General features: G+C 37.8%; 4 protein-coding genes across 5 annotated transcripts; 3 read left to right on the plus strand and 1 right to left on the minus strand.

The window, feature by feature from the left end:
- The first annotated feature begins 1,351 nt into the window (after nt 1–1,351).
- galnt3 (UDP-N-acetyl-alpha-D-galactosamine:polypeptide N-acetylgalactosaminyltransferase 3 (GalNAc-T3)) lies at nt 1,352–28,828 on the plus strand. The gene is made up of 11 exons (XM_067409181.1): nt 1,352–1,462; nt 2,748–3,332; nt 8,397–8,569; nt 14,851–15,000; nt 16,610–16,844; nt 17,371–17,488; nt 18,373–18,573; nt 19,908–20,039; nt 20,251–20,352; nt 23,581–23,733; nt 26,574–28,828. The coding sequence occupies exons 2-11, from the start codon at nt 2,836–2,838 to the stop codon at nt 26,685–26,687; spliced, it is 1,875 nt and encodes a 624-aa protein (XP_067265282.1). The 5' UTR covers nt 1,352–1,462; nt 2,748–2,835; the 3' UTR covers nt 26,688–28,828.
- A 5,412-nt stretch (nt 28,829–34,240) lies between these two features.
- csrnp3 (cysteine-serine-rich nuclear protein 3) lies at nt 34,241–120,172 on the minus strand. Of its 2 annotated transcripts, XM_067410139.1 has the most exons (6): nt 120,065–120,172; nt 118,573–118,604; nt 56,913–57,113; nt 40,812–41,071; nt 38,920–39,216; nt 34,241–35,385 (listed from the first exon to the last, which is right to left on the minus strand). In XM_067410139.1, exons 3-6 carry the CDS (start codon nt 57,109–57,111, stop codon nt 34,267–34,269), a joined length of 1,875 nt encoding a protein of 624 aa, XP_067266240.1. In that variant the 5' UTR covers nt 57,112–57,113; nt 118,573–118,604; nt 120,065–120,172; the 3' UTR covers nt 34,241–34,266. The 2 variants fall into 2 exon arrangements, with proteins under 2 accessions (XP_067266240.1, XP_067266241.1); XM_067410140.1 differs by lacking the exons at nt 118,573–118,604; nt 120,065–120,172 and adding an exon at nt 69,444–69,680.
- Nucleotides 78,583–86,042, plus strand: LOC137036222 (uncharacterized). The gene is made up of 3 exons (XM_067410257.1): nt 78,583–78,793; nt 79,270–85,446; nt 85,923–86,042. Exon 2 carries the CDS (start codon nt 79,427–79,429, stop codon nt 85,157–85,159), a length of 5,733 nt encoding a protein of 1,910 aa, XP_067266358.1. The 5' UTR covers nt 78,583–78,793; nt 79,270–79,426; the 3' UTR covers nt 85,160–85,446; nt 85,923–86,042.
- Nucleotides 120,173–129,919: 9,747 nt separating the features above from the next.
- On the plus strand, nt 129,920–133,084 carry LOC137036223 (uncharacterized). The gene has a single exon (XM_067410258.1). The coding sequence runs from the start codon at nt 129,920–129,922 to the stop codon at nt 133,082–133,084; it is 3,165 nt and encodes a 1,054-aa protein (XP_067266359.1).
- The last annotated feature ends 11,095 nt before the right edge of the window (nt 133,085–144,179 follow it).

The following is a 144,179-nucleotide window of genomic DNA, read 5'->3' on the forward strand; positions in this document are numbered from 1 at the left end:
TCTTTGCGAGAGAACGCAAAAGTTTTGCAAAGTTTTTCCACCACCTAGTGGACTCCGTACTCCGTAGTATTTAAATCCAAAAAGCGACTTTTTTAATTTTTATTTATTTTTGGCCGGGCAGTGTATATACATCAGAGTATATATATGTTATATTACTATTTAAATACTCATATAGACAGGGATCAATTTCCTCGAATTGGCCAAATATAGTCTCTTAGATGTGGGTTTTTGCAAGGTTTACAGAATAAACTTTTAGCTCGATAGAGTTACGGTAAAGAATTTCACTTGTGCAATAAATCCACATCAGCCTGATGTCAAATAATAAACTTTGAGTTATCATGAGGAGCAGTTCATATGTCAACCTTCAGCAAGAGTCAGTCATTCTCACTAAAGAGATTCGACACGAAAAGACACAGTGGGAAGTTAAATATCTAGTATCTACAGATGAACACTCTGAGCCTCTCTGGTATTCTTCTCTTGTCCGGTTCGCGTCCGGTTTCTTTTCTTTGCTCTGCAAACACAGAAGCTCTTTATGAAGTCCATGTGCATGGGGACACGGTGATTAAAATCCTCAGGCTGAGCATGTCTGGTGAGTGTTTTCTACATCTACCATATATTTAATAGGGGTGATTTATTGTGGTAATATGTCTAAGTGAGTTTATCATTGTCGTGTAGTCGAATGTCACCCATCAGTGATGTCAGGGAGGGATGTCGCGCGACGTTTTTGTCCAAGTTACTCTTCATGAACCGCATTTTGAGGCATGGCAATAGTTGATGCCAGTTCGGTTGTGGATGAGTAGGTAACATAAATGATGCGGTGATGCAGGGTGTGTACTATTATTATGGCTCTGACTTTACTAATTAGGGCGGCTTAAACACTCCCTAAAGGCAACACACCGATTGCGTCCAGAAAGAAATTATTTTAAAAAGAAAATAAGTTTCTTTCTTTGTGATTTGACGCGTCTAGATCGCGCTCCTGCTCCTTGTCTATTTAGTAACATCACAGCGGAGCGCGTGTCCGTGACAATCCAGTTAGAAAAAGTACAAAAAGTATATTTTTTCTTTTTATAAATCATTCTTTTCATAAAGCTAAAAGGTCTGGATGGCAAGCTAAAAAAAAAACCCCAAACTTAAATCTTATTAAAGAGAGACAACAAACATGTAAAGCTGTGTTTCATTTAAATGTTTCCCTAATCAACTGTATAAGTGGAAGAGCAACATTTTTTAAATGTTGACGTTGTTGGACTCACCCTAACAGAATGAAGGTGCATGTCTCGTTTACGCACACGTTACGCAAGCCCCGCCCCTTTACCTGAAAGAGTAGCACCTGGATCCAACGACGCGGAAGTCCGGCTGAGGTTGCTCCGCTTTGACATCGCGGTGGTCAGCAGTTCTGCTTTGGGACAGTAGCTGTTGAAGTTCAAAACACTTTTGGATATGAACTGACAAGAATTTTAAGTCGGTATGTCTTTCAGTTTCTTTACTGTCTCTGTCTGCTTCATAACGTTTGTTAACATGATTGTGCGCGAGAACTGGACACTGATTTATAGTCTGGACAGATGGTGTTATTGTGCTATAACCCTAAAATAACATCCATAAAGCAACATGTGTCACATTAGATGGACTTTTTATCAGACATCCTAGGAATACCTCACTCTTGATAATGTGAATTAATATGTATTTCCCCCTCATTTTCCATTTTATGGAATGTTAAATATCATATTCATGTTTATATTTAGTAGGAAAGTAAATAGAAAAGTGACATTTGCTTTTCTCCAAATTGCTGTGACAACACTCCCACATCATGTAAGTGATCATTAAAATGTATTTTCATTGACAAAAAAAGTTTTTTAGTAAAAAAAAAAATATGCATCTAACTTTTGATTCACACTATTTTGGCGTACACATTATAAGGCCTTCTAGGGTTTACTCTAAAAAAAAATGATTGGTTGAAAATGGACAAACCCAGCGATTGGGTAGTTTTAACCCAGCGGATGGGTTAAATGTTTGCCCAACCTGCTGTTTTATTTAACTCAACTATTGGTTAAAAATGACTTTAAATTAACCCGAAATGTGTTGGAAATTAAAAATCGGACACATAATTACTAGAGTCAACAATAATAATCAAAAAGTGAACATTTATTAACAAGCAATTTGATAAATGTTTATTGCTTGATTATCATTCATTAAATGTATTGATAAATGTTCATTTATTGAACATATTAATAAATGTTTCCAACATACTTTGGGTTAATTTTAAGCAACAATATAGTAATTTTTAAACAATAGTTGAGTTAAATAAAACGAACATTTAACCCATCCGCTGGGTTAAAACTACCCAATCGCTGGGTTTGTCCATTTTTAACCCAACTTGGGTTGTTTTTAATCCAGCATTTTTTTAGATTATGGAAAGAAACAAACAAAAAAACTATTATGATTAATAAAAAATACATTTTTAGACAGAAATGTCAAGTGTGATGTTTGAAATATGATTAATACTTTTCCATTGGTTAAAAGTCTCAATTATGATTTGGAAAGTTTCACTCCAAGGCAGTGTTGTTAAAGTAATTAAATTCACAAAATTACCTCTCTTGTGAAGAACGGTTTCCCAGCCACCTAAAAGGGGCTTAAATTTCAAAGAAAACATTTATGTTGGATGTTCAGAACTGGAGTTTTCCATTCTCAAGCGTGTTGACAGAAGCGTTTAACTTGTTCGCAGTGCTTACACCTTTCTCTCCCGTTCACAGGTTGGAAGGGCGGTGATGTTACACACAGAGAGTGTGCCAGGTGAAGCTTTGTTTCCCACACTCTGAACGCTGGCTTCACCTCAAAAGAATGACATTCTTCCGCAGGCTCCTGCGCAGACGACTGCACCCATGGAAGCTCGCCATCGTGGCGCTGGTGTTCGTGACTTTCCTGTTTCTGATGCAGCGAGAGGTGGTCAGTCAGAACCCCCAGGACGAACCCTGGCTCAAAGGGATTGTGGAGAAACGGGATGGCGTTCTTGGGATGGTGATAGGGGCGGTGAATAACTTCCGGGACGCTATGCCAAAGATGCAGATCAAAGCTCCAGTGAGGCAGCAGGAAAGCGAGGGCAGTCCGGCCTGTCTGTCCGGGTACTACACTGCCGCTGAACTCCGACCGGTCTTAGAAAGGCCACCGCAAAACCCCAGCGCCCCAGGGGCTTCTGGGAAGGCTTTTCACACTGACAACCTGGGCTCATCAGAGCAGAAGGAAAAGGAGAGAGGAGAGGAGAAGCACTGCTTTAACTTGTACGCCAGTGATCGGATCTCACTGAGCAGAGACCTCGGCCCTGATACGAGACCTCCAGAGTACGTGCCACCTTTATGCACCTTCTGACAAATCATCAGTATGGAAGCTTGTTTCCGGCACTGAATTAAAAAAAGAAGGTATAACTGCGGTATAATTCTGACTTTTTTTTCAATTGCGAGTTATAAAGTCAGAAAAAAATCAGAATTGTGAGATAAAGTCAGAATTGCGAGAAAATGGTCAAATTGTGAGTTTATATCTCACGATTGCGAGAGAAAAGGGTTTAGAGTTTGTAATGCACAGTTTATAACTTGGATTTCTGATTTTATATCTCGCAATTCTGACATTATTACTCTTAATTCTGACTTTATTTCTTGCCATTGCGAGTTTTCTATCTCACAGTTCTGAGAAATGAAGTCAGAATTGTGAGAAAAAAGTCAGAATTGCGAGTTTATATCACATTTTTGAGAAACATCAGAATTGTGAGTTTATATCTTGCAATTGCGAGAAAAAAGTCAGAATTGTGAGTTTATATAACAATTTTGAGAAAAAAGGCTTTTAGAGTTTATAATGCACAATTGTTAGTTTATATCTCGCAATTCTAACTTTATATCGTAATTCTGACTTTATTTCTCGCAACTGCAAGAAAAAAATCAGAATTGCAAGAAAAAAATCAGAATTGTGAGGAAAAAAAAGTCAGAATTGCAAGAAAAATGTCAGAATTGGGGTTCATAACACGTTATTGTTAATTTTTATCTCGCAATTCCGACTTTATTTCTCGCAAATTCTAACTTTATATCGCAATTCTGACTTTATTTCTCGCAAATTCTAACTTTATATCGCAATTCCGACTTTATTTCTCGCAAATTCTAACTTTATATCGCAATTCTGACTTTATTTCTCGCAAATTCTAACTTTATAATGCAATTCTGACTTTATTTCTTGCAAATTCTAACTTTATAACGCAATTGCAGAAAAAATCTGAATTGCGAGAAAAAAGTCAGAATTGCGAGAAAAAAGTCAGAAGTGCAAGAAAAATGTCAGAATTGCAGGTTCATAACACGCAATTGTTAGTTTATAATTTGCATTTCTGACTTTATTTCTTGCAGTTCTGAGAAAAGACAGAATTGCGAGTTTATATCACAATTTTGAGAAAAGAAGTCAAAATTGTGAGTTTATATCTTGCAATTGCGAGAAAAAACTCAGAATTGCGAGAAAAAACTCAGAATTGTGAGTTTATATCACAGTTTTGAGAAAAGAATTCAGAATTGTGAGATAAAGAGTCACAATTACCTTTTTATTTTTATTTTTTGTAGTGGCGGAAACAAGCTTCTATACATCAGACATCTTAAAGGGATAGTTCACCCAAAAATGAAAATTCTGTCATAATTTACTCACCGTTGTTCAAAACCTGTAAGAGTTTCTTTCTTCTGCTAAACACAAAAGATATTTTGAAGAATGTCAGTGAACAAACAGTAGATTGGCCCCATTGACTTCCAAAGTGCCCCCCCCCCCCCCCCATACTATGGAAATCAATGGGGTCCATTAACTATTTGGTAACCCATAATCTTCAAAATATCTTCTTTTGTGTTCAGCAGAAGAAAGAAACTCATACAGGTCTTGAACAACTTGAGGGTGAGTAAATGATAACAGAATTTTCACTTTTGGGAGAACTTCCCTTTAATGTTTGTCATTAAAGTTACAGCTACAAGAATATTATCAGTTAGTGAATATTTGGAAGCAGTATCTGTCTCATTCATATTTCAATATTCAGGGTTTCCACAGAAATATCAGGGAATTTTAAAATTGTTCAATAAAATCCAAGGTCATTGCCATTTATGAAGTGAATATACAATTTTCTTGTCACCATGAAATCAAATTGGACGACTCTTACTTTTTAAAATTTTTTTTATTGAACATTGCCGTATTTATCATAAATGCTTTTCCATGCACATTCATGTGCCCTCGTAAACTTTAATCAAAGTAACTTCCCTTAACTCTTATCTTCTCTCAACATCTCTTCTCTTCTCTGATGATGTGTTTACTGGTGCCAGGGTGGGACAACCAACCTGTCAATCACATGAGATCAACCAATAGCAAACCACAACCATCCAATCAATTTCCCATAGATAAAATCCAGTCCCGCCCTACAGCTTTTCTTTTTTGGCAAGCCATTTCACTCATCACAATAGGGAAGAATAGACTATCGCAACTTCCATTTCATGCCGCCTTTAATGAATTAATCTGCTGGATATTGAGCCTCATTCATGAAACATGAGAAAAACAGATGTGATTAAACCATTCTTGCATCAATCCTCACATTCAGCTCAATTAAAGTATTAATGTAAGAATGGAATTTTGATTTACTCAGAACTTTGTTCATGTTTCATAAAAGAGGCCCTGTGAATGCAGTCTCTATGAAATTATTATTTAAAAATAATCATCCAGTAATCATGACCAACTTGAAAAATCATGTAAAAATGGAAAGAGATTCATTAATCAAAAAGTGTGGGAATCTTGAATATTGTAAATGCGAATAATAATATATCTGAAAATTGTCATGCTGAAACTCTTGTAAAACTGAAATGTAAAAGTGTGATCTGCTTTTTTTTTTTTTTTGCTGAATCACCTTCTGATGTGGGTTATGGAGTGCTGGCTATCAAAACTCAATTCAAAATCAACAAAAAATAACATGTATATACCTTGTATGTAATTCCATTGCATATACAGTGAGATCCATAAGTCTGAGACTTCTATTTAGCATTTTTCTCATTTAAAACATTTTCAATAATATCTAGTCACATAACGCTTAGTGGCAGTTTTGCGTTTAATATATTTGCTTTATATGCATATTCTAAAATAGTTCTTATTTTTCATGTCATAGGGTTTCTTTGCTTGACATTTTTCAAAATACTTCATACAAGAATGTTTGTTTGCAATCTAGAACAGAATTTATTTATCTGTCTGGATAATCAGTGGCTCTGAAACTACAGACTAGCTTTTCTCCTCAGATTCGTTATATAAACATGTCTATGCAGATATTGCAACTAATGACAGACTAAGACAAAGATGAGCGTTTTTCTCTAATTAAACGCGTTTGTTCTTGCCCTTATTACTTTAGTGGAGTGATATACACAAAACAAAGCCTGGAGTTCCTACATTGCTCTTAGTTTTACAGTGTCACACAATTAGTCTGCAAAATGACATCCAGACTAGGGCTGGGTGACACAGCCAAAACAATTATGTCTTACTCTAAAAATGCTTAGAAGGGTGATTATTATTTTATATATATATATATATATTTTATTTTTTTTTTTTTTTTTTTTTTTTCAGAGAAATAATCAGTTCAACCAAATAGTCATTATAGCCAAATCAATCTGAAATGTTTATTGCAAGTAAAGTGAATAAAAATCTAGTTAAAATATGCACCAATATAAAATTACATAGAGAAAATTCATTTAACATTTATTTGTGTAGCGCTTTTCACAATGCATTTAATTTCAAAGCAGCTTTACAGAACATGCATGTTTCTGCATTACACTTTTTAGAGTAATTTGTTATCAGAGATGACTATGAAATGAAATATCTTAATAAAATGTTTTAATACATATCTACTATACAAATATTCTTCACTGATGATGTGTTTACTGGTGCGAGGGCAGGACAACCAACCTGTCAATCACATGAGATCAACCACTAGCAAACCACAACCATCCAATCAATTTCCCATGAACAAAATCCATTCCTACCCTACAGTTCTTCTTGTTCAACAAGTCATTTCACTCATCACAATAGAGAAGAAAAGACTATTGCAACTTCCATTTCATGCCGACTTTAATGATTTAATAATTGTTAATAATTTGTGTAGAGCTTTTCACAATACATCATGAATCAATCATTTCAAAGCAGCTTTACAGAAAATGCATTTTTCTACATTACAATTTTTACAGTAATCTGTTATTAGAGGTGACTGTGTCCAAGTAATGTCCTTAAGTCCAGAAATGAAATATCTTAAAATGTTTTAATACATGTTAAAAGATTTCTGAGAGATAATGAAAATGAAATGTTGAAAATGAATCAAACTTTCCAATGCTAATGCTTATTTTGCTACAATCTGAGATTATTTTAGTATGCTATTATAGTGTTATTCATATTTTGAATTTGTTTTTATTTTTGCATATTTTTTATTTTAATGAAGTTATTTTTTTAGTAATTTTGTTGTGTGTTTTTGTCATTTAAAAAAAAGAGTCTACAATATGTAGTAGAGCTGCACGATTAATTGTTAAAATATCGAGATCTCGATTCAAACACCCACACGATCTTATTTATTAATGACAACAATACCGGACCATCCAAATCTGTGTTCGTGCTGCTGCGCTGAGCCAAAGAGAGAAGTTTTAAACCACACAGTAGTTATTTCTGTTACAAATATTAAAATGATCACAAAAGTACTGAGATAAAAGTTTAAAGTTAATATATAAACACTGATGTCCACGTTAACAATCAAAATAGCGCAAACCACCAACTTGGCGCTTCAAATAATGGTTGTATCAGTTAGTTTTTACACCACTAGTTGGCGACAAGTGACTGTTAAAAAATGTGTTTGTCATTGAATCATTCATTCAAAAGATTCACTCAAAAACACTGATTCATCCAGTAATAAAACAAGTATTTATCAATGAGTCATTGAATTCATTCAATACTGTTCAAATTAATTAAACATTTTTCCACCAATTAGAGTCCAGCAATTAACATTTTGTCAGAACCTCTAGTAAATTACATGTTATTTTGTTTAGTAGTATATTCAGAATCGTGGGAAAATTGTGATCTCTATTTGAAACCAAAAAAATCATATCTCATTTATCCAGAATCATGCAGCTCTAATATGTAGTGATTATTATTTTTTATATCAGTTTTAGTTATTTTAAGTTAAACTAAATGGGAATGAGAAATGTTGGCAACTACCTGAAATAGGTTTAATATATTTAATTTAATTTAATATAATGTTTGTTTTATTTCAAGTAAGTTTCAAAAAAGTTTTAGTTTTAGTCTTTAGGAAAAGCAATGCCAAACAGGGTTGACTTGATGAGTAAAATGTTCCCTCTTTCCCTTTCCTTTTCCTCTAGATGCATCGAACAGACGTTCAGGCGCTGTCCACCCCTGCCGACCACAAGCGTGATCATCGTGTTCCACAACGAAGCGTGGAGCACGTTACTGCGGACCGTCTACAGCGTCCTGCACACCTCCCCTGCTCTACTCCTCAAAGAAATCATCCTCGTTGATGACGCCAGCGTTGACGGTAACTCACCTCAAGCTTGTGGCCTCACGAGACCATCCATGTGTTTTAATGGGCGTCCGGTTTCACTCAAGCAACCCGTTTTACAGAATTCTTTTAGGCCTGCTGACACCTGGCCGCTCGTGAAGCAGGTTACTACGGGAAACAGAGCTGTTTGGGAATGTTCTCAGAGGGGTTTTGCTCAGTCGGTGAAGGGGGTCTGAGGTATAGGGGGCTATCATTGGACTCTTAAAAACCAGATCTGTGACAGACGGACGAGAGGGAAGAAACACAAAGAGGAAAATGAGCATTTGAGCAGTGGTTCCCAACTGGTTTTACTTCAGGAGTCATATTTGACATTAGTGGCAACTCGACACCGCAACAAAATCGCTTGGTAAACCATAAGTGTCTTTAAAATCAAACCTTGAAATTTGTTGCTGCATAAATTTCGGCAATATACTAAATTATTGTTCTAATTTAAATGGATTTCAAAGGATTCATGTTCTCAGCAACTAAAACACACAGTGTTTTTCCTCGCTGTGGCTCGTGTTTAAAGGATTATTTCACTTTCTAATGAAAATTAGCCCAAGTTTTACTCACCCTTAAGCCATCCTAGGTAAAATATCTAGCTTCCGGACCGCCTTCAGTATTCAACTTGCGGAAAAAGCTTAAGTGGTGTGACGGCTGTTCCGTTTTTTTCCGTAACTTGAATATGTAAGGCAGTCTGGCGCAAGCTAGAAATTTTACTTCTTAACTTGTATATGGATATTTTTTTACACAAACACATCGCTTCGCTTCAGAAGGACTTTATCAATCCCCCCAGAGCCGTGTGGGGTACGTTTATGATGGATGGATGTGGATAGAGGCACTTTATTAACCCCCCAGTGTCGTGTGGAATATGTTTATGATGGATGGATGTGGATGGAGGCACTTTCTTCAGCTCATACTCATTCACTGCCATTATAAAGTTTGGATGTGTCAGGGTATTTATTAATATTTCACTGATTGTGTTCATCAGAAAGAAGAAAGTCATATACACCCAGAATTGCTTGAGGGTGAGTAAAACTCACTAATTCTCATTTGAAAGTAAACTAATCCTTTAATGTAGTCTAGTCTCTTTCACATTGTGTAGTTTTGTTCTTGGTTTTTGAGGATGAGGGCAACCTGTTAATATTGAAAAAAACAGAGATTGTAATATATATTGCGATATGAAAATTTCACCAGATGATTTGAATAGCTCTATTTCTAAAGAATTAATCATTCTAGGATTATTGAGGTGATTTTGTAGGGTAGTGTATCTGCATAGAAAATAATAAACAAATTACAAGCATAGATACATACAATAGAACAAAAGAATAAGATACAAATGGAACAAGCAGTGCTTTATGTTTTTCAGGTAAATCTAACTGTATTCTGGTACAGACGTTAAAGGTGCTCTAAGTGATGTCATGCGTTTTTAGGCCCAAACATTTTTTGTCACATACAGCAAACATCTCCTCACTATCCGCTAGCTGCCTGTCCTCTGAACACACTGTAAAAAAACGCGGTCTCTGTAGTTGCCACAAGCTCCGAAAACGTCAATAAAAGCAAACTGGTGCAAGAATGATTTTAAATGCGCGTTCTTGACTGTTTCATGAAGCACAGAGGGGGGGGAGGAGGAGGAGGGAGGGTCTAGCTAGCCTCTGGTTTGTTTGACAACACTTCGAACGTCAACAGGAAGTTATATCCACCCAGGATCACTTAGAGCACCTTTAAATAATCAAATGTAAATGAACACTGTATAGTCTTCACTGTGTAAATTAAATATAATTAATTAATTAATTTATCTTTGTTAAATCTACAAATGTGATTTTTTTTTTCTTCTTTTTCTTCTGTTGTTTGATTAACAATGATGACACAAACATCTGCGGGTAAATTAGGCTGCTGTCACTTTAAGACGAATGCACGGATCCAATATAATGACATGTATCTTTCTCAGTTGTTTACAACAATTACGAGTTTACATCTCGCAACTCAGAGTTGCGAGATATAAACTCATTACTGCGGGAAATAACGTCAGAATTTCGAGTTATAAGCTCAATTGCGAGAAATAAAGTCAGAACTGCGAGATATAAACTCATAATTGCGAGAAATAAAGTCAGAATTGCGAGTTATAAGCTCAGTTGCGAGTTATAAACTTATAATTGCGAGTTATAAACTCATAATTGCAAGAAATAAAGTTAGAATTGCGAGATATAAACTCATAATTGCGAGAAATAAAGTCAGAATTGCGAGTTATAAGCTCAGTTGCGAGTTATAAACTTATAATTGCGAGTTATAAACTCATAATTGCAAGAAATAAAGTTAGAATTGCGAGATATAAACTCATAATTGCGAGAAATAAAGTCAGAATTGTGAGTTATAAGCTCAATTGCGAGAAATAAAGTCAGAATTGCGAAATATAAAGTCAGAATTGCGAGATATGAAGTCAGAATTGCGAGTTATAAGCTCAATTGCGATAAATAAAGTTAGAATTGCGAGATATAAAGTCAGAATTGCGTGATATAAAGTCAGAATTGCGAGATATAAAGTCAGAATTGCGAGATATGAAGTCAGAATTGCGACTTACAAGCTCAATTGCGAGAAATAAAGTCAGAATTGCGTGATATGAAGTCAGAATTGCGAGTTATAAGCTCAATTGCGATAAATAAAGTTAGAATTGCGAGATATAAAGTCAGAATTGCGTGATATAAAGTCAGAATTGCGAGATATAAAGTCAGAATTGCGAGATATGAAGTCAGAATTGCGACTTACAAGCTCAATTGCGAGAAATAAAGTCAGAATTGCGTGATATGAAGTCAGAATTGCGAGTTATAAGCTCAAATGCGAGAAATAAAGTTAGAATTGCGAGATATAAAGTCAGAATTGCGTGATATAAAGTCAGAATTGCGAGATATAAAGTCAGAATTGCGAGATATGAAGTCAGAATTGCGACTTACAAGCTCAATTGCGAGAAATAAAGTCAGAATTGCGTGATATGAAGTCAGAATTGCGAGTTATAAGCTCAAATGCGAGAAATAAAGTCAGAGTTGTGAGTTATAAGCTCAGTTGCGCGAAATAAAGTTAGAACTGCGAGATATAAAGTCAGAATTGCGAGATATAATGTCAGAATTGCCAGATATAATGTCAGAATTGCAAGTTATAAGCTCAATTGCGAGTTATAAACTCATAATTGCGAGATATAAAGTCAGAATTGCGAGTTATAAGCTCAGTTGCGAGAAATAAAGTCAGAAGTATGAGTTATAAGCTCAATTGCGAGAAATAAAGTCAGAATTGTGAGTTATAAAATACTGATTAATTAAAAAATTAATTATACTGACCCCAGGCTATTGAATGGTAGTGTATATGGTTAGTTGCATTTGATTATTTCTAATTTATTTTACCCAGCTGAACAGATCAAAACAGACCTGCTATGCATTTTTGGGTTGAGAAGCACTGCGCTATATCTCACCTATCCGTTGCCCTGGTTGAATCACGTAGGGACTGAACTTTCTCTTTTGGCAGCCTTCCAATGTGAGAAACGAAAGCCAGGGAATTGGCTTTCAACTATTCTTTTACGCTCCCTCTTCTTTTAATTACACCCTCCGTCTCTCTTTCTCAAGCACTTTCAGCTTCCGCTGAGAAAGACCAGTCTTCTGTGTGTCGACCCCCGCGCTCAGAGGCAGCCAAAACCTATAGGACATCCCGCTGCGCTGCTGTGAATCATTTCAGCTGGTTTCAGCAGGCCTGTGTTTTACACCCTTACTCTTAAATGATTCTGAAGAGGATAATACATGTTATATCATAAATCATAATGTGTGTATTGGGAAAGCTACTCTTAAACTGCAGCTTCTCAAGGAACTCATAATTTAAAGTAGTTAAATGGTCAAGCAATGCTCCCTGCTGATAATAAAAAAGACTAAGGTGGTTAGGCTGGTCTGTTGTGGTGGTTTTGGGGTTTGTTCTGTGCCATTAGTGTCACCAAAAATAAATGCAAAAATAATGTCGTTAGTCTGATTTTGAAACCAATTTCAATTCAGTTTAGTGCTGTTAGTTGTATTCATCTCTATTTTTAGCTAGTTACGCCTCAGTTCTGTATTACATATATTATTATACCAAAGTGCCTGTCAGTGGCTTTGCCCTGAGGGCTTCTGGGAACTGCACTCATGAAAGGAGATATTTATGCTTAATGAATACATACCCGTATCTACTAGATTAAAGGTACGGCTTGAGCTTTGTCCTGCTCTTTTGGTAAAAAGGTATTATTATATCTTTTATCCCTGCATACTGAATCCAAAACATATCCTGACAGAATACTGAGTCAGTTTGAAGGCAAAATGTTAGACGTTTAACCATACATCATCTTAAAAGTAACATTTAGAAGCTGAAGGAGCACTGACTGACATAAATAAAACAGCTCTGAATTCTGTTCCAAAAACTGACTACATAGGCAGCTGCCTTCTAAGGGAGCATCCAAACTGAAGAGACATATGTTTGTGCTTTACATATGCTTGATATGCAGTAAGAACAGAAATACGTGAATAGGCATAATAGCACACACACAAATATTAAATATACACTACCAAAAGTTTGGGTTCTGTAAGATTTGAAAGAAGTCTCTTCTGCTCACCAAGGCTTCATTTATTTGATCAAATTAGGCATGTGATGGTATCAAATTTTCATGTTGCGATTAATTGATGAAGCTTTCATCATGGTATACGGTATTATCACGATATTAAAATAAGTTGCAAAACCATTTTTGTCAGTTTAACAGGTTTAAGAACTCTTTTTGCAATAAAACAAAAACAACTGACTGAAACTTTCAAACAGATTAAAATGCAAAAGAATTAGGCTATAAAGAACAACAGATAACACTTTACTCTATTTAATGCATTAACTAAGATTGAGCAATAGCTACAATTTTGTTACAGAAAGTGTTATTTTTTGTTAATGTTAGTTTAGAAACACAACTGATCATTGTTAGTTTTATCTCAGGTCCATTAAATAAGTTATTTTGATTTTAGTAATGGTATTAAATAGTAACTAAGAAATTAACATTAATTAATAATAATTAATACTTTAAGTATTTTTATTGTCAGTTTAGTGATAATGAATTAACATGTTAACTAATGAAGCTGTATGTTTTCAAAGTTTTACTGAACAATAACAAATAATCAGAACATTTCTAATCATTAGGGCATGTTGTAGTCCAGATTAAAATATAAAAATGTTTAGGTTTGAAAATAAATATCCTTTTAAGTCTTTTTTAAGTATTCAGTATTTGGTGCTGTGATGAACAACACTGAGATTACAAAAAAATGAATGGCTGTTTGAAGCATTTTAAAAACTTCACCAGCGCAGTTACTTTGTTTGCACGGTTTCCGTGGTAACCGCTGCACGCTGCTGTTCCATCAGCGCCCTCTGCTGTCAGAGAGTGAACGCGCACTTTCATTCAGCTCGTCTCCTTCACTGGTTCCGCCATGTGCTTCTTGCGCACGTTGGGATTGTTTACATCTGAGCACGTGTCCTTTTGACGCAGAATACAGCGGTGTTGTGCATTTTAGACGACTGATGGGTAAAGTATTCTTAATTGCCTTATAAAAGATTAATAATTGGTAATAAATTATTATTTACGGTATTCCGAAGTGCCGACGATTACAATATCGTGCATATTCATTATCGCGATTTATCGCATTACCGAATATCGCCACAGTCTAGATCAAAAATACAGAAAAATCAGTAATATTATGAAATATTATTGCAATTCAAAAAAACGGTTTTTAATAAGATTATATTTTAAATTGTAAATAATACCTGTGATCAAAGCTGAATTTTCAGCATCATTACTCCAGTCTTCAGTGTCACATGATCCTTCAGAAATCATTCTAAAATGCTGATTTTCTGCTCAAGAAACATTTCTTATTATTATCAATGTTGAAAACAGTTGTGCTGCTTAATATTTTTTGTGGAAACTGTGACACGTTTTTCAGGATTCTTTGATGAATAAAAATTAAGAACATTTATTTGAAATAAAATATTTAATTTAATTTATCCTTGCTGAATAAAAGTATTGTTTTCTCCCACCCCAAAATTTTAAATATGTATAATAGACATTGCTCTCATTTCATCTTCCATCTGGATGCATTTTGTACTGAGCTTGTTGCAATGCCTTCTGTGACTCCCTTCTCCGTGAAAGGAGAATTTTGCATAAAGAAAATATAACAATTATTGATTGTTCTTGTAAACTGCACAAACACGCATTGTTTTGACATTTCTGTTTCTCACAGAGCGACTAAAGGACGAACTGGACGAGTATCTGAAACAGCTGCACATTGTTCGCGTGGTCCGCCAGCGGGAGCGAAAGGGCCTGATAACCGCCCGGCTCCTTGGGGCCTCCGTGGCGACAGGCGACACTCTCACCTTCTTGGATGCCCACTGTGAGTAGCCAAACTCTGGCATGTGAAATCACTGAGTCATATGAGCGACTTGCCATTTTAAAGAGCAAATCACTCCCACTCAAGTGTGCTGGATTCACATTAATAGGGTTTGTCTCTTAATAAAAACACACTCTTTATAAGAAGCCTGTGGTCAGTTAGAGCTGCTCTGCAATGGAAAGAATCTGATGCTTTTTAATTCCGTCTGAGTTTAAGGCTTGTTAAACATTCATGATTTTATTTAGGTCGTGTTTGTGTCCTTCGCTGGTGTGGTTGACTGGGATATGGTCGGCAGAATGCAAAAATTGCTAAAATTGATTTAGAACACAGTCTTATTTATTCATCTCGGCTGTGTTTATTCATCTGAGTGTTTGTAAGTAAACACATTCAAGTAAATTAGAGTAAGAGAGGATGGTTTAGCCTAAGGATAGGAACGTACTCCACACGAGTGTACACACTTAAAGAGGCCATATTATGCCCTCATAAAAAGTCTTAATTTTGTTTTTGGGGTGTATTAGAATAGGTTTTCATGCTTGTATGTTCAAAAAAACATTATTTTTCACATATTTGACATTGTTGGAGCACCTCTCTTCCCAGTCTGCCTGCAACGATCATAGCTCAGCTATGGTCGCAAGTTCTGTCGTTATCAGCATTGTTAAAAAGTGTGTGGTTGGAACGACAGCTCTCGACCTGTAGTTAGACGCGTAGTTTCTTTTTTAATAAACCCCTATCTTAAGCAAAATAAGCAAGCTGACATTTAGTACACTCTATATATTTTATTTTGAATATATACAAATGTCATTTACTGTATGTCTTTTAGTTTGTCAAGTGATTTTTGAAGAGTGTGCATGTGTGTTATGTGCTCTAAGAACAAGCCTATGATTGAATCTGGAAATAAAGCAAAATAACTGAGAAAAATGTCTATAATTTATACCAAACATCTAGCATTAATTCGATTGAACAGATTCATTAAAGGGGACCTATTATGCCCCTTTTCACAAGATGTAATCTAAGTCTCTGGTGTCTCCAGAATGTGTCTGTGAAGATTCAGCTCAAAATACCCCACAGATCATTTATTATAGCTTGTCAAATTTGCCCCAATTTGTGTGTGTCCCTTTAAATGCAAATGAGCTGCTGCACCTGGCCCTTTCCAGAAGAGGGCGGAGCTTTAACAGCTCAACAACAACAAAGCTGGAGAATCTCACGCAGACAAAATGAGGATTGTCAGTAACGGTGTTCAGCCTTACATTGTTCAAACCGGAGTCGACACTGATGGAAAGACTCAGGAAGAAGCAATGTGCTCTGATTGGTCGGCTGGACCATTGTGTTGTGATTGGTCAACCACTTTGAGTGTGTTTGTGAAATGTCACACCCCTTTACCATAACCGTGAATTTCAACACTCTATTAACTAACTCACCCCGGTCTCTTCCCCTTTATTTTGTGTATTCCTTGGGTGGGAATTATTCACATGAGGGATACTGTGATGTGTTCGTTCCCAAAAGAAAACTCAAGACTACAATGGAGGCGCACTAAAGAAGCTTGAAATTGTAAAACAGCAGAATAAGTCGATTTTTCAAGATGCTTCAGCTTTATCATCATTCGTTTGTTTAGGTGAATGTTTCCACGGATGGCTCGAGCCGCTGCTGGCCAGGATAGCGGAGAACTCCACGGCTGTAGTGAGTCCTGACATCACCACCATTGACCTGAACACATTTGAGTTCATGAAACCCTCACCGTACGGACAGCACCATAACCGGGGCAATTTCGACTGGGGCCTGTCCTTCGGCTGGGAAACCCTGCCGGATCATGAGAAACGGAGACGCAAAGATGAAACATACCCAATTAAGTAAGGAAACGACAATATACAATATAAATGAACACTATTTACTCATGCCATGACTTTCCAGAGCCATGAGACTTATACTACAAAGAAGTCTCTTTTGCTCACCAAGACTGCATTCAATTGATCAAAATAGTGAAAATATTACAATTTAAAAGAACTGTTTTCTATTTGAATATATTTTAAAATGTAATTAATTCCTATGTGTTTTCCTTTTGTGCTCAGTGGAAAATAAAAAGGTTTGGAACAACATGACTATTCCTTAAATGCTTTGACTGAGAGAGTAAATAGATTTGATAATACACAAAAGCGCATTGTTTGTTTTCCAATAAATGGTTTTATTAGCCACCCACACACACACACACACACACACACACACACACACACACACACACACACACACACACACACACACACACACACACACACACACACACACACACACACAAAACACACATTTCAGTCATTTTCTGTCTAATGAAAAACATTCAAAGCAAAGAAACATTTACACTAATCGCATTTGCCCTTGCAGGACGCCAACGTTCGCAGGGGGATTGTTCTCCATTTCCAGAGATTACTTCTACCATGTAGGAAGCTATGATGAGCAGATGGAGATTTGGGGAGGAGAAAATATTGAAATGTCCTTCAGGGTGAGTCAAAATTCATTTTACACAGTCCTGTGATTTATGAACCTCTTTAGGTTGTTCTTTGCACATGTACACAACCGTTCAAAAGTTAAGAAATTAATAGTTTTATTCAGAAAGGATGCTTTAAATTGATCAAAAGTGACATTAGAGTGTTACAAAAGATTTCTGTTTCAAAAAAATGTTGTTGTTTTGAACTTTCTAGTCATCAAAGAATCCTGAAGAAAAAAAATGTATCACGGTTTCCATAAAAATATTCAGCAGCACAACTTCAACATCAATAAGAATAAGACATTTTCATAATATTACAGTTTTTACTGTATTTTTGATCAAATAAATATACAGCCATGGAGAGAAAAAGAGACCAACACCAAACTTTTGAATGTTAAAAAAAATTAGAAGTCAACTTTGAATGAAGCAAGACTGGCTTCAACATTTGCAATGTAATGGATCAAACACTTTTAGAGATTCACAGCAAGAAAATTATATTAATTACAACAGTTCAAGTTCTGTTGGGTAGCCAAATTTTCTTGAGTTATTTGAGAAATTACCACATTTATTATGATTTAAGTAAAAGAAGTGTGTATGTAACTTAAATTTGCATTAACTTAAATTTGTAGGGACTTTAATGAACATTTAAGTGGTAATGCAAATGAATCATTGAGTCATAATTTTTTTGATGAATGAATCACTTTCCAACTTTAAAATTTAAATCATTGACTCTCAAAAGGAAGGATTGGGAAACTAATTAAACAACACTGTCTTTATTTAAAAAATTGGTTATGAAGCTTCCTAATGTCTGAGTATTGGATAAATAAAGCTCTTCTTTTTCCTCTCATACTCAGTCTTAATTCACATGCTTTTCTTGACCTCCTGCTCTCGTCCTTCAGGTGTGGCAGTGCGGCGGGCAGCTAGAAATCATCCCCTGTTCAGTCGTTGGCCACGTGTTTCGCACGAAGAGTCCGCACACCTTCCCTAAAGGCACGCAGGTGATCGCTCGCAACCAGGTGCGTCTGGCTGAGGTGTGGATGGATGACTTTAAAGAGATCTTCTACCGGAGGAACCAGCAGGCCGCTCAAATTGCCAAAGAGGTACAACTCCCAACATTCCCAGTCCCTCACTATTGTAACATTTTGCAGTTACAATAAGATACTGTAAAGGTTTAGTTGAATCATATTGTCATATGTTGCCCCATATAGTCATGGGGAGGGTGTGTGTGAGTGTGTGTGTGTGTGTGTGTGTGTGTGTGTGTATATATATATATATTAAACAATAAATATATACAATAATTACAATATATATTACAATATTATTATATACAATGTATATTAAACAATTAATAATTATATACATAATATATAACATAATATATACATAAATAATTATAATAATACAAATTTATTTATATAATAATAAAAGTTTAAATAATTTAAAACATAAAAAAATTAAAGTTAAAAAGCTATATATATATATATATATATATATATATATATATATATATATATATATATATATATATATATATATATATATATAATTAAATAAATGTTAATAAATAAATGTACATAAATAATAATAAATAGTAATAAAATAATAATAAAAGTTTAAATAAGTTAAAACATTTTTACTTTTTAACTTTCATTTTCTTTTATATGTGTGTATATATGTATATATATATATATATATATATATATATATATATATATATATATATATATATATATATATATATATATATATATATATATATATATATATATATTTGGCTGTTAAAGTAAATAGTTTATTTAATTTCATTCTTTTTAATGTATTATTTAAACTTATTTTTACTATTATTATTTTATGTACATACATATATATATATATATATAAACTGTAAATAAATACATTTAAATAATAAGTAAAACTGTTTTTAATTAATTCTTTTAAGATAAATTATGTAAAACAAATGAATTCGCTTGTTTTAATAATTTGCATTTTTTTTTTTTTTTTTTTACAAATTTAATTATTAAAAATAAAATATTTTATTTAAATTAGTCTCATTTATTTATTTGTTTATTCCATAATTTATTATATTTTAAAATTGTATTAATACTTTTATTTTATTTACATAATTAATTAATCTGCCACCCTTCAGTTGTGTTATACAAATGGATTTCCTGCATTTGTTTGCTGGCATTGCTCTTGAGTTAAGAGCTATGAGACTAAAGGCCTTTTGCCAGGCTTTCATTGTGCTGGTCTTCTGCGACCTAAACCACAGAAATCCTTCAACATTCCCAGCGTGTAGCCAAGACCTGCTGCTGGTTCATAGCCGTAGACAGACAGCTTTAAAGTGGAGCCTCAGACAGCCTGTGGGCAGCTTTAATATGAGATTCAAAGGCAGGTTTCTGTAATGAAGCTACCATCTCTCACTCTTTCTCCACAGCACTCTTTTGGAGACGTCTCCAAGCGTGTAGATCTCCGGGAAAAGCTCCAGTGTAAGAGCTTTTCCTGGTATTTGAAGAACGTCTATCCGGAGGTCTTCATGCCTGATCTCAATCCGCTGCAGTTTGGCGCGGTGAGTGTGTGTGTACAGTGGCTGGGATGCCCCTCTTTCGCTCTCTTTATTCATCTCCCTCTCTGGTGTTGTGTCTGGCCACTGCGGTTTCCCACCATGCAGCGGATCTCGGAGAAAGCCGTTCTGTAAAACCTTGTTTTAACAGCTTTCATGTTACAACACCACAATCCGTTCCATTTCCTCCTTCAGCCCTCCCTCTGTCTCCCTCCAGATAAAGAACGCCGGGAAGGAGGCATGTTTGGACGCGGGAGAGAGTAATGAAGGAGGGAAACCTCTCATTATGTACCCCTGCCATGGGATGGGAGGAAACCAGGTAATTGGAGCAGGAACAGTTTGTCCTGTAAATGAATCAAGTGAATTGAGGGAATGACATATGAACCACTTTGTTTTTGAGTGGTTATAAGAAATTACCAAAAAATTCTAATAATTTAAATCAGGTGAAAGTTCTTTTTTTTTTTCTTTTTTCTTTTCTTTTCTTTTCTTTTCTTTTCTTTTCTTTTCTTTTCTTTTCTTTTCTTTTCTTTTCTTTTCAGTAAACAGTAAAAAAAAAAAAAACAACAACATAAAATCCATACAATTCAGTCACTATATAATATAATATAATAATAATTTTAAGATGAAGGTGCTTTTCAGGTATTAATTTTATTTTATTTTATTTTATTTTATTTTATTTTATTTTATTTTATTTTATTTTATTTTATTTTATTTTTAAATTATAAAAATTGTCCATACAATTCAAACATTCTTATATTATATTATATTATATTATATTATATTATATTATATTATATTATATTATATTATATTATATTATATTATATTATATTATATTATATTATATTATATTATATTACATTATATTATAAATCAGATGAAGGTGTTTTTTTGAGGTATTTATTTTCCTTAAAGGAACAGAAAAAAAAAAAAAAAACTATAAAAATAGTCAATATAATTCGATCACCATATTATATTATATAATAATTTAAATCAGATGAAGGTGCTTTTTATTTTATTTTATGACTGTGCCTTTGAGGCATGTATTTTTATTTTATTTTCCTTAAAGGATCAGTAAAAAAAAAGGGAAAAAAAACTATAAAAATAGTCCATACAATTCATGCACTGTATTATATTATATATATATTTTTTTTTAATCAGGTAAAGTTTATTTTATTTTTTTATTTTATTTTATTTATGTAATTTAAAGGAATAGTTAAAATTATTTTTTATATTATATTATATTATATTATATTATATTATATTATATTATATTATATTATATTATATTATATTATATTATATTATAATTTAAATCAGATGAAGGTGCTTTTTATTTTATTTTATTTTATGACAGTGCCTTTGAGACATATATTTTTATTTTATTTTCCTTAAAGGATCAGAAAAAACAAACAAACAACAACAACAAAAAAAATAAATGAATAAAATTAGTCCATACAATTCAAGCACTGTTTTATATTATATACATTTCTTTTTCAATCAGGTAAAGTTTATTTTATTTTATTTTATTTTTTTATAAATTTTATTTATTGTTATAATTTTTTATTTTTTATTTTATATTTTTATGTAATTTAAAGGAATAGTTAAAATTATTTTTATTTTTTATATTATATTATATTATATTACAATTTAAATCAGATGAAGGTCCTTTTTATTATTTTATTTTATTTTATTTTATTTTATTTTATTTTATTTTATTTTATTTTATTTTATTTTATTTTATTTTATGACATTGCCTTTGAGGCATATGTTTTTATTTTATTTTCAGAAAAAAAACAAACAAACAAACAAAAAAACAATAAAAATAGTCCAAACAATTCAAGCACTGTATTATATTATATAATATTTATTATATAATTTTTCTTTTTCAATCAGGTAAAGTTTTATTTTATTTTTGTAATTTTGTAATTTTGTAATGTAATTTAAAGGAATAGTAAAAAATATTGTTATTATATTATATTATATTATATTATATTATATTATATTATATTATATTATATTATATTATATTATATTATATTATATTATATATTTTAAATCAGATGAAGGTGCTTTTTATTTTATTTTATGACAGTGCTATGGAAGAGGATTGGGGCCAAGCAGTAATAAAAAAAAAAAACATCTCGAGATTAAAGTTGTTAAATTGCGAGAAAAAAGTCGAGATAAAAATGTTGAGAATAAACTCGTTAAATTACGAGAAAAAAGTGGTTAAATTTCGAGAATAAAGTCGAGATAAAATGTTGAGAATAAAGTCATTAAATTACGAGAATAAACTTGTTAAAAAATGAGAAAAATGTTGTTAAATTTCGAGAAAAAAGTCGAGATAAAATGTTAAATTGTCGTTAAATTAAGTCGAGATAAATCGACTTAATTCTCAACATTTTATCTCGACTTTTTCCTCTAAATTTAACGACATTTTTCTCATAATTTAACGAATTTGTTCTCTTAATTTAATGACTTTTTTCTCGTAATTTAATGACTTTATTCTCAACATTTTATCTCGACTTTTTTCTCGAAATTTAACTAAATTTTTCTCATAATTTAACAAATTTGTTCTCGTAATTTAACAATGTTTTTCTCGTAATTTAATGACTTTGTTCTCAACATTTTATCTCGACTTTTTTTTTCTCTCGAAGTTTAACAGTTTTTTCTCGAAATTTAACAACTTTAATCTCGAGATGGTTTTATTTTTTTATTATTGCTTGGCCCTAATCCTCTTCCGTACAGTGCCTTTGAGGCATAAATTTTTATTTTATTTTTCTTAAAGGATCAGAAAAACAAACAAACAAACAAACAAACAAACAAATAAACAATAAAAATAGTCCATACAATTGAAGCACTATATTATATTATATAATATTTATTATATAAGATTTTTTCTCAACCAGGTAAAGTTTTATTTTATTTTATTTTATTTTATTTTATTTTATTTTATTTTATTTTATTTTATTTTATTTTATTTATGTAATTTAAAGGAATAGTAATATATATATATATATATATATATATATATATATATATATATATATATATATATATATATATATATATATTTATATTTATATATTTATTTTTTTAATATAATATTTTAAATCAGTTAAAGGATCTTTTCATGTATTTTATTTTATTTATTTATTTTAATTAAAGGAATTTATTAAAAATACCATAAAGGTAGTGTATACAATTCATGTACTATATTCCAAGTTCTGAAGTCATACGATGGTTTTTTGTGACGAACAGACCAAAATGTATGTTGTTATTCACTCAAAATCTTTTCCTGTGCCAGATCTCTCAAATGTCTTTTGCCAGGCAGTCGGTCATCAAAACTTGTGCGTCACTGTTTTTGAACGCACTCATGAATGAAATTTGAGAGACATTTGTTCTAGGTGCATTACAAATATCATTTTAATTAGTTCCTTTGGTATATTTTCCAGAACCTCTCAAGAGTTTCCAGGCAAACATCTTTATCTGTTTAATGAAATGTTTTCTTGGTGGTGAAGGTCATTTCTCTCCTCTGATCGTACAGTATTTTGAGTACTCAACTCATCACGAGATCAGGCACAACATTCAGAAGGAGCTCTGTTTGCACGGGACCGATGGAGCCGTCAAATTAGAGGAGTGCCAGTATAAAGGTCACAACACCATCACTGGACCTCAGCAGAGATGGGAGCTCAGAGAGGTAAAACAACATTTTAAAGGCCACGCTGGAGCTCTTGTTTCTCACACGCACTGTTTCTCTCTTCTTCACAAGCCTCTGATCTTTAAACTCAACTCCAAAGCTGCCTGAGGCTGTGCTGTGTTCCTCAACTCACCCTTCTCTGAAGCCAACATTGTCTTTAGAGACTTGTCATCTCCTGTTGTGCTTGTTAATGCTCATTTTCATCAAATTCAAACATTGATTTGCAATATGAGTGGCTTTGTTGCAAAACCTAGTGAGCTACCTTGCTGTTTACGGTCTACTTAGTTTACTTTTTCCAAGTACATTTTACCAATTCCAATCCACATCAATCTTAATAACTACTATTAATATTGTTTTTAATCATTTATAAGTGATATATAATTGTTCATGAAGGCTGGAAATGAAAAATGCCCTATATTCAGGTGTGCAGAATTATTAGGCAGGTTTTCTTTTACAGGCAAAATGAGCCGAAAAAGAGATTTAACTCTGACTTGTAAAGTCAAAAATTATTAAATACTCATGAGAAGGACACAATACTAATGTAATACTAGAAATTGCAAAGTTGAAGCATGACCAAGGGACAGTGAAATGCTCATTGGGTCAGCTGGGTCATACAAAAACAGCTGGAGAAGAAAAGACACGTTAACTGCAAAATAATTAAGAATTAAGGTGAAGAATAAAGTGTGAAACCATCAGGAACCCTTTAGTCTCCAGCGCCACCATTTTCCAGAACTGCAACCTTCCTGGAGTCTCCAGAAGTGTGAGGTGTCAGGATCTCAGAGACTTAGGTTAGGTGAAGAATCCTAAAAAGCGACCTGCTCTTAATAAGAATCACAAGCTGAAGTGTTATAAAGTACATGAAGACTGGGTTTTTATAGGCCTTATAGACAGACAGCTTGAGAGTGACTCCTGAAGGACCAGCACCACATCCTCTTGTACCACTGTTTGAAGAATTTATCTTCCAGAATCTGGCAGTAAGTTTTGGAAGATCATTTTTAGTCCATCTCTGCAAGACGGACATTTCAGGATAAGAACTTCTTCCAAAACTGTGTCTTTTCTTTTCCACTTGTTTTTGTATGACCCCGCTGACCCAATGAGCATTTTGCTCTCCCTTGCAATTTCTAGTATTGCATTAGTATTGTGTCCTTCTCATGAGTATTTAATAATTTTTGACTTTTCAGTCTGAGTTAAATCTCTTTTTTGGCTCATCTTTCCTGTAAAAGAAAACCTGCCTAATAATTCTGCACACCTGAATATAAGGCATTTTTCATTTCCAGCCTTCATGAACAATTATATATCACTTATAAATGATTAAAAACAATATTAATAGTAGTTATTAAGATTGATGTGGATTGGAATTGGTAAAATGTGCTTGGAAAAAAAAATATGATCAGAAAATCAACTTGCCATTAATTCTGCACACAGTGTATATGTGTACGTATGTATATGTTTATATATATATTAGTGCTGTCAATTGATTTAAAAAATAACTAATCACATTTTTTCTGTAATTAATCGTTATAAAAAAATAGGACTTATTTAATATTTTATGTAATAGGTAATAATTTCACGGTTACTTTCCAAATTAATGTAGAAACAACTTTTAAAAAAAGTATATTTTAAATATTTGTTTAATGGCATTTTTATGAATAAAGGTCAGTATCACTAATACTGGTACTGATGTCTCTATGAAATTGATTGTTTTAAAAAAAAACATTAATTATAGACATTCAACATTACAGTATAACCAACATTTACTTGGCTTTAAAAAAATAACTTTAATTTAAGTGAACTTAAAACAATCTTCACATAAACCCATTATATCGTATTTACCTATTTATATTATATTATATTTTATTTTATTTTATTTTATTTTATTATATTATATTATATTATATTATATTATATTATATTATATTATATTATATTATATTATATTATATTATATTATATTATATTATATTATATTATATTATATTATATTATATTATATTATATTATATTATATTATATTATATTATATTATATTATATTGCCTACAGAAATTGAATAAGGTTATCTAACACTTTAAGTCTTCACTGAATAAATAATAAATTAAATATAGATTAATCCTTATTAAAGCTACACATTTCTCTGTTACCTCTGTTCTTTGATTAACATTAATGACAGACTTCACAGCAACTGGTTTATTAGGCTGCTGTCACTTTAAGAGCTGCCACTGCCAAACATGCTGCGGATCTGACATGTGACTCATTTCCTCACAACTCTTTAAGTTTCTTTAAGATGTTATTTAACTCATTAAAGACTGCTTATTGTTTGTTGGAGCGCGAAAGAGAACTCAACATGACACGACATTCACAGACAGCACGTTTTTGCTTGTCTTGTGACTCTTGAATGGTTTAAAGCATTTGCATAAAGAAGAGCATGATCATATAATGTAACATTAGCCAAATTATGACGGAAAAAAAATGGATGCTGCGTTAAATATTTTGAATGCGATTAAACTGCAAAAATTAATCTCATGCTTTAACGTGCTTATTTTAAATATGCTGCCCAAATTTGGCCTTTTGCTACAACCCATGGGTCTGAACTGAAGCACACATGGTGCCTTATAATACTGCCTACATAGGCGTCTCGCCTGTGGAAAATCAAAACTAAATTTTTTAAACAGACTCAACTCAAAGCATATATTCAAGAATACAGACAACAACAGAAACAAGCTTAGTTAAGTGCATGTCTTCCTGTCTAATGCTAATTTAAGCTTGCTAATGTTTGTTTTTGTGATTTGGCTGAACTGTAGTGCTGATAGATCCTGCTCTGTTATTTTATTCCCTTTGCAGGATCAGCTGTTCTATAACAAGGGCTCAAAACAGTGCCTGAGCGCTCGTCACGAGAACCCCTCTGTAGTGCCCTGCAATCCAGCTGACAAATACCAGCTCTGGGTCTTCATTTGAATAGCAGGACCGCTGACACACACACACACACACACACACACACACACACACACACACACACACACACACACACACACACACACACACACACACACACACACACACACACACACACACACACACACACACACACACACACACACACACACACACACACACACACACACACACAGGGTCCAAAACTAACTTGTAACCACAGCTGCCAATGGGGAAAAAAATTACATGCCATACATGAAATATTACAGGCCATGAATATTTTACAGTATTTTACCAGTCAAAATTTTGGAAACATTACTATTTTTAAGATAGACATTTTTACATCAAGGCTGCATTTATTTGATCAAAAATACAGAAAAAAACAGTAATATTGTGAAATATTATTACAATTTAAAATTATGGTTTTCTATTTTAATATACTTTAAAACATAATTTATTCCTTTGATGCAAAGCTGAATTGTCAGCATCATTACTCCAGTCTTCAGTGTCACATGATCCTTCATCAATTGTAACCAAAATCCTTGAATTGCTTATGATTCCTATCCTGCCTTAATTGACATTTATCTTACCTCGTCCACAATCTTAGATGGATTTTTTCCACTAAGTGTGTCATAGTGCACAATGACGTTGCCTTCTCCTCCTTTCTCAGCAGATGGGTTTTAATGATTTGTGATTCAGGGCAGATGATCAGTCCATTTAAACTGAGTAACATTGTGACAAACTTTGTTGTTTACTTGCTAAAGCCATTTTTTATTAGTGTCTGGTGTTAGGCGAGTGTTAATTTTGGACCCTACACACACACACACACACACACACACACACATACACACACTACCGGACAGAGTCTTCTATCTGACACAGATAGAACTTTAATTTATTTTTGTATGTGGAAAATATTGCTGCTGGAATGTTGGAATATCTGTTGGACCAAAAATGGAGCATGCTCAGACATTCCAGTCTATAGGGGCCAAGACACCTTCTGGGTGGGCACTCAAAAATGTACAGTGAAGTTTTATTTTCTCTCTCTGTTTGTGTCTGAAAGACTACAGGACATGTTTCCTTGCGCAGTTGCTTTTCTACATTTTTTACCAGAAGAGCTCAACCACAGTGATGCTCAATATCAGCTAACAGGAGCAGAGGCCTTAAAATATTCTTCAAATAATTTTATGCAAGCAGATTTCACAGCACCAAAGACTTCTTGAAAGTATTTGCTTCATATTCCCTTTTGTTGTGTTTTCTTGACACATTTCTGGGGTCATTCCTGTTCTGCAGCACCTTTTGAAAATGTAATTCTTGTGATGTAATTTTAGGGAGTATTTCTATAAAAGAATTTAGCAGACTTTCAGGAAAACGGTCTGGTTAAACTCAGACACTTCAGGTGTATTTAATCACAAATTAAATATTAATCACAAATTAAACAAATTATTTTGTGTTTTGTTAAAAACATTTCAAAAGAAATGTAATAATTTCATTTTTTTATTGTAGAAAAGTAGCAAAAGATGACAAAAATGACAGCATTAACTCAAACCAAAGTATTAAAATGAATAAATCACCCTTATGTTCACATAAAAAATAATGATTATCACCTTTTAAAAATTTATCACACTTTTAAAAAAAAGTTTATTATTTTATCCAGTATAATAAGACTTATATGATGGAGACATAAAAATGTGCTGCATAACAGGAATGTTAGTGATTCTCGGTCAAAAATTTAAAATGGAATTTCTGTGGGTTGTTTTTATGTTTTTAGCCATTAAATCTGTGTTTTTTTAAATATATATTATAGGTGTTCTTTGTATATTTTGACATGCCGTTGAGCAATGTGAATATTTGATAAGCGTTCTGACCATTAGGAACAGAAAGTGACGGACACAGACTGGCAGTAGGGGGCGCAATTATACAAGCCTCTGCCTTCAGAATATTGAGTACTGACACACAGAACTGAATGACCTGCAAAAACAACAGATGAGAAATCTATTGTTACTTTTAACAATTACATCAAATGTTTACAAACATTAAACTGGTTTAAAAACATGATATTGCCATGAATCGATGTAGATCAATGTTCTTTGTTTGGAATATATTTTGAAAAGAAAAAATTGTAAGTGTTTTTGAATTACAGAAGTTAAAAGTTCCTATTAAAGATGAAGAAATGTAATGTTTTTGATGCTGTTATTTTATCTATCTATCTATCTATCTATCTATCTATCTATCTATCTATCTATCTATCTATCTATCTATCTATCTATCTATCTATCTATCTATCTATCTGTCTGTCTGTCTGTCTGTCTGTCTGTCTGTCTGTCTGTCCGTCCGTCCGTCCGTCCGTCCGTCCGTCCGTCCGTCCGTCTGTCTACAGTATCCTTCTGTCTCTCTGACTGTCTGTTCTTTTGAAGATTTTTAAGGCAAGGGTTTGTCAAGACAGAATCAGAGTTCAAAACTTTTTCCCACTTAGAGATTTATGACCCAACAAGGAGCGCTTTAACAAAGAGAATTTTTATTCAATACATACCGTTTAAGTAACGCACAATAAATACACATTATAATAGATCATTCATAAGAAATACTGAAAACAGAACGAGAACTGCGATTCTAACTGGTAACATGATATGACGACAACTCCAGTTCATCCGGTCCCGCTGTAGTACAGGCTCAATGACATTACATCTGTACACATGTCTTTCATATCCCATAATTCATCAAAGATTGAGGTCTGTTGTACCAGCACTGTGTGTGTAAGTCAAGAGGTGAATTAAAGACAAATCTGGACCAATGTCCAGAAATTAAATTCTAGAAGGCAAAACAGTGTGAACTTGCCTTTGTAGAATTTTAAACAATGGCAAAAATGAATTAAAAATGAAGGCATTCGAGTTTAAGTAAATCACTGGTTACTTAAGCCAAGGCAGTGATCCAATGCTGCTGCCCTACAGATTCCCATCACAACATTTAGTATTTTCAGTCATCTGAAAACACGTCTCTTCGTTTGTTTTATCTTTAAAGGTGTATATTTCCGCACCACGTTATATGTGGTTGCTGGGTAGATGCTTAAAATTGACATACTAAGTCTTAATTAGCTATATGATAAACTGTTAAAATTATGATATAAAAAGTCAAAATATAACAAAAACAATTATGACATCAAAAGTCGAAAGTGACAAAAAGTCATACTTATGCCATAAAAAGTCTAAATTTTTGTCATAATTTTGGCTTTTTGTCAATTTCGACTTTTGATAGCATAGGTTAATTATGACAAAGTCTGAATTTTTATCACAATAATTACATTTTTTATCTCAATTTTGACTTTTTATCTCATAATTATGACTTTTGAATGGGCCTCCATTGGGGAAAGTAATCATACACCTCTCCAAGCCAAATGTTTTGAGGTATTAATTCATGTCTGTAGCATAAAGAGATGCTGTCTGGATTAATACATGATGGTAAAGGTCTTACTTATAGTTGTATCTGCGTATTACAGTTTTTAAACGACACGCTTCACGTTTAAAGATTTGATTATTTCATGAGGTCATGCTACAATGTTGATGACATAAAAGGCATTTGATTGTCCTGTCTTGAGCTTATTAAGGGACATTCTCCATTGGACAATGACTCTCTTTCCATCAAGAGGATAAACAAACTGACAGATGCATCATAATGTTTGTGCGTTAAAAACAGCTTCATATCTAAACTTGTCAGTGCTTTAAGGTAATAATTCACACAAAAATGATTATTTAAACACCCTCAGGTCATTTTATATAGTGTATATATATATATCTGTTGTTTTAAAGTAGTTTTTCAAAAATTCTCTCTTTTTTTTTAGGAGAAACAAATAACAGCATACAGGTTTGGAGCGACATGGATGAGGGTGAGTAAATAATGCCAATTTTTATTTTTTAGATGAGCTTTCCCTTTAACATGGTAGGAAATCTGATGTGAAATGAATTCACTCCTTTGAATAAACATTAGCTTCAATGTGTGGCATTATCACACTGTAAACTATTGCACTTAACAAATTACTCTTCAGAATGATTTGTTCAGTCATAGCTTATTTTTAAATTAAATAACCGTGACAAGAATTATTCTCTCTATTTTTTCTCTCTCTCAAAATCTAAACCACAGTTATTGAGAGAATATTTTCACATCTTGGCATAAAATATTTTCTATAAATTGAGAAAAATCTGTTCACCTTCCTGGCCTCCATCCATTCAATACTTTCAATTATGCAATAAATTTAAAGCATTCCCTTGTACAAACCTAATATTAGTTATTTTGTATTCTATAACACTTTTTTAAAATCATCTTCACCTGACGGAAACGGAATGATTCGTTCGCAGTAACTTGATGCATTTCAAAGTGCATTTCATCAGAAATCCCTGCATAATCCCAAAGATAATGTAAGACTTCAGTATCTCAGAGTTTAATTAGACAAAGAGTTTGACCATTTTCATTATCTTAATCTGGTTTAAAAAGTTAAATCTGTTATCTAACTACGTTCTGTCTTCTATCTGCCTTTTTAAAGCAAATGCAGATAGATGTGATATATCATTTTCTTGTTAGTGTCATGGAAAAACATCCTTCATGTCTCCACTAAAAACTTGGAGATATGTTATAAAAACATAATCTAAGGCTGTGTTTGGAATAGCATACTATTTATGCATGTGTATTTAATGCAAAATCAAAAATATAGTCCACTTACTGACATTTTTCTCTTTCTTGACTCACAAAATGTTAAGAAATTGTTCATATATGTTAAGCAGACATATGAAAATAAGTAAATGAACCTTTTTTAAAATAGTAGCTAGTATACAGTATATACTACGCAGTGTTCACTAAGTAGTATGCAAGTATTCCATTCCGAACACAGCCAAAGACATGGCACGGTACCAGATAGCCCCGCCCCCCTCAGTGCTCGGGTAACGATTGGTTACGGTTCTGTGTAACATCAGCCAATGGAAAAGTGCAATTATGTTGAGGAAATGTATTGTGTTCACAACTTAAATATCATGGTTTTGGTTTTGTAAGCAAAGGCAAATGAACAGCACACATTTTAAGAGCCGTTTTCATGCTTTCACCAACTCTTTAAAAGCATGAAGTATGTGTACGAAAATGTAACAGTATTATTTTCTCTTTTACAGTACATCAAACTCTTACAAAACCATAAACCAGCGATGAAAGCTAAAAAACAAAAAAAAAAACATGCTTTTATCAAACATTTAGATATACACTTACTTCAGAACACTAACAGCAACAATCTTTTTTTTCTGTTTTCTTTTTTGCACCACAGACACAGATACATAGAAAAGTTCTATCCACATTTATGCTCAAAACTAGAACTTTTTTGAAATTACAAGAAACATTGCACGAGCCTAAGGTCAGGAATATACTTCACGCTAGTATGTAAACGCAAACGCTTGGCTAACGTTTTGCAAGCACTGACTCACGGTTCACCCACACATTATTCCAAACTTGCATGACTTTCTTCTGCAGAACAAAGAAAAAGAAATAGTTGGAATCCAAGCAACAATAGACCTCATTTTATGGACAAACAATATTTAAAAAAAAAAAATCTTCTTTTGTTCTCCACATAAGAGAGTTTGGAATAACATTAGGGTGAGTAAATCCAAACAAAAATTTTATTTTTGGATGAACTGTCCCTTTAAGTTCTTGTCTTGGCGGCAACAAACCTCAAGGTGGCACTAGAATACCGTCTGTTGCGTTAAAAACAATGGGTCTCCTTTATCAAGCATGTGTATGCAAAAATTTGTGCGTGAAATAGTAGTACTGTTACTCACAGTACTGTAAAGTTTTCTCACCGGTGATTGACACACGATGTAATCCAATAACGTTGCTTCTGGTCTGTGCGCGTTCATGTGTTTTAGAGGAGGCGTGGCTTTGGACGGTGATTTGCAGGGAGGGTGGGATCATATGCTTTCAATGCTAGCAGGCTAAAGTTAGCATTTCTCAGATCACCAACTGCACCTTTAAAATTCATACATAGTTATTTAATCATATACAACAAAAAAGGTAAGAAAACCTGCATTAGAACACGAGTTGCAAGGTTTCTCTATATAACAACAAAGATACGCATATGAGGATCTTGCTGCACAAACCAAAAACTTTATATGTAGAAAGACTTGTATTATTATGAATGGGAGAAAGTGCAATGCGCAGAATAAGTCCTGCCTTCTAAATAAGAGCCAGTTGCCGATTGATAAAGTCATTGCATCACTGCAGCTGCTGTTAGAAGCTCCGGTTCCTATAGAAACAGTCAGACGCGAATGCAGTCCTAAGTGTGCATCTCTGTAGCCTTTGATCGCTAGTTTGACATGTTCACCGACAGCCAATTAATGACCTTTGAACTCTAAAAACTGCTGGGTTAAATATGGACAAAACCAGGGATTGGGTTTTTTTCACCCAGCCATTTTTTTCAATCAATTTTGGATTTATTTTTTTAGCCAGCAATATAGTAATATAGTAAAAGGCATGTTTTTGCTCACCCCCAAATAGGGGCCAATTTGTGGGGTATTTTATGCTGAAACTTGACCAGACCAGAGACTTATATTTCATCATGTGAAAGAGGGCATAATAGGTGCCCTTTAACCCAACCTGCTGGGTTTGTCCATATTTTACCCAGCTTGGGTTGTTTTTAACCCAGAATTTTTTAGAGTGTGCGATCAAATTTTACCTCCGACAAAATTCTGGCAGTGTCAGGAGATTTGCCGCACAGTCCTGCAGTGTGACTTCTCCTACGGCGAATGTCAAATTATCTTCGTTGCCATGATCAAAATTAACACTAGAGATTTCTTTGTTAGCTACCATTTCAGTCGCGGGACTGAAATGGTAGCTAACAAAGAAATCTCTAGTGTTAATTTTTTTCGTAATGCAGCTCACAGTCACCGAACGTGTATGGGTTGACGTAATACTCAAGCTTGCATCCGTTCTTAACGCATCTTGACTGTCGTACGGTCTGACATAAATGACAGCTGAGATCCCACAGTGTGACATGAGGATCATGTTCGTACGCTCTGACGAGCAACAATCGTAAAGGGCTATTATAAATTGCACAGTGTGCACCCGCCTTCAGGTGAAACCGTGTCTTTAGAAAGCATCAAACAGTGACGAAAGGCTGTAAAAGAAAATGTTGTACAGAAAGAAAATGTTGTACAGAAACACATAGTTGCTTATCAAAAATACTCCAAATTCATTAACATTACAATATCAAATTGATGTGCGTACACACGTGTATTGAATTAAATGAAAATTTCATGAGAAATTGCGTCTGCGCGTACAAATACGAGATAATCCACGCAATTATTAGTGAACGAGACCCAATGTTTTAGTGAAATCAAGCTCATGTAGCTAGAAGCGTTTGCATACTTGCGTAGAGTATGTTTCCAACCTAAAGCTTATCATACGCTCTGATTTTGCAGTTTAAATCTTTTTTTTTTTTTTTTTTTTGTTCTTTGCAAAGTTAATTAAAAATATTTTTGGATCCACCCCCCCCCCCCCCCCCCAAACGTTAAACAGGAAATTTGTCAGAACGAAACATCGAAGGCTGCTTTTATACTCTTGCCGCTTTCTGGATCTAAACCGGAGTGGGCTCAGGGAAAGCGTCCAGTAAAGTAGGTCCTTTCGTGTTGTCCGCTAGCGAAACGTCGGGCAGATTGCGAGACATCTCCTTTGGCTGTTCAGCTACGTAACAGTTCCCGTTGGCGTTGTAGCTTGTATCCTGCGTATTGTTGTTCAGATAGTTTTGGAATTCCATCTGATTCAGCTCTCCCGATTGGCTGAGGAAGGTCCCTTTGGATTGGACGCTTTTATCCGGCTCCGGGGTGCAACAGCCAATCACAGCCAAGTGGTGACTGGCGTATGGTTGCTCGGGCTGCTGGGAATAGTCCGTGTATTGGTCAGCGGTCACATTGAAGGGACCCTGAGACATGACCCTACTGGAGTCATTGACTCTGTCTTGATAGGAGGCCGTGTCCCCTATGTAGGGCTCATTTGATTGGTTGGCGGAGGCTAAAAGTACGGGCGGAGTAGCGTTTTCCATAGGGTAGTACTCCGCGGTGGAGTTGATGAAGTAGGCGTTGCCGTTCGTTTGGTTGTCCGACGCGACCGTATTCTCTGAGTAACACATCACGGAGGGGGGTGGAGCCACCTCGCTATTGGCCAATCCCGTGTCAAACTCCACGGTCTTGTCATCGTCCTCGTCCTCGTCGTCTTCCTCCTCAGAGTCGCTATTCGCCAAACTCTGTGTGCTGGAGTCAGACAGACTGCATAGACTGCTGCTCTCATCTTCGTCATCTTCGTTCTCCTCATCTTCGTCATCTTCCTCTTCCTCCTCTTCATCATCCTCGTCTTCCTCTTCCTCCTCCTCCTCTTCGTCCAAGGCTTCGTCTATGTCGTCGCCAGCCTGCAGATGCATGATTGCGGTCTGCGGGACTGTATCCGGGATCGCGTATTCCAGTGAATGCTGGCCCGTCGCCAGCGGGCTGCAGTGACCGTTCGGGTCGCTGTGGAATCCGTTGCCGGCCGTCGCGGCGGCTCCGGAATTCTGCTGCTGCTCACGGCTCTTCTCGAGTTCCAGCTTCATGATGGTGTGCAGGAAGTGAGTCCGCACTCGGATGGGGTTAAACTCGATCCTGCCGGCTGCGTTGCTGCAGCCCTCTTTTGTGCAGCCACATGGGAATGACATACGGTCCACCTGTGGACATTCAAGAACACTTGAGCACAGGCCAGTTTAGGATGGTTTGAATTACACACAGCAGGAATGATCTAAATAAAGCTCCTCTCTCTTCTGAAGACTAGATGTACCGCGTAAAATGTAACCAGTTGTATCTACGTCTGCTGTCTAACATCTTAATCAGTTTGAACAGGGCATACCTCCATTAAACTTTATCTTTAGACATCTTAATCATTTTTGCTTGTTAGTCTGCTATGTTAGATTTCTTTGATAGGCTTTGCTTTGCTACAGTATGGGGAAGGAGGACTCGCTTAAAGGGATACAAAACAAAACCTGATGTGGGGTCAAAGTTCACCTTAAAAAAAAAAGAAGCTTGATGAAGCCCATTTTAATGACAATTAAAGATTGTTTTGCATAATTTTTATAACAATTACGCACATTTTACCTTAAAGTATATTAATTAACAATAAATAAAATAATAAAATAAATAGTAATAATAATGAAATGTATAATTTATAAAAAAATGTAAAAATATAACAAAATAAAAATTCAGAATATTTGAAATGAATATTGATAGCAAATATAAAAATAATATAATATAAAATATTTACATTGTAAAATGTTTATACATCATGGTGGTATTTTTCTTCATACTGATTAAACAAAACGTATTGGAAAATAGATGAACTGTAAAAATATGAGTACATTCATGAGAATCTAATTAGAAGCATCACTAAAAATCAAAAGTAAAATGAATGCATTCCAGTAAAGGAAATAATGTCACAATGCAAAAGAATCATACCCCGGTTTCACAGACAAGGCTTAAACTAGTCCTAGACTAAAATGCATGTTTGAGCTGTTTTAACTGAAAGCAACTTGCACTGAAATATCTTAAAATATGTCATTGCCACTGAATATTTTATTTATCCTATAGAAAACAATTGTAGTAATAGTTTGAAAGCCAGATGTGTTTTGAAGGCCTACAACTTACACTGACAGATCTTAAAATATGTCAGTGCCATTGTTCTGTCTCGAGATGCACACAATAATACCCTAATTGAACTAAGGCCTAAATCCTGGCTTAGTTCAAGCCCTGTCTGTGAAACCGGGCCTTACTGTTTAAAGTGATAGTTCACCCAAAAATGAAAATTTGAGGTTTATCTGCTTACCCCCAGTGCATCCAAGATGTAGGTGACTTTTTTTCTTCAGTCGAACGCGATTTTTAACTGCAACCGCTGCCGTCTGTCAGTCAAATAATAGCAGTAGATGGGAACTTCAACTATAACAGTAAATAAAACTTGCTTAGACAAATCAAAATTAAAACCTGCGGCTCGTGACGACACATTAATGTCCTAAGACACGAAACGATCGGTTTGTGCGAGAAACCGAACAGTATTTATATAATTTTTTACCTCTAATACACTACTATGTCCAACTTCGTTCAGCTTCCTGTTAGTGAGGTCAAAAAACGCGTTGTGATGACGGAAGTGATGTCTCGCCCATATACTTCAATGAGCGCGAGACATCACTTCCGTTGTCAGAGCGCGATCAGACCTCACTAAGCCGGAAGCTGAACGAAGTTGGACATAGTGGTGTATTAGAGGTAAAAAATTATATAAATACTGTTCGGTTTCTCGCACAAACCGATCGTTTCGTGTCTTAGGACATCAGTGTGTCGTCACGAGCCGCAGGGTTTAATTTGGATTTGTCTATGGAAGTTTTTTCGACTCTTATTGTTCAAGTTCCCAATCACTGCTATTATTTGACTGACAGACGGCAGCGGTTGCAGTTAAAAATCATAATTTGCGTTCGACTGAAGAAAAAAAGTCATCTACATCTTGGATGCCCTGGGGGTAAGCAGATAAACATCAAATTTTCATTTTTGGGTGAACTATCCCTTTAAGTAAATGTATTTATTTAAAAATAATAATATTACTTTGTGAATGTTAATGGTACATACTGTATATAAAAATTATATAATATTTGTAAAATGTAAATGGCATTTTTTTTTCATAATAGTCATAAAATAGGCAGCATTTCCTTAAAGGGTTAGCTCACCCAAAAATTATTTATTATTTATTAAAAATTAATTATTTATTTAGTCATTAATTACTCACCCTCATGTCGTTCCACACCAGTAAGACCTTCATTCATCTTCAGAACACAAATTAAGATATTTTTTGATAAAATCTGATTGATCAGTGAGGCCTCCATAGCCAGCAAGATAATTAACACTTTCAATGCCCATAAAGCTACTAAAGACATATTTAAAACAGTTCATGTGACTACAGTGGTTCAACCTTAACGTTATGAAGTGATGAGAATACTTTTTGTGCACCAAAAAAACAAAATAGTGACTTTATTCAACAATATCTAGAGATGGGCGATTTCAAAACACTGCTTTATGAAGCTTCGAAAATTTACGAATCTTTTGTTCCGAATCAGTGGAGCATGTATCAAACTGCCAGAGTCACGCCCCCCAGTGGTGAACCATTGAAATTTCGAAACACTTATGACGTAACGAAGCCTCATTTACTGAAATCACGTGACTTTGACAGTTTGATACACGCTCCGAACCACTGATTCAAAATAATTTTCGTAGCTTCATGAAGCAGTGTTTTCAAATCGCCCATCTCTAGATATTGTTGAATAAAGTCTTTTTGTTTTTTTGTGCACAAAACGTATTAAGGTTGAACCATTGTAGTCACATGAACTGTTTTAAATACGTCTTTAGTAGCTTTCTGGGCATCTGAAAGTGTTAATTATCTAGTAATTAATGACAGAATTTTTATTTTTGGGTGAACCAATCCTTTAAAGCAATACACATATTTCATTTAATTTGTCATTTTGTTTGTGTGTGTGTAAGTGATGAAATATTGTATTTATCCTATAGAAAAAAATTGCAGAAATAGTTTGAAAGCCAGATGTGTTTTGAAGGCCTCATGGCCTACATGACTGAGAGAAGTCACATGGGATTTTAACTGAAGTTGCTTGCAGTTGCCATCTGCACTGATAGTATGTTGCTCTTTTGGTTCACCTGGACTTCACCATGGTCTCTTAATAAAAATAATGAGGCAAAAACACTTTGTGGGACAATAAAATATGTTTGTGACTGGTTGGCAGTTGGCCACCCTTACAAAGAGAAGAAGATAGCCAATTAATGAAGCAACTGAGGTGAAAGTGTTGGGGAGATTCCAGGAAGAGAAAAGAAGGAGAGCACCTGCAAATGAGGTCATCGGTTAAAACTGTATAACAGTGTGATTTGTGAGTGAGACGGTCAGATGTCTTGCAGGTGTCTCGGCTTTGTTGTTTTGTTCAATAAAGTCTTATTTTGACTTCTAAAACTCTGCCTCTTGAGCTTCATTTGCAAGAAAGAGATGACTTTTCTTCACAACATAAGTTGGTGTATTTTATAAATTAATATTTCATGATTAACTTGAAATAATAATTTATTCAACTATTATTACTATTTTTACATAAATAAGTAACTAGTACTAAAATCCATCAGCAGTGGTAACATGTTTTATGTGTAATGTGTGTGTTTGCTCATCATACCTGACACTTGATGCCGGCGAGGCTGCATGTGCAGGTCTCAGGGTCACAGAAGAGTCTGCAGTCACAGCCGCAGTCTTCCCTGGACACCCTGATGGCTCGGAGCTCGTGTTTCTCCTCCACGTCGATCTTCTTGACGCCGGATGAGCGCAGTAGAGCGCGCCGCTTCTTAGTGGTCAGAGGCTGAAGGAAGAAGTATTCGTCCACCTCTGTGTTATCAATGTCCAGGTCATCGTCAGAGATGTCGTCCAGCGTGAGAGCGTTGGCCTCGTCGGACTCCATCGAGCCGTTCTTCGTCAACTGAGAAGGATGCAAACGGTCAAATTTTGAAGATTGTAATCTTTAATGCTCAAAATAATTAATTGGTTTGAGAAGGGCAAAATTAAAATTCAGTTCAGTCAAATTAACTTTTATGAGTATTTAGAACTTTTTCTTTTGAGTTCACTGAACTGACACAATTAAATTAATCTCTTTCGTTGATTTGAGTTTTAAGCTCTTTTAATTTAGATGATCTTAAATTTAACTGAATCTGGGCTAGGATTTCTATTTCCCAGCATGCTTTGCCATGGCACTTGGAAAGGGAGAGTAAATGCTATAATTAAGTGTAATTTGATGTTTTAAGATTAATGTTAAGTGGGAGATATAGTAGTGTTTAGAGTTTGGTTGCACTAATTTAGAAGAGTTTCTGTTCTGTTGACAAGTGGAGCATGCAGCTTGGTTTGAGAACAGGTATATTAAAGGAGACCTACTATGCATCTTTAACAAGATGTAATATAAGTCTCTGGTGTCTCCGGAATGTGTCTGTGAAGTTTCAGCTCAAAATACCCCACAGATCGTTTATTATAGTTTGTCAAATTTGACCCTATTTGGGTGTGATTATTGTGTGTCCCTTTAAATGCAAATGAGCTGCTGCTCCCGGCCCCCTTTCCAGAAGAGGGCGGGGCTCTAACAGCTCAACTACTACAAAGCTGGAGAATCTCACGCAGCCAAAATGAGGATTGTCAGTAACGGTGTTCAGCCTTACATTGTTCAAACCGGAGTCGACACTGATGGAGAGACTCAGGAAGAAGTTACAACTTTTAGAATGAAACTGGACGTTTCTGAATGGTTAGTGGATAAATTGATGTAGTTGCTGTGGAGTTGATTCAACTCATCCACTAGCATGTGCCGTCATGTTCATCTTTTGTGTTGAATTGACCCTCGTTTGTGAAGCAGTCCGGCGTAAAATGACGGCATGACAACAACACTCTACTACAACAACTCTTCCTCTTCTCTAAAGCAGCCCAACATGGCCCCGCCCACTTTGTGGCATGTTCTTGGGGGCGGGGTTTATGTAAATTTGAGTGTTTGTGATGTCACTAACCTGGGAAGAAGCTTGTTGTAGTCCTTAAACAGAAAATTCTTTAAAAGAAGATATCTCCTTTTGCATTGAACTTTGAGCGTTGTAACTTTGCAGATGTTGTTTATGCTCAAACAGCAACATTACACACTAACTAAAGTTAAAAAAGTGAAATCATAATGAACCACCCCTTTAAATTATTTATAATACTGTACTCATTCAGCAAGTGCTATGCCATGCAAATGCTAGCATGTTAGCAATTATTCAGTTAGCTAGTTATAAGTTTCCACTAATAAAGGTTGAAATTAAAAGATAATTTTAAGTTAAATGTAGTTAAAGTGTATTAATTAGCTTATTAAAAAATTTCAAGTTGAGAGCAATTAAAATGTATGAGCACAAAATAAAAATCTGTTAGTTCTGCTTACTTAAATTTTGAATTCCTTAACTTAAAATATTTTGATGTAACTGATTACCTCACATTTTTTGAGTTTTGCCAACTTATTTGAGTTTTGAGCACAGAAATATGTCCATAACAAAAGTATCTTTTCTTGCGTACCCGCAGCCGGATAGAGTTGAGTTTCTCCTCTTTCAAGTGGTCTCGGAGCATGTCTCTGTGGATTCTCTCCTGCTCCATGGCGAACTCTCCCAGTGTGTACTGCCGGACGCAGCTGTGCCTGCTGGACATGCCCAGCGTACTGCCACCCTGGCTGGGCACGCTGGTGAATCCCTGCCTCCGGCTGAAGTAATACACCGTCACCTTCTCAAAGTGCACCCTCCTCGTCCTCATCCTCTTCTCTCGCTTCAGTATCGAGGATGCTAAAAAGATATTAAATTAAAGGTAAATAAAATTACAGTTGGGTTATTCAATTTGAAAGACACTGATATGCATCTTTCCTGTAACAGCGCAGTATGTCTGAGTGATTTGAGGACTAGGAAATAGGGGTGAGTAATGGATTAAATATTATCAACATATTTGATTTTGTTGACGATGTTCAAAAGTCTGATTCATTTACACAAATCAGTGCTTTTGAACTGAATTTATTCAAAGTAATTTAACAATTAATTTGCATTGTCTCTGCATGGCACTTGTTTTCAGTGTTGGGGAAAGTTACTTTTAAAAGTAATGCATTACAATTTTACACTTACAACTAATTGCATTACTTAGTTACTTTTTGTGGAAAGTAATGTGTTACGTTACTTTTTCTTTACTTTTTCTCAATTGGGCTGGGCTTGCTTGTTTTTTAATAACAAAAAGTAATAATAAAGGCCCTTTCACACTAAAAGTGAAATGAAAACAATGTCAAAAGCATGCCTGATTATTTTTAACTTGAGAAAAAAAAAAAAAAAAAAGAGCAGTTTGCTGGTTTAAGATGGCTTAGCTGATCTCACTGCCTGTCAATTTTAATAGCATATATTTATTAAAAAATGTTTTGTAAAAGAGTACATCACACAGATGTACAAGTAAGACGTTCTCCTCTACGCCTCTAGTGGTCCTACAGTCCTCTGCACGCCTCTGGCTCCTATTGTTTGGCCATTTAAAGGGGGATGGTAAATATAGCCTGTATAAATATCCCCAGTTTTGGCCTCCACAAGAGTGGAGTTTCCCTGATACTCTCTCCCACAGCTCCCTTCATGTCTGACACAAACAGGACAAATAAGAACCATCTGCTGCTGCCGGTCCCCCGCCCAGAACCACCAGCAGAATACATTACACACACACACACACATGAGTGTGTGCACTGCGCTTAACCTAGTCTGACTCAGGAACTCCAGCAGAACTGGAGCAGAGAGCTTCTACTGCAAACAGAGCTTTCTGAGTGCAGGAGCTTGGTGTTGAAGAAGAATTAGGTGGCGGCTGATTGGTTGAGAAAATGACTTGAAAAGCAATTTCAATTTTAGATGAGAGTCCTGATTATATTTAACCCTTAAACTGAAATGGGAAAAAAGTAATAAAATCTATTGTGTATAAAGAAATGCCTGTTTTAGAAAATATTTTTGCACTGTGGCATTATTTTCCTGACAATTAAAGGGTTAGTTCACCCACAAATGAAAATTCTGTCATTAATTACTCACGCTCATGTCGTTTCAAACCTGTAAGACCTTCGTTTATCTTTGGAACACAAATGAAGACATTTTTTAATAAAATCTGAGCTGATTCTGTTCCTCCAGCTATGCAACTACCATGTTGTCGCTTTAAAAAGTTTGTAAAGAGATCATAAAACTAATCCTTATGAATTGAGCGATTTAGTCCAAATTTTCTGAAGAGACACAATCGCTTTATATGCTGAACAGATTAAATTTAGGCTTTTATTCACATATAAACATTGATCAGGAAACATAAAACAGAAGCTCAACCGAAAGTGCTTGATGCGCGAGAACAAACCAGAGAATGAAACTCATTAAATCTTGCGGAAGCTCAAACGTGCTGCGTAACACGAGAATGAACCTCACTGGTTCTTGTTGAAGCTCAAACGTGCTGCATAACACGAGAATGAACCTCACTGGTTCTTGTTGAAGCTCAAACGTGCTGCATAACACGAGAATGAACCTCATTGGTTCTTGTTGAAGCTCAAACGTGCTGCATAACATGAGAATGAACCTCAGTGGTTCTTGTTGAAGCTCAATCGTGCTGCGTAACACGAGAATGAACCTCACTGGTTCTTGTTGAAGCTCAAACGTGCTGTGTAACACGAGAATGAACCTCATTGGTTCTTGCTGAAGCTCAGATGTGCTGCGTAACACGAGAATGAACCTCACTGGTTCTTGTTGAAGCTCAAACGTGATGCGTAACACGAGAATGAACCTCATCGGTTCTTGTTAAAGCTCAAACGTGCTGCGTAACACGAGAATGAACCTCACTGGTTCTTGTTGAAGCTCAAACGTGCTGTGTAACACGAGAATGAACCTCATTGGTTCTTGCTGAAGCTCAGATGTGCTGCGTAACATGAGAATGAACCTCAGTGGTTCTTGTTGAAGCTCAAACGTGCTGCGTAACACGAGAATGAACCTCACTGGTTCTTGCTGAAGCTCAGATGTGCTGCGTAACACGAGAATGAACCTCATTGGTTCTTGCTGAAGCTCAGATGTGCTGCGTTACACGAGAATGAACCTCATTGGTTCTTGTTGAAGCTCAATCGTGCTGCGTAACATGAGAATGAACCTCATCGGTTCTTGTTGAAGCTCAAACGTGCTGCATAACATGAGAATGAACCTCAGTGGTTCTTGTTGAAGCTCAAACGTGCTGCGTAACACGAGAATGAACCTCATCGGTTCTTGTTAAAGCTCAAACGTGCTGCGTAACACGAGAATGAACCTCATTGGTTCTTGTTGAAGCTCAAACGTGCTGCGTAACACGAGAATGAACCTCATCGGTTCTTGTTGAAGCTCAAACGTGCTGCATAACATGAGAATGAACCTCAGTGGTTCTTGTTGAAGCTCAAACGTGCTGCGTAACACGAGAATGAACCTCATCGGTTCTTGTTAAAGCTCAAACGTGCTGCGTAACACGAGAATGAACCTCATTGGTTCTTGTTGAAGCTCAAACGTGCTGCGTAACACGAGAATGAACCTCATTGGTTCTTGCTGAAGCTCAGATGTACTGCGTAACACGAGAATGAACCTCATTGGTTCTTGCTGAAGCTCAGATGTGCTGCATAACACGAGATCAAACCTCATTGGTTCTTGCTGAAGCTCAATCGTGCTGCGTAACACGAGAATGAACCTCACTGGTTCTTGTTGAAGCTCAAACGTGCTGCGTAACACGAGAATGAACCTCACTGGTTCTTGTTGAAGCTCAAACGTGCTGCGTAGCACGAGAATGAACCTCATTGGTTCTTGCGGAAGCTCAAATGTGCTGCGTAACATGAGAACGAACCTCATTGGTTCTTGCGGAAGCTCAATCGTGCTGCGTAACACGAGAATGAACCTCACTGGTTCTTGTTGAAGCTCAAACGTGCTGCGTAACACGAGAATGAACCTCATTGGTTCTTGCGGAAGCTCAAATGAGCTGCGTAACATGAGAACGAACCTCATTGGTTCTTGCGGAAGCTCAATCGTGCTGCGTAACACGAGAATGAACCTCACTGGTTCTTGCAGAAGCTCAATCGTGCTGCGTAACACGAGAATGAACCTCATCGGTTCTTGTTGAAGCTCAAACGTGCTGCGTAACAGAGAATGAACCTCATCAGTTCTTGCGGAAGCTCAAACGTGCTGCGTAACACAAGAATGAACCTCACTGGTTCTTGCTGAAGCTCAAACGTGCTGCATAACACGAGAACGAACCTCATTGGTTCTTGCGGAAGCTCAATCGTGCTGCGTAACACGAGATCGAACCTCATTGGTTCTTGTTGAAGCTCAAACGTGCTGCATAACACGAGAAAGAACCTCATTGGTTCTTGCGGAAGCTCAATCGTGCTGCGTAACACGAGATCGAACCTCATTGGTTCTTGCGGAAGCTCAATCGTGCTGCGTAACACGAGAATGAACCTCACTGGTTCTTGTTGAAGCTCAAACGTGCTGCGTAACACGAGAATGAACCTCATTGGTTCTTGCGGAAGCTCAAATGTGCTGCGTAACATGAGAACGAACCTCATCGGTTCTTGCGGAAGCTCAATCGTGCTGCGTAACACGAGAATGAACCTCACTGGTTCTTGCTGAAGCTCAATCGCGCTGCGTAACACGAGAATGAACCTCACTGGTTCTTGCAGAAGCTCAATCGTGCTGCATAACATGAGAATGAACCTCATCGGTTCTTGTTGAAGCTCAAACGTGCTGCGTAACACAAGAATTAACCTCACTGGTTCTTGCTGAAGCTCAGATGTGCTGCGTAACACAAGAATGAACCTCACTGGTTCTTGCTGAAGCTCAAACGTGCTGCGTAAAACGAGAGTGAACATCATTGGTTCTTGCGGAAGCTCAAACGTGCTGCGTAACACATGAATGAACCTCATTGGTCCTTGCGGAAGCTCAATCGTGCTGCGTAACACAAGAATGAACCTCATTGGTTCTTGCTGAAGCTCAAACGTGATGCGTAACACGAGAATGAACCTCACTGGTTCTTGCTGAAGCTCAAACGTGCTGCATAACACGAGAATGAACCTCATTGGTTCTTGCTGAAGCTCAGATGTGCTGCGTAACACGAGAATGAACCTCATTGGTTCTTGCTGAAGCTCAGATGTGCTGCGTAACACGAGAATGAACCTCATTGGTTCTTGCGGAAGCTCAGATGTGCTGCGTAACATGAGAACGAACCTCATTGGTTCTTGCGGAAGCTCAATCGTGCTGCGTAACATGAGAACGAACCTCATTGGTTCTTGCGGAAGCTCAATCGTGCTGCGTAACACGAGAATGAACCTCACTGGTTCTTGCTGAAGCTCAATCGTGCTGCGTAACACGAGAATGAACCTCACTGGTTCTTGCAGAAGCTCAATCGTGCTGCATAACATGAGAATGAACCTCATCGGTTCTTGTTGAAGCTCAAACGTGCTGCGTAACACAAGAATGAACCTCACTGGTTCTTGCTGAAGCTCAGATGTGCTGCGTAACACAAGAATGAACCTCACTGGTTCTTGCTGAAGCTCAAACGTGCTGCGTAACACGAGAGTGAACGTCATTGGTTCTTGTTGAAGCTCAAACGTGCTGCGTAACACAAGAATGAACCTCATTGGTTCTTGCGGAAGCTCAATCGTGCTGCGTAACACAAGAATGAACCTCATTGGTGATGCGTAACACGAGAATGAACCTCACTGGTTCTTGCTGAAGCTCAAACGTGCTGCGTAACACGAGAATGAACCTCATTGGTTCTTGCTGAAGCTCAGATGTGCTGCGTAACACGAGAATGAACCTCATTGGTTCTTGCTGAAGCTCAGATGTGCTGCGTAACACGAGAATGAACCTCATTGGTTCTTGCGGAAGCTCAAATGTGCTGCGTAACACGAGAACGAACCTCATTGGTTCTGGCGGAAGCTCAAACGTGCTGCGTAACACGAGAAGGAACCTCACTGGTTCTTGCTGAAGCTCAGATGTGCTGCGTAACACGAGAATGAACCTCATTGGTTCTTGCTGAAGCTCAGATGTGCTGCGTTACACGAGAATGAACGTCATTGGTTCTTGTTGAAGCTCAATCGTGCTGCGTAACATGAGAATGAACCTCATCGGTTCTTGTTGAAGCTCAAACGTGCTGCATAACATGAGAATGAACCTCAGTGGTTCTTGTTGAAGCTCAAACGTGCTGCGTAACACGAGAATGAACCTCATCGGTTCTTGTTGAAGCTCAAACGTGCTGCGTAACACGAGAATGAACCTCATCGGTTCTTGTTAAAGCTCAAACGTGCTGCGTAACACGAGAATGAACCTCATTGGTTCTTGTTGAAGCTCAAACGTGCTGCGTAACACGAGAATGAACCTCATCGGTTCTTGTTGAAGCTCAAACGTGCTGCATAACATGAGAATGAACCTCAGTGGTTCTTGTTGAAGCTCAATCGTGCTGCGTAACACGAGAATGAACCTCATCGGTTCTTGTTAAAGCTCAAACGTGCTGCGTAACACGAGAATGAACCTCATTGGTTCTTGTTGAAGCTCAAACGTGCTGCGTAACACGAGAATGAACCTCATTGGTTCTTGCTGAAGCTCAGATGTACTGCGTAACACGAGAATGAACCTCATTGGTTCTTGCTGAAGCTCAGATGTGCTGCATAACACGAGATCAAACCTTCTGCAAGAACCAGTGAGGTTCATTCTCGTGTTACGCAGCACGATTGAGCTTCCGCAAGAACCAATGAGGTTCGTTCTCATGTTACGCAGCTCATTTGAGCTTCCGCAAGAACCAATGAGGTTCATTCTCGTGTTACGCAGCACGTTTGAGGTTCTTGTTGAAGGTTTGAGGTTCATCGGTTCTTGTTGAAGCTCAAACGTGCTGCGTAACAGAGAATGAACCTCATCAGTTCTTGCGGAAGCTCAAACGTGCTGCGTAACACAAGAATGAACCTCACTGGTTCTTGCTGAAGCTCAAACGTGCTGCATAACACGAGAACGAACCTCATTGGTTCCTGCGGAAGCTCAATCGTGCTGCGTAACACGAGATCGAACCTCATTGGTTCTTGTTGAAGCTCAAACGTGCTGCATAACACGAGAAAGAACCTCATTGGTTCTTGCGGAAGCTCAATCGTGCTCAATCGTGCTCAATTCATTCTCGTGTTACGCAGCACGTTTGAGCTTCAACAAGAACCAGTGAGGTTCATTGTCGTGTTACGCAGCACGATTGAGCTTCCGCAAGAACCAATGAGGTTTGATCTCGTGTTACGCAGCACGTTTGAGCTTCAACAAGAACCAGTGAGGTTCATTCTCTTGTTGAAGCTCAAACGTGCTGCGTAACAGAGAATGAACCTCATCAGTTCTTGCGGAAGCTCAATCGCGCTGCGTAACACGAGAATGAACCTCACTGGTTCTTGCAGAAGCTCAATCGTGCTGCATAACATGAGAATGAACCTCATCGGTTCTTGTTGAAGCTCAAACGTGCTGCGTAACAAGAATTAACCTCACTGGTTCTTGCTGAAGCTCAGATGTGCTGCGTAACACAAGAATGAACCTCACTGGTTCTTGCTGAAGCTCAAACGTGCTGCGTAAAACGAGAGTGAACATCATTGGTTCTTGTTGAAGCTCAAACGTGCTGCGTAACACATGAATGAACCTCATTGGTTCTTGCGGAAGCTCAATCGTGCTGCGTAACACAAGAATGAACCTCATTGGTTCTTGCTGAAGCTCAAACGTGATGCGTAACACGAGAATGAACCTCACTGGTTCTTGCTGAAGCTCAAACGTGCTGCGTAACACGAGAATGAACCTCATTGGTTCTTGCTGAAGCTCAGATGTGCTGCGTAACACGAGAATGAACCTCACTGGTTCTTGCTGAAGCTCAAACGTGCTGCGTAAAACGAGAGTGAACATCATTGGTTCTTGTTGAAGCTCAAACGTGCTGCGTAACACGAGAATGAACCTCATTGGTTCTTGCTGAAGCTCAGATGTGCTGCGTAACACGAGAATGAACCTCATTGGTTCTTGCTGAAGCTCAGATGTGCTGCGTAACACGAGAATGAACCTCATTGGTTCTTGCGGAAGCTCAAATGTGCTGCGTAACATGAGAACGAACCTCATTGGTTCTTGCGGAAGCTCAATCGTGCTGCGTAACACGAGAATGAACCTCACTGGTTCTTGCAGAAGCTCAATCGTGCTGCATAACATGAGAATGAACCTCATCGGTTCTTGTTGAAGCTCAAACGTGCTGCGTAACACAAGAATGAACCTCACTGGTTCTTGCTGAAGCTCAGATGTGCTGCGTAACACAAGAATGAACCTCACTGGTTCTTGCTGAAGCTCAAACGTGCTGCGTAACACGAGAGTGAACGTCATTGGTTCTTGTTGAAGCTCAAACGTGCTGCGTAACACAAGAATGAACCTCATTGGTTCTTGCGGAAGCTCAATCGTGCTGCGTAACACAAGAATGAACCTCATTGGTTCTTGCGGAAGCTCAAACGTGATGCGTAACACGAGAATGAACCTCACTGGTTCTTGCTGAAGCTCAAACGTGCTACGTAACACGAGAATGAACCTCATTGGTTCTTGCTGAAGCTCAGATGTGCTGCGTAACACGAGAATGAACCTCATTGGTTCTTGCTGAAGCTCAGATGTGCTGCGTAACACGAGAATGAAGCTCATTGGTTCTTGCGGAAGCTCAAATGTGCTGCGTAACACGAGAACGAACCTCATTGGTTCTGGCGGAAGCTCAAACGTGCTGCGTAACACGAGAATGAACCTCATTGGTTCTTGCTGAAGCTCAGATGTGCTGCGTAACACGAGAATGAACCTCATTGGTTCTTGCTGAAGCTCAGATGTGCTGCGTAACACGAGAATGAACCTCATTGGTTCTTGCGGAAGCTCAAACGTGCTGCGTAACACGAGAATGAACCTCATTGGTTCTTGCTGAAGCTCAAACGTGCTGCGTAACACGAGATCGAACCTCATTGGTTCTTGCGGAAGCTCAATCGTGCTGCGTAACACGAGAATGAACCTCACTGGTTGTTGCTGAAGCTCAATCATGCTGCGTAACATGAGAATGAACCTCACTGGTTCTTGTTGAAGCTCAAACGTGCTGCGTAACACGAGAATGAACCTCATTGGTTCTTGTTGAAGCTCAATCGTGCTGCGTAACACGAGAATGAACCTCTTTGGTTCTTGCTGAAGCTCAAACGTGCTGTGTAACACGAGAATGAACCTCATTGGTTCTTGCTGAAGCTCAAACGTGCTGCGTAACACGAGAATGAACCTCACTGGTTCTTGTTGAAGCTCAAACGTGCTGCGTAACACGAGAATGAACCTCATTGGTTCTTGTTGAAGCTCAATCGTGTTGCGTAACACGAGAATGAACCTCACTGGTTCTTGTTGAAGCTCAAACGTGCTGCGTAACACGAGAATGAACCTCATTGGTTCTTGTTGAAGCTCAATCGTGCTGCGTAACACGAGAATGAACCTCACTGGTTCTTGTTGAAGCTCAAACGTGCTGCGTAACACGAGAATGAACCTCATTGGTTCTTGCTGAAGCTCAGATGTGCTGCGTAACACGAGAATGAACCTCATTGGTTCTTGCTGAAGCTCAGATGTGCTGCGTAACACGAGAATGAACCTCATTGGTTCTTGCTGAAGCTCAAACGTGCTGCGTAACACGAGAAAGAACCTCACTGGTTCTTGCAGAAGCTCAAACGTGCTGCGTAACACAAGAATGAACCTCACTGGTTCTTGCTGAAGCTCAGATGTGCTGCGTAACACAAGAATGAACCTCACTGGTTCTTGCTGAAGCTCAAACGTGCTGCGTAACACGAGAGTGAACGTCATTGGTTCTTGTTGAAGCTCAAACGTGCTGCGTAACACAAGAATGAACCTCATTGGTTCTTGCGGAAGCTCAATCGTGCTGCGTAACACAAGAATGAACCTCATTGGTTCTTGCTGAAGCTCAAACGTGATGCGTAACACGAGAATGAACCTCACTGGTTCTTGCTGAAGCTCAAACGTGCTGCGTAACACGAGAATGAACCTCATTGGTTCTTGCTGAAGCTCAGATGTGCTGCGTAACACGAGAATGAACCTCATTGGTTCTTGCTGAAGCTCAGATGTGCTGCGTAACACGAGAATGAACCTCATTGGTTCTTGCTGAAGCTCAAACGTGATGCGTAACACGAGAATGAACCTCACTGGTTCTTGCTGAAGCTCAAACGTGCTGCGTAACACGAGAATGAACCTCATTGGTTCTTGCTGAAGCTCAGATGTGCTGCGTAACACGAGAATGAACCTCATTGGTTCTTGCTGAAGCTCAGATGTGCTGCGTAACACGAGAATGAACCTCATTGGTTCTTGCGGAAGCTCAAATGTGCTGCGTAACACGAGAACGAACCTCATTGGTTCTTGCGGAAGCTCAAACGTGCTGCGTAACACGAGAATGAACCTCATTGGTTCTTGCTGAAGCTCAGATGTGCTGCGTAACACGAGAATGAACCTCATTGGTTCTTGCGGAAGCTCAAACGTGCTGCGTAACACGAGAATGAACCTCATTGGTTCTTGCTGAAGCTCAGATGTGCTGCGTAACACGAGAACGTAACAGAGAATGAACCTTACTGGTTCTTGCTGAAGCTCAAACGTGCTGCGTAACACGAGAATGAACCTCATTGGTTCTTGCTGAAGCTCAGATGTGCTGCGTAACACAAGAATGAACCTCACTGGTTCTTGCTGAAGCTCAAACGTGCTGCGTAACACGAGAGTGAACGTCATTGGTTCTTGTTGAAGCTCAAACGTGCTGCGTAACACAAGAATGAACCTCATTGGTTCTTGCGGAAGCTCAATCGTGCTGCGTAACACAAGAATGAACCTCATTGGTTCTTGCTGAAGCTCAAACGTGATGCGTAACAGAGAATGAACCTTACTGGTTCTTGCTGAAGCTCAAACGTGCTGCGTAACACGAGAATGAACCTCATTGGTTCTTGCTGAAGCTCAGATGTGCTGCGTAACACGAGAATGAACCTCATTGGTTCTTGCTGAAGCTCAAACGTGATGCGCAACACGAGAATGAACCTCACTGGTTCTTGCTGAAGCTCAAACGTGCTGCGTAACACGAGAATGAACCTCATTGGTTCTTGCTGAAGCTCAGATGTGCTGCGTAACACGAGAATGAACCTCATTGGTTCTTGCTGAAGCTCAGATGTGCTGCGTAACACGAGAATGAACCTCATTGGTTCTTGCGGAAGCTCAAATGTGCTGCGTAACACGAGAATGAACCTCATTGGTTCTTGCGGAAGCTCAAACGTGCTGCGTAACACGAGAATGAGCCTCATTGGTTCTTGCTGAAGCTCAGATGTGCTGCGTAACACGAGAATGAACCTCATCGGTTCTTGTTGAAGCTCAAACGTGCTGCGTAACACGAGATCGAACCTCATTGGTTCTTGCTGAAGCTCAATCGTGCTGCGTAACACGAGAATGAACCTCACTGGTTCTTGTTGAAGCTCAAACGTGCTGCGTAACACGAGAATGAACCTCTTTGGTTCTTGCTGAAGCTCAAACGTGCTGCGTAACACGAGAATGAACCTCACTGGTTCTTGTTGAAGCTCAAACGTGCTGCGTAACACGAGAATGAACCTCATTGGTTCTTGTTGAAGCTCAAACGTGCTGCGTAACATGAGAATGAACCTCATTGGTTCTTGCTGAAGCTCAGATGTGTTGCGTAACACGAGAATGAACCTCATTGGTTCTTGCTGAAGCTCAGATGTGCTGCGTAACACGAGAATGAACCTCATTGGTTCTTGCTGAAGCTCAGATGTGCTGCGTAACACGAGAATGAACCTCATTGGTTCTTGCTGAAGCTCAAACGTGCTGCGTAACACGAGAATGAACCTCACTGGTTCTTGTTGAAGCTCAAACGTGCTGCGTAACACGAGAATGAACCTCATTGGTTGTTGATGAAGCTCAATCGTGTTGCATAACACGAGAAAGAACCTCACTTGTTCTTGCAGAAGCTCAATCGTGCTGCGTAACACGAGAATGAACCTCATCGGTTCTTGTTGAAGCTCAAACGTGCTGCGTAACACGAGAATGAACCTCATTGGTTCTTGCTGAAGCTCAATCGTGCTGCGTAACAGAGAATGAACCTCATCGGTTCTTGCGGAAGCTCAGATGTGCTGCGTAACACGAGAATGAACCTCATTGGTTCTTGCGGAAGCTCAAATGTGCTGCGTAACACGAGAATGAACCTCATCGGTTCTTGTTGAAGCTCAATCGTGCTGCGTAACACGAGAATGAACCTCATCGGTTCTTGTTGAAGCTCAATCGTGCTGCGTAACACGAGAATGAACCTCATTGGTTCTTGTTGAAGCTCAAACGTGCTGCGTAACACGAGAATGAACCTCACTGGTTCTTGTTGAAGCTCAATCGTGCTGCGTAACACGAGAATGAACCTCATCGGTTCTTGCTGAAGCTCAAACGTGCTGCGTAACACGAGAATGAACCTCATCGGTTCTTGCTGAAGCTCAAACATGATGCGTAACACAAGAATGAACCTCATTGGTTCTTGTTGAAGCTCAAACGTGATGCGTAACACGAGAATTAACCTTATTGGTTCTTGCTGAAGCTCAAACGTGCTGCGTAACACGAGAATGAACCTCATTGGTTCTTGCTGAAGCTCAAACGTGCTGCGTAACAGAGAATGAACCTCATTGGTTCTTGTTGAAGCTCAAACGTGATGCGTAACAGAGAATGAACCTCATTGGTTCTTGCTGAAGCTCAATCGTGATGCGTAACAGAGAATGAACCTCATTGGTTCTTGCTTAAGCTCAATCGTGATGCGTGACAGAGAATGAACCTCACTGGTTCTTGCTGAAGCTCAAACGTGCTGCGTAACACATGATAATTTTTTTTTTTCATTAAAAAAAATGCAGCCTTGGTGAGCAAAAGGAACTTTTAAATTAACTTAATGACCCCAAAATTTTGAACATTAGTATCACGTGCATACCAAGGTATATGAATATGTGTATGTGTATGCCACCAAAGGGTTTGCATCTAACAGTCACTGGCTTTTCATCGTGTTTCCTTTGCTAAAAATAGTTCAAGGAATTCACCTCAGCAGGTTGATTTGAATGTCAGTAATTTACGATTATGAGCTACATTTCACATCTTAATGTAGACGTAAACTCTCTCTGAAGCTGTGCCGAAAGAGCAGCACTTTCTAAAGGAGGAAACGGACGTCCTCTGGGACTCACTGCACTGTGGGTCATCCGCAGACATCTGGTGCACATAAACTTCTAATTATTTTTTAATGACGGAATCAAAGTGGATGAGTGTCTCAAAACATAAAAGACCTCAGAGAGGTGACGAGAGCTCAAATTTAAGGAGGGGAAAGTGCTGAAGATCATCAGAAATGATTGACATGGTGGAGAAAACTGCCTTCCTAAAGCAATCTCTCACAGAAAAGCTTGGTTTATTGGTTCTTAATTGATCCGTATTTATTTCAGAAGTGGTCACTTTTTAGGGCTTATTGTTTGCTTTATGAAAGGAAAAAAGTTACCCTGTCCGTACCTCATCTGGAAAGTTTCTCAGTGTTGAAGAAGAATTAGGTTGTGGGTGATTGGTTGAGAAAAAAAAAAAAAAAAAGAAATTACTTGATTACATTTCATCCCTAAAATGAAAGGGGGAAAAATAATAAAAATGTATTCGGCAAAAAAAAGATGCCCGTTTTAGATAAGTGCACATTTTTGCACTGTGGCCTTATTGTAATGACATTCAAGTATATTTTCCACCTAAATTCCCATCCCTGTAAGGCATCTAAACCTTGGGTATACTTTTTTTTTATGCGTAGTTTGGAGCAGTCTCTCACCATGAGTTACAACCCACGAAAATACCTTTGTGCGAACTCTAGCATGAAAGAATACAATTTGCATGAGCTTGCATGAGCTCCGGTCTGGGCCCTGTCCCGAATGGCACACTTCATGTGCACTTTCGGTCTAGTGGACTTACAATGGCTGCCGCATGCACATGTGTTAGTAGTGTGTCCCATTTGTTAATTTTAGGTCTCGCGAGTGCCCCCTTTGCGGTCGATGGCCTCTCTCAGTGTACACTTTTGCTGAGACCGCACTAGTGCGTGCTCCGAAGCAGAAATCTTCCCGACAGTGAAAGCAAAATTATGTCACGAAAGTGTGGACTCGTAGGAAGACCACGATTGTTTAGGCTGCGATTTGGGACAGGGCCCTGTTCTGTTTATGCAGGTTTTCTTTGACTATTGACGCCCCCAGGGCTCGGTTGCCACCTTGTGGTTAAATTAATTATTGCAAAAAAATTAAATGCGCATGTGCGACTTGCACGTACAAAGTTTACAAAAATCCGGCCATGCACGTATAATACGTACATACTCTTCTGATGCTGACCCTCGTGAACAAGTAAACAGTGAAGTATTCTTTGGGCCCAAGGGTACATTTACACAACAATAATGTACTAAAAATGGAAATGTTTTTCCTTTGCATTTTTCACGTACAGGTGACAACCTTGTCAAAACGGTCCCCATTCACACAGATCCGTGAAAACGACTTAAAACACTGTAAAATGACAAAAAATGCATGCCAGACAAGTAGTTGGCGATATCACTACATAATACGCATGACGTCACCATTTTCACAAGATTTTGTAGTTTACACGGTGGTGATAATGGTATCGTTTTCAAAAACGACCCCCAAAATGTTCAAAAATCATTTTTAGGCCCCCAAAACACAGTTGTCGTGTAAATGAATGGCCAAAACACATAAAAAGTTTCCAGTTCCTAAATGTTCCACATTTGGATTTTCTTTGTAATTCTCATTATTCTCAATAGTGATTCTCATTGTTGTAATTAGGTAATATTATGAAAGCAATGTCTGAATGGACATGTTCTTGATAGGTTTTGGTGTTTTGGACAACAATTTAAGTATATTGACTGCAGCTTCCCAAACACTGGACGTGTCAGAAATGCATCTTTCTAGAAATAATAACTGATGCTTTTCAGGTGAACTGCTCCTGAATGTCTTATTATGAAGTTAAACGCCGGCTCATGTGCGCTTCAGCTTCTTAATAGTTAGCGGCATGAGGCCAGATGTTTTACGTTTACTGATGATGGATATTTTCTCAAGCCCCCTTCAGACAGTGTGATGACGATCAATATCAAATCTCAGTGATGAATTTTCCTTTCAAAGGGCCATTTTCTATTTTCTGCAACCAATTTCAAGCTAGTGTTTTCCCTGGAGACATTCTCTGGGAAACGGTATTTCCCATCTTCCTCCTCATATACCCGCAATTCAGTGCTTTAAAGTAATGAGAAAAATGTTTTGTGCCAATTGTCATTAGTTTTAAAGGAACGGTTCACCAAAAAATTGTAACAAAATAGTTAATATAGACTAATTTTTATGATTTTTTTTTTGCTAATTTTTTAAGCTTGTCATGTGGTCACTATGAAATGTTGCTGTGTGATTGTTCAGAATGTTTCCTTTTGTGTTCCTTTTGGAACAACATGAGGGTGAGTAAAAAAAATAAAATAAATATTTGTTTGACCTGCCAGCCTTTCTATTTTTAAAACTAGGCTCTCATTCTTGTAAATATTAAGTCAGTAATAATGCTAATGATCAGGGCTTGACATTAACACCCACCAATTTTATATATAATATATACATTTTTCAGTTGTAGTCTTTTAAAAAGGCATCTAAAATAATAAACTACACTATACACTATAAACTACACTATACTATACAAAAATATTGATTTTTCAATACAAAGAGATACTGAAATATCTGAAATGCTTCCAATACTGATTTTCCACAGAAGAAAGACCAGCTGGGCTTTCTCTCTCTCTCTCTCTCATCTTTCCGACAGCGAGTTGACACACAAACCCGCCTCTTACTCACTGGTTTCATTTGCCACGGATGAATATTGTTGGTGTTACAGGACTTGAATTTTGGCATATTGCACATAATTGTACTCATTCCTGCAGATTTTGTGTTCACACCCAATGTGCGCACACATAAAACCACCTCTCAGTACTTAATTCAGTTATTTTTCGCTGCTTTTCTTGCTTAAACAATCAAATACACACAAAATAATGTAAAAAATGCTAAGTATTCATGTAAACACAGTCAGTTATGTTTTAAGTGAACATAAACAGTTGAGAAAGAAAACGCATGTGTAACAGTATAATGGATCCGTGCATCAGGTCTTAAAGTGACAGCAGCCTAATGACAAATTATGAGATAATATTAAAAATATCTATATGCCAGGTTTCCCCATGGTATCGATGTCAAAATTGTGGCCAGTGAAAATGCTGAGTGGCTAGTAACTTTGGAAAACTACTAGCCACAGTGGCTGGAGAGCAAAAAAGTTAATGTTGAGCCCTGCTAATCATATTAATAATTGTGTAAACTTCTTTTCATTATATAAATACTTCACCTACAAGAGTTTAATATGCACATAAAAAAATTATGGGGTGGTCCTTTCCATTTCTTTGTAATTATTTGTGAAATTTATTAGCAATTTCAGAGTGAAAATTACTTCAAAGGAAATCCTATTGCAATTTTTTTTTGCTCAGTGTAACTGTAGCTCTCTGCCTCACCTGTCCGCTGCAGCATGTGTGTTGATGTTGAGGATGATGCTGATGAAGAATGGGTGAAGTGCGAGGCCGATGGGTTGACGCTGTCGCTGCTGTCTCCACTCTCAGTGCTTGAGATCTCCTCCTCCTCCGACTCCCTCAGTGACGAGCAGGGCGACGCCCCCTCCACCTCCTCAAACTTCCTCTTCAGAATCCCACTCATGTCTGCACCAGAGAGAGAGAGACAAGAGAGAGTTCCTGAAGTAAAAATTCCTTTTATTTTCTCCATAGGAGATACATTTTAATGATATATTGTGTTATTTCAGTGATAACTGGATTTTGAGGATGCATATTTCTGGAGAAGCCACAAGTCAGTGTGTGCATCTGAAATCGCACACTTCTCTACTATATAGTAGGTGAAAAACAGTATGTGACAAAAGTACAGTATTCATACAAGAGTAGGCAAAAAGTACCCGGATGACCTACTACTTCTGACGAGGTGTGCATATGATGGACACTTTACTATCTCATGAGGCCACGGGAGAGGATTTGTGAATGGCAGTGAAGCGACGCAACTGACACTTGTAGGTCACATGATAATGACAACATGGCGGATGTAGTACGTCCAGATGACATTCATACTTTTGAGATTGTACCTTTTTAACGGTCGCAAAGTAATTACTTATTCAAAATAAGTACCTACTCAAGAGAGTATTTACTCTACCCATAATCCTGGAAAGAGATCCACTAATCGCCGTCACTGATCAAATCGCTGTTATCTTGACAATGTAAATGCCTGTCCACTCCCATAAACCATTGCAAATGATGGAATTAAAGGTGCGTTCACGCGGCCTCGTAATTCCTGTAGCTACGATATTCCTGCTTGTAAAAAGCATTCACGTCCTCGTAGAGCTCGTAATTACAGCTTGTAAGCTGGGAGTTTTCTGAAATATGATAGTGGTGCCATGGAAACGCATAATTCCCAGTCCAAGGACCAAAAGGACGTGAGCAGCTCTGAATATAATGTCACGTGTTGTCATTTCAAGAATCCGGTAAATACGAGGTGACGTGAATGCAGCACAAGTCTCCCCGAACTCCCCTATTTTTAATCATATATTTTATTCATTTTAATTATATTTTTATTGCAGAATATGTATATACAGTGTGTGTATATATTATATATATATATATAGCTCTGGAAAAAATTAACTTAATTTTTTCCAGAGCTGTATATATAATGCAAATATATAAGCAATTTACTTATATATTTATATTTTTTCAAATGCATATTCCAAATGCATAAATGTGTGTATATTTATATATACAGTATACACACACACATATATTTTACATTTACTGTATTTATGCATTTAGCAGACACTTTTTTCCAACGCAATATATTATTTGATCTTTTTTTTTTTTTTTTTTACATTGTAACATAATTTCTGATTCACTTCCATCACTCACTATGCTTCACAGGATGAGCATTCCCTCATGAAAGACTTTTTTCTGTTTTCAAACTCTTCTTTTGCTTCAAACAAAACATTGTAATATAACTCGTCTCAGAACGCAGGCCAGTGAAAAAGTGGTCAGCCGTTGTTGCTCTATATCAAGCTTCCATTCACTCCGATCCTCAAAGCACTCAATTAGTGATAAGCGTTAGAGCACACATCCTCCTCTTCTTTCCTGTCCTCCTCCTCGCCGCCATTGATCACCAGGCCTCACAGGACCGCAGATGGAAGCAGAGGGAAAAAAAAACTTCTAATTGAATTCTACCTCAACCTTCCAGGAAGTCAATTTTGTCTGTGTTTGATAGAGTGTCTTCAGGAAAGAAAACAAACGGGAAACTTGAGATGAGTTTTCAGAGTTGCACTCATAAACCAGCTACCTCAGATTCAGGAATTTATTAATCATAGTACAAGGACACAGCATGACTCAAAATAAAATGAAATCAGACTCAAAGGCATCAATTGGAAAGAAATGTTCGGTAGACTTTTGTAAAAATAAGTTGGATCTTCAGAACTTTTTTTTTTTTTATTTTTAAATCAGTCATTTTACAATGACGTGAAGTACCCAAAGAGAAATTGAATCATTCCAATTAATATTAGCCTGAAGGATGTTTATGGTTGCCAAGCAACATGATGCATTAATATAGAATGTGCGTCAGGGATGTGTGTTTACAATGTCTTTAAATACATCTTGTGTAACACCATATAGCAACCATATAGCAACGCCCTGGCAACCATCCCCAACACCGCAGCATAGGTAATTTTTTCTACCCAAGCCTTTTGGGTGGTTATTTTTCCAGTGTTTGGGTAGTTTGTGTTACCCAGCTCCCGGGTCAGACGTAACAACCCAGTGTTTGGGTAGTTTTTGTGTTGCCCAGCTCCCGGGTCAGACATAACAACCCAGTGTTTGGGTAGTTTTTGTGTTGCCCAGCTCCCGGGTCAGACATAACAACCCAGTGTTTGGGTAGTTTTTGTGTTGCCCAGCTCCCGGTCAGACGTAACAACCCAGTGTTTAGGTAGTTTTTTGTGTTACCCAGCTCCCGGGTCAGACGTAACAACCCAGTGTTTGGGTAGTTTTTGTGTTACCCAGCTCCCGGGTCAGACGTAACAACCCAGTGTTTAGGTAGTTTTTTGTGTTAAGCCAGCTCCCGGTCAGATGTAACAACCCAGTGTTTGGGTAATTTTTGTGTTACCCAGCTCCCGGGTCAGACGTAACAACCCAGTGTTTGGGTAGTTTTTGTGTTACCCAGCTGCTGGGTCAGACGTAACAACCCAGTGCTTGGGTAGTTTTTGTGTTACCCAGCTCCTGGGTCAGACGTAACGACCCGGTGTTTGGGTAGTTTTTGTGTTACCCAGCTCCTGGGTCAGACGTAATGACCCGGTGTTTGGGTAGTTTTTGTGTTACCCAGCTCCTGGGTCAGACGTAATGACCCGGTGTTTGGGTAGTTTTTGTGTTACCCAGCTCCTGGGTCAGACGTAATGACCCGGTGTTTGGGTAGTTTTTGTGTTACCCAGCTGCTGGGTCAGACGTAACAACCCAGTGCTTGGGTAGTTTTTGTGTTACCCAGCTCCTGGGTCAGACGTAACGACCCGGTGTTTGGGTAGTTTTTGTGTTACCCAGCTCCTGGGTCAGACGTAATGACCCGGTGTTTGGGTAGTTTTTGTGTTACCCAGCTCCTGGGTCAGACGTAACGACCCGGTGTTTGGGTAGTTTTTGTGTTACCCAGCTCCTGGGTCAGACGTAACGACCCGGTGTTTAGGTAGTTTTTTGTGTTACCCAGCTCCCGGTCAGACGTAACAACCCAGTGTTTGGGTAGTTTTTGTGTTACCCAGCTCCCGGGTCAGACGTAACAACCCAGTGTTTAGGTAGTTTTTTGTGTTAAGCCAGCTCCCGGTCAGATGTAACAACCCAGTGTTTGGGTAATTTTTGTGTTACCCAGCTCCCGGGTCAGACGTAACAACCCAGTGTTTGGGTAGTTTTTGTGTTACCCAGCTGCTGGGTCAGACGTAACAACCCAGTGCTTGGGTAGTTTTTGTGTTACCCAGCTCCTGGGTCAGACGTAACGACCCGGTGTTTGGGTAGTTTTTGTGTTACCCAGCTCCTGGGTCAGACGTAATGACCCGGTGTTTGGGTAGTTTTTGTGTTACCCAGCTCCTGGGTCAGACGTAACGACCCGGTGTTTGGGTAGTGTTTGTGTTACCCAGCTCCTGGGTCAGACGTAATGACCCGGTGTTTGGGTAGTTTTTGTGTTACCCAGCTCCTGGGTCAGACGTAACGACCCGGTGTTTGGGTAGTTTTTATGTTACCCAGCTCCTTGGTCAGACGTAACGACCCGGTGTTTGGGTAGTTTTTGTGGTACCCAGCTCCCGGGTCAGACGTAACAACCCAGTGTTTAGGTAGTTTTTTGTGTTAAGCCAGCTCCCGGGTCAGACGTAACAACCCAGTGTTTGGGTAGTTTTTTGTGTTAAGCCAGCTCCCGGTCAGATGTAACAACCCAGTGTTTGGGTAGTTTTTGTGGTACCCAGCTCCCGGTCAGATGTAACAACCCAGTGTTTAGGTAGTTTTTTTGTGTTAAGCCAGCTCCCCGGTCAGACGCAACGACCCGGTGTTTGGGTAGTTTTTGTGTTACCCAGCTCCCGGGTCAGACGCAACGACCCCGTGTTTGGGTAGTTTTTGTGTTACCCAGCTCCTGGGTCAGACGCAACGACCCCGTGTTTGGGTAGTTTTTGTGTTACCCAGCTCCCGGGTCAGACGTAACAACCCAGTGTTTGGGTAGTTTTTGTGTTGCCCAGCTCCCGGGTCAGACGTAACAACCCAGTGTTTGGGTAGTTTTTGTGGTACCCAGCTCCCGGTCAGATGTAACAACCCAGTGTTTAGGTAGTTTTTTTGTGTTAAGCCAGCTCCCCGGTCAGACGCAACGACCCGGTGTTTGGGTAGTTTTTGTGTTACCCAGCTCCCGGGTCAGACGCAACGACCCCGTGTTTGGGTAGTTTTTGTGTTACCCAGCTCCTGGGTCAGACGCAACGACCCCGTGTTTGGGTAGTTTTTGTGTTACCCAGCTCCCGGGTCAGACGTAACAACCCAGTGTTTGGGTAGTTTTTGTGTTGCCCAGCTCCCGGGTCAGACGTAACAACCCAGTGTTTGGGTAGTTTTTGTGTTACCCAGCTCCCGGGTCAGACGTAACAACCCAGTGTTTGGGTAGTTTTTGTGTTGCCCAGCTCCCGGGTCAGACGTAACAATCCAGTGTTTGGGTAGTTTTTGTGTTACCCAGCTCCCAGGTCAGACGTAACGACCCAGTGCTTGGGTAGTTTTTGTGTTACCCAGCACCTTGGTCAGACGTAACGACCCAGTGTTTGGGTAGTTTTTGTGTTGCCCAGCTCCCGGGTCAGACATAACAACCCAGTGTTTGGGTAGTTTTTGTGTTGCCCAGCTCCCGGGTCAGACGTAACAACCCAGTGTTTGGGTAGTTTTTGTGTTGCCCAGCTCCCGGGTCAGACGTAACAACCCAGTGTTTGGGTAGTTTTTGTGTTACCCAGCTCCCGGGTCAGACGTAACAACCCAGTGTTTGGGTAGTTTTTGTGTTGCCCAGCTCCCGGGTCAGACGTAACAATCCAGTGTTTGGGTAGTTTTTGTGTTACCCAGCTCCCAGGTCAGACGTAACGACCCAGTGCTTGGGTAGTTTTTGTGTTACCCAGCACCTTGGTCAGACGTAACGACCCAGTGTTTGGGTAGTTTTTGTGTTGCCCAGCTCCCGGGTCAGACATAACAACCCAGTGTTTGGGTAGTTTTTGTGTTGCCCAGCTCCCGGGTCAGACGTAACAACCCAGTGTTTGGGTAGTTTTTGTGTTACCCAGCACCTTGGTCAGACGTAACGACCCAGTGTTTAGGTAGTTTTTTGTGTTACCCAGCTCCCGGTCAGACGTAACAACCCAGTGTTTGGGTAGTTTTTGTGTTACCCAGCTCCCGGGTCAGACGTAACAACCCAGTGTTTAGGTAGTTTTTTGTGTTAAGCCAGCTCCCGGTCAGATGTAACAACCCAGTGTTTGGGTAATTTTTGTGTTACCCAGCTCCCGGGTCAGACGTAACAACCCAGTGTTTGGGTAGTTTTTGTGTTACCCAGCTGCTGGGTCAGACGTAACAACCCAGTGCTTGGGTAGTTTTTGTGTTACCCAGCTCCTGGGTCAGACGTAACGACCCGGTGTTTGGGTAGTTTTTGTGTTACCCAGCTCCTGGGTCAGACGTAATGACCCGGTGTTTGGGTAGTTTTTGTGTTACCCAGCTCCTGGGTCAGACGTAATGACCCGGTGTTTGGGTAGTTTTTGTGTTACCCAGCTCCTGGGTCAGACGTAATGACCCGGTGTTTGGGTAGTTTTTGTGTTACCCAGCTCCTGGGTCAGACGTAATGACCCGGTGTTTGGGTAGTTTTTGTGTTACCCAGCTCCTGGGTCAGACGTAACGACCCGGTGTTTGGGTAGTTTTTATGTTACCCAGCTCCTTGGTCAGACGTAACGACCCGGTGTTTGGGTAGTTTTTGTGTTACCCAGCTCCTGGGTCAGACGTAACGACCCGGTGTTTGGGTAGTTTTTATGTTACCCAGCTCCTTGGTCAGACGTAACGACCCGGTGTTTGGGTAGTTTTTGTGGTACCCAGCTCCCGGGTCAGACGTAACAACCCAGTGTTTAGGTAGTTTTTTGTGTTAAGCCAGCTCCCGGTCAGATGTAACAACCCAGTGTTTGGGTAGTTTTTGTGGTACCCAGCTCCCGGTCAGATGTAACAACCCAGTGTTTAGGTAGTTTTTTTGTGTTAAGCCAGCTCCCCGGTCAGACGCAACGACCCCGTGTTTGGGTAGTTTTTGTGTTACCCAGCTCCTGGGTCAGACGCAACGACCCCGTGTTTGGGTAGTTTTTGTGTTACCCAGCTCCCGGGTCAGACGTAACAACCCAGTGTTTGGGTAGTTTTTGTGTTGCCCAGCTCCCGGGTCAGACGTAACAACCCAGTGTTTGGGTAGTTTTTGTGTTACCCAGCTCCCGGGTCAGACGTAACAACCCAGTGTTTGGGTAGTTTTTGTGTTACCCAGCTCCCGGGTCAGACGTAACAACCCAGTGTTTGGGTAGTTTTTGTGTTGCCCAGCTCCCGGGTCAGACGTAACAATCCAGTGTTTGGGTAGTTTTTGTGTTGCCCAGCTCCCGGGTCAGACGTAATGACCCAGTGCTTGGGTAGTATTTGTGTTGCCCAGCTCCCAGGTCAGACGTAACGACCCAGTGCTTGGGTAGTATTTGTGTTACCCAGCTCCCGGGTCAGACGTAACAACCCAGTGTTTGGGTAGTTTTTGTGTTGCCCAGCTCCCGGGTCAGACGTAACAATCCAGTGTTTGGGTAGTTTTTGTGTTACCCAGCTCCCAGGTCAGACGTAACGACCCAGTGCTTGGGTAGCATTTGTGTTACCCAGCTCCCGGGTCAGACGTAACAACTCAAGGGTTGAGTTATTTATTATTGAGGGCTTTTTACGCCCTCTTCAGGAGAGAGCAGTGCAGCTCCATCAATTTGGTGCATGTCTTCAGTAAAATACAGGTTTGTGTACATTTTATTTTATCTAAAAATGTGTTATTGTTCTGCATGTCGTTTAACAAAGCAACATAAACGGGGCGTGATGCGAGTCACCTAAACGAGTGTCGCGTCGGTCTTTTAGCATGATGGAAACGCCTGATGCCTTGCATAAAATTGTATCATTTTATTCAAAAAGATACATAATATAAATACTTAGGATGTTAAAATATGATCTCAGAACTGTACACTGATTATTTATGGACAGGTTATGGAGTCAGTCACAGCATTTTTCGGCTACGAGTGAAACGCAGGCGGCGGTCTGAAGTTAGCAGTTTCCCCATCGAACACGAGTCATCTCCGGCATGAGATCCAGCCCTGCTATGGTGGAAACAGGACAACAGAGACTAGTCAATCACACTTGAATTGCTTCTAAATGTTAAATGTTCAACGAGATTAAATGAAGGCAATATGTATTAAAAATGTTATAAAATATGCTATACTATAAAATATGATTGAAAACAAAGGAATTATCATGCAAACTAGTAGTTGTGTGGAGTATTTAATAAAAAGTTTAGAGGATTTAAGTTAATCCGTAAACATTAATTCATGAATGAAGTCAAAAAGAAATAAGCTAGTATTATAGTAAAAATGAAGTATGAATTAAAAATGAAAAATGAATTGAGAGTGCGAGTTTTACTTTCTTTAGAAAATGCAAAATTTAAGATTTTTTGCTCTTGCATGTAATAAACCTGTTCTTGTTTTGTTTAACCTGTTTGATTGGACAGATTTCACACGCTGCAGCAGCACATCCTGACAGTATCTTTTCCCTCCCGTCTCCTGCTTATTTCTGCAGCTACAGTTGAGGCAGAAATAAGAAGAGTGAAACACACACACACACACACACAACGCAGAAAGGAGGACACCAGAGAGAAGAAGACTGGCTGGCAGCCTCATTACTGAAGGAGGGAATGTGTTGTTTCACACTGCAAGTCTCACAGAGCCGTCGGGTGTCTGAAGCCCCAGCAGAGCGGCGGATGAACTGGGGGTTCGGAGGTACGGGAACACTAAAATCTGATGATGATGACAAGATGCTCCATCCTCAAAAACACAACTATAAATTATACAATTATTTATATGATAGGAATATATACATTTTGCATCCTCATATAATTGTACCTTCAAGTTTATCCTAATTGGACTTTTCGGACTATAGAGGTATTTCTGTCACCTTTTGAAAATTTTCCCCTTCAGTGTATACCGTTAAAAGCAGGGTTTAGACCGATGACAATCCAGGGTTGAGTACAATGTGAAAAGAGCTAGAGTGGACTATTTATATAATATTTTTTTTCACATCATAAAGCAATTGTGCTAGATTTCTAATCCGGTACTGAATAGAGAACCCAATAAAATCCCTTTGGGTTCAGAAAGGGTCAGAATCTGCAGCAGGATAGAGTCTTGCATGACACTAGAACGCTGTTCCAGCTCGTTCCGGCCCAGTTTAACCCCTGGGCAAGACCAGCCTCGGCCCGCGGGCTCCATGGGTCTCAGCTGAGGCCTATTGTTCCTCTGTATGTGTGTGTGTGTGTGTGTGTGTGTGTGTGTGTGGTGAAAACAGCAGCTGGAGAGCCTCCAAACCACAGCAGCGCTGCGGAATGTGTCTCCTTCCCATAAGGACAGAACACGGCTCTGTTCTCTACAGACACACTGAAAGCACCTACTCTGAACCTGAGCAACAGAACCCCCTGAAAACTCTACTACAGTATGTACTACAAGGCTACATGCTAGATACCTTTAAGGCGGCATCCCAGTAATCGTCTTGAAACTATTTGATTCCGTTAGGCAATGTTCCCACCAGGGTTATTATTATAGTTTACTAAAAACATAAAAAATGTCCGTTAGTTGAAATAAAATAAATGTTAAATGTGCATTGTGTAATTTTTAGAGGCATCTAGCGGTGAGGTTGCGAATTGCAACCAACGGCTCAGTCCACTGCTCGACGCTCCCTTTCGAAGCACATAGAGAAGCTACGGTGGCCGACACAGGACAAATATGTCATCATCTGAGACAGCAGTTTGTCCGTTTAGGGCTACTGTAGAAACATGGTGGTGCATAATGGCAACTTTGATGTAAAGGGACCCGCGGTATATGAAGATAGAAATGGCTCATAAATACATTATTATAACATTATATTATTACGGTTTATTATTTAAGGTCTTTATACACCACTGAAAACATAGTTATGTATATTATATTGCATTTCTGTCAATAGATCCTCCTAAATATTGCACACTGGACCTTTAAATGAAAAAAATAAAAAAATAAATAAAAAATATTATATATATATATATATATATATATATATATATATATATATATATATTATATTATATTATATATATATATATATATATATATATATATATATATATATATATATATATATAAAAAAGTAAACTTATTTTATTTCAGCTATAGCTGCCCAGGAAAATGTTAAAATTAAATACAACAAAAATTAATATAAAATGTTCATTCTAAAATAAAAATATAGACATATTAAAGAAACCAAAAAATTATAAAAACCCAAAACAAAATTACTAAAACGTAAACTGAAAATATAAAAATTTGAATGTGTGTGTATTATGATGTGTATATATAATATTATAAAAATGTATTATATAAAATGTTAATTCTAAAATTAAAAATAATAAAAAAATCGTAATAAAAATAAATAAATATAGACATATAAAAATATTTATATTATAAAAATTTATTTTATAAAATGTTAATTCTAAAATTAAAAATAATAAAAAAATAATAGTAATAAAGATAAATAAATAGACATAAAAATTACTAAAACTTACTAAAACTAAAAATATAAAAATAAAAACATACAAAATATGACAGTAGTACTAAAATAGCACTGGTTCCCACACTTTTTGACCAACAAATTCTCATGACCTTTTCATGACCTTTCTAGTCATTTGTAATTGCTGGAGAAGAAATTAAGAAATCAATTACTTTTTTAAATAAGAAATTACTTTATTTAGTCAATCAGATTCAGCATTTTTGTCTGGTGTGTGACAAAATAGGTAAAAAAGTGGAGTCCCCATGAGATGAATAAGAATGCTAACTGTTATCTTTCACAAGGTATTACAGACTTTCCCTGCTTACAAGGACTGGATCGTTCCTGAAAGCACCAAAAATTCCCTTGATCTAAGCCCCAGATCTGTTTGAATCCCGCTGTTTCCCGCAGCGGTCCGGCCTGATGCAGGAGGTTCGCAATAATTGGAAATGGCTCCTCTAGTTTTGGAGACACAATGTAAGTCAATTTTCTCGTAATCATCATAATTAGTTCCCCTTGTTGAAAATCCATTCGCATTTTCCGTCCTCAGCGGATGCGGCGCTGCTCTGCGATACCCAAAGTGGTTGCCATGGAGACGCTAATACACTTGCACAAATAGTGAATTTCACATTTGAGAGTCATTTTGCTTTTTTTCATTTGTGGGGCATCTACCGCACACACACACACACCCTCAAGATCCGAAAATAAACGCTCCTGCAACGCCGCATCTGTAATCAGAGGGAATTCATTGATGAAATAAGTGTGACAGAAAATCATTCTGGTCTGCACTTACACTGCAACATTTCTTACAGCAGATGCTACTTGCAGCTTTAAAGCGGCCAATATTGAAGATCCCGTGTTTGAGATGAAAACTACAGCGAGAGGAGCAACTTTTCCCATTTCTTGACACAATGAATCGGCATGACATCTCCAGCTAACCCAAGGTAACAGGAGCTGACTGCTGTACAAGAGAGACGGACTCTCCACACACAGCTAGCTATTTCTCCTCTACATCTCCAGTTCTGCCTCTCTCTCTCTCTCCCTTTGTCTTCTCTTAGCTGCTGTAGTTTTCCACAGCACACTTGCAGTATGTTACAAGTGAAAATCCTGCAGCAAAAACCCAGCAGAGACAAAAACAGCCACTCCCCGGACGAGCTCTGTACAATCCGGACACGCACATGTACAAATACACATGTACTTTAGCGGTGCCAATGCAGCACTGACAACCTATAGCGATCAATACTTCTTGGCAGCGGATGCTGAGCGCTGCGAGGAGCCCTATAGAGGGCTGGGCAACACGACCACAGTCTTATATCATGATACGAGAAATTTTATATCACACTAACTGTACATATCACAATATAGTTAAATAGATTTAGAAAATAGAAAATAGATTTTTAATAAAATCAAGTGGTAATACCTATTTCAGGATAATCTATATTTCATACATTTAATTAATATATTTTTTTTTATATATATTCATACAGTCAGTTGGTAATATATATTTTGGGAAAATCTATATTTAATATATTTATTCATAATATAATTAATTTAATTAATATAATTAATTTATTCAAATATAATCATGTGGTAGTACATATTTTGCGATAGATAAATATGTTAAATATAGATCTATCTATCTATCTATCTATCTATCTATCTATCTATCTATCTATCTATCTATCTATCTATCTATCTATCTATCTATCTATCTATCTATCTCTCTCTTATATATATATATATATATATATATATATATATAAAATCATGTGGTAGTACATATTTTGCGATAAATCTATATTTCATACATTTAATTAAAAAAGTTTAAATATTAATACAATCGTGTGGTAGTACATATTTTGGGAAAATCTATATTTAATATATTCATCTACAAAAAAAGGTTAATATGCATATTTTGGGATAATCTATATCAATATATTTCTTTTTACAAATTAAAGGTGCTTCATTTCAGTTGATCATTTTCTTTTTTTAACTTGGACACAAAACAAAAAAAATATTCAAAACAAAGGAATGATATCAGAACTTCAAATTATAAAACATATATATATATATATATATATATATATATATATATATATATATATATATATATATATATAATATTTATTTCATTTAATATCTATAATTGTTCTTTAAAAAGATTCACATGTTAATAAATATTGTATAATACATATTAATAATATATTGGTATATTGATACAAGTATGTGGTAATACATTTTGGAATAATCTCTATTTAATATATTGAATAATCTATATATTTTTATATATATTTATATATGTTTTTATATTAATACAATCCTGTGGTGATACATACATATCTGACCTGTGAAGCACATAAAACAAATTTCATATTAATGCAGCTAGTTGCGATGTTGCTAGGCAACCATAAACAGTTAACTTGACAACAAGTTCCTCATCTTGACTAGTTTGTGACACAAATCTACCTCATTATAATTGCAAAATCTCTACCTGTTGACACATTTCTACCAGCATGTCACCCAGCATTACCCCCTATACTGTAGGTCAAAGAGGCGAGCGCTCAAGGAAGCTGACCTCAGATTTCCCATCAGGCCTGGCGTGACACATCAGAACAGAAACAGGGCACGAGTCATGCTTTCGCTTCAAAATGCACCAACCTGCGTCCACCGCTGCGTTACTCTCCTCCCTCTCACCACAGCACTTCTCTCAGAGGAGCCTTTTCAGAGCCAGATGAGATGTGCTGAATGATGGCCCTCCATTTCACTCGGACTCGAGAGGAGACCGGGGCGAGAGAGGAAAAGCGTGCGCTCCCGGTCTCCACTGCTGTTAGCATACGCTCCGGTCTAAAACAGACCGAAGACTCGCTCTCATTCGCTCGAGCCACACAAAGACTCATTAGCTGCAGCCGGCGGAGGGCTGGAGATTGTGCACAGCGACGCCTGCCTGAGAGATCACATGGGTGGGAGAGAGAGAGAGCGAGAGAGAGCTGTGCCTGTGTTCCTTCTGTCTGCAGATATTTTTACCATCATGAGAGGGAGGGAGAGAGGGAAAACAGACAGCGGAGAGACAGTCGATAGCCGGCACAGCACCATAATCTGTAGAGGTGAATGAGGGCACCCACAAATGAGCCAAAAACACTAATAGAAACAGTCAAACACGCACGCTTGGGCTCAATGGGATTTGTGCTAATGAACTTGTGCTGCACTTGTGCTTCATAAATACTCCTTTTGAGGCGGGTGATGTGACTCACAAGCAATCTCACATACAAACACACTAAACGTTGCAGCTGGAGGTATACAGTGTGATGGTACAATGTTTATAAATTACATTTAAAATGTCATTTATTCCTGATGAGTTTTCAGCATCATAACTACGGTCTTCGGTGTCACATGATCCTTCAGAAATCATTCTAATCATGCTGCTCAAGAAACATTTCTGATGTTGGAACACAACAGAATGCAGCATGTCTTGAACATGTCAAGATGAGAAGAACTTGATACCAGGTGTTTAATAAGCAACAATGGGATTTACTGCATTGATACAGAATTGAATTGATTTTTGAATGTGGCTCATCCAATCTAACTTTAGAATAGGAACCATCTGTTTGAATAATCAATTGAGATGAAGTAGGTTTTATTTGATTCACTGGATTATAGTCATATCTACATGATTAATATTTTTTTAAAAATCCATGGAATTTTCAGCAAAAAACATCTATGTTGTTAGATATAGTTATGAGTATAATAAATATTATAGCGTAGATAGATTTTGGTCATTAAAGAGTTAGTTCACCCAAAAATTATGTCATTAATGACTCACCCTCAAGTCGTTCCAAACCCGTAAGACCTTCGTTCACCTTCGGAACACAGATTAAGATATGTGACCTGATCCAGCAAAATGAGTCACAGTGACCCAAATATCAAAATTGAGATTTTGGTATCAATGGAAAGTTGAGACGATAAGCTTTAAAATGATATCCTAGTCAAAGTCATACCTTGAATGGTTTTAAAGATATACACATTTGAATTATGGTCGTCTGCCCTCTTTTTCAAATTGAAAACCTGAGAAAATCGCTTTTAAAGTTTTTTGCCCGTTTTTTTGTTGATATCTTTCAAAATCCATTGCATTAAAAGGGATAAACTATTTATTTTACAGCTTAATTTGACCAAAGACATTTTTATATATATATATATATATATATATATATATAGATATATATATATATATATATATATATATATATATATAAAAATAAACCAGGCTGAAACTCAAATGATTTGAAAGTATTTATCTGAATTAACCCTTTAAGACCTGAAGGATTTTTTTTTCTTTTTTTTTCTTTCTTTTTTTTTTTTTTTCTGAGCGACACACATAAAAGTAAAGACTCATAACCCCAAAACTGTAGCAAGGAGAGTCAAAAGGTAGGTATCATTTGATAGAAAACATTTAAAATTTTAAGAACATATAAATTACATTACATTTGGACATTTTTTTTGCTGAGAAACAGCTGATAAAAGACAAATATATATATATATATATATATATATATATATATATATATAAATATCTATATATTTATATATATAAACTGTTTTTTTTTTTTTTTTTTTTACTTTTTTATTATTTGACATGGAATAACTCAGGAACACAATAAGATCGCTAAAAAAATATTTTTTGGTGATGCTCTCCTATATGTGAGCTGCATCTGGTTCAAATTTCGTGGTGATAGCATAAAGAATAGTTTGAAAAATTGTTGTTCATTTTTTCCGCAGCCAGGTGGCGCCAACGGGCGGTAAACTCCGGGTTAGAGGCACTTCTCAGCACTCGTTAGGAGGTTTTCAAAATGATTAGATGCATTAAAAAGATGAGATTCTAAGCTTTAAGATGATACATATTTTGTGTTATTCCACGTTGGAAAACGAACATGGATGGGTCCGGGATCATTGGATACACACTGCATCCCGGAGAGATGAGAGACATGTTTTTAGCCAAGTAACGTTATGTTAAATCATTCCGTGAGTAATATCTTGTGAACAACACAATATATTATATTGATTTTGGATTCATTTTAATCTTGAGAATCTTCTTTAAATATTGATGTGCCATTTTTATGATCTGCATTTTTCATGAAGTTATGAGCACGTGAAATAAACATACTTGTATTCAGTTAGCGGCTGTGCTATTTTTGTTGTAAACGCATATTTCACAGACTCATTAGAGGGTGAAAACAACGCAACAGAAGCATGTTGGAGGCTTGATATGAAAGCTTAAAGTCTCTGGTTTTGTATGCAAAAATAATTTTTGTGCTAACTATATGGATTCAATTTTTATTGGCTTTTAAAGAGAGACACGCAAATGGGAGTTTTATTTTATAAGGCGCGCTAGTCTGACAGGAGGATGGCTGGACCGATCGCGTGCCCGTCAGTCGAAACGGGGCTTCCCATTGTTAAAAATCAGCGTTTAGGTCAGTGTGTTTACATTTCTAAGCTGTTTGATTGGTTCTATACAACGTGTAACACCATATTTGTAGAGCAGAGATAATGACGTTTCAGGGGATACCGGGAAATGCTCATAAGTGACAAGAGGAGTTGAGAAGTTCATTTCCAGCGAATTTAGTAAAACCATGTCAAATTTAATAGCCATTTAAATACCTTTACTCAATTATCTGGACTACGAAACTTTGGGAGATTATTTTTGAAAGTCTGTTTTTTTAAATTACCTTTAAAAAAAAAATCGATTTTTTTCATTGTTTTTCCACATTATCGGCCCATATCTTAAAATAGAACGTTGCGACTTCCGACTCATTTCTCAATGTCAAGGATACTTCCTTGGCAGGACTAGTCCTTCCAAGTCACTTCCCTCAGAGTCTAGGAGACGCTCCTCTTTAGCATTTAGAGAACACGTAAATGGAACAGACTAGCAAGTGCACGTCATTGCGTCATTACCCCCCGGTAAACAGCTGCTTGTTTTCTACACGGAGACGTATGAACGCCTCCGTTTGTTCCTTGGTCCCTGTTAAAAAATACGAGAAAGCTATGAATAACGCTGTGAATGGTATAATGGTATAATATTAACGTTAAATTACTTTAGACAACTTAACTAGTTATTTATAAAGGATGCCGGTGATGGCAAACAAGCTAACAACGGTCCGGTTCAGTTAGCCATCAATAACGTAATTTGTATTTGTATAATTTATAATATCAATACGGTAGTAATTTGTACTGGCATTTAAACGTTACACTTTATTTATCTGACATATTTACTACTGTTATAACAAATGTTTGGTAACGTAAATATACTTACATTTGAAAGCATATTGCCCGCTAACGTCCAACATTTTTTTAAAACATTTTTGAACAAGATTGCAAAGCTGCACGCATAGGATTGTGGGTGATTTGCGAGCGCGAAGGATACACATATGCATCCTTTCCTGTGTATGGGATATTTTTCGAACGAAGGACTCAGTCCTTGTTTGAAATTCCGAGGATCCTCGACATTGGAACAGTCCTTTGACGGATGTCGATGACGTAGCATCCTCGAAATTCTGGCTTCCGAGGATCCTTCCTTGACATTGAGAAACGCCTCGGGTCACATATTTTAGATTTAGTCCGAGAGCTTTCTGTCCCTCCATTGAAAATGTATGTACGGTAGACTGTCCATGTCCAGAAAGGTAATAAAAACATCATCAAAGTAGTCCATGTGACATCAGTGGGTTAGTTAGAATTTGTTGAAGCATCGAAAATACATTTTGGTCCAAAAATAACAAAAACTACGACTTTATTCAGCACTGTATTCTCTTCCGGAATCCTTTCAATTGAATTGATTACATTGAATTGATTCCATTGAATCCTTTCATCTGTCGGCGTTGGTAATGCATTTTTACGTGGTTGTTTTTGGCGATTAGGACATCCGTGACATGCACACTTATGCACCATTTTAAAAAATATAGCAATACCAAAATACAAACAATGTAGAATAGCTTGAATACAGCGTGCGTCTCCCCCAGACTGTAAACGAAGCTTGGGCGCACCGGATAACACGTCAGCAGTGTCACTGCGGAGTCGTGAACCCGGATTGACAACAGACTCGGAAGAGAAGATAATGCTGAATAAAGTCGTAGTTTTTGTTATTTTTGGACCAAAATGTATTTTCAATGCTTCAAAAACTTCTAACTAACCCACTGATGTCACATGGACTACTTTGATGATGTTTTTATTACCTTTCTGGACATGGACAGTCTACCGTACATACATTTTCAATGGAGGGACAGAAAGCTCTCGGACTAAATCTAAAATATCTTAATCTGTGTTCCGAAGGTGAACGAAGGTCTTACGGGTTTGGAACGACATGAAGGTGAGTCATTAATGACATAATTTTCATTTTTGGGTGAACTAACCCTTTAATTAATCACCCTCATGCCGTTCCACACCCGTAAGTCCTTCGTTAATCTTCGGAACACAAGTTAAGATATTGTTGAAATCCGATGGCTCAGTGAGGCCTCCATAGCCAGCAATGACATTTCCTCTCTCAAGATCCATTTGGTGAGCCAAATACAACAAAATAACTACTTATATAGTGATGGCCAATTTCAAAACACTGCTTCATGAAGCTTCGGAGCATAATGAATCAGTGTGTTGAATCAGCGGTTCGGAGCGCCAAAGTCACATGATTTCAGCATTTTGGCGGTTTGACACATGATCTGAATCATGATTCATGATGGCCGATTTCAAAACACTGCTTCATGAAGCTTCGGAGCGTTATGAAACAGTGTTTTTAAATGTGTTTTTAGAACATTAATGGATCTTGAGACAGGAAATGTCATTGCTGGATATGCAGGCCTCACTGAGCCAACGGATTTCATTAAAAATATCTTAATTTGTGTTCTGAAGGTCTTACGGGTGTGGAACGGCATGATGGCAATAAATGACTTTATTTTAATTTTTGGGTGAACTAACCCTTTAAATTAAACAAGCTCAAAAAAAACAAAACAACAACTATATAATGACAGTGCTGGAGAATAATAGATACAGTATATTCACATTTACTGTAGGTTTGGGTGATCTATCTAATATTCATGGAATGATCTTGCTCATTTGCTAGTGATTTAAAGGCCCACTGAAGTGTCTTGGAACGCGCAGCATTATTCAATGTGTTGACGTAATTTCAACTGAAACATTGAAGCCAGGGCGATATATCGAACAGCCCCACTCCTTTTTAAAAATAGCCAATAGTGTTTCGTTTATGTTACAGCTCGCCAGAGCCGTTAGACTCTGTAAAATCTCTGTTTCATTCTAATCTCTAACCGTTTCTCCTCATAATGTCCTTTATATCACTTATATACAGCATTCTGTGCAGAATTCAAATGTGGTCTGAGCCGACGCGCACATATGATCCGCTCTGTGCTCTCGTGTCTCTGGACCGGAGCAGATTGTGCACACGTTGCAGCGGTTCATGTGACACTAACGTGAAAACGGACTCACAACAATGGAAAGCATATTTCCATTGAATCATTCCCTATCCCCTATATAGTGCACTATGTGCCATGCTGTTTTTGTGTGTGTCCCTTTAAATGCAAATTAGCTGCTGTTCCCCGCCCCCTTTCCAGAAGAGGGCGGAGCTTTAACAGCTCAACAACAACAAAGCTGGAGAATCTCACACAGCCAAAATGAGGATTGTCAGTAACGGTGTTCAGCCTTACATTGTTCAAACCGGAGTCGACACTGATGGAGAGACTCAGGAAGAAGTTACAACTTTTAGAATGAAACTGGACGTTTCTGAATGGTTAGTGGATACATTTTGAATCTACTTGAGAACAATAGCTATTTAGTTGACATTCTTCTGAAAGAATCATTTTAGTTATCTCTGCAGATACCTAAATATCTTGAACAATATAATCATTATAGCTACATCACCCACTTCTTCACATGATCAGTAAATAAAGCAAATATTTGGGTTAAGAGTGCATCTAAATGAGTCTTAAAAGCTCCTGGGAGTAGAGCTGTGGAGTTATCATTGATGTTAACATTACAGTTCTTGCTTCAGGAAATCCTTTCACTCGACGGCACATAAACGGCACAAAAAACACAAACCGAGTGTGTGGTCATCCAGCTATTAGTGCCTGAATAAATGCTGTGTCAAAACACTTTGATTATTGCTTGCAGCGTTGTGTGATGGTCACTGCAGTAAGACCAGTGCGGGACGACTTGTCCTCTGCTCACCGAAGCGTTCGGACCGCCTGTAATTAAGCGAAAATCTCTGCTTATTAGGCTCTCTCGAGTAATAAGTAAAGTCCAGCAATTAAAAATGTGGCAAACAGTATGTAGCTATGTCAATATACCTCTCTGCAACAGAAAGGATAAATCCTGCTCTAATTATTCATTTTCAGCACGTCTAATTCCTGCCAATTATACTGTATTTCCACTTGCTTAAGACAAGGATAGACCTATTACAGTGTGAGAAGCCTCTAATTCAACAAATCCTTCAAATAAAGAATATTTAAGCACCGATCGCTCATTTTAAAGTGCTTAATCCCACCTATAACAGATTTCATAGTGTGTTTAAACTGTGTTTTAAAGCATTTGTGAGAGTTTTAGTGGAGAGGCAGCTGGCTTCAGGAGGAAAATGCTTGTATGTGTGTTTTGGATTTAATAAAGGTTTAAATCAGAGCTCTGACTGTGTTTCTGGACACACTTGGATTTATCCTGGACCAGATTTTCTTTTGGAAAACGTCTTGAGGGACGGCATAGAGCCTCTATGTTATGATCTGAATTGTGGAAAACTAAACATTAAAACCCTTTGTGACATGGGGAATTTTGCAGTATTACAGTAGCACAGAATAGCTTCCTGCCTATATCTACTAAAAGTGACCGAATACAGTTCTTTCCATATAAAATGGTTATCCCGACTTGAATCTATGGCCTTGCGGGTCCGTGACCCATTAGAGAGCAGAGCAGACAGTCATGAATGGCTCAGTACTTGATTTCACCAGAAAAATCGAATTATTTGCTCTCGTTTCCTCTTTATCTTGGAATGCTGCCTATTGTATAACAGTCATTTCTAATTTGCATTCCCTCTCTTTCTTATGGAATATCATACCAGGAGCTCCATTATGTAAAGATGCAAAACATATGACTGGCGGTCGACACACAAACACACACACACTCACACATTGAGGCTCTGTTCCAAAACCTAGTGAGCTGCCTACGTGGGTTGCATTTTAAGTACTCTTAACGTGAAGGCTGCTCTGAAAAGCATGATTATGTTGCCTTTTAAGAAGCCTTCTTAAGCATGTATCTTTGGTGCAGAAGTCAATGAAGTAATGCATTTAGCATTTAGAAATGCTACCTCTTAAAAGGCGACCTATTACGCAAAATTCACTTTTTGAACACCTTACAAATCACTTCAATTATGAAGGAAATGTGCCAAAAAAAGTCGGTAAAGTGTTATATATTTTACGCCGGACTACTTCACAAACGAAGGTCAATTCAACACTGGATTTGCACAAAAGATGAACATGACGGCACATGCTAGTGGATGAGTTGAATCAACTCCACAGCAACTACATCAATTTATCCACTAACCATTCAGAAACGTCCAGTTTCATTCTAAAAGTTGTAACTTCTTCCTGAGTCTCTCCATCAGTGTCGACTCCGGTTTGAACAATGTAAGGCTGAACACCGTTACTGACAATCCTCATTTTGGCTGTGTGAGATTCTCCAGCTTTGTTGTTGTTGAGCTGCTAAAGCTCCGCCCTCTTCTGGAAAGGGGGCTGGGAGCAGCAGCTCATTTGCATTTAAAGGGACACACACAAAAAGGGCGTGTTTTTACTCACACCCAAATAGGGTCAAATTTGACAAGCTATAATAAATGATCTGTGGGGGATTTTGAGCTGAAACTTCACACACACATTCTGGGGACACCAGAGACTTATATTACATCTTATAAAAGGGGCATTATAGGTCCCCTTTAAAATTACATTCCATGACACAATAACAGTAGTATTTGTAAAATTAAAGTGGGTGTCAGTACAGATCTGGCAGAAACAAGTGGAATGATACAAATTTCTGTGTGATATTAGTAGAATATTGCATGGCTGGAAAAGATTCAAGAACACAAACTATTATATATAACAGTTATTTTTAAGGTAGATTACTACCCACATTTGTTTGCGTATTTTATACTTTATAAGAATATTGTTTAGTTTACCTACTACTGAGTCAAAAGTCTCATGACCTACAACAGCGCTATTTTTGAAACTCTTGTTTTGTGTTTGTTTTATTTTTAATTATATTTTATTTCTTTTTATTTATACTTATTTCTCATTGCTGCTTTGTATAAGTCAAAACTTTATTTGTATGACCTGTTTGAATAAAAAAAATGTTGCATAATGATTGTTATTTGTATGTTGCTGCCATGTGCAGCTTTGTAACATACCATGACTTTATTGCTTGAACACTTACATTCATGTCCTATTCTGTGATTTTGTGCATATGAGAATATAGAGAATGTAAATATATTGCGCTGTGTTTGCATAGACATTCTCTGACTATATTCAGGCCATATGCAAATGAGGAGTCTGGTTCCAAATCAAATCATTGGCTGTGACGGCAGCATGAAAAAATGGAAGGCTGGAGCCAAAAAAAGTCATTATTTCTGCTGCCCGAGGAGTTTAAAAGAGCTTTGTAATAACTGGATGGCTTTTAAAATGCTATTTTCCGGTGGTAGTGTTGCTGATAAACTTCCACGGAAGAACAATAACCCGAGTTCTGACTGACAGAATGAAAAAAAAAATTGTAAAAAAGGCCACCCTTCAGAAATGGACTCTCCCAAACTCCCCCGCCTCTGTTCGTGACTTGGACTGTTCCAAAACTTTCCGGGGAGTTGGAAAACAAGATGTTATGGAGAGAGACTGCGTAGATGTGCTTGTTTATTGTAAATAATAGTTAGATTCGTCAGAAGTGTTGCAATCCAAAGATTTTGAGGATTATGTGTGTGCGTGCAACTAATTGTAAGTACATTTGCATAGTTATAATACGTTCATGATAGAGATTAAAGATCGCCATCGCGGCATTCCGCCTAAATGTTTACATTGTTAAATATGTTTGCACTTTATATTGTCACGTAAATTTCATGAGCCTCCCGTGTTATTTATATGGACAGTGTTTAATGTTATATCTTTATTATATAGTGTTGGATTGAAATGCGTTTCAGGGAACATGTACAGGCATGTCTATTTAGTGAGTCAGACGCATGCGCTGTTAACACTACATGCGCTGGGCACGCAGTACAGTATTATAATCATTTGTATAGAGTTTGTATTTGTGTAATTATATAATTCACTTTGTCTAGTTTTCTAATACCCTTTACCATGCTGATTATCGTTATAACCAGTATTCAAGTACTCACTTATAGATCTAGTACTGTTTATAGATCTGTGATTGTTTGTTTGTTTATTTATATTTTGTATATTGTTTATGTTTACAGAACCACACACACAATAAATCAACTACAAGTACCCCTGGTGTGAGACGTTATGTTCTAACCGGACATCCTGTGGTCGTTCAATTACTCCGAACCAAAAAAGAGTGAACAGTAGTTTTTTTCATGGTCCTTCGAGCCGGATGAGTGAACTGCTACAGCCATGTCTTACCCAGAAAGAGAACCTCCTGCTGTGCGACCAAGGAGACGAGTTAACCCCCCAGCTTACCTTGAAGACTACGAGCTCAGTGAACCTGGTCCTCAACGACAGCAGCCACGGTCGCCTAGCTACCAGGGTGCACTGGAGGATGAACCACCACGTCGTTCTATATCCACTTCATCAGTCAGTCAAGCATCAGAGCACTCAGAATGGATATTGAATGACCAATGGGACAGCACTTCTGAAAGGCTGAGAGAGGAGAATGCTGCACTGCAACAGCAAGTAAAACAGTTACCAGAGCTTACAGCCATGTTAGAGGAGATGAAGCGGGAGAACGCAGCCTTGCAACGACAAGCTAGCCAGCTCCCTGAGATCATCTCAGCAGTCCAAGAGATGCGTCAACAGAATGCTGCGCTTTATCATGAGCTTAAAAACCTGAAATCGGACCGAAGACTTCCACCTGAGTTATCCACTGCACCAATGCCATCACAGCTCTCTCACTCTCCAGCAGCTCACATTCAGACTCCACAGCCAAGCTACCATCCAATACCAGCCCCACGCTCCAGGCTGCCACCTACCGCTAAGAGACAAATGTGCTCAGCTGGGCCAGAGGAAAGCCCAGGGCTGATTGAACATCTGAGAAACATGAACATTTCTTCCTCCTCAGATGAGAGAGCCCCCTTTACAGCACAGTATCGTGATTCACCGCAATTCAGGTATCCAGACTCTCCCCCGTATTCCCAGTCACGTCAGCTGCCTGAGTTTATGTTCCCATCACAAGACCAGAAAAGACCAGTCCATGCTGAATACACTTCAGAGCATCTCTTACCTTCATCTACCCAAGAGAAAATCTACAGAGGTCCAGCCCCTACCATCCCTTACCTGACATTTCCTGACCCTAGGGAGTTTTCAAGGCTGAGAATTGCATTAGAGAACATCCTGCCTGATGACGCCACAGAACACTTCAAGTTCCAAATCCTCACAGACCATCTGAAACTGGAGGAGGCTCTCCTGGTGGCGGACTCTTATAGCAATTCAAGGTCTCCCTTCACAAACACTATGAGAGCTCTGAATAAAATGTATGGTCAACCTCACCAACTAGCTCTGCAACGAATCGCTGAGCTGATGGATGGTGCTAACATACGCAGCGGAGATGTGAAGGCCTTCAGGATGTTTGGGCTGCAGGTGCGTTCACTTGTCAGTATGTTGCAGCAGCTGGGCCACAAAGGTAGTGTAGAGCTGGAATGTGGATCACATGTATCTCGACTCTTGAGTAAGCTGCCACATGATCTCAGATCCAGTTTTAAGAGATACACTCACCCACTACAAGTTGCTATTCCCACACTGCTGGACTTTGCGGATTGGCTGGAATATGAGCTTCAGGTACAGGAAGACAGTAGCCAGTATGGTTTGCCCTCAAAGCAAGACTACCCAGCACGCATCAGAGAGGTGAGAAGAGAACCTAAGCAGCCTCGCAGACCAACTACTATTTTCCTTGGGACTGAAAAGTCACCGTCCACGCTGACGTCTTCTGTCACGTCTAAACCAGTCAGCCTACCAGTCAAAACAGAGAAGGTAAAGGCCTTTTGTCCATACTGTGACAACAACAAGCATTACTTGAATGGCTGTGATAACTTCAAGCTTCTAAGCAAAGACATGAAGATAGACTGGATAAAGACAAAGAACCGATGCTGGCGTTGTGGTCGTGGACATCAAGCAGCTAACTGCACCCTTAAGACTCTCTGCCCAACCTGCAACAAGAAGCACCTTTTGGTACTGCATGACGTTAATGGTCAAGTCAAGTCACCTCAGGAGAGTACAGCTCCTTCTAGTGCAGTTTTGTATGTTGACCGCCCAACATCTGGCAGTAAAGTGCTGCTCAAAGTGATTAAGGTTCTAATCAAGAATGGTAACAGAGCGATGGAGGCTTATGCTGTGTTGGACGATGGATCAGAGCGAACCATCATTCTGCATGATGCAGTTGAGAAATTGGCAATTGAGGGGGAGCCCGAGGACCTTGTGCTTCGCACAGTGAGACAAGATACCCAGGTCATTCACGGGGCGGCAGTAACTTTTACTGTGTCCCCAATTGTGAACCCCAGTAAGGCCTACAAGATCCGTAACGCCTTCACAGCTAAAGTACTCGGCCTGGCAGAACATACTCACCCAGTCAATGTCCTGCAAAGGAAGTTCAAGCATCTTGCTGGGTTACCACTGCAACAGCTGAACAAGGTACATCCCGTGCTTCTCATTGGCTCTGATTGCCCCCACCTTATCACACCTATACAGCCAGTCAGACTGGGGCCCCCTGGTGGTCCGACAGCAGTAAGAACACGTCTGGGATGGACACTGCAGGGTCCAACTCAAGAATTGAGCAGTCATCTTTTCCCTGATCAGTGCTTCTTCACCTCGCTGCGGCCTGTCAATGACCTTTATGCAAACGTAGAGAGACTGTGGCAAATGGATGTTCTACCCTACCAGAGTGAAAAGGTAATCACCAGATCACGCCTAGACAAGGAGTCCATACAGCTTCTGCAAGAAAACACTGTGAGAGTGGATATTGATGGTGTTCAGAGATATGCTACTCCTCTGCTACGTATCAAGAACATGCCCTGTCTCTATGCAACTAAAGAGGCTGTCTTACCCCAGTTAAGAGGAATTGAGAAACGGCTTGACAAAGACTCTGATCTGGCTGCAGCATACAAAGAGGAGTTGGCCAAGTTAGTGCAAGCTGGGTATGTTGTCAAACTTAGTCAGGAGCAGGTGGACAGAACAAAAGAAGCCTGGTACATCCCGCACCACATGGTGCAGCATAATGGGAAGAACAGGGTGGTCTTTAACTGTTCATTCTCATACCAAGGGCACAATCTGAATGAGCTCCTATTGCCTGGTCCAACACTTGGTCCGTCCCTCCTGGCAGTCCTTCTGCGCTTCCGGGAGCACTCTGTTGCCATCAGTAGTGACATCCGTGGCATGTTCCATCAGGTACGCCTCTTGCCAAAGGATAAACCACTGCTGAGATACATTTGGAGAGACATGCAAAGAGACAGAATCCCTGATGTCTATGAATGGCAAGTGCTGCCTTTCGGGACTACTTGCAGTCCATGTTGTGCTTCGTTTGCTTTACAGAAGCATGTTCTAGATCACAGCCAGCCTGGAGAGGACACATGTTTTTCTGTGGAGAAGTCATTCTATGTTGACAATTGCCTTCAGAGCTTTGCTTCTCCTAACACGGCCAAGAACCTAGTCGACAAACTCTACAGCCTCCTAGCATCTGGGGGCTTTGAGTTACGACAGTGGGCTAGTAATGACCCTTCAGTTATCAGCCATCTGCCAGCCGATATTCAGTCTCAGAGCAGCATTCTTTGGCTACGTGAAGGTCACCAAAATGCCCAGGAATCAACTCTTGGCCTTCATTGGAAATGCCAGTCAGACACTCTCTCCTACAAACGACGCAAACCTGACTGTCAAGTGCCCACAATGAGAAGCATCTACCAGATTCTTGCTAGCCAATATGATCCCCTTGGCTACATTGTACCATTCACCACTCGAGCTAAAGTGATAGTACAAAAGTTATGGGACAAAAGGAGAGAGTGGGATGACCCGCGGCTACCTGAGGACCTATTAGCCACTTGGAAACACTGGGAGAGCGAGTTGGAAGACCTGCAGCACATCACTTTGCCCAGATGTTATTGCAGCAAGGAACTGGACTGCTCTACCAGCATTAGGCAGCTTCACATCTTTTGTGATGCCTCAGAGAAGGCCTATGGCTCTGTGGCTTACTTAAGAACAGAGAGCTCTCAAGGTAAAGTGGAGGTGGCCTTTGTAACAGCTAGGTCCCGTGTCGCCCCCAAAAAACAACAGAGCATTCCTCGTCTTGAGTTGTGTGCAGCACTCACAGGGGCGCAACTGGCTAAAGTCCTGAAAGCAGAGCTAACATTACCACTCAGTAGCATCACTCTGTGGTCTGACTCCACTACAATACTGACCTGGCTTTTATCAGATTCTTGCCGCTTTAAGGTTTTTGTGGGGACTAGAGTAGCAGAAATCCAGGACTTAACTGAATCTGATACCTGGCGCTATGTACAGTCTAGCAACAACCCAGCGGATGCCATTACAAGAGGAAAGTCTCCCTCTGATCTCACCAAAGACAGCAAATGGAACCAAGGCCCAGCTTTCCTCCGACAGACACCAGCCAGCTGGCCAGAGATGCCACCATTAGCCCATGTAACCCAAGACAGTGAGTTGAAAAGGTCAACCTTCTGTGGACTGGTAACTTCTGCTCTGTCATTACCAGATCCTCATCAATTTAGCACCTTCTCAGACTACTTAAAGGCCCTCATACAATACTCAAACAAGAAATCACCCTTGAGTGCCACTGCAGAAGACTATAAAGAAGCTGAGCTCACAGCCCTCCGTCACATCCAGATGGAATCATTCCCAGACGAGATGTTGCACTTGAAATCTGGTAAACCCATACCTAGCAATAGTCGACTGCTGTGTCTAGCCCCTGAACTGGATAACAGCACCAATCTCATTCGCGTCGGTGGTCGTCTCAGACAGATCAGTCCATTAGACGAAGATAACATCCACCCTATTGTCCTCAACCCACATCACCCACTCACCAAGCTGATTATCAAAGACTATGATGATCGTCTGCATCACCCTGGACCAGAGAGGGTGTTTTCAGAACTCAGGAGGAAATACTGGGTATTAAAAGGACGAGCAGCAGTCAGACATCATCAACGCCAATGCACTGAATGCCAGAAATGGCGAGCCAAACCTAACCCCCCCAGAATGGCAGACCTTCCACAAGCAAGGTTGAGAATTCACCAGCCAGTTTTCTATTCAACGGGGATAGATTGCTTCGGTCCCTATCTCATAAAGGTGGGACGCAGAAATGAGAAACGTTGGGGGATCCTTTTCAAGTGTATGACCACCCGTGCAGTGCATATTGATCTCCTTACAAGTCTGGACAGTGATTCATTCCTTATGGCCCTTCGCCGTTTTATTGCTCGGCGAGGCAAACCCTTTGAGATCCTTTCAGATCAAGGAACGAATTTCAAAGGTGGGGAAAGGGAACTTCGGGATGCCTTTGTAGCTCTTCAGCCTGAGATCCAGGCTCAACTTGCAAGCCAACAGATTGGTTTCGTGTTCAATCCACCCAATGCACCACATTTCGGTGGATGCTGGGAGCGGGAAATTCGATCACTGAAAACAGCCCTGCAAGTAACTCTCGGAGCCCAAACAGTCACTGAAGAAGTATTACGAACTGTTCTAATTGAAATAGAGGGTATACTGAATGCCAAGCCCATCGGCTACACATCTTCAGACATAGCCGACCCCGATCCAGTTACACCCAACATCCTGTTAATGGGGCGGCGAGACGCATCACTTCCACAAGTGACGTACCAAGATTCCGAACTCCTGAGCAGACGGAGATGGAGGCATAGTCAGCTGCTAGCTGATCACTTTTGGAAGCGATTCATCTGTAACTACCTACCTAGCCTTCAAACCAGACAGAAATGGATGTCAGAGAAGGACAATCTACGAGTAGGTGAAACTGTTATGATTGTAGACCAGCAGCTACCTCGTGCACTTTGGCCAGTTGGAAGGATTGTGCAGGTTTTCCCGGGGAAGGATAACCGGGTCAGATCAGCTGAAATTAAAGTGAAGGACAGAACTTACCTAAGGCCAGTGACCAAAATCATCAGCCTACCTCCACTGCCTGAGTGATATACCAATAACTTAACTCTTAGTAAGGCCTTTTTAATTGTTCAAATTCACATTGTGAATTTGGGGGCGGCTGTAAAAAAGGCCACCCTTCAGAAATGGACTCTCCCAAACTCCCCCGCCTCTGTTCGTGACTTGGACTGTTCCAAAACTTTCCGGGGAGTTGGAAAACAAGATGTTATGGAGAGAGACTGCGTAGATGTGCTTGTTTATTGTAAATAATAGTTAGATTCGTCAGAAGTGTTGCAATCCAAAGATTTTGAGGATTATGTGTGTGCGTGCAACTAATTGTAAGTACATTTGCATAGTTATAATACGTTCATGATAGAGATTAAAGATCGCCATCGCGGCATTCCGCCTAAATGTTTACATTGTTAAATATGTTTGCACTTTATATTGTCACGTAAATTTCATGAGCCTCCCGTGTTATTTATATGGACAGTGTTTAATGTTATATCTTTATTATATAGTGTTGGATTGAAATGCGTTTCAGGGAACATGTACAGGCATGTCTATTTAGTGAGTCAGACGCATGCGCTGTTAACACTACATGCGCTGGGCACGCAGTACAGTATTATAATCATTTGTATAGAGTTTGTATTTGTGTAATTATATAATTCACTTTGTCTAGTTTTCTAATACCCTTTACCATGCTGATTATCGTTATAACCAGTATTCAAGTACTCACTTATAGATCTAGTACTGTTTATAGATCTGTGATTGTTTGTTTGTTTATTTATATTTTGTATATTGTTTATGTTTACAGAACCACACACACAATAAATCAACTACAAGTACCCCTGGTGTGAGACGTTATGTTCTAACCGGACATCCTGTGGTCGTTCAATTACTCCGAACCAAAAAAGAGTGAACAGTAGTTTTTTTCAAAAATCATATGTCATTCTCAAAAAACTACTCATTCAGAGCCTAAAGCAATGACTCAGCTGCAGTGATTAAAGTTTATGAGCGCTTTACAGATAATTTTGTTTCTTGGCTCCGTTTGAACTTGGTGAACAAAACCAATAGTCTGTCACTGAGAGGTCTGTGGTGGGTGCTCAAAACAACTAGTATCTTTACACAATGACCATCAGGAAGGTAACACGTCTTTGCCTTGAGGATGTGGAGGATGTAACCTTTGAGTTTTTCTCTTGGATGCAGGGCACTCTCAGTCTCTATCTATGCTTCCCTTCTGAATGTTTTATAGGATGTTAGTAGTTCTGAGGTCAGCAATTAGCACCATACTAACCTCTGCCTGCCCTTAAGCCTGGGGAATCAGCGCACTGAGTCATACAGGTCAGTCCAACATGCTTTTCCACCAGCCCTGCAGCTAACTAACACTAACCAATTAATGGAAGATGATCTTATGTAAGTCACACCCATAATTGAACCCAAAGGGTGTGAATTCAAGTTTCCATATTTACGCTGCATTATGAAACTGAATCCATGTTAAAAGTCAATATGACATCAAAGTTGATGCTATTTATAGTAACACTTTATTCTGATGGTCCACTTTAGACATTCCACTAACTATAAGTATCTTTGCAGCTACATGTCAATTAGCAGTCATTAGATTATTAGTAGACTGTCTGCTTAATATCTGCTAACACTTTATTCTGATGCTCCCCAACAGACATTCTACTGACTATAAGTATCTTTGTAACTACGTCAACTTATTTTACTAACCCTAACCCCTTATTCTACTAACCCTAACCCTAACCTTAACCTAATAGTCTACTAGCTCAAAAATGTCTTAACACATACAGTATAGAGACCACATTTTATGATCTAGTGGATAAAATCCCACACAACATTTTGTTCTTAATTGAATATCCTGTTTTACTCAGAAATATCATGTTATGGAAGAAAAAAAATGTTTTTATAAGGTAGCCAAGCCTAATTTTAAGTGATTTATAATATCAGACCTAGATGTAAATGTCATGTAAATTAATAAAATCTTGAAACTCCATAGGCATTTTTATAATGAATATACATTTTTCTAGTCACATATGCTAAGCTCTAAAAAATGATCAGGTAGAAATTGTAAAAAAAACAAAAAAAAAACCCCACGTATTCTTAAAGGTGCCATCAAATTGAAAAGTGAATTTGCCTTGGCATAGTTGAATAACAAGAGTTCAGTACATGGAAATGACATACAGTGAGTCTCAAACTCCATTGTTTCCTCCTTCTTGTATAAATCTCATTTGTTTAAAAGACCTCCAAATGACAGGTGAATCTCAACATAACACTGTTACGTAACAGTTGGAATCATTAATATGTATGACCCCAATATTTGCATATACCAGCCCATGTTCAAGGCATTACACAAGGGCAGCAAGTATTAACGTCTGGATCTGTGCACAGCTGAATCATCAGACTAGGTAAGCAAGCGAGAACAATAGCAAAAAATGGCAGATGGAGCGATAATAACTGACATGATCCATGATATCATGATATTTTTAGTGATATTTGTAAATTGTCTTTCTAAATGTTTGGTTAGCATGTTGCTAATGTACTGTTAAATGTGGTTAAAGTTACCATCGTTTATTACTGTATTCACAGAGACAAGAGACGTCACTATTTTCATGTTTAAACACTTGCAGTCTGTATAATTCATAAACACAACTTCATTCTTTATAAATCTCTCCAACAGTGTGTAATGTTAGCTTTAGCCACGGAGCACCATCAAACTCATTCAGAATCAAATGTAAACATCCAAATAAACACTGTACTTATGCGATTAGACATGCTGCATGAACTATTTTTTTGAGGGTTATATTAGCTGTGTAAACTTTGTTTATGCTGTTTAAAGCAAGCGCGAGCTCCGTGGGCAGAGAGCACTAGAATTAAAGGGGCCGCGCAGCATAAATCGGCTCATAGGTGCCCTAGAACTTTTTTTTAAAAGATGTAATATAAGTCTAAGGTGTCCCCTGAATGTGTCTGTGAAGTTTCAGCTCAAAATACCCCATAGATTTTTTTTTATTTTTTATTTTTTGGGGCATAATTAGAAATGAGCCGATTCAGGGTGTGTGGCCCTTTAATTCTCGTGCTCCACGCCCCAAGAGCTCGTGCTTGCCTTAAACAACATAAACAAAGCTCAAACAGCTAATATAACCCTCAAAACGGATCTTTACAAAGTGTTCGTCATGCAGCATGTCTAATCGCGTAAGTACAGTGTTTATTTTGATGTTTACATTGATTCTGAATGAATTTGAGGCTATGTTACGTGGCTAACGGCTAATGCTACACTGTTGGAGAGATTTATAAAGAATGAAGTTGTGTTTATGAATTATACAGACTGCAAGAGTTTAAAAAATAAAATAACGACAGTCTTGTCTCTGTGAATATAATAAACGATGGTAACTTTAAATACATTTAACAGTACATTAGCAACATGCTAACGAAACATTTAGAAAGACAATTTACAAATATCACTAAAAATATAATGAAATCATGAATCATGTCAGTTATTATCGCTCCATCTGCCATTTTTCGCTATTGTCCTAGCTTGCTTACCTAGTCTGATGATTCAGCTGTGCACAGATCCAGATGTTAATACTGGCTGCCCTTGTGTAATGCCTTGAACATGAGCTGGCATATGCAAATATTGGGGCGTACATATTAATGATCCTGACGGTTACATAACAGTCGGTGTTATGTTGAGATTCGCCTGTTCTTCGGAGGTCTTTTAAACAAATGAGATTTATATAAGAAGGAGGAAACAATGGAGTTTGAGACTCACTGTATGTCATTTCCATGTACTGAACTCTTGTTATTCAACTATGCCAAGATAAATTCAATTTTTGAATCTAGGGCACCTTTAATGATGCCCCAAAATGGGTAGTTAAGAAAAAAAAAAAAAAAAAAAAAAATCTATGGGGTATTTTGAGCTGAAACTTCACAGACACATTCAGGGGACACCTTAGACTTATATTACATCTTGTAAAAAAACATTCGATGGAACCTTTAAACCTTATCCAGTAAAAAGGTTGAGAACCACAGCTGGATTTTATTTCAAAATAAAATAGTAGTTAAAATAATTACAATAAGAAAATTAAAAAGTATAAAATATAATACTGTAAAATAATATAAAAATATGATATAAAAAATAAAAATAATTAAATATTGCAAATACTTTATTCCAACAAAATTCCTAAAAATTGGCAAAAGCTTTTTTTATTTTATTTTATGTCTTAGACCTGAGAAACATAAAATATAATTGATTTTCATGTTTAGTAACATCAAACATGATGTGACATGTAACAGCATCATATTTTATTTGAGAGCTGCAGCAGAGAAGATATCCAACGTATATTTAACTTCATTTTTTATAGTGTTTGTGTCCTTTTTGGAACTTAACAGGTGTGGGCATTATAAATTGCATGGAAAAGAGCTGCATAAAGATTCTTCGCCTTATGTGCTTCACAAAAAAAAAAAAAAAAAAAAAAAAAAATGGATAGATTTCATGGATTTTTTTAAAGGGTTAGTTCACAGAAAAAATAAACGTCTGTCATTAATTACTCACCCTCACGTCGTTCGAAATCCGTAAGACCTTCATTCATCTTCAGAACACAAATTAAGATATTCTTGATGAAATCCAAGAGCTGTCTGACTCCTCCATAGACAGCAATTTAACCAACACATTCAAGGTCCAGAAAGGTACTAAAGACAGTCGACGTGACTGCAGTGGTTCAACCTTAATTTTATGAAGCGACTAGAATACTTTTTGTGCACCAAAACAAAAAAACAAAACTTTTTTCAACAAAGTAAAAAAGTAATTAAATTGCAGTAATTAATTACTTGGTAATGCATTACACCCAACACTTCTTATGTTGCAGTAAATTGGTGTATTGCTGCTAGACTTTGAGGGGTCTTTGAGACACAGAAGCAGGGGTCAGATCAGTGCATGACAGGCAAGTCAGAGTGACTCTCTCCCCGTCTCTCTCTCTTTCTCTGTCTCTTACTGCAGCCTGCCGAGAGGGAAAGCCAGGGCAACCGCAAAGTACAGTGAGCAAACAGTCTCACTGGAGCCAGAGAGAGAGAGAGAGAGACAGAAAGAGCATGCAAGAAGAGCTCAGACAGGGAGGGAATTACAGAGCGGGAGGGAGGAAGAGTGCAGAGAATGAGCACAAAGGCTCTGTTCCAAAACATAGTGAGCTGCTTACATAGATGGCACTTAAAGCGTTTGCTTTTATTGTTGCAATGACGGTATGGCGGTACTATATGTAAATAAACAATGTTACCTACATCTACAGTAGCTAGTCAGCAAATGTCTACCGGATGACCTAAAATATATAATTTTGCATCATCCGTGGACTTTTGACAGCTTAAGGAGATTAAATTTCTGTCATTAATTACTCACCCTAATGTTATTCCACACCTGTAAGACCTTTGTTCATCTTCGGAACACAAATTAAGATATTTTTGACGAAATCTGTGAGCTTTCTGACCTCCGTATAGACTGCAACATTATTAAAGGTGCCCTAGAATTAAAAACTGAATTTATCTTGGCATAGTTGAATAACAAGAGTTCAGTACATGAAAATGACATACAGTGAGTCTCAAACTCCATTGTTTCCTCCTTCTTGTGTAAATCTCATTTGTTTAAAAGACCTCCGAAGAACAGGTGAATCTCAACATAACACCTACTGTTACGTAACAGTCGGGATCATTAATATGTACGCCCCCAATATTTGCATATGCCAGCTCATGTTCAAGGCATTACACAAGGGCAGCCAGTATTAACGTCTGGATCTGTGCACAGCTGAATCATCAGACTAGGTAAGCAAGCAAAGACAATAGTGAAAAATGGCAGATGGAGCGATAATAACTGACATGATTCATGATATCATGATATTTTTAGTGATATTTGTAAATTGCCTTTCTAAATGTTTCGTTAGCATGTTGCTAATGTACTGTTAAATGTGGTTAAAGTTACCATCGTTTATTACTGTATTCACGGAGACAAGACTGTTGTTATTTTCATTTTTAAACACTTGCAGTCTGTATAATTCATAAACACAGCTTCATTCTTTATAAATCTCTCCAACAGTGTGTAATGTTAGCTTTAGCTATCAAACTCATCCAGAATCAAATGTAAACATCCAAATAAATACTATACTTACGCAATTAGACATGCTGCATGACGAACACTTTGTAAAGATCCATTTTGAGGGTTATATTAGCTGTATAAACTTTGTTTATGCTGTTTAAGGCAAGCGCAAGCTCCGTGGGAGGGGAGCACGAGAATTTAAAGGGGCCGCAGCCTGAATCGGCGCATATTTAATGATGCCCCAAAATAGGCAATTAAAAAAATGAAAAAAAAAAAAATAATAAATATATGGGGTATTTTGAGCTGAAACTTCACAGACACATTCAGGAGACACCTTAGACTTATATTACATATTTTAAAAAGACGTTGGCACCTTTAACACTTTTTAAGGTCCAGTAAGGTAGTAAAGAGATTGTTAAATTTGTCTATGTGACTACAGCTGTAGTCAAATTGTATACCTTAAAACTCTCCTTTGATCACAAAAATGACATTTTTTTTCCTTATGAAAATATGCCTTAAAATAGCTTGAATGTAACTCTACACCCTTGACTCATATAGTATACGTGGATCAATGAATATGCAAATTAGCCCCGCCTCCACTCGCTCACGTTAGCTCAGAGATCCACTCGGTCAACTTACTGAGGTAAATGCTGCACATATTGCTCTTTTCAACATTGGACACATAACAGTAATTAATATGATTAGCCTTTTGCTTGACTATGTTATCTAACAGATAATAATGTGTTGCTAGTGTTACACAACACATGTTCCAGTTCTTCATCTCAGAGTCAGACAGCTGCCTTCTAACAATCAGAATCCTTAGAAACGCTTTGAACAACTCAAAATGTCAGTGGAGAAAGGCATATAGTTCATCATAACATTGTAATATACATCATACACCTGCCATATTGCTAAATCTACATGATTTTTCATATCAACAGAAAAATATACCGGGATAACCTGGCTTCTCTATATGTATGTACATATATGTATATACATATACATATATGTTGTTTATATTGTGTTATTTATTTAATGTGTTGTGTTTTTTACGTATATTGGGTCTCATTCATGAAACACGAGCAGAACGAATTTTTGTGTAAATCGTGTGTAAAGTGGTTCTGGCGTAAATTTTCGGATTCATTAAAATTTTTCAAATGTTAGTTGGTACGAAAGAAATCTACACCTGCTCCCAGCCACTCATAAATAGTGCGTTTAACATCTGAACATTTTGCTCATTAATAAGGCTGCATTTTAATTCACCTTTATAATTATTCACCTTGCTAGTTCGCTGTTAATGATATGCGATAAGTGATATAGTAATTATATGCAAGTGATAAACAATAGTTGAGTTAAATAAAACTACCCAGCAGGTTGAGCAAACATTTAACCCAACCACTGAGTTTGTCCATTTTCAACCCAACTTGGGTTGTTTTTAACCCAACAGTTGGATAGGACACCTACGTCTCCTTCGATTAAAAATAATGGCTAGTGCGATGACTGTGATATATGTAAACCTACCAACATCCATCGGCATGATTTTTGGAATAACTTATTATTGCAAGAAGAAAAAATTATGTTTTAGTCGCATAAAATCGGATAATAGAAACATTTTGTTATCGCCATTTAGAAAATATTGCAAAAGTTTTACGCAAATCTGTAATGGAAACCAGGCTTCTGTTGTTGTGAATCATTTTAATGAATCAGTATGTTCTGAAGGTGTAAACAAACAGTAGTTCAAATTAATAATTCATTGATTAATTTTTTTTTTTTTTTGTATAACTAATATTTAGTTAAATCCTATAGGTTGTCGCTATGTGTCTGTCTCAGTAATATACATTTAGGATGTTTTCTATCACAGTTGTGTAGTATGTAGCATGTAGTATGTACAGTAATATTGACATCCTCACTGTTTTCGTGCCTTAATACTGCTGATTGTGACATTCACACCTGACCTTTGATATGATCAGCTCCTTTTTGTTAGTAACTTAATATTTACCTTTTATCAAAAGGGTATCTTGACTGTTAGTTGAACTGTAAATTATGAGAAGAGCTAGTAGCTTCCCCAAAACACTGCAAAGGTTGTGTTTAACCTTATAAATCATGTGTCATGCTGAGCCATAAAGAGCAGCCTTGAGAGCGCCAGGTCTCCTCTGCAGCCCCACAGACAGGAACTGTAGCCTGGAATAATTATATATCTGAAGCTGATGTCATTCTGCCGATGTGTGTGGCTAAGTAAACATAAACGCAGCCTTGATATATTCCATACTCCACATCAATGTTAGGAAGAGTCACAGGCCTCCGAATCCACAGCATGAAAATGCCAAAAGAAGAAGAATATGTTTGTAAAAGGTCACGAGCAGCATTCATAAAGCAGACGCACTCGAGGCGCTGCTGTTATGGTGTGAATTATACAGTGATGTTTACTGTGGTGTCCCTGCGGGGAGCCTTGTTGTCCATGCAAAGAGATCCATTTAAAGTAAAGAGGTGTTCTGAAGTTCTTGGAGACTGTCATTTACTATAAACACTGAATCAACAAACTAGAATTAGATACTTTGTATAAAATGCAAAACATTGAATGACATTCCTGATTATAAAACATGTACAGGTCATATTTGACCTCAAAAACAAATGCATACGGTATACGTTTAATCTTTCATTTGTTTTTGAGGGGAAATATATATATATATATATATATATATATATATATATATATATATATATATATATATATATATATATATATATATATATATATATATATATATAATATGTATATATTGTGGATTATATTCTAATATATATATAAAATTGTTTTAATATTTTTTGAAAGAAGTGTCTTCTGCTCACCAAAGCTGCATTTATTTGGTCTAAAAATAAATGGCAATATTGTGAAATATTAATACAATTTAAAAGAAGTATTCTATTATAATATTGCTGTGTATCTCATATATAATATATTTATCAGACTTCAGATGCAAAAGCCTCTAAGTGCCGTCTGAAGTTTTCTAAAATTAGCATTTTTATCAAGCTTGTATGTTTAGGTTCAGTAATTTCACTTTAATGGCAATTAATAGGTCCTTTTCATTGCCATTAAAGTGAAATAACTGAACATAAACATACAAGCTTGATAAAAATGCTAATTTTAGAAGAAAATTTAAGATGACACATGGAGACTTTTGCATCTGGAGTCTTCATATATTAGTTTTGGGTAAGATATGACCTGGACATTTTTGTGATTTTCACACATAGTTGCTAATGTTATAGTGAATTATTAAATTAATATCAGTAGCTAAAGCAACGAGTAGACGTGCCATGAATCAAATGGTGTGACTGGCATTTATTAACCTTTGTTCAAACATGACACTTTGGATGATGATGCTTTAGAGGCTAAATCAATTCAGTGTCATTGCACATAGATTTAACAAACCTAACATATGCCATTATGACTACATTTGGTGCATAGTTAATATGATATACACAACACATTTGATATGCAATATAATGGGACATAAACTACACTCTTGTGATAATTACAGTCTATTTTCCTATTTTACTGCACTGACTATTAGATCCATTTGCACTGAAGAAAAAGTGATTTAGAGACCTACAATATATGGCAATTCCAATAAATGTACACGGATGGCTAATAAATCTTTACTGTTGTGTTGTGAAGATCATTTGGGCTGAGCAGCTCTCATTAAAAGATAGTTTACAAAGTAAAGTGTAAAAACAGATGCTTTCTTGAAAAGACAAGTCAGATTCTCTGTTTGTGGAGGACTTAAGAAAACGAGAAGCAAGAAAGCAGAACACAATTAGAAACAAAGGAGCCCATTTAAATAGATGCTCTACTACATTGGCTGCTTTATGGAAATGAGGCTTCATTCCTGCTTTGTACATTTGTTAACTTGCTGTTGCCTGAGGCAGTAGACATCAACACACACACACTCACACACTCACACACATGAAAGAAGGAAGACATATCTGGCTGCTATTCAGTAACCCGCACACGGAGCAGACTGCTGCAGCTCGCATTGATCTTCTCATCGTCCCCAGAACAACACTGGAAAAAACACACTGTTCTTCCATCAGTCAGCGTGTGCAGACTGAAGCTGTGGACTTAAATGACGAGCATATGGAGTCTGATCCAGGATCTGTGCTTTTCTGTGTTAAATTTTGCCGCTATAAGCCAATGTTCTCATTTTAAAGAGCCTGTAAAATGCCATTGTGCAGGTTTATTTCCAATGCTGCATGCTGTATTGCGCAATTTGCACATGTAACTAATTTCATATCTGCAAGTTTATATTGGTGTGTTAGGTGAATTTTGTTGGTTTAATATCACATAAAATGTGGAAAAAGTTGCATTTCATACTACTGAGTGCAAGATCAACTGTCATCAAGTGCAAGTGTCATCAATATTTTGGTCTGTTTTCCTGAAAGAAAAAGACTTTGATTTGCATTTTTATGTTTTAACACCCTTTAGGAAAACACTAGCAGATGACCTGAACTACAAACCACAAAACATCAATTTCATTACAACATTAAGAGATCAACAAAATAACTGGAAATTAGATTTTCAGGTAAGATCTTTATACATATATTATATTTATATATATATATATTTTTTTTTCCAAAGGGGTCCTTCATTATGATTTCAGTTTTTTAACTTAAGTTAGTGTGTAATGTTGCTGTTTGAGCATAAAAAAAATCTGTTACGACTGTTACGAAGTTACGACGCTCAAAGTTCAATGCAAAGGAAGATATTTTCTTTTACAGAAATAACTGTTTAAGGACTACAATGAGCTTCTTCCTGGGTTAGTGACATCACAACCCCCAAAATTTACATAAACCCCGCCCCCAAGAACACGCGTCAAAGGGGATGAGGCCATGTTGGGCTGCTTTAGAGAAGAGGAAGAGTTGTTGTAGTAGAGTGTTGTTGTCATGCCGTCATTTTACGCAGGACTGCTTCACAAACGAAGGTCAATTCAACACAAAAGATGAACATGACGACACATGCTAGTGGATGAGTTGAATCAACTCCACAGCAACTACATAAATGTATCCACTAACCATTCAGAAACGTCCAGTTTCATTCTATAAGTTGTAACTTCTTCCTGAGTCTCTTTGGCTGCGTGAGATTCTCCAGCTTTCTTGTTGTTGAGCAACTGAATCATGAGCTGTTAAAGCTCCGCCCTCTTCTGGAAAAGGGGCGGGGAGCAGCAGCTCATTTGCATTTAAAGGGACACACACAAATAGGGGAAATTTGACAAGCTATAATAAATGATCTGTGGAGTATTTTGAGCTGAAACTTCACAGACACATTCTGGAGACACCAGAGACTGATTTGGTTGAGCATTGCAGAATTATGCTGAAACAAGCGTGCATTGATTCTTTACATCTGGCTTCGATAGTTCTGATTAGCTGTTGCATTTGCGTAAAGCAATAAGACTGACTGAAATGTCCAGCTTGTTATGGACTTATGTGTATTATTCTTGCAGTAATCAAGAGTGTGCCATACTCATATTTGTCACAGTATCATAGTAGTGACTTATAACTTGAAAATATAAGTATTTTATCTATTTCTTAAAAATCTCATTATATATATAAGCTATTTCCATCTGTCATTCATCCCATTTATCTTAAAGTAAACATAGTAAACTGTGTGTGTGTATATTTATTTATTTAAAAATATTAAAATACAATTTTTAAATATTATATAATAAATAATGAATATTTAATATTTATTATATCAGGATTTATTTTTGATAATGACTGACCATGTTACCCGACACTGCAGGGAAGTGAAATGTATGAAGCACCTTCATCCTTGAAGATCTGAAGGATGATGGGAGTCCAGTACTTACAAAAGGCTGAGATCCACTAGTCTAGACAGACCAAATTCAATAAGTGCATTTTCCACATGCTGAAAATGGCAGAAGAGCGAAAGGAAGGAACTGATTGGAAATGTACACAAACTCAGGGCAGGTCTGATTTCCTCACTCAGGCTGTAATTCGATCTTACAGAGATGCAGAGAAGGAGTTTGAACTTTGCAGCTCGGCTGATCTGCTCTGCTCGAGAGCTCATTCCAATCACGTACGTCTGTGGCATAATCAGGTACTTTCACCCTCATGTCAATCACAATGCACACCTGAATTATTCATTAAATTATATTTTATTTATGTCTGTATTTCCCCCATGCCACTGAAAAAAGTTGGAGGAAGCCGAGCTCTCTGACAGACAGCGATGCACAGCACCTCGCAAAGCAAGTGAGGCTTTCATCTTTAATACAAGCGCTGGGAGGCTGAGGGTGTCGGGGGTTTACGCAAGCCTCAAACACACACACACACACACACGGTCTCTCATTATTCATTCACTTTCTCGAACAGATCTTCTGGTATTTTCATATGTAAAACGCTTCAGTGTGATATCTGGGAGGATCTATCAAGCAACTCTTGTTTATGTTTCTGGTACAAAAGAAATCGTCTCATTCATGACGCACAAAAACATAAACATTTTGTTGTGTCTCCCTTCAGAAGAAAAACCCAAGCATTATAAAGCAGTTTTACAGAAAATTTTGCCTTAAAAGTTTTTATCTCTAACTAATTCACTCATTATTTCACTCTCATGGTTTTCATGTAATATTTAGCACATTTAGGACTAAAACATATCAGACCTCAGACCAGTGCTGTTATCCTTAGTAAAAACTAAAACTATTAAGGTGAAGTGGTAAAATTAGACCTATAAAAATAAAACTGAAATAAAGCTAAATAGACATAAAAAAAATCTAATTAAATTGACTATATCACATAACAAAATGACTAAAACTTCAATTAAAATTAAAACATAAAAATATAAGCTAATTTAAAATATTAAATACTGTAAATAATACTAAAATAACTGCATCAGACCTCATGGTAAGCCTTTTTTAACATTAACGTAAAAAAGTATATTCATTTTGAGTGCTTTACACGATTTTTCCACTTCAACGGTTATTAGTTGTTAAATATATCCAGTTTGGCGCCATCTACGGAGTCTTTAAAAATAGCATGCAACATTAAGTTGCAAGTTAATAAATAATTGAATGTGTTACTTGCATTAATTTTTAACTCAACGTAATATTAATCTCGTAAAGCAGGACGTTTATCATCACAGGTTAGTGATGAGTGATTTAAATGTTATTATGTCAAAAAGCACAAAAGCTCTGCATATCTTTTATCAGATACTTAAACATAAAAATAATCAGCTTTGGTAACACAAAAACAATACCTGTCAATCTCCACAGAAAACGAATGGGATTTTAACTTCTCGTATGTTAATGTTGTGCTCAGTGAATGCGGTCGGTGCTAATACTTAATAATGCGCAGGATGGTAAGATAACTCCCTTAAAGGAAAAGTTCACCCCAAAATTATCCAATTATCCCATAATTTACTCAACATCAAGCCATCCTAGGCAGTGTTGGAGGTAACGCATTACAAGTAACTAGAGTTACATACAGTAATCAGATTACTTTTTTCTAGTAACTAGTAAAATAATGCATTACTTTTAAATTTACAAGGAAATATCTAAGTTACTTTGTTTTCCCACATATTGACTGACAGCTCTCCTGTCTCCATGTTGAGAGAAATCATGAGTAAGTGCAGAGGTGTTGTTTGCTCTGTGTAAACATGATGGTTATTGTATACAGAGTCAGTATTCCTCAAAATAAATAAAAACAGTGAAATGCAATATCAGAATATTGCACAAACCCGCAGCAATTACATATATTAAATTAAATTAAACAAATATACTTTATGTACTTAATCTCACTTTATTAAGCAATGTCTTTGCTGCTGTCCTTCAATGATCCAATTCAATCATAGTAATAAGCAAAAATGACAGCAACAACAGCATTTTTTTTTCATTTGTTTTTGATAAAGTAAGTGTGTTGAACTTTCTTCTCCTGTATCCTACTCTTCTTTAATCCAGAATAGCATCACAGCTAAAAGGTTTGTTTGAGCTGCGCCCTCTACTGTACAGACTTGAATATGCATTTCCTTCATCCTGAGGCTTCTTCATGTGACTTTTGGCCTTAACATTTGCCAAAAATAAAACTTTTTTGTTGTTATTAATAAACAAACAAGCAAGCCCCTCCCAAGTGCGAAAAAGTAATGCAAAAGTAATGTAATGCATTACTTTCCATAAAAAGTAACGCAGTTAGTTACATTTTAGGGAGTAAGGCAATATTGTAATGCATTACTTTTAAAAGTAACACTGATCTTAGGTGTATATGACTTTCTTCTTTCATCTGAACACAATCAGAGTTATATTAAATAATATTCTGGCTCTTCCCAGCTTTGTAATGGCATCCATCCTTTTTGAAGCTCCAAAAAGCGCATCCATCCATCATAAGAGTAATCCATATGGGTTAATAAATGCCTTCTAAGCAAAGCGATGGGTTTTGTAAGAAAAATATCTGCTGAGTCAGAGGTCATCCTTCCGCTGGAACTCGACTCTCTCATGAACGCACATACAGCTATTGCCTGAAGCCAGTGATTATAGTTTATAAAGTTTTAAATATGTTTTGTCTTACAAAACCCATCGCTTTACGTCAGGCATATTCAATGCCATTACAAAGCTGGGATCAGCCAGGATATTATTTAAAATAACTCAGACTGTGTTCAGCTGAAACAAAAAATTAACTATATATATATAATAGACGGGTATATAAAAATTAGACGGGTGTCTGTGTGGGTTGAGACAGTGAGCGTGTGTCACCCAAAGATGACTAAACCGTCATTCATGCCAGAGAAGCACAGTCGAACTGAACAACCCGAATAGTCAGAGTTTCCGGACAGCTGATAATCAACAATCCCGCTTCATTGTTTACCACAAAAAAGCACTCAAAGGAAGATTTACTCATGAGGGTACTGCTCAATACTAATTAGAACTGTAACGACAGCAGTTTCTTTTCTGGGATATTAGGCAGATGTGCTGTTGCCGTGGCACCCTCTGTGTGAATAGAGATGTGGCATTTAGAGTGATGAGCGTCTAATGACGTTCCCTTTCTAGTGGCGGGTGAGTTTCTGCCTGCAACCCGATTCTGTCAAACATCACAACCATTTCAAGCCATTACCTCACCGGATGATCCCGCGAGACACACGCACGGTGTTTCGTTGCTTTCCAGAAGTTTAACTGTGGATTTTCTTTTGAAGTGTAGCTGTTGTTTATTTATTTATTTACTTCCTTGCGGGAACCTAAAGCTTGCTGGTTGGCATTATTTGTGGAATTAAATTAAGGTTTGGTAGATGGATGGATGGATGGATGGATGGATGGATGGATGGATGGATGGATGGATGGATGGATGGATGGATGGATAGATGAATGGATCAGATGGATGGATCGGATGGATGGATCAGATAGATGGATCAGGTGGGTGGATGGATGGATGGATGAATGGATCAGATGGATGGATGGATCGGATGGATGGATGGATGGATGGATAGATGAATGGATCAAATGGATGGATCGGATGGATGGATCAGATAGATGGATCAGGTGGGTGGATGGATGGATGGATGGATGGATGAATGGATCAGATGGATGGATGGATCGGATGGATGGATGGATGGATAGATGAATGGATCAGATGGATGGATGGATTGATGGATGGATCAGATAGATGGATCGGGTGGGTGGATGGATGGATGGATGGATGAATGGATCAGATGGATGGATGGATCGGATGGATGGATGGATGGATCAGATGGATCAGACAGATGGATCGGGTAGATGGATGGATGGATGAATGGATCAGACGGATGAATGGATGGATCAGATAGATGGATCGGGTGGAAGGATGGATGGATGAATGGATCAGATGGATGGATCGGATGGATGGATGGATCAGATAGATGGATCGGGTGGGTGGATGGATAGATGGATGAATGGATCAGATGGATGGATGGATCGGATGGATGGATGGATGGATAGATGAATGGATCAGATGGATGGATCAGATAGATGGATCGGGTGGGTGGATGGATGGATGGATGAATGGATCAGATGGATGGATGGATCAGATGGATCAGACAGATGGATCGGGTAGATAGATGGATGGATGAATGGATCAGATGGATGAATGGATAGATGGATGGATGGATTGGATCGATGGATCAGATAGATGGATCGGGTAGATGGATGGATGGATCCGATGGATGGATAGATGAATGGATCAGATAGATGGATCGGGTGGAAGGATGGATGGATGAATGGATCAGATGGATGGATGGATGGATGGATGGATCAGACAGATGGATCGTGTAGATGGATGGATGAATGGATCAGATGGATGGATGGATGGATTGGATCGATGGATCAGATAGATGGATCGGGTAGATGGATGAATGGATCAGATGGATGGATGGATGGATGGATAGATGAATGGATCAGATAGATGGATCGGGTGGGTGGATGGATGGATGAATGGATCAGATGGATGAATGGATGGATGGATGGATCAGACAGATGGATCGGGTAGATGGATGGATGAATGGATCAGATGGATGGATGGATTGGATCGATGGATCAGATAGATGGATCGGGTAGATGGATGAATGGATCAGATGGATGGATGGATGGATGGATCCGATGGATGGATAGATGAATGGATCACATAGATGGATCGGGTGGATGGATGGATGAATGGATCAGATGGATGAATGGATCAGATAGATGGATCGGGTGGGTGGATGGATGGATCAGATGGATGGATGGATCCGATGGATGGATAGATGAATGGATCAGATAGATGGATCGGGTTGATGGATGGATGAATGGATCAGATGGATGAATTGATCAGATAGATGGATCGGGTGGGTGGATGGATGGATAATGGATCGGATGGATGCATGGATCAGATAGATGGATCGGGTAGATGGATGGATGGATGAATGGATCAGATGGATGGATCAGATGGATCAAGTAGAAGGATCGGGTGGATGGATGAATGGATCGGATGGATGGATGGATAGATGAATGGATCAGATGGATGGATGGATGGATGGATGGATGGATGGATGGATGGATGGATGGATAGATGAATGGATCAGATGGATGGATCGGATGAATGGATCAGATAGATGGATCAGATGGATGGATGAATGGATGGATCAGATAGATGGATGGATGGATGGATGGATGGATCCGATGGATGGATAGATGAATGGATCAGATAGATGGATTGGGTAGATGGATGAATGGATGGATGGATGGATGGATGGATGGATGGAATAGATGGATGGATCAGATAAATGGATGGATGGATCTGATGGATGGATGGATCAGATGGATCAGATAGATGGATGGATGGATTGGATGGATGGATGGATGGATGGATCGGATGGATGGATGAATCAGATAGATGGATCAGATGGATCAGATAAATGGATGGATGGATGGATGAATGGATCAGATAGATGGATTGATGGGTTGGATTAATGGATGGATGGATGGATGGATGAATCAGGTAGATGGATCAGATGGATGGATCAGATGGATCAGACAGATGGATGGATGGATGAATCAGATAGATGGATCAGATGGATGGATCAGATAAATGGATGGATGGATCTGATGGATGGATGGATCAGATGGATCAGATAGATGGATGGATGGATTGGATGGATGGATGGATGGATGGATCGGATGGATGGATGAATCAGATAGATGGATCAGATGGATCAGATAAATGGATGGATGGATGGATGAATGGATCAGATAGATGGATTGATGGGTTGGATTAATGGATGGATGGATGGATGGATGAATCAGGTAGATGGATCAGATGGATGGATCAGATGGATCAGACAGATGGATGGATGGATGAATCAGATAGATGGATCAGATGGATGGATCAGATGGATCAGACAGATGGATGGATGGATGGATGGATGAATGGAAGGATAGATCAGATAGATGGATGGATGGAGGGATGGATCAGATAGATGGATTGGGTAGATGGATCAGGTAGATGGATGGATGGATTGATTGATGGATCGGATGGATGGATCAGATAGATGGATCAGGTGGATGGATGGATGAGATGGATTGGATGGATGGATGAATTAGATGGATCAGATAGATGGATGGATGAACGGATCAGATAATATTTATATATTTGATCATACTTTGAAGAAGAGTGGATGAACACTTAATTTCCCAGAACGGATTACATGTGTTCAATTACTTTCAACTCCAATGTATTAAATTCCTCTTCTTATGCATGGCTTTTGATGCTATTACAGAGACGTCTTTGTTTCCATCATAGTCTTTGCACACTGACTAAAAATACCACAACTGCTGCAAGTAAGCAGACAGAGTGAACGTCCTCTTAAAGAAGAGCTGTTCTCAAGCATAGAAGAATGACGTATCCTCCCTCAATCCACTGCTTAATGCACAGATACAGACAGACAGGAACACCGTCAGTCTGGATCTGTCCTAAACATCAACGGTAAACCATAAACTGTGATGCAGTGAAGACAGTTATAATCTCTTTGCTAAAGACTGATGGCTAATTATGATTTATAACAAATTATCTGCCAGTTTTAACATCACTGGCACATCAGTCCAGCTATGGCAGACAGCGCCAATTAGCATGTTAGTCATTCATATCTGATGGACTGACTGTTGCAGCTTGGTTGTCACTAGCGCAGATATTACCATATGGCAAACGTCTTGCCTTACAGTTTTTTCCACTCATATTAAAATTGGTTTCCATAGTGATTGGTGGTAGTGGGGAGGCAGACCAAAAACAGTATTGAGCATTTATATTGTGAGCAGTGCTAGACTGATATATCGGTCTGAATGATTAAACATAAAATATTTATTGGAATTGGATGATAAGTGTCGGATAAATGTCCGAAACAGGTTCAGGCCTTAATTGTTTAAGGTTCATCTTGTGGAACATACATGCATACATACACACACACATCCATCCATCCATCCATCCTATAAAAATATGCTGCCTTTGAAAATAACATTGATTAAATCATATGTCATAAACTTCAAAGCATTTGTGTTTCACCTCAATCAATTTTCCTCTTTCCCATCTCTCTTCTCTTTCTCTCTCTCTCACTCTTTGCTTTTTACAGTCAGCATGTATGTTGGGTAGCAATGAGTTAGTACACAGATAAAGACATACTGAAGTAATTTCACATTCTGATAATTAGAGCTGCACAATTAAAATTGATTATTAAACCACAAAAGGCTGTGATTTAATTAAGCAGTGTGCCGTGTACTTCACAGTGAATGGGCAGCACTCTATTTGTCTGTCAGCAATGTGATTTTAGAACAAAAAGGTTTGTTTTATTTTCATATTTGTGTAATTTCTAATATTTTCGATAAGTTTCTATGTAAATTTAAAGGTCCTTGCACACTGAGTCCGAAATTTTTGTATGCGTTTTTTTTTTTTTTTTTGTATTCGTCACTCCTAAAAATTCCCCATCCAATCCTGAGATTGCGTAGAGAGGAAGGAGAGTTCCACCTCCTTATCGAGGAGCTGCGAGATTACCCAAGCGATTCAGAGTTTGTTTCAGGATGTCAGTGGCTCAGTTTGATGCTTTGCTAGTGATACTGGAAGCCACATATTAAAAAGAAGACCACTAATTTCCGTGAATACATTGATCCTGATCAGAGACTGGCAGTACGCCACTCTGGATTTTGCCGTTTGTTTCACTTGTACGGTGGCTCTGATTATCAAAACACCTCTCAAAATGCTTGCTACGGATGCAAAAAAAAAATTAATTACGTTAATGATGTTGTATTTATTTAAAGTGCGAAAAATTCGGATGAGAATTTTGAACTTTGTGCAAAGAAAAATGCATTTAGGGAGGCAATGTCTCAAAAAAAGGATGAGAAAATAATCGATATTACAAAAATAAAACAACGCAAATATTACAAAATGTGACATTAAGAAGTGTAAACATCACTAGTTTTTATAATGTCCAACAGCGACACCTGCAGGTGAAGTTACAACGGGAGGCTTGCCTCCCCTGATCCCATTGACTTTAAACAGACCCCTTAAAGTGTGTGTAATTGAGAATGAATGGGGGAAAGTCATTTGAGAGAAGGCAAAGCCTGGATGTGATCGGTTATGATTGGTTTGTGCGATAAATCCTGCCTCTTAATTTTGTGCATGTTCTCGAATCGGCGTTAATGGGAAGATTAATTAAAAAGCAAGTAAACAACTCAGACACTTAGAAATCACCGCTACATGTCACATCAAAATCAAACTTGAAATGGCCTGAAAACATGATGACTGTGTGGGGGATTTAGTGAGCAATCAGCTTGAAATTAACCGCCTTTAGTTATTATTTAGGAATAAATGTAAAAATACGTAAAAACACTATCTGAAATTTATGCTCGGTTTTAATAAATAGAACATTACATGCTGTTGCTAGTGAAAAAATTCAAAATAGAATTGTATTTGGTCTCTCTTTTTTTATGTAATGTTTATTTAACCAGAAACATTAAGTGGAACAGGGGCATATTTACATTGGATGTATAGTCAAACCAAAAACTATTAATTTAAAAAAAAAAATATTTTAACTTGTGGGTGCAGGACACTATAGTTAATTTATGTAAGTGAGAACAGAAAAATAAAGTAAACTGTGACATATTATACCCAAAAATTCTTCACACAGTGGACTACCTGTAAAACTGATAAAAAATTTGGCACCAAAAATTATTCAGACACTTTGACCTGATCATGTTTTGCTTAAGTGTTATCTGACATAATTAAGATTAATTTTTTTTGACAGTTTAACTCTGAGATCTCATATTTTAAAACACCACAGCACACATCTGATATATATATCAGGCTGGTTTTTGAAATGAGAAGAACAATAATTAAACGATTTATTAATGCATCTCTTTTATGCTTGAAAACAAAAGGCTGCATGTGTTGTGACATCCCCTTGTGACGGCCTTCCAAACGCAGCGATAAACTGTCACACCTTCAGTGATGATGGCCCTCAATGCTGCTCTATTGAATTACAATGATGTTATTTGGAGAGCTGTTATTAACTCTAGGCAGATCGAGAGGTGATGAGACTCCCTAACTTCCTGTTTATAAAACCATGAGCTCTGTTACTGCAGGATCTCACTGCAGTATAATTAACTAGAGTTTCATATTTTCTGACGGTAATGCTAAGGTGTTCTGGATGGTTGCCAAGGTGTTGCTACAAGGTTTCTGGGTGGTTGTTAGGTTGTTACTAGGTGGTTTCTGTGGTGTTCTGGGTGTTCTTTATTATTGTTCCAGGTCAATGCTTTTTTTTACCATTCAGTTTTTTTTTTCTGCAATTTCTTTGCTAATCTGGTTATTTCACATTATTTGATATCTGTCTCTCTGTACTGTCCTTCTTGTTATGTTCTCCTGTTGTTTACTTTATTAATGTCAATTATATTTGATTGCTTTCATCCCCAATCCTAAGTTTTCTTTTCATTTTTAAAGTCTTAATTCTTTAATTTTTTGTTGTTGATGTTGTTGTTGTTGCTTTAATCTCAGTGTAAAGCGACCATGAGTGTTAGGGGCCTTTTACACAACACCGTTTTCAACTAAAAATGGAAAACTTTTTTTTTTGTATTTTGGCTGTTCATTTAGACAATTTTAGGGGCCTGAAAATGCAAACTTTTGAAAACGTGTTTTATAGTGCAAGTTTATGAATACGATACCGTTATCATTTCCGTGTAAACCACAAAAACATTAACTTTTTAAAATGGTGACATCATGCGTATTACGTGTTCGGTCTATAGGCGCGTAGTGTTTCTTTACAAAGTGACATCGCCATCTACTGGCCTGACAGCCTAATACAGCGCAAATCAGTATAAACAGGATCGTTTGGCAGCGTTGTTGTCTGTACTCAAAATACACAAAGGAAAAACTTTTCCATGTTTTGTACATTGTTGTTGTGTAAATGTACCTTTAGAAAAGGTCTGATTAAATAATAATCAATAATAATAATATAATTAATATTATATAATTATTATAAATAATTAGGGCTGCATGATTAATCGCAATTAACATGAAAATGCGCTAAACAAGTTTGGCTTAGTGCAAACATAAAATCACAAAGGCGATTATTTTCTTTATGCACAGCTTGTCAGTGAAACACGGCTCTGTGATCAGTAGTAAATTGGGCTGTCAAACGATTAATCGCGATTAATCGCATACAAAATAAAAGTTTGAGTTTGCCTAATATATGTGTGAGTACTGTGTGTAATTATTATGTATATATAAATACAAACACATTCATGTAAATATTTGAGAAATATTTACAAGTATATGTATTTTTTATATTTTTATATAATTTATATTATATATAAATAAAAATATTTTGTTTATAAATAAGATATTTCTCTTAACTATGTACATTAATTTGTTTGTATTTATATATACATAATACACACAGTACTCACACATATATTAGGCAAACTCAAACTTTTATTTTGTATGCGATTAATCGCGATTAATCGTTTGACAGCCCTATTTATAACGTGCATTTGAAAAAGCAACACCCGTCAAACATCTTTCCAAATATGAGAAGCATTTATGAACCTCTTGTCCAACTACAGACATTTAATAGCATGTTTTTATTCCAAACTCACTTCATAACATCAGTTGAGTTTTTGAAAATATCCTTCTGTAAGATGATATGGCTTCTTAACACAGAATAAGGCACACAACATATTTGAAAGTAGTGTTATAGTGTTATTTCAAAGTATTATGTACAGTGTCGATTAGCATTGCATTATAAATACAGTTATTGTCACACTATTATCATAGTGAAAATACCCGGGAAGGCTTGAGTAGACGTAGTCGTGTGTTTATTGGTCATATTTATTCTATTAAAGCTTTTCAGTCTTCTGTTTATTCAGCTACAGCGATACCCTTATGATGCCCATAAGGATTTCCTGGAATGACGTGCGTTATATCGTACTTCTGCGGGGCATTTTTGGAGTTTTTGTGCGAGAGCGCCCTCTGCATTTACTGCATTTACTGCTGATCACAGAGCCATGCTTCACTGAGAAGCTGCGCATAAAAATTACAACCTTTGCCAAATCAAGTGCAGTTTAATTTTGATTAATTGTGCAGCCCTATAAATAATATCTAAAAATTATATATATATATATATATATATATATATATATATATACAGTGTGTATATATAAGGGTGTAGCGGTACGTGTATTCATACCAAATGGTTCACGGGGCAAATTCCAAATGGAAGTGATCATCCCTATGTGAGCGGGACACACCCATGCCATTTGGAATGCACTTGGCAAAGGGAGCGGTGTAATTTCCTTATTCCTTATTTTGTTCCCGTGACAACGCAGTACAGTGTCCATCGGCAGATGTCGCTGTTTTAACGACATAATTCTTTTTTTTTTGCTGTTGCAAAAAAACACATACATTTTATATTTTAAAAACGTTTTTAAAATATGTTATATAATAAGTAATATATATATATATACTCTATATATATATATATATATATATATATATATATATATATATATATATATAACTTTTAAAAATATAAATTGTATATTTATGCCGACGCTGCGTTGTCAGGGGAACATCCCAGCTGAAGATGAGGAAATTATGCCGCTCCCTTTGCCAAGTGCATTCCAAACTGCTACATATGGCACATGCGTGCCCTGCTCGGAATAAGAATGATCACTTCCTGAATGGAACTTGCCCCGTGAATCATTCGGTACGAACACACACATATTATATATTATATATATATATATATATATATATATATATATATATATATATATATATATATATATATATATATATATACTTTCTTTTCTTTCTTAGGCAGATTTGGCTGATCTGCTATAGACAACAATTCATAAATAGTGTTCTGAAAATAAGCATTACAATAAAAATGCACACAAATTTAGCTGTTTTACTTTTACATTTAATTTAAATAAGATTGAACAATTTTATATTGGTTCTTTAAGTTACTGAATGAACTAGAATTGTAATTTTTCTTGCTTCAGCAAACAATTTTTCCCTGACCTTGTCACAATGCATTAAGGAATTGCCTTCTCCAAGAAAGATGCAATGTGTTTTAGAAGGCAGTAATAGCACACCTTTCCTCAACAATCCACAAAATTTAGGGCATCTTTCATGTCTGTAACACAAACAACGCAAGACAAGTTACATGCCAAAGTTTAATATTTGGGGTTAAGGGTTTGATCAAATCCATAACTCTAAGTATAAGCAATAGCAGTGCTTTATGGCTGAGTGCTGACAGTGAAATGCACGAGGCTACAGTAAGCTGCATGCTACATCACGCGGAAGTCAAACACTCTCTACGAAAGCATCAAATCATTTGCTGCATGGGAAATGGAAGACCAGCAGGTCAAGGCAACATATTATCCATCGTTTCATTTGTGTCTGTGTGCGTTTGCTCTATATGCCATGTAATTGTGCGAAAAGCTCAATCTGAAAAAAGCCCATGCGCTCTCCTCTAGACTCATAATAGGCAAGACACGGACTGAATGTTCCATACAGGCGTCATGGCAACCGGTCATGGCTGAATCTCAGAATATGAGAGAGAGAGAGAGTCCGACTGCCGAGCGCTGATGAGACGCATCAAACACTGCTCGCCTCTAATTGATCTCTAAGAGTCTTTCTGTCACCAACAAAGAGCTTCTACTGACTGAATGAGCATCTCAGTTCAACTGACGGCACTATTAAATAAATTGAGATGGGCAATTTGTAGTTTATAAAGACAGACTACTCTATTTGTATATTTAAATGTACTCTCAGCGTATAAAGGAATGACATATGCATGCCAATGACATGGTAAAATTAACTATTTTCAATGTCCCACTTCACCTCAGATACAGTCATTTCAGTATGAATAAAGCAATAAGCCATGAGTTGTACGTTACAGTGATTTCATTGTCAATAAGGCAGAGAAAATCCTCAACACAAGTACAAAAACAAGAATGGCAATACATTGTGTGAATGTTGTCCTATTGCACATACTGTTGAGTTGAGGTGGTCAACATAAGACGCGTTCCTAACATATTTTGCTGATCCTGGAACAACATTCCTGTCTGAAAATGTAGTCCTTACCCTAGCCTTAAACCTAACCCTATTCCTAAAATCAGAGGAAAAATAACACTGATGTAGAAGCACCTAACCCTGGTTGTAAGCCTAAACTTGGCATAAACCATAAACTTGTCCTTTAAATCTGATGGTTGATTGGAATGTTGTACTTGGTGAAATCACGTTCACCATGTTGAGGTATATGCTTAAATGTATGCACCAATATATGTTGATATTTAGCTAGCTAAAACCGTTTATAAGATTTAAGTTCTTTTTATGTCTGTTGCTCCACAATGACAGTATCTGACCTGAGAAAACTGGTCATTGATGCAGACGGTTTATGCTAATGCACTCTTTAGAGCAAGACATGCAATGAATATTCAAGCTCATGTAGCTATAAGTGTTTTTGTTCATATTGTTTCCGGACTAAGGATTGGTCTTAACTGTGATTAGCCTTTGCAAACTTAAATGTTAATGTGTTAATGTATATATATTAGGGCTGTCACATGATTAGAATTTTTTATCTAATTAATTACACGATGTGGCGATTAATCGCAAATTAATTGCACATACAATTTGGCTGAGATATTACCCCAAAAAGATAATTTAAAGTCATTATTGTGTTAAATGAGAAAAGCATCAGATAGACATTACAAAAAGTAGCTTTAGAAAAAAAAAAAAAAAATTATTACAAATAAACTTTTAGGCTTCAACGGCCATGAGGGTGAGTTAATGATGATGACAGAATTTTCATTTTTTGGGTGAACTATACCTTTAATGGGTTTTTTACTAATATGGGAATATGAATATATTATAATATAATAATGTCTAAATGAGTAAGTCATGGTCTGCGTCCGAAAACTGGAAAATGCTGCCTTCCGAGGACACATTTCAAGGAAGTAAGGCATCAAGGCACATCTGAATCCAATGTTAGCTTCACTTCCTGTCTCATGAGATACCTTCCTCAGATCGATTTTTGAAGGAAGCATAGCTGTATCCTTAGCTGCCTTTGATATCCCAGAATCCCGTGCTTTCCATTCTGTGACAGTTGAGCTAGAAAAATAAAGATGGCGTCCGAAAGTTGCGTTTGCTGCTCAGTTTGTGTATAAATGTAAAATTTGATCAACATATTTCAATTTTGATATCATTTCTATCGAGAAATTAGTACTGTAATAACTAAATATTTGTTTAGTTCTCACCAAAGCTCGCGCTATATTGCTGTAGATCATTAAACTGTTACGCTGCCTCAGAAGTCTGTCCGAAATCAGTTTCGTGAGGTACCTTCATGCACAAATGCTGCCGTACAAGTCATTCTCTTATAAGACAGCGAGGCAGCAAGACAGCTACCTAGGTTTTCGGACACAGCCATTGAGTCATTCATTCATTCGATTCATTCAAATGACTGATTTGGTGTTGGCCCTGATATAGGGGCATGATATCTTAAATTTTAGGATCATTCTAACTACATGTTAGTCACCAATCAACTGTAACACATTATTTTTCCCATAATTAACAGACCTAATATATATATATATATATATATATATATATATATATATATATATATATATATATATATATATATATATATATATATATAAATATAAGAGTTTGGTTCCAAAAGGCGATAAACGCCATTTTCAGAAAAATTGAGTTTCTGCCAAAATCAGTATTGTATCTGGTCGGTATTGAAAAGTAATTTATTAATTTTGTGCAAAATGCGATATCCGTCATGTTATTCTGTCATGTTTTCTCCCTTTCTTTCCAAAATGCGACAAACGCCAGTCTCCTTTTTCTGCAGAACACGATATATCCGCTCAACCAATCACATCGCACCATTCCACCCAATGTAAGCATTAAAGGCTTTTTTAAAAAACGTTTTTTAACACCAATGTATTTGGCAAATACGTTTATTTAACCGTGCGGTGGCGCCAGATACTCGTTAATCGGTAATGACAAATGATTTATAACATTAACATGACCCGTTAATTTCATTTTGGGAGCGACGGCTGAATGTAGCCTATTTTTAGTAAAATGCCTGTATATAAGATAAATATTGGCAAATTTTACACTCTGTCATATATGTGAATCAACTTACTTTGTTGTGTATTTTCAATTTGAAAAATAACTTTTATATTGATGGATTAATTGTATTTTGAAAAAAAAGTGTCATGGATTTATTGCATTTTGGGAAAAAATATTACGTTTTTATAATAAACTTTTTAAAATCATAATGTAGATTTGAATTTTTAATGTTTTTATAACCAAAAGATGCTATGTGAAAGTTTGAAACAGAAAATAGTGGTTTTTATCTTGCCACTTTCTTGGTAAAGAAAACACCTTTTTACTCAAATGAATCAAAATGGAGTTATTGCGTTTTGGAACCAAACTCTTCATATATATATATAAAATACACCTGGATATATTAGGCAGCAAGCGAACATTTTGTCCTCTAACCCACGACTGGGTTAGAACAACTCCAAAACTTCCCGGTCTGCAGTGGTCAGTAAAAGTGGTCCAAGGAAGGAACCGTGGTGGGCATCCTGACTGATCTGCAGCTATACAGCCCCATATGCAAGAAACTGTGATGCACTGTGTATTCTGTCACCTTTCTATCAGAACCAGCATTAACTTCTTGAGCAATTTGAGTTACAGTAGCTCGTCTGTTGGATCGGATCACACGGGCCAGCCTTCGCTCTCCACGTGCATCAATGTCCGTCCATGACCCTGTCGCCGGTTCATCACTGTTCCTTCCTTGGAGCACTTTTGATAGATACTGACCACTGCAGACTGGGAACACCACAAGAGCTGCAGTTTTGGAGACATCACAATTTGACCCTTGTCAAACTCACTCAAATCCTTACACTCGCCCATTTTTCCTGTTTCTAACACATCAACTTTGGGGACAAAATGTTGCTGCCCAATATATCCCACCCACTAACAGGTGCCGTGATGAAGAGATAATCAGTGTTATTCACTTCACCTGTCAGTGCTCATAATGTTATGCCTGATCGTTGTGTGTGTGTGTACAAGTATATATGAACTATTGGCACATCAGGCCCAGTCCTGAAAGTTTCTAAAGAAAGTTAGCCATGCAGAGTGTACCATGCATCTGAAAGAATTCACATATCAGAGACAGAAATGTAAGCATGGACCCGTGCCTATAAAAACACGGCCCAGAACTGAGGGTGTAGTGTGTAGGAACCACCCTGTATGTTTCGCTTCACTACCACAATACTGCTGTATCCAGCAGGGTGGAAACGGCTTTGTTTCTCCTCATTGCGTTTGCTCTGTATATCAGAAACAGATTACGGTGTTCTTTCTACCACTTTCTGTATTTTCTTTCCTTTTCAGTTTTTTCCTGAAGGCATGCATGCATGTTATAGTACAGAGCACATTCATCGATCAAACCGACGCTTCTGTCGGTCTGGTTTTCCTCTTCCACCAGGGCACGATGCTTCTCCGACATTTTACAAGGCGTTTTACAAGTCCATGTGAATAGATTGCCTGGTCGCATTTATACGCACATGCAAATTTCAGTCATTCCTATACAAAAGGGAAGCAAATTGATTTGGCTGCATGCACGTAAGTGCATGTGTGAAGACGTCATGCGGAGAGAGACAGAGCGCTGGGCTGTTATCAGGGAAAACGGCATGCCACCTCTCCTGTGAATCTTTAATGGGCGGGATTCAGCGCTTTGGCAGCATTGCCATCTGTGCACGGGTTAGAGCCATGCATGGAAGATTTAGTTATTCAAATGACCCAGCTTAATCAGCCCCTCCTAGCAGACTGGAAATCCATTCTGTAAATGTTGCCGTGTCCTTTGAGTGTGTCATATAGACTAATTAAATCATGTTCCCACGGGGAAGATTTGAAAGGATAAACAGATGCAGTCAAGAGTGGTGTGAACACAGAGCCTCTTGGATCATGATCTGAAAACATCTGAAAGGTGTGTAGGCAAGAGAGCTGGCTTGTATGCTCAGCTTTGCTGCTTTTCTATGCGTGTGAACGCGCTGGAGTCGTGATTAAAGCGACAGTTCACCCGAAACATGGAAACTGTCAACGTTTACACAGCCTCACGTCATTGCGACCTGTATCATCTTCCTTGAAACACAAAAATAAATATTAGATAGAATGTCAGACCAAAATGTAAGTCATTGTTCAATGATTAATAAAATAAGACAAATTGCATTAGGCTGTGTCTGAAATCGCATACTTCCCTACTATATTGTAGGCGAAAAACGGTATGTGACAAAAGAAGAGTATAAAAGAATAGGCAAAATGTACCCGGATGACCTTCCGGAGAGATTCTGAAGTCTGCATATCATGAATATTTTACAATCCCTTGAGGCTATGGGAGAGGATTTGTGAATGGAGGTGAAGTGACGCAACTGACGCTGGTAGATCACATGATAATGACAACATGATGAATGTAGTACGTCCAGGTTACATTCATTCTACACACATTCATTCTATATAGAACATTTGGTAACACATTACTTAAAGCCTTTCTATATAATGCATTATAAAAGTATTTTAATGTATTAATTATGCCTTGTAATGCACCTTATAAGTATTAAAACATAAGACAAATATCCAATTTCAGATGTAACAAGGAATCTTATAATGCATTTTAACTTTGGTTACAATTATTTATAAAAATATATAATGTATTATAACATTCATTATGAATACCTTTATAATGCATTATATACTGTATAAAGGCTTTACGTGTTACCGAACATCTTTAGTGCTCGAAAAGTAATAATTCTACATTTTTTAAGCTTAAAACAAGAAAAACAACAAAACCAAACAAATTATCAATACAGCAAGACATTCCAGATGAACTTCAATTCATTCTCTGAAAATAAGTCTAATATCTCATGCAATTTTGCTCCTCACTTAATGTATTTTTTAAAGGATGTTTAGATATTTGAACTGGAAAACAAAAAGATTATTTTCAATTAAGAAATGGCACCTGGTTCAAGGTCACTGACACATGACACATGACAGGGGTTTCAGCAGTGAATATTGAACTTTTGAATATTGAATTTTGCAATGTTGTTCATACAAAGCTATCTTATGACTTCAGAAGACTGAATTAAATGTATAAAACAATTATTATTATTATTATTATTATTATCATCATTATACTGTATTATTATGGTGTTTTGTGTGTGTTTTTAGCTGTTTGGCAGTAAATCACCCTCCACTTCTGTTGCATTCCATTACAAAAGAGCAGCTTGGACTTTCAGTCTAACGTCTCATTTTATGTTCTCGGAAAATAATAAGGGGTCAGAAAGACAAGACATGAGTAATGCCAGCATTTTCATTTTGGGAGAAACTATTTTTTAAGTATGCGTGCACAATATTATTATTGGATATATATTCCTGAAGATGAATGTGCATCTTCTTTTCATTCCATTGTGTTAGCCTGTATGTACAGTAAGACTGTGTGGGCAGATTTTGCAGTTTTCAGAAAATGTCCCCAGAGGAATAACAAACCCTGATGAAATTTCTTCATCACCATTTAGAAAGAAAAAAAAAAGAACTTTAAAAAAATGCCAAAAGTACAATTTAAAAGTAAAATGTCTATGGGAATTCTAACTAGATTTTCTGAAGAAAAATCTGTTCAAAACTATCTGCTGCAATGCTAATGTGTTCTGTGTGGTTGCCAGGGCATTGCCATGCAGTTGTGTTTTTAGTACGTTGCTATGCAGTTGCTAGGGTGTTTTTGGTGGTTGTTAAGCTATTGCCATGCAGTTGTGTTTTTAGCACGTTGCTATGCAATTGCTAGGGTGTTTTTGGAGGTTGCTAGGCCTTTGCCATGCAACTTTGTTTTAGCACATTGCTATGCAGTTGCTAGGGTGCTATGGGTGGTTGCCAGGGCATTGCCATGCAGTTGTGTTTTTAGCACGTTGCTATGCAGTTGCTAATGTGTCCTGGGTGGTTGCCAGGGCACTGCCATGCAGTTAGGTTTTTAGCACGTTGCTATGCAGTTGCTAAGGTGTCCTGGGTGGTTGCTAGGCCTTTGCCATGCAACTGTGTTTTAGCACATTGCTATGCATTTGCTAGGGTGTTATGGGTGGTTGCCAGGGCATTGCCATGTAGTTGTGTTTTTAGCATGTTGCTGTGCGGTTTCTAGGGTGTTCTGAGTGGTTGCCAGGGCGTTGCCATGCAGTTGTGTTTTTAGCACATTGCAGTTGCTAGGGTGTTCTGGGTGATTGCCAGGGTGTTGCCATGCAGTTGTGTTTTTTAGCACATTAGAGTTGCTAGGGTGTTCTGGGTGGTTGCCAGAGCATTGCCATGCAGTTGTGTTTTTGGCACGTTGCTATGCAGTTTCACGAGTCCACATATACATATAATTAAACAGAGTAAAGTTATGTGCATTTGGCGCGCTGTCTGGGGGGAGGGCTCCGAGCTCAGAATTTTGGCCTAAACCCAGAGTACCCCCCTCCGGTAGTGGTAAGAATAGATAGAACTAGAAAGTGAGGAGATGGGGTGGAGGAGGGATGCTGATAAACTGTCAAACGAACAGGTAAGTCTGCTGTATTTATATCTCTTGTCATTTGTTGAGTTGATTTACTGAATGCTCTCCACCTGTGCTAAACGGTTTAATTATCTGAACCTGTTCCTTCCGAACTTTGTTAATAAAACATTTCTATGGTGTTTTGGGTGGTTGCCAGGGCATTGCCATGCAGTTGTGTTTTTAGCACGTTGCTATGCAGTTGCTAGGGTGTTCTGGGTGGTTGCTAGGGCAAGTCTTTATGATAATCTGGCTCGGGTCTCTCTCTCAATGTAAGTCCTGTTTTATCATCAATCAAGCAAAAATAATAAATCTGATCACTCGAAATAGTACTGGAACATCTTTCCTCAACAAGCATGATTGGAGGTTACGCACAAAGTTTAATACTTCAAATATGAGCAATAGTAATAACAATGCTTGCCTAATTAGCTAACCCCTAATTAGTTTATTTTAAGAATAACAGATGTGACGGAGGCCTCTGCAAGGACGTACACACACAATTATTTGCGCATGCTGTGAAGCGCTGCCATTCTCAGCTGGACTCTTCCTGATGTCAAAAGAAGCTGCTGGATTTGCAACAAAGGAAGTTCATAACAAGCTGCAGCGGCACACAGTGTCTTTCTCGCTCTCTCTCTTGCTAATATCCATAGCTTGGCCTCTACGGACCAATCTTCTCCCAATCACACATTCTCCACCTCGCACGGCTACAGTCTTTAATTAGTTAAAGTGTCACACAGTTACGCCATGCGTGTCCCTGCAGACCACAAGCCAGCTACAAACTCACTCTACTGAACAAAGGACGAACAATCAGTGATTTTATTCAGCGGATTCAATGTATGGCAGAAAAATGAGTCCGAGCTGCCTTTAAAGTCATCAAGAAATCAAACTTTTCACAATCCAATCAATACACGTTGGATAAAATAGTACCTCCATACAGATGTAAATAAAACAAAGATGATTGGAGTACATTTTACAGAAAAACACCATTTAAGTTTTTCTGTTTCATGAAATTTACTAGCAATTCCTGAGTGAAAAATGTTTCTTGGTATAGAAACAATATTCACTCAGAAATTGCGAGAAAATTTCACAATTCATTGCAAACAAACAGCAAGTAACACACTGAATTAAATGTGAAATTTTGAAGTAGAAAGACAAGAAGTGAAATGGGATTTTCTTGTGAAACATACTCCAATAATCTGTTTTATTTACAAATTCGAAAAATCTGTTTTTATAGTGTATTCTGTTTCACTTATGGAGCGAAAATGGATTGCAAACTGTGACTTCATGCTGACTTGAGGGCATTTCTTCTGAAAGACAAATGACTGATGAACCTCATTAATTATTAATCTGAGCAGAGGCATTATAAGCATCAAATCAGCTGAATGTAATGAATGCACACTCAATCTTGAGTTAAAGAGACTTCAAAACATCTAGATTGGTTGATTTCATGAATCAAGCAAGCATTGTATTCACAATCCTATTTGCATGAATGAAGAGCTTTTGTATTCTCAGTTGGTAAAGCATGATGCTAGCAACGCCTAAGTCATGGATTTGACTCCCAGAGACAACTGTTAAATGCCTATAACTTTAAATTGCTTTGGATAAAAGCTTCTGCAAAATCACTAATGTTAATGATGCATGACTGTCACAGCAAATAATACACAGGTAATCATAAACCACTCTGAGGGCCTAGAACATTTTACAAAACAGACAAAAAATCCATTCTCTTACCTTAAATGCAGAATGGAACAGGCTTTAATTTTCTGCAGAAAAAATAAATAAATTAATATTAATAATGTTGTGAGGGAAAAAGAGTTCAGCATGACTGCAGCCCATATTTAAATGTACCAATTTTTTGAAAACCAACATTCTGCTTATTATGTTTTTTTTCTCCCTCCAATAATGGGTAAGAGCAGCCATTACAGCACTGGCAGTATAGAGTGGGCTGATGCGGACCCTTTATGAATGCTGCCTCATTACTGGAGGGAGTGTTCCCAGGGGAGGGGGGCAAAGCAGAGCACTGCCTGACACAGCTGCAGATTCTCAGGGAGAGATGCGATGGCAGCCTGCCTCCTCTCTGGCACTCTGGTTCACTGACTTTCAGTGGCAGGAGAACAGGGTTGTAAGAGAGGTCACACACATTATTGCCATACAGCTACTCCCTCAAGCATGCATGCATATATATATAATATGCGTGCATAACATTTATACATACATATACATGTACAACATATATATGCATATATAGCACATTTATAGTGCATGCACAGTGCACACCCAATGTACAAGATGCATGTATGTGCAATGAGTAGAGATTGTTTGATACTGTAATTTGTTCAACCAATTATTTTACTGATACTAACTCTGCTACATTCTACTTAATTGGTTCTTGTTTTTTAATACTCGGCCTGCAAACAAATAATATCATTTAAACAAAAGTGTTCACAGGTAAAATAACTTACTTATCTTAATACTGTATATAATATAATATAATATGATATAATATTAAAACAAAACGTGTTAATTAAAATTATTATGCTAACATTTCTTTTTATTTATTTATTTTTATCATATACTCTACACGCGTGAGAAAATCATACTCATCGCGCAGATTTCAATATAACATAGTATAATATAATATAATACAATATTAAAACAAAACGTGTTCATTGAAATTATTATGCTAACATTTCTTTTTATTTATTTATTTTTGCATTTTTTTTACTATTATTGCTGGAGTTATACACAGACATTTTTTACTTTAAGAGAGAGAGAGAGAAAAAACATAAAAGAAAATTAAAACATGTTCACCACAGAAAAGGTGGTCATTTTGTATGCATTGCATTTTTTAATAGCTAACTTTATAATATAGCTAACAATATCTGTTATTTAAACATGCAGTCTAATTGATAATACATAATAATAATAATAAAGTATTATTATTATATTTTCACTGTTTCAAACGTTTTCACTGTTGTGGCCTACACTTATTTATATTATATATATTGTCAAAAAAGAAGAAATAAAACAAATAAAAATCGGCAATGAATATTAGTTACACGAACATAAAAATAATCTGAAAAAAAAATAATATATATCGACATCTAATTCCATGGATCAGCTGCAACACACCTTTATGAACGTATGGGAACAGACACTGTTCACGTCACTCCGTTATCGCTTCCATTCAAAACTGACAATAGGGAATAAACGAGCGACTTACCATTCATACTGATAAACCACCGTCAGATGATCGCACATCACATACTCTACACGCGAGAGAAAATCATTCTCATCGCGCGGATTTTAATGCTGGATTCGTACAGAACCGGCATCTGCCGCAGCTACACCTCTGACATGAACGGCAGGAGCCGACAGAAGAAACAATGGTGCAGACGAGCCCACAAACTAACAATCCTACTACAGCCAAGGCTTAGCTCATGAATATTGATTAGCACTTGCTGACGCGCGTGAGCTACCTTCCAATGGAGAACTCTGGTCTTATGAATATTAATTAGATAGCGTCGACGTTCTGTTGTTACCGTTCAATGGCGAAGGCTGGGCTCTTGAATATTAAGCAGCAAGACTTTCCCGTAGTAGGATTCGTAAACTGGCTGCAGTGGGACTTGAGCGTGAGCCAGCGGCCACTAGAGAGCCATACAAGTGTCTTCCGAGGGGATTCAAGGTTTTCTCATGGGTTTCGGCCAATTTAATTGTTCCTCATAAAAACACGTGGGTGTGAGGCAGGCTGTTCAAATGGGATTGTGCAGGATGTTGATGACAGCTGCATTGTGTAGGCTGCTATAAAATTGACCCGCTAAAGGTAAACCCATGCATTCAACAAGGTTTTGTAAATAAATAAATATTTTTTAAGAACTGGTTTCATGTGAGGATATGACATTCCCACCGAGCTTGATACATTAAAATAAATAAATAAATAAATAAATAAATAAATAAATAAATAAATAAATAAATAATAAGCGTTGAATGATTCCTGATAGCCCCCCATAATATCTAAGACATAAAATAAATAAAAACAAAACATAAGCATCATAATTAAAACTATAAATAGCCTAAAACAGTAAAAAATGATATAATAAATGCATTATTTATTGTGACTCAGGAAAAAGAAATGTCTTAATTATTCTAAGATCAATTAAGAGATTAATTTCTGTGTATTAGTGTGCATTTTGATTAACCTGACAATTTTTTTTATTGCAATTTTTGAACAATAATCATACAAGGGTAATAACATATTTTACATTATATATAAATCAAATTAAATGGTATGAAAAAAAAAACAAGAGAAAGTAGCAAAAATGTCACATGTATAAACAAATATAGATATTACAAATTATTCACAGAATAAATTTAAGGCTTTAAAATAATTTACATTTTTTTTTTGTTTGTTTGTTTGTTTTGGCTTTGTTATTTTTTGTTTCTTTTAATGCATACAAGTAGTGACCTATTTCTATTTTAAAATGAGTAAATAGGCTTTTCCCTCCCCATTTACATTTGTGGATAAAAATTTTTTCATATATAATGAATAAAAACACAATATACCAACATTCACAATATACCAGGTGTGACATCATACATTCTCACTGTGCGTCTCACTAGTGGTCATTTTCACAGGTTGTTAAATACTGACATCTAGTGGCAGGTTATAGGAATTGCACAGATACGATTTTACAAGTGTATTTTCCTCGTGTACCAGTAACATATACACCGATCAGGCACAGGTGAAGTGAATAACACTGATTATCTCTTCATCACGGCACCTGTAAGTGGGTGGGATATATTAGGCAGCAAGTGAACATTTTGTCCTCAAAGTTGATGTGTTAGAAGCAGGAAAAATGGGCGAGCGCCCAGCTAACACACGACGTAACAGTTACGTAATGTATTCGTACTTTTTGGTCATTTCATGACTTACTAACTGACAACGTAACTACGACGTCGCATGCCAGTAATTTCATTACCTTCAGATTACCATCTCACAACGTTGTCAGTACGACCCCCTAACGTTATAAGATTACCAAGGACGTTCCAGATACGTACTCTATTCGTAATATATTGGTAATTCCATGACTTACTAGTAACGTAACTACAACGTTGTATGTCCGTAATATTATTACCATCAAATTACCATATCACAACGTCGTCAGTACGATCTCCTAACGTTATAAAAAAAACAAGGACGTTCCAGATACGAACTCTATTCGTAATATAATGGTCATTCCATGACTTACTGGCAACGTTACAGCAACGTCATGTGCTGGTAATTTCATTATACCATCATTTACGGATTCTTTATATGTTATTATTAACAGAATTTGCCATTTAAAATGTGTAATTAAACGTCAGACACAAGACTGAAATGTCCCTTAAGAAAAAAAAATGTTTCTTTTCACCAAGTCAGAATATGGATGATTGCTTTTTATATATAGTGACGTGACATACAGCGCGCGCCTCCACAAATGGAGTGCGCGCCGCGCGCACACTATGTTGACAATAGAGTAAAGTTAATTTTTCTGAGAGAAGAATTTATTTTTCCGAGGTGACAACGAATAAACGGCTTTTATAAAAATGTATAAAGTTAACTTTGGAAAGACGCAAAACCTTTTTTTATTGTTATGTTTACATTAGTGCTGGTGGCCGTTAGAGTTGCCATGGCAACCGGGAAAACATTCAAGCTGCTGGAGTGGACAGCCTCGACGTTTCTCCGTGTTTCTCGTCAGTTTTATAGCAATAAAGTTCAACAACTGCGTCAGATTGGTTAAGTACCATTACCCACAGTCTACCTTAAGTACTTTATGTTAATATTTTTACCTCTGTGATTTCCTTGATCGTCTGAAATATATGTTGGCAAAATGTTACGCTAGCATAGCATATGTTTTTAATGATACTGAGTGCAAAACGTCTTGAATGCTTTTATTTTATGTTTCGCTGTAGGCTATATGTTTTTATTTATAGTTTGGGTGTATTTCATTATTTTTATTTGGATTTTTGTTCATGTTCTGCGTGTTTTTCAAAATAAATGAATTGAATTCATTTTGAGCTCTGCATTCATTGTTCACAGCTGTTGGAATAGCCTTTAAATTAGTTTGGGCAAATGAGGACATAAATTAGGTTAAACTACTGCATGTCCGCCCATAGAAAAATAAATAAATATAAAAATTACCAACTGATTACCAACACACAACCATTGATACACAACGTTGCCACGACGTCGCAGTTACTAACTGGCAACGTCACAAAGTTACGTTGTGGCAACGTATCCGGGAATTTCACTTTTCCGGTTGCCACAACGTAACTAGTTACGTCGCCACGACGAAAGTTTGGTCACCAAATTACGTTGCAGTTACGTAACAGTCACGTATTTTGGTTAGCTGGGCGTAAGGATTTGAGTGAGTTTGACAAGAGCCAAATTGTGATGGATAGACGACTGGGTCAGAGCATCTCCGAAACTGCAGCTCTTGTGGGGTGTTCCCGGTCTGCAGTGGTCAGTATCTATCAAAAGTGCTCCAAGGAAGGAACAGTGATGAACCAGCGACAGGGTCATGGACAGACATTGATGCACGTGAGGAGCGAACTAGGCTGGTCCGATCCAACAGACGAGCTACTGTAGCTCAAATTGCTTAAGAAGTTAATGCTGGTTCTGATAGAAAGGTGTCAGAATACACAGTGCTTCAGTTTGTTGCGTATGGAGCTGCATAGCTGCAGATCAGTTTGGATGCCCATGCTGACCCCTGTCCACCGCCGAAAGAGCCAACAGTGACACGTGAGCATCAGAACTGGACCACGGAGCAATGGAAGAAGGTGGCCTGGTCTGATGAATCAAGTTTTTTGCGTTGCTTACCTGGGGAACACATGGCACCAGGATGCACTATGGGAAGAAGGCAAGCCGGCGGAGGCAGTGTGATGCTTTGGGCAATGTTCTGCTGGGAAACCTTGGGTCCTGCCATCCATGTGGATGTTACTTTGACACGTACCACCTACCTAAGCATTATTGAGACCATGTACATCCTTTCATGGAAACGGTATTCCCTAGTGGCTGTGGCCTCTTTCAGCAGGATAATGCTCATGGCACAAAGCAGAAATGGTTCAGGAATGGTTTGAGGAGCACAACAATGAGTTTGAGGTGTTGACTTGGCCTCCAAATTCCCCAGATCCCAATCCAATCGAGCATCTGTGGGATGTGCTGAACAAACAAGTCAGATCCATGGAGGATCCACCTCACAACTTACAGGACTTAAAGGATCTGATGCTAATATCTTGGTGTCAGATACCACAGCACACCTTCAGGGGTCTAGAGGAGTCCATGCCTCGATGGGTCAGGGCTGTTTTGACAGCTAAAGGGGGACCAAACCAAAATTAGGAAGGCGGTCATAATGTTTTGCCTGATCGGTGATAAGGCTTGAGTCTGAATGGCCTAGAAAAGTAAAAGCACACACAAGCCGCATGATTTGAGGTATCATTATATTAAGGGCTAGAGGTTTATATAATTAATAGTCCCTAAGTATGAGTAAATGAAATACAGATACTTGTGTTAGAACTTGCATTAGCTCTCTATTTGCCCTGAGATGTTCAGCAAATCATAAAATCGCTTCGCGGATAACATATTATTCTTGTATTGGCAAGCATTTATGTTTTTATCTGACATCTCATTAACTGATTCAAGAATAATTAATCTAATACTGGAAACTAATTTGGCACTTTGACTAATTCATAATCAATACTCAAATTGACTCAAATTCCTAAAGTATTTAGTGTGAAAGCCAAAGAGCAGCTATCAAAAGATTTAAAAGATAAATGGCATACATTGAGTCATTTTAAATCTGTTGCGCTCAGGAGTTTTTATGCTGTTGATTTATTGTACTGCAGGCTTACAGCATACTGTTGATCTGCTGCTGTTTTAAATGGATTGAATCTTGGTTTTCACCTTAACCTTGATCCCATTCTAATAAAAAAGTGATCGTCACACTGCATTTGCAAATCATATTATGTCCTTGACTGAGTTCCAACGAGCATCAATTGTATAAAGCAAGGTCTAATTGTCTAAGTTTGTAACATAAAAAGGCAATAAACAGGGATGCAGAGAGAACGGACAGAATGTAAGTGCTGGGAAAGTGAAAATGCATTAACAGCATTGATTTGGGAACTGCAATTTGCTTTAGAGCTGTTACTTATTTCTCTTGCGAACTTTTTGCCTGGTTTATGAAATAAAATTATAATAAAAATGAAATTAAATGAAATGAAACAATTAAAATTTTGTGTTTTTTAAAGCGTTTGTGTTTCTTATCGTTCCCCAATAGCTCGGAGGCGGTTTCTCTGACGCTTAAAGAAATGGAAAATCCGGAGTGGATTATAAGCCGAGTGAACACAGAACGCTTTGACTGGAGGATATCCGCTCCACTAATTTCTTGTATTCCAGTCCGGCTTTCATTTGTTGTGTTGCGTGGTGACAGATGCTTTGGTTTCTTTTGGAACTAGGCTACTTTCGTTGGCAAAAATGTGGGATTGAACGGGACACTTTTCTCAAAGACTATAGAATAACACAAGACGCGTCACTCGTATTGTTTTGAATGGGAGAAAGTGCAACGCGCAATATAGTGGAAAGTCCCGTCTTCGAAATAAGAGCCAATCGCCGATTGGTAAAGTCATCGCATCACTGCAGCGGCCGTTAAAGCTTCGGTTCCTATAGAAACAGTCAGACTCGCGCCTCCGAAATGAGGCACACAAGAGACGCGCATTTAGACTGCGCATGCACATTAGCTTGATTCGGCCTGAAAAATACGTTTTTTGCCATGATTCGAGCGTTTAGAAACAAATTTATGAGACATGTTGTTGTCAGATTTTATTGGTGATTTCAAATATAAAATTTAATCGAAAGATTGGCAAACAGGTTTAGAGAGTCTGATGTTTCCCCATTCAAAGAGATAGGAGCTGCACTTGGATGTCCAAGAGGCGTTTCAAAGATGGCCGCCGAGTGAAATGACTTGTTGACCCTGCCAGGAGTTTGATTGACAGGCGATCTAACCAATCATTCGCCAAAACCGCCATTTTGTCCGACAAAGCAGTCAGGGGAGTTAGAAGATTAACTTAGGTGGACTTGAACTTGAAAAATGGTGTGTACTGATGTCTTTCAGTGATTGAAACAACATTCCTTCTGATGTTCATTCATGTTTATTTGATGCTATAAATAAACTAGTTGGAAGAGATGATCGGTTCACGAGCCGCTTGAACTGAGGCAATGCGACGATCTGTCACAACACATTAAAGAGACACAAAATGGTATTTATTGTTTCAATGTCTTTAAAAATGACAAATGAATTGAAATTTAAGACTTTGTTTCATATCAAAAGTAACCTGCTCTGTCTTGTCTGTCTACGCGTTGTCAGTTTCCACTTTGCTCAGCGATGTATTTTTCACTGCATGAGAACACATTGTCTGTTGATAGCGGCATGGTTTGTCGGACTTAGCAACAGTAACTAAAGGGGGCGGGTCTTTGCGAACGGTGCTGTTTTCCGCTGTGAGGTTTACCTCTGGCCTGCCTGAATCACAACTTGTTGCGCATGTGATATAGGTTTCTGTTTACTCCTAGGTGGTGCTCTTTTAAGAGCTGTCAACAGCAGTGAATAAAGGGTTTAAATATCAGCTGAACTTTAATGCACTGCCCTTTAAGCCTATTTCTTTAAATTCCAGATTTAATTGAGCATTAATGGTTTGAGTACAATAAGGAGCTATTTCTTTCAGACATGCCATTAAATATTCAATTCAAGCCAAAGGGTTTGTAGTTTAAAAGGCTACTGAACAAAAAATATGCAAATGGTATCACATTATTTCAGGTTTTTTGAAGACTTTGACATTCACTTTGTAAATTTCCTTCTTTGCTCGATTATCACAATGAATGAACTTTATCTATGGCTTCATTCTTCAGAGAATGAAGAAAATAGTCCTGCATAATCACGAGTCATTGGCATTATGCTAAGGTGTTTGGCAGGTTGTTGCTAAGGTGTGTCTTAATCAGCTCCCTAGTTTAATTTAGTGCACTGGACTGTGAAAGTTGTTACTGTTGCAGTGAAATAGTTGCTTTCTAAAAAGTCCCAAAATACATCAGGGCTTGAAATTAACTTTTTTACTTGGTAGCACTGGTGCTCCCAACATTAAAAAGTTAGGAGCACCAGCAAAAAATTTAGGAACACCACAACTAAAGTGTGTGTGTGTGTGTGTATATATATATATATATATATATATATATATATATATATATATAATATATGTGTGTGTGTGTGTGTGTGTGTGTGTGTGTGTGTGTGTGCGCGTGCATATATGTATGTGTGCAATATTCTCATCAGTGTTCAGTCAGCTCTGACATTTAAATATTCATATTTGTGATTTACTTTTACTATTTATTTACTTTAAGGCCATTTTGTCCCCTAAACTTATAAATATATGCTTCATCTTTTATTTTAAATTCGTAAATTTGATCAATAAATTAAATTAAAATAACAAGACACTATAGGGCTGTTACCAGTCAAATTAAATAACTTACACTGAAAAATGACAACTGCATTAAATAATGTTATGAGATTGTTTTCATTCTGTTGAATATACATACAAATAAGAAATGTTGAAAGAATAAACATGAAACTAAACCACCAGTAGGTGGCAGCAGGTGACCATCTTAATGAGTGAGTCGCCCTAAATAGTATTGAATATTAGTAATGTTACATACTATTTGGGATGGATAGTATGCACACATTGAGACGCAGGCAGATGTTTGTGAATGGGTCATTGAATCTGTGACTCAACCGATTCATTCAAAATACTGAATCATTCAGTAATGAAAACGTGTTGTCAAATGTTCCACCGTGATCTTTGTTTGGAACTATTTTCACTGCTGAAACGGAACAAAAACAGACAATACTACGTCTAAAATGTAAGTGATTTAATTTTAACTACTTTTTACTGTTTATTGAACTGTTGTATGAAATCAGTGTCAAGTTTTCAATCATGATGGTTTATTCAGGATATTCAGGAAAACTGCACTCTTGTTAATGTTTCTTGGAAGATTAATTCACTTTCAAATGAAAATTTCCTGATAATTTACTCACCCTCATGTCATCCAAGATGTTCATGTCTTTCTTTCTTCAGTCAAAAAGAAATTAAGGTTTATGAGGAAAACATTCCAGGATTTTTCTCCATATAGTGGACTTCAATGGCCTCCAAACAGTTGAAGGTCCAAATGAAACTGTTCAGTGCAGCTTCAAAGAGCTCTACATGATCCCAGACGAGAAATAAGGGTCTTATCTAGTGAAACGATTGGTCATTTTCTAAAACAAAATAAAAATGTATATACTTTTAACCATAAACGCTTGAACTAGCTCTCTTCTTCTTCCTCTCTATTAGAATTCCAGAAGTGTAGACACTGCTAAGTGTATTACTGCCCTCCACAGGTCAAAGTTTGAACTAACTGTTATATACTTGCACTAGCATATTGTATATGACAATTTAGTTCAAACAATTTTTTTTTTTTTAGAAAATTACAGATCGTTTCGCTAGATAAGACCCTTATTCCTTGTCTGGGATCGTGTAGATCCCTTTGAAGCTGCACTGAAACTGTAATTTTGACCTTCAACCGTTTGGAGTCCAGTGAAGTCCACTATAAGGAGAAAAATCCTGGAATGTTTTCATCAAAAACCTTCATTTCTTTTCGACTGAAGAAAGAAAGACATAAACATCTTGGATGACATGGGGGTGAGTAAATTATTAGGAAATTTTAATATAAAATTTTATCATTTTTTGCAATTTCGAGCCTTTGTACACTGTAAAACATAGTAAGCATTGACTGATCACTTTGTTCACTTAGTGAAAATGTTGTCACATCTTTCTAAGTTTATAAAGCTATTTAAAATGGAGGATGAATGGAATGTGGTTGATAAGGTGTACTGGCTGGTTGCTAGGGCGTTGCTATAGGTGCTTATAGAGTGCAACAGGGTTCTGGAAGTAAAAATCTCTCTCTCTCTTTTTTTTTTTTCCTTCTCCATAGTGGAATGGATTTTTCATAATAACTTTAATGACAGAAGCACTAAAAGTGATTCCAGCAATATCGTCAATGTTTGTTGTTATCATTACAGATGTGTTGTGGACTGCTGTAGAATTAGAACGATTAATAAAACTGTATAGTTATAGTTATCTTTGCTTAGTGGCATATTGAATGTGCGCTCACAGGTGTGCATTTATCACCAGACTTCAAATGTGGCTCATCCAATCAGAGTTTAGAGTGTGAATTAGTCTGTTCTATAAATTTCATTAAACAGTAGTGGACATTGTCTCCAATTATTTTATGCAAATCAGACTCATTAAAATTGAAATTCACATTCTGTGTGACACCTCATAATTACAGTACCAGGGCATACTATGTTTACAGCCCGTTTTTAAGCAAAACTTTAATTTCATGTTCCATCTGTTGAGCTGAAAAGAACAATATAGCCACACTGGTCATGGTTGACTGCACCATTCTCCAATTACCTTTGTTTAAATCTGACATTCAGGCTGGCATGCTTAATCTGCTTGGGACCTTAGTGTGCAAAAAGTGTCTTTCCTTTGATTTCACTTAGGCTAAAAATAATACCTACTGTACGAAACTGCACCTGTGCCATGCCAGGTAATGCCTAGCAACAGTGCTGCCATATCTCACATGTGTCCCTGACTCACTAGCAATGACACTGGAGACTCTTGTTTGAACTCGTTTCTTACATATCTACATCTTAACTTAACTGATCTATAGAATTTATGGGACATGTCAGTTGCTTAACTCTAAGTGCTTAATGGTGTAGCTTCATTTTAATGGGAGCTATAACAGGTTTTATGGCTTTACTAAGTAAAGCTTTGTCAGTGATTCTCTGGGGATGATTTGTTGTGCCCCCTGCTGGTCAGTGAACTTGTCACGGCTGTGTTTGGAATTAAGTACCACCATATTATTCTTACTATTTCTTTTGTGTAATATATATATATTTTATTTATACTTAAAATACATCAATCTAAGACCCAATGTGGAGAAGGGAAGAAGCAGATGCAGCGCATAGTGGAGACACTAAGTGAGACGCAGGAGGACTCCTGTCAGGAAGCACCCCACAGTACAGGAGACCTCTCAGCACCTGCTCCATCCCAAAACCACAGGAAGGACTCCCCTAATACTACCTCAGGCACCCAACCTACGACAGAGAAAGTGAGATGGCCCCAAGCAAACAACAACGCTGCATGGAATCAACTAGATGGGGACCTGGACAGAGTGCTTGAGGCCACATTAGCAGGATCAGCTGAGAAGAAAATCGACAGTATGACAACAATCATCATCACCATGGCCAGAGAGCGCTTTGGCACAGAAGAGAGAAAGGGTAGCAGCGGAACTCAGGTAAATCAGCCTAACAGGAGGGCAAGAGAGATCTTGCAATTGAGGAGGGAGATTAAGACCCTCAACAAGCAGTTCAGAACAGCAAGTGCTGAAGAAAGAAAGGGCATAAAAGATCTAACCAGTGGACTTCGAGGGCAACTCTGCAGACTGAGAAGGGCAGAAAGGTCTCTGAAACTAAGGAAGGAGAAGGAGGCCAAGCGGGCACAGTTTATTAAGGACCCATACAGGTTTACTAAAACCCTGCTGGGGGAAGCAAGATCTGGAAGACTGTCCAGCCCTAAGGAAGTTGTAGAAGAGTTCCTTAAGGATAGCCACAGTGATGCCCTCAGGAACCAGGTTTGTGGTGCACACCCAAAGATCAGCAGAACTGCAGAAACTCCTGAGGAAGAGTTTGATACCAATGAACCAACATGGAGAGAAGTCCAGGACATTGTACAGAAAGCCCGTTCAGCATCTGCCCCAGGACCAAGCGGTATACCGTATAAAGTATACAAGAGATGCCCGATGCTCCTCCGCAGGTTATGGAAACTGTTGCGAAGGATATGGACAAAAGGTATCATTCCATCATCCTGGAAAAGAGCAGAGGGGTGCTTCGTACCTAAGGAATTGGACTCCGCGGACATCAGTCAGTTCCGAACCATTTCTCTCCTAAGCGTCGAATGCAAGGTGTTCTTTTCTGTCCTGGCAAAAAGGATGACTACCTACATGGTGAAGAACAAATATGTCGACACATCAGTCCAGAAGGGCGGCATTCCAGGTTTCTCCGGGTGCTTGGAACATACGGGAATCCTCAACCAGCTGATCCGGGAGGCCAAGAAGAACAAAGGAAACCTAACGGTTGTCTGGCTCGACTTGGCTAATGCATATGGTTCAATCCCACATGGCCTCATCAACACGGCTATGGAACACTACCATATTCCCCACCACACCAGGGATATAATTACCAGCTACTTCGGAGGATTTAAATTACGGTTCAGAACAGCCCACTTCACAACGCAGTGGCAGGACCTTGAAAAGGGAATCGTGACAGGTTGCACCATCTCCCCCATCCTGTTTGTCATGGGAATGAACCTGCTTATAACAGCTGCAGGAAAGGAATCCAGGGGGCCATCAATGGAGTCTGGCATCCGCCAACCGCCAATAAGAGGCTTTATGGATGACCTTACCATAACAACTTCAACCCATGTGCAAGCGAGGTGGATCCTGAAGGTTCTTGATGACGTGGCAACATGGGCTCGGATGAAGTTCAAACCAAGGAAATCAAGAAGTATGGTGATCAGAAGGGGGAAAGTGACCAGCGAGTTCCAGCTGCAAGTACAGGGGGAGATGATACCATCGATTGAGGAAAACCCAATTAAGTGCCTAGGGAAATGGTATGACGCATCCTTGACCGACAGATGTAACGTTTCCAGGACAGAGAAACAGGCAGATGCATGGCTGAGTAAGATTGAGGGGTCAGGACTGCCAGGAAAGTTTAAGGCTTGGCTCTTCCAGCATGGTCTGCTACCACGACTCATGTGGCTACTGACAATTTATGAAGTACCCATGACAACAGTGGAAGGAGTCGAGAGGCGAGTAAACAAACACCTTCGCAAGTGGCTCGGAATCCCACCAAGCTTCATGTCAGTAGGGCTTTATACCAGGTCTGGTCAGGTACAACTACCCCTTTCATCAGTGGTGGAAGAGTTCAAGGTGGCAAAGTGTCGGGTTGTGATGATGTACCAAGACTCCACTGATGAAAAAGTCAGAAGAGCAGGCGTCACTACAAGATCAGGACGCAAATGGGTGGCTGACACATCAGTGGCACAAGCTGAAAGGGCATTGAAGCTGAAGGACATCATCGGGAACCCATGTGTAGGGAGGCAAGGACTCGGATCTACCCACTTCCAGCAATGGGGAAAAGCAGACTCACGGCAAAGGAGGGACATGATTCAAGCAGAGGTCCGACAACTGGAGGAAGAAAGGCGCAGGTCTAGGGCTGTCGAACTCGGAGCACAAGGGGCCTGGACAAAGTGGGATTTGCAGAAGCGGAAGATCACATGGTCTGAGATCTGGAGACTGGAGCCCTTTCGTATCTCCTTCCTGCTCCGTTCAGTGTATGACACCCTTCCGTCACCAACAAACCTCCACAGATGGGGAATGAGGGAGGACCCATTGTGTAGGCTATGCGGAGGGAGGGGAACAATGGCGCACATACTGGCAGGATGCAAAACAGCTCTTAGCCAAGGAAGATACAGGTGGCGCCATGACAAGGTTCTCAGTGCACTGGCTGACATCTTTGAGCGGGAGAGGCAGAAAAAGCACCAGACCAGTACAAGGCCGGCAACATCTATTCAGTTCGTCAGAGAAGGGGAGAAACCACCAGCCCCCAAGAAGACTAAGAAGAGCCTCTTGCTAGCAGCACAAGCCTGGGAGATGAGGGTGGACCTGGGAAAGAAACTAGTCTTCCCCCATGTTGTGCAAACACAGCTGAGGCCAGACATGGTCTTATGGTCCGAGGAGGCAAGGAAAATAATCTTGATCGAACTGACAGTCCCGTGGGAAGACGGGTGCGAGGAGGCCTATGAGCGGAAAGCCACCAAGTATCAGGACCTCGTAGAGCAGTGTAGGGCCAAAGGGTGGCAGACCTGGCTATTCCCAGTTGAGGTCGGGTGTAGGGGCTTCCCGGCACAGTCTGTGTGGAAGACACTCACAGCTCTGGGCTTACAAGGTAGGGAAAGGAAGACAGCTGTTCGTAGGTTGGGTGAGGCAGCAGAAAGAGCGTCTTGCTGGCTCTGGAGTAGGAGGGAGGAGTTGAGCTGGGGGCCAGGAGGAGGTGGGTAGTGATTGGCCACCACTGCCGACCCGCCAACTGGAGGGTGTTGTGGTTCAGGGTTGAAACACCCTGTGAAAGTTGGACGCCACCTGACGACATCTTCTCCTGGCTGAAAGCTACAGTCATGTACTATAGTTAGTGACTGGGTTAGACAGCATCAGTATAGATGTATCCAATAGTATATATTGATATTGATATAAAAAAAATCAATTGTAAAATATTGTGTTAAGATGTTTTTTAAACAAACAAGATTGGATTGAAATGCAAAATAACATCTCATGAAATTAAACATACATGTACTGTAAGTGAGGTCATGTGACATCAACAGAGTAGCAAAAATGTGCGAAATGTTTATGATTGTATTTTTCCCCACAAGATAAAAGATAAAAACTAGAAATTAATATATTTTTGTTTACAAAAATAAAAATAAAGTTTGCAAAAAAACAAAAGTACACTGTAAAAAAAAATCTGTAGTTTTTACAAAATAATTTTGGCAGCTGTGGTTGCCAGAATAATTTTGTAAAAAAAAAATACAGAAAAACTGGAAACACATTTACAGAACAAACTGTACATTTTACAGTATAAAACTGTAATTTACAAACAATAAAATTTTAATGTAAACCAGTAAATTCAACAATGCACTACTACTAAAATCTGTTTTGTACCTTTAACATATACTGACAACAACTACATTATAATGCAGGTGGTAAAAGAGAAAGCCACATGAAGAATCAGAGTTTGCATCACAAGTATCTTTTCCATGAGCTGAAGTATATACTAATATAAAGAAGGTGTACAGGTAACGCACTACACTTACATAATGCAATAAACATCATTAAACAACAGAAGATGTAACATAAAACCCCAATGTACATAACTGATAACAAAAACATGATTATTTTTAACAAAATACTTTCAAATGTGGAGTGTCATGCAGGGAATTGTGGGAATATCAGTTTACAGTTTTTGACTGTAAATTATACATTGATTTGTTCTTTTTTACTTCTAAAAATTTTAAAAATTGTCTGGTAAGACGTTTTACAGTTTTTTCCTGTATATAGTATGGGAACTTACTGTTAACCTATTTACAATTATTTATTTATTATTTTTTTTGCATTTTTACAATATTTTACCATTAAAATCACATTAATTTTTAACAGATGGCAACAACAAGCATAATAACGTAACAAAAAATTTTTAACACAAGAGCCAGAGCAAATACTTTACATTGTGTCGACATTTTTTATATAGAAACAGTACAGAAACAAACTATCTTTGAAAGAAGATACTCGTAACGCTCCCGCGGATATTCCGTATCATAGCAATTTCATACAATGCTCAACACAATGTGATTGACTACAATGCTCAACTTGCGTAAAAACACTCTGTAAATAGTAAGCTTCGATGCTCAAAGAGCACTCAAACAATCACGAATGCATGTCTATCAGCGGGTACTGAAGAAATCTGGTACCGTCAACATTTTCTTATTTATTTATTTATTTATTTGGTACCAACTGGTACCAGTAGTACTGGTAAATTTGACAAACCTAATTCAGTGTATACTATACAGTATGTTTTAAGCAGTACACTAGTATTCCATTTAGAACATAGCCCATGTCTCTAGTCTCTGTATTCCCCAGTTCATTGACTCCTCACTGTTTGTGCTAAAGGCACAGCTGCATCTTGTGCATGCTAAATGAAAAGGGTGAGCTCTCTTCAACTTAAGTGATGTTTATTAGCTCAGATGAGCTCTCCTGAGGTGGGCTGCTCTGGGATCAGACTACTCCCAAAATGATTATATTCACAAAACACGATTCACACATTCACATACTCAAAATGCTTATAAATTACTCTAATTTCAATGAAGGTATTGCTTGTCATTGTGGCTTGATTTGGGCTGGTCACAATGAAAATGTGACATGAGATCACTTTTCTTTTTTAATTTTTAACTTCAACGATTAAGAGTTGTTCGGCATAAATGACTTCACACAGTAGAGATACTGCTCGACAGAATGTGAGACAGAGTTGAATAGCTGTACTGGAAAATTATGATCAAAACTCTTGATATCTATGTTAACTTGTAAGAAAAGTCAAAAACATAAGCAATCCACAAATATATGTAGTGATTTCCAAATGCAAATTCCTGTTCCTGTTCTTAGGAACAATCAATTCCTAAATGTAAAAAAAAAAAAAAAAAAAAAAAAAGTTTGTGAATCATATTTTGAATTTTTGAATCATATTTTGTGAATGTGCATCAGGTAACATGTGTATTTGTAAATCATAAAATTTGAACATTATGCATTCATTAATCTTTTATGCATTAATGAACTGAATCACAATCAAATCCTAAATGTAAAAACCTTTAAAAAAATGGGTGAACTGTGTGTTTATAAAACATGTTTTGAATTTATGAATCATATTTTGTGCATTTGCATCAAGTAGTACATAAGTAGAATAGTATGTTTTTAATGCGCATTTAGGTTATGCATTCATGATTTGTCAATACCTAAATAATAATAATAATAATAAAAAAGTGTGAACTGTGTTTGTAAATTTTGAATTTGTGAATCATATTTTGTGAATGTGCATCAGGTTACACATACTGTATAAATAATGTTTTTAATGTACATTTGTGAACCTGGACCACAAAACCAGTCATAAGGGTACATTTTTTTTAAATTGAGGTTGAAATTGAGATCATCTGAAAGCTGAATAAATAATCTTTCCATTGATGTATTTGTTAAAATAGGACAATATTTAACCAAGATACAACTATTTGAAAATCTGGAATCTGAGGGTGCAAAAAATCAAAATATTGAGAAAATCACCTTTAAAGTTGTCCAAATGAAGTCCTTAGCAATGCACAAAAATACACTTATGATATATTTATGCTATGAAATTTACAAAATATCTTTACTTAATATCCTAATGATTTTGGCATAAAAAAAAAAAATCAGTAATTTTGACTTTAACAATACAGTGTATTGTTGGCTATTGCTACAAATATACCTGTGCAACTTATGACTGGTTTTGTAGTCCAGGGTCACATTTGTGAATCATAATACAGGAATGTGAATTAGGTTATGCATTTGAGAATCATTAACTGTGAATATATTTATAATGATACTATTCTCCTGCATGCATTAACTTATGATTCCTCCTTGGAAATGAGTGAGATGATTTTAGCAGCTTCATTTGCACATGTGGTTATGTTGGTTGTAGATCACGTGACGTGTTAATTGGAATCTGGGTTTAATAAAATAGCATGCGATTATGACCGCTCATTGTGCATTGTGGGAGAGAAGGTTGATGGTAGCCTTTCAGGGGCCACCGATTCTCAGGAGTTTTGGTTAATGGATTTCAATTGCATGTATGTTAATGGAATTTACTTGAAATGAAATGCATGTTTCCCTGTTTATGCATTTATTTTATTCACTGTAACCTTGCACTGCATTCACCTGAGAAACCTGGGAGCCATGAGCACCACAGCCTGAGGCATTAGAGGTCAATAGTATTATTCGGCACTATTGAATTTCATATTTTGACTGGCGCATGACTTCATAACATCAATAAAATAAAACTTCATTATAGGTATGTCCAAATAAATTATTGACTGCATTTATAACCATATCCATCAAGTCTTTGGAGCTAGTGAATGATTCACTTTCACTGTCAGCATCTTAAGTTTGAATAGCAGTGATGGGCATGAAGCTTTATGTGGTTCTTTAGCAGGGGAGAGAGAGTCATTAGGGTTTCCTGAATAGGCTACAGAAACCTGAGAGCATGTGGAGACCTGGATTACATGCTCACATTACTCAGGCTTTACTGAATAAATCATCATTGTTAGATAAAGCCAGCTTCTCTCGTGTACTTCAATCGTCTCTGTTTGTGAGAACCGTCCATCAAACTCTTCATTTATTCCTGTCAGCAGCAAAACACACTCTTTGGACTGAACAATTGATGGAGCTTTTGCAAAACGGCCGTTCTCTCTCTGTGTTTATGTCTCTTAACATTCAGCAGGTGCCCGGCGTTCTGTGAGAGAGCGATTTGGTTTCCTAACAATGGAAACTCAATCACAAAATGGAGGAGCTTTAATTGCTTCAGAACTCCAATCCCTCAGCCTCCTCTCTCTCGCGCGCGCGCTCTCGCTACCTTTCTCACTTTCTTTTTTTATCTTTGTCTTTTTCTGAGTCTGCCATTGTAGAGGTGATGGGAGAGAGGGAGAAGGCCTGGAAGGCCGACTGAGAATAGGGAATATAACACTAACTACTAACTACTGAAAACTTCACATCATCAACAGGTATGTGTACTGCTGTGTTTTATGTTGGTATGTTGTTGCTGTATCTTTATGACATATATATTGGTATTGGCCTGTCTATATCTATCTATCTATCTATCTATCTATCTATCTATCTATCTATCTATCTATCTATCTATCTATCTATCTATCTATCTATCTATCTATCTATCTATCTATCTATCTATCTATCTATCTATCTATCTATCTATCTATCTATCTATCTATCTATCTATCTATCTATCTATCTATCTATCTATCTATCTATCTATCTATCTATCTATCTATCTATCTATCTATCTATCTATCTATCTATCTATCTATCTATCTGTCTGTGTGTGTGTTCGTTCCATAGCTCATTCCATCGTTCATTCTATTTTATACAACAGTTCTTTCCGGTTCTCGAATCTGATTGGCTGAGAGCCGTGCAATATTCTAGTGATAACAGTACTGTATCACTCCACTTGAAGCGACTGTCAGCGCGGCCAAGCAAATCCACTACATATTTTTTTAGAAATCCTACACTTGTTGTACCACAAACTGTAGTTTTAAGAGTTTTTTAGGTGAGAATGTAGTTGTTTAGGCATGAAATATTTGACTCATATTTAATCATAGCACCAATTTTACAATTTGTTTAGATGTTTTCGGAGATGTGAGCTCCAGGCCGTCAGCGGTCATTCAGTGCTCGTGTACCCACTGAGAACAGCTGCAGTGCTTCGGGGATTTGCCGCTGTCTCTTATAATGGTTAAACATGAGATATAATTAATTTTAGGTACACAAAACTGGTAATCTTTGGTCTTATTAATCTATTACTTGTTCCTAAGCAAATTGAATTGGGCTATGTTAAATTTAATCATTTAATATTAAGGCTATAATTAACTTGTATTCTGTAGAGCACTGCTTTTGTACGTTTGACTGAATCGTACAATTGTGTTTATTTCCTATTGTCATTTTTAATGGCTATTGTTGTTAATTTAAACATTGTTCAATAAATTTTATTTTATATAAAAAATATGATGTATTTGGAATTGAGAAAGGGTCCATTAGTGCGTAAAATGGATTGAGTGAAAGTTAAATTAATACGCCATTGTATGGCGGCAAAACTTTATGAGTGAATGAGACTCATTCAATGATTCAGTTGCAAGAGACTTTTAAATTGAAAGGGACTTTTGTAAACAAAGGATGTTGTTTTAGCGCTGTATGTTATGGAAAATTCCCTTAACTGTAAAAAAGACAAATACAAAGATCGCTTTCCTCAACATTCAAACATTCACATGGATTGTTTATAATGGATATAATATTATAATATAACATTCTTCACAGACCTGAAGAATGAATGATATATCAGACAAAGGTAATGCTCGCTCAGGCGATTTCTCTCTCTCTCTCTCTCTCTCTCTCTCTCTCAGTAATACCGGACAAAATACATTGTACTATCATAAAATTGTTCATGAAATCATTCCATCTATCATCAAATCGTACATTATAGCTATCGTTCCATATTTCGCTTTATTGTTCTATTGTTCCACTCTATTATATCGTTCCATATATTGTTCCATATCACACTATCATTCTATCTCTCGTCCCATCTATTGTTCCACTTCCACCCATCATTCCATATAGCATTCTATTGCTCCATGCATCACTATCGTTCTATCTACAGTATTTATCGCTCTGTCATTGTGTCTATCATTCAATCTATTACTCTATCATTTCATCATTCCATTTATAGTTCTCTCTATCATTCTATCTCTCTATCGCTCTATCTATGTTTGTGTCTATCTGCCTATCAGTACCTGCTTATGAAGATATCACCTATCTATCCCACTTTCCTTTCATTAACATGGATGCTTTTGTGTCTTTGTAGTTCATCAGTATTCTCGGACTGTCGTAACGTTTGACAGGATAATATTAAATCTGGCATTGCTGTAATGCTTCACCCCATTTGCCAATTAAATGTGTCTCTCATGGAGAGAGGAAAAGTGTGTTGATTAGACCTTTAGAACACGTCCAATTGCACAGAGACTATAAAACCATGCTGTAACTAAGGCAAGCCAGAGCACGGTTCACGTCCTCTCCCGAGGGATTTTATTGCAAAGTGTCGCCGAGTCTGAGGGAGATGTTGTTCTAATATTGGTGCATTGTAGCGAAACTCCATAAACGTTTATGGAAATTTGTAGAGTTTAAATGCAGCTCAGGTTCCTTGGTTGTGGAGAGAGAGACAGAGAGAAAAAGAGACTCATCTCAGGCTTTCATCACTCCCTTCCTAATCTAAAGAAAAAAAAAAAATCCCCAAAACCTCTCCCCTCATTATTGCTCAGTGATGTGTATGTTTTGACAGAGGTAAAACATGACCTTGTTGCTCTTCAAAATAGAGATGTCTGAACAAATGGAATCTTAAATTAAAGCAATGTTGAATGTACATCTGTGTTACTCAAAAGATGAACAGTGAAAAGAATCTCAGGTCAAGACCTGCCTCCTTGATTTAGTATTCAGCAAGAGTTTGAAGTGGAACATCTCTTGCTCATACTTCAATTAAGACTCTTAAGTCAAGGCTGAGAGTGAAGTGAGGTGAGTTTATTCATTCAGGTTCTTTACAGCTTTAATAGCCCTGCATATCTTTTACTTAAAGGAATATTCCACACAAATATTTTGGAATTTGTTTACTCACCTTCGTGTTCTTCTGAACCTGTATGCTGTTATTATAAAGGGGGTAAGGGAGAACATATAAAAGGCCATAAAAGAAGGTCAAAAGACTTTTTGTGTGAGGAAAACACTGAAATTTGAGTTGAAAATCAAAAATTTGATAACTTTTTTTATTATTATTTCATCTAGTTGCCAAAATTTTTCATTTTGATTTAGTTTAACTTGATAAAATGACTAAAACTAAAACCAAAATAGAAATGAATAAAATACATATAGAAAAAATAATACTAAAAATGAAAATGGGGGCTCCTAATTCAAAATGGTATTCCATCCAAAGTTGCAAATTTAATTTATGCACAAAATTGGAATATTGCATAAAGAATTTGCATATAAAGCAGTCCATTTTTTGAACCAACAAAATGTCACTTCCTAGGAAATTGGTGCAAACTTATCTGCAATAGAAATGGAAGTTTCTACAATCGGGGAAGTCACTATGTTGCTCTTTTTTTGACTTGCATCATTTATGATGTATGAATGCAGATGAACGCAATAAACACTGTCATGTTATCTTATGTTTGGATGCCTGGTGTTTGGGAATGCACTCATGTGAGACGCTTCTCTTGGGGGGATTATACCAAATTTTTCTGATGAATGATTTTGAATCAGGCATTTCAGACTGATCAAATCAACCTTTGAGATGCTGTGCAATGAAATCGTTCTTCTGGTTAGTCCAGTTATCCAATCGTAATCACTGTGGAGGCAAAGTCATGTGAGTTTTTTTTTTTTTTTTTTTTGCACATCGAGGGATTTATTCAGAAAATGTGTTTCCATCATAGTTTATGCACACGTCTTCTTATCGGATACAAACATTTTCCACATCAATTAAGCGCATACATTTTTTATGCATGTTTTTAGAATTTATGTGTCAGAGTTTTGTTTAGTTACAGTATGTTCAGTGTCTTTGGGTTTTAATTTAGTTTGGTTTGTTTCCTTTGTGCCTGTGTTCCCAGTCATTGTTAGTTTCTATTGTTACTGTTTAAGTTACTCACCTGTTTCATGTTCTGTTGATTATCTAACCCTGTGTATTTAAATGCTCAGTTCCACATTTTACGTGGTTGTGTTATGTGCTTTTTGTGATTCTCCTAAATGTTTCCTAGTTGGATTTATTAAAGGCTGTTTTTGTTGAGACTCCATCATTGTGTTATCTATTATTACAGCCACATTATCCACATCTTGGCAATTCCATCCAGTGTGGAATATAATATTTAATGCAATATCCCAAAATGTGCATACAAATTGGTGGATGGAAACATAGCTAATTGTTAAATAATTTCTTATTTCTTGGGCGTATGATTGGATGTTCAAGCCATCCTGGAGATTGTTGTTTGACCTATGTCTATAAATATGACCCTTCTTCCTGAATAAATCGGAGAATGCTTTGTAACGCACTTTATCTGTGTCTGCTTGGTCATTCTCCTGAGATCTCGCGCTGCTGCTGCCACACATCACAGGGGTTGAGGCGCCTGTTTCTTAACTGATGACTGAGACTACAAATATTCTACCTAATATTGAGATTTTGATCTAACACTAATTCTAAAATATCACTGTTCAGAAGACTCATAGACAAGTCATATGGATGGCTTTTGTGCTACTTACAGTACAGTACTTTTTTGATAAATTTGGTGCTTAAAGGATTAGTTAATTTCAGAATGAAAATTTCCTGATAATTTACTCACCCCCATGTCATCCAAGATGTTTATGTCTTTCTTTCTTCAGTCGAAAAGGTTTTTGAAATTGAGTTTTTTTCCCCATAGAGTGGACGGGTTGAATGTTAGTTTCAGTGCAGCTTCAAAGAGCTCTACACGATCCCAGACGAGGAATAAGAGTCTTATCTAGAGAAACGATCTGTCATTTTCTAAAAAAAAATTAAAATTTATATATTTTTAACCACAATGCTCATCTTGCACTGCTCTGCGATGCACCACATATTACATGATCACGTTGGAAAGGTCACAAAAAACTCTCATTTTCTCTTCCAACTTCAAAATCGTCTGACATTGTTGTTTTACCTTTTTGACTTGACTTAGTCTTTGCACATTCACTTTGTAGACACTGGATCAGTACTTCTGCCTACGTCACACGTGACCTTTCCAACGTGATTGCGAAATGCTTGCCGCATCGCAGAGCAGTGCAAGACGAGCATTTGTGGTTAAAAAGTATATACATTTTTATTTTATTTTTTCAAAAATGACAGATGGTTTCTAGATAAGACTCTTATTCCTCGTCTGGGATCATGTAGAGCTCTTTGAAGCTGCACTGAAACTGACATTTGAACCTTCAACACATTGAAATCCAGTGAAGTCACTATATGGAGAAACATCCTGGAATGTTTTCCTCAAAAACCTTAATTTCTCTTTGACTGAAGAAATAAAGACATAAACATCTTGGATGACATGGAGTTGAGTAAATTATAAGGAAAATTTAATTTAATCATTTAAGAGGCAGTTTTGTTTTCCTTTTTGGAGCTTGTCAGATGTGCTTATTGAGAACTGTTTTTGTAAGAAGTTCAAAATTTGCTCCACTAAAAAAGCAGCATGTAAGTTTGAAACGACTTGAGAGTAGATAAAGTCTGAATTGTCATTCTTTGGATGAACTGTTTCAAGCTATGCAGGTCTGAGCAAATGTGACCTGCTCTAAGAGAAGCTGTATTCTTCCAAATGGGAGCTGTAACGGGATGAAATGCTAGAGTTTCGTTGAAGTATGACTATGATATTCCTCCCCACTCAGCAGAGATATGTTCAAATGGCTGGGTTGTGTTTTACTTTGACAGGGTATTTTTTTGCAAGTCTATTGATCCTTTTCAGAAACTGAACGCCTTCTCTTCCACTAAAGCCATTTTAAAGTTATTTCTCTGTGCTTTTGTTGGGGCGTGTGTTTGTGAAGTGAAATCTTATTAGAGGAGGCATGAAACGAACCATTTTGAATCATAATTCCTGGTCACAGCAAGAGATTCATTCAGTGTAGAGCTTTACAGCTACTTTATATGTCTTTGGTGCCTGGATTGTGCAATTAAAAGTAGACTTTTAATTGCACCATCCAGACATCTGATCAATAATAGAGCATATCTCCACTCCTAAGTGACTTTATCAGCTTGAAATAAAAATGTAAAAGTATGCACTGGAGATTTTTAACAATTGCGCTCATTAGTTTATGGTCAGTCTCCTGTGGTACTAGTCTACAAAACCAATAATGTAATCTTCGGCTCTGTTACAAATCCTTCTTATTGATATTCCTTACTGGATGCGTAGGGTGCAGTGGACACTTCATCAAGACGAATGTGAATTGGAACACATACTCTGGTCAGTTTTAAGCTTGCCGGTCTTAAACGATCAGTTTGTTAAGGTTGAGTTGCCGTTGGAGGATTACACTGCTGTTCTGCTGTTGAACCCTTGAATGAAGGAGGATTAGAGAAGGTCTTAACAGCAAACTTAATTATAAACAAACTGTTTTCTGCACCACAAAGCCTTATCTATCACCTCTTAAGTCATTCATCCATTGAGGACTTAGCAGGACAGGAAAAATGTGTTCATGGCTGTTCTCAGCAGGAATAGGAAAGAACTACAAACACACACTGCAAGGATTTTAATTTACACACCTTCTTGTGGACAGTAATACTGTGAGCCATCTATAGCAATTATATGGTGCATGTAATATGAAAACCTTGAAGGAATAATTAATCCAAAACATGAATATTATTATAATTTTCACACCCTTATGTTGTTTCCAGATGTACTTTCTTCTAGAAGAAATTTTTTTCATACCAAAAAAAGTCAATTTTATTTGTTTAGCACTTTTCACAATACACATTTTTTCAAAGCAGCTCTACAAAAAATCATAAAGTTAATGTTTATAATATCTAAGGGTACTTTTAAATGACAGCGATGTACTAAAAACGGAAACATTTTTCCTTTTCGTTTTTCACATATAGACGACAATGTCGTCAAAACGATCCCTATTCACATGGATCCACGAAAATGACCAAAATGCTGTATTATTCATGCCAGGCCAGTAGTTGGCGAAGTTACTTTGGAAAGAAAAACGATGTGCCTGAACGCATAATACATATGCGCATGACATCACCGTTTTCACAAATTCACGT

This window comes from Chanodichthys erythropterus, chromosome 14 (genome assembly GCF_024489055.1).
Source record: "Chanodichthys erythropterus isolate Z2021 chromosome 14, ASM2448905v1, whole genome shotgun sequence".
NCBI classification, from domain to species: domain Eukaryota; kingdom Metazoa; phylum Chordata; class Actinopteri; order Cypriniformes; family Xenocyprididae; genus Chanodichthys; species Chanodichthys erythropterus.

Coding starts and splice junctions, on each gene's coding strand:
- csrnp3 (XM_067410139.1), bottom strand. CDS start 57,111: ATGAGTGGGATTCTGAAGAGGAAGTTTGAGGAGGTGGAGGGGGCGTCG. Junction 39,217..40,811: donor TCAACTCTATCCGGCTGCGG/GTACGCAAGAAA, acceptor CATCCTTCTCAG/TTGACGAAGAACGGCTCGAT. Junction 35,386..38,919: donor TCGCCGGCATCAAGTGTCAG/GTATGATGAGCA, acceptor GAATGTCCACAG/GTGGACCGTATGTCATTCCC.
- LOC137036222 (XM_067410257.1), top strand. CDS start 79,427: ATGTCTTACCCAGAAAGAGAACCTCCTGCTGTGCGACCAAGGAGACGA.
- galnt3 (XM_067409181.1), top strand. CDS start 2,836: ATGACATTCTTCCGCAGGCTCCTGCGCAGACGACTGCACCCATGGAAG. Junction 3,333..8,396: donor CCTGATACGAGACCTCCAGA/GTACGTGCCACC, acceptor CTTTTCCTCTAG/ATGCATCGAACAGACGTTCA. Junction 23,734..26,573: donor AGAGATGGGAGCTCAGAGAG/GTAAAACAACAT, acceptor TTCCCTTTGCAG/GATCAGCTGTTCTATAACAA.
- LOC137036223 (XM_067410258.1), top strand. CDS start 129,920: ATGCAGCGCATAGTGGAGACACTAAGTGAGACGCAGGAGGACTCCTGT.